Genomic DNA, 116066 nt, shown 5'->3' on the forward strand with positions numbered 1-116066 from the left:
ATGCAGTTCCACAGCCAAGTAAATGTGCAAATTAAATATGCATATACTGGGATGAAGAGTGCATAACAATGCATTTGTTAGTGAAAATAACGTAGGAAAATTCATTAAAGCAAGGAAAACTGCTTTGCAAAAAAAAGAGTGAATATTAGGAAGAATTCACACTAAAGAAAATACTGGTGAGTTTTCATGATGGCTTTTTAATGGAAGAGACGCCAACCGGTGTGGAAATGTGGAGAACTCAGTTTAAGACTGGGAAACTGAGAAACCAAAATGGATAGGTTTACCCATCCCTACTCCAGAGTCTATTGCCCTGCCCTCTCCTGGGTCAAGGATCGGGCTGGCCATTGCTTGATGATCCTTGACTTCTTTTTAAACATTGCTTGGTAGCTTTTCAAAGTCCTTTTGGGGCTCTGTTGGCCCTTGGGTGCTGGAGGGCAACCTCAATAACTCAGGCACTCCACTCCCAACCATCCACCTACCCCTGCTGCATGCTACCATGGAGATCCACCCCAAAGAGGCACAGCTAGCTACAGGATCTGGACAGGCACCTCTGAAGCAGCTAGGACGCGTTGTATCCTGGTGGTGGGATCTCCTGTCGGGACAGCTAGAGCTGCTGCTTTATTGATGAGCAATGCTCGCTTGCCATTGCCGCTCGCTCTAGCACCTGTACACACACACACACCCTTCTGGCCGATTCACTGCTTTGGAAGAAAAGGGAGGAAGCTCGCCTCCAAACAGCGAAGGCTTCTCTCCTTCTCCTTTTGGGGAATGGTAGAAAGAGAGGCTACTTCCAATTTCACTGGATGGTGCAAGTGTGTGTCCGCAGGCTAACCCAAGTCGCCACGGTGGCAGTCCTGTGCACCCTTACCTGGGAGTAAGACCTGTTGGACATGGTGGGCCTTACTTCAGACTAAGCATGCTTGGGATTGCACTGAGGGATGTAAGCCATGATTTGTGCCGTGATTCTGCAGAAATGAGAGGAGGAATTTTTCAGGGAGGGCTCAGAAGACTTTTTCTGCCTCACTTTTTGCATCTTGTTGCATGGGGCAAGTGCGTGCCCTCCTTGCGGGTTTTCAGCCCTGTTTCCTTTTTCCACCCAGGCGGGACAAGCAAAGGGGCAGGAATGGATGCTGATCGCCTGTTGCGTCCTGTTCTTCAGAGGCAGAGAAAGGGGATGTTGCAAATGGTACACGCAACCCAGGCAACATTGTCCCAAGGGTTAGGGAAAGGAGGTCTAAGCTCCCCCTAGTGGTTTTTGCCCGAATTAACCTGGCTTGCTTGGAAGTCCAACACCCAAAGCAACCACCTGCACTGCCTATTGCCGCTCTCCCCTCCTGGCGCTGGCTGGGGCTGATGGGAGTTGTAGTTTGAAACACCTGGAGTGTGCCAGGTTGATGATAGCTGACCTATTGCTCTGGGCCAGCCCCAGATATTTTACTACACACTGTGCCATTTCCTATTCATGGTGTTTTGGTGGCCTTCTCATTACGGTTTTGTGGTGGCAGGTCCATTAGGGCAACCTCAGTCTGCCCTCAGCCAGCCTTCACATGCCTGCCTTCTTTCTTACAACCAGTCCAGCAGGTGGCACTGCCTGTCAACTTCCCCCTCCTGTGTTGCCCTTGTAGAACCCAGCAGGCAGGAAGATGGGGGCAAAAGTAGAACTAGTTGGCTCTGCCTGCCATTAGCTCTGGCGCCACCTACTGTTGACCTCCCTGCCTTCTTCCCCACCAGTCCCAATGGGCACCAGCCACCGCCAAACAACAATATTCCTCCAGTTTGTGGCTTGGAGAAACAGGAATGTGTGATGCCGAAGAAGCGGCCTCTGATTCTAATGTCCCCATCGTTCTTCCTGCAGCTAAGCCATCATCCCCAATACCAGCAGAAAGAGACCACAGGCACTGTCCAGCCCTACCTCTGTTGAGTCTTCCCAGCATTATCACTGCGCTGGGGCTTAATTTGAGCCGAGGATTCAGCTCCAGCACTAGTAATGCATTTTATATTGATACTGCTCACTAAAGGAGGACAGTCTCCCACCCCATCTCCCACTCCCTGCTCATCCCTCTCTCCCCACTGTATGACTATCTATTATTTCATTCATCTTTTAAAAGATGTACGGATCAAAGGTTTTCAAAAATATACAGAGCAACTTACTTACTTTCTTTTTGGCAGCTATGAGATTACTCACTGCCTTCCTCTCAGTTTTTAGAGCTCTGTTTAGGTTCAGTGTTATCCTCAGAGCTCTACTACTGCATGAAGTGGTCCTGGTGGGGACCTCCAGGAGAAAGCCTGAGACTCTTTGCATCACACATAGCAAGCACTGCATTTGCCTGCCCTTTTCCTAGTCGCAGAAACCCTCACAATTCTGTCCCATATTTATGGCGTTAACTTCGCTTCTCTTGTCAGTAGCTTTCCCACGCAGTTCCCTCTTCAAGGTTAACTGATAGGTCTGGTTTGCTACAGCCTCCTCCTCCCTTTAGCCCTCAAAGGCAGCAGCTCTTAGTCCTACGTTGAGCCCTGGCCTCTCCCAACCCAGCCTAACCTCCTCCTTATATATTGGCAGTGGAGGCTTGTCCATCACGGTGAGTGGGGCACCCACCCCAGTCTGCCCCCAGCCAGTCTCCACCCACCTACTTTCTTACTCACATGCAACCCAGGAGGTCCCAGCACTGCCTGTTGGCTTCCTCCTCCTTAGTCTCAGTGTTGCCCTTGCAGAATGCAGCAGGGAGTAGGAGGATGGGGACAAAACTAGAATGAGTTGGCTTTAGCTCTGCCTCCTCTTGGACTCCCCTGATTTCTGCCTCACTAGTCCCCGGTGGGCACCAGTCATCACTGTATATTGACAGAGGAGAACAGAGGATGAACAAGCTCCAGCTGGTGCCTTCTCAGAACATTAAACCTTTCTCCCCAGCTAAAGGTGTTTCCAAATGGGTGTTTCTTGCGGGATCTGGAGCTCTTCATGCATGCAGGAGTCCAGACAGTGTTACCGACATCAACTTGCCAGCCCATATTTAATTCAGCTGTACCTTTCTGGTGAAAACCCATTAAGTAAAAACCAAACCCATTTGCAATATCTCAATGGCTTGATTATTATAAATTAAACCCTATCGAGAAGACCCTGAATCTCCTCAAAAGGTATAACGGAGATTTTCCCAACTTAGCGCCTTCCAGATGTTTTGGACCCATCAGTTCCATCCAGCACAGCCATTGGGAGGGACTAGTAAACCAACCAAAGTAAAGGTTGATGGAGTCTACCTAATCTTTCCTTCTCACAGTTGAGAAAGAGTTCCCATGTGTTCCTGGGCTCGATTGTTATAAATTCAATGGCAATTCGTGTGTGTTTTTATCATCCTTGGCCAGGGATCTAACTATGTCTGCAGATCTCCTTAGCAGAACTAGAGTGCTTCCTTTCTTTGTGGATTCCCCAGAAATTATCTCAGAGGTTCTGGACTACAACCAGCTGGGTTTGATGGAAATTGTAGTTCAAAACTTCTGGATGGCACCAGGTTGCTGAAGGCTGATTTAGAGGAAGGTTATATCCAGTTATATTCATTCATTTAAAAAAAAAGAATCATTTGCATTTTTCAAAAAACAAATAAATAAGGAAAACCCTCTCATGCAGCATTTCATAACACCCTGCTTGTTTGGATAAAGACATAAGGTAAAATAAATATGAGATCAACTGAGAGCTAGTAAACCTGTGGCCCTCCAGATGTTGTTGGACTGCAACTCTCATCAGCCCCAGCTAGCATGGCCAATGCAACATCAGGAGAGCCACAGGTTCTCCATCCCTTGTTTAGCCATTCAGGCCTAGTTTATTTATTTCAGACATTTCTGCCCAACCTATTTCTCCAAAGAGACTCAAGGCAGCTAAAAGAAAGTAATGAAACCATCTTTAAAAGTCCTGCTATACACTGAGATTAATGCTAACCCCATCCAACCTGTTTTACAAATTTCCAAGGCATGTTTACTCAGAAGCAAGTCCCCATAGGGGTGCCATGGGGTTTGCTCCCTGCTCATTGGGGGTGCTTAGGAGACCACAGAGAAGAAAGATATTCCATGTTTACCATTTGATACACCCCAATTAGATGTCTGGGTTCAAAGAGCTTGGGGAGGGGGGAGGGTTGAAGCGCTGCGGGTCATTTTGCATGAAGAGGGATGGGCTTGGGGGGGGAGACTCAATTTGTTTGTGAATCTTCTGTGAACAGGAAAAATCCATCCCAACCAATCATCATCCGATAAACCCTCCACTTGGGCCAACCAACTGGCTCAGCTCTGCCACCGCATAGAGGCCCAGCTTCTCCATGCAAACCTCACCTGGGCAGGATTACAGCAAAAGGCAACCACCTGTCCTGGATGGGCTATGGACCTCCTGTGCTTGGCGAGAAAGTGGTCCTGCATCGTTCCAAAGGATGTGTTTGGACACACACAGGCTTCTTTCATTTGTATGGGACTCACACGAACAAACTTGGTTTGACAACCACTTTCTTTTTTTAAACAGCAACAACAGAACTTTAATTACAAGAAATTTCGTTGCCATAACATCTTTGTAAAGCTTTAAGCTATTTTTTAAGATGATGTTTTACAACCTCCTGCTCTTTCAATCTGCCCTCCTCATCCTGCCCCAAGTGCATGATGGTTTGGGTGGGCTAAGTGTGGGACTGGGCTCGGGGTTCTTATCTGTTGTGGGCCATAGCTGAGGTTGCTAGTCACATAATTTGAGCTGCCTCCCACTCTTTGAACTCTCCTGAAGTTTGGTTGGTGGGAGTGTTGAATCAATGATAAATGCATGAAGGGAAATGAATCTGATTTTTACCAGCTTCAGGCTTCTCAAAGCTTGGGTCATTGGAAAACTCTGGTCACTGATGCAAAAAACCCATTATCTCTAATGTAGAAATAGGGTGAACATTCTTATAATGGAGTTTTCTTTCACCCTATGAATTGTTTACACTGGTAACCAGGCAGTTAAATTGTTTTAATCACATTGAAACCAGCAGATTGTTTCCCCTCCCTTGAATTTTTATTAATGCTTGAAAGAACAAAGGAAAGAAAGGATAAAGAAATAAATATCAAATATCAAGCATTTTTAACATAAAAATTAAAAGAAAATAGATAAAGATGAGAAGAAAAAAGAAAAGGAGAAAACTTTAGATTCTCCGTCTATTAGCTTTAAAAACTCATGTAATGTTCTTACGTCATAACAATATTCATGAGGCCAGCAGATCTTAGAGCTGGTAGGTGTTTAGTTAATTGATTGATATATTTGAATGCAGCTTAATTGCCAAGGTGGCTTCAAAGTAAAGTGTGAAACAAAATATAAAAATAAACAAAGACACATCATTAAGATACACTATAAAACAACATCATCAAAACGTTAACATAAACAGCCACCAATAAAATCAAACAACAACAAAAACAAGCCCATTGAAACAGCAAAGCAGTTAAAGCAGGAGATTCAAGCGAGAGATCAGAGAAATGCTTGTTTAGCCAGATGTGTCTTCAAGATCCAGTGGAATGCCAATACTGATGGGGCATCTCATATATCAGCAGAGGAGCATTCCAGAAAACTGTGCTACCTGTGGAAAAAGCCCACCACTGTGCTACTACAAGCTAGTAATCCTATGCGCATTCATCAGCTGATGGCTCTAACAGCAGGTTGTTTGTTTTTTCATAAGCCCTTCAGGATGTGGCCCTTCAATATGTGGTTACAGACAACTCAATACAATTAATTTATATTATCTGTGGGGTTTTCCTAGAAAAATAGGTGCCGGTACTCACCATGAAGTTGTTACAGTAAGTGCCACACTTTTTAACAAAAACAAAAAGAGATGCCAGTATTGCGTACCCTTGAGTACCCCCTGAAAAACAACAACACTGCATAGAATATTTTCCACACCCAAAGGCCACACCCTGATGTCAAAATGTGTACAGCTGTGGCGTGTGGCCATTGGACTAAGGGGATTAGGCTAGTCCCCTAAATGTTCCCCTGGTGTCTCCTTCCCAAAGCCTGGGAAGCTTTTGCCTGGCTTAGGGAAGGAGGCACGAGGCTCTGATGGACCCATCCTGCCATCTTCCCAAAGCCCATCCGGCTTTTGGAAGGAGGCAGGAAGGCTCCAGCATCCTGTCAGAGCCCTGGCACATCCTTCCCAAAGCCCGAGAGGGAGGTGCGATGCTCATGTGCGTGACATCAGGACGTCACAACATCACAGTGCATGACATCAACCCCACCCCACCCCTCACAAGCTAGTGCCTCTGGCCCTAATTGTTCCCCTATGAAAAATTTCACTGCACACCACTGGTATACAGTGATGAGCCCAGAAGGGATAGCATTCAACAATTTAGGGGCCACCACAGAATGCACCCTGCTGTGCATCGCTGCTCCCAAAACTTCACTCGGCAGCCAAATTGCCAGCAGGGCCTCCCCTGTAGAATGCAACAAGCAGGCAGCTGATCTAAAAGCGTTTCCGCTCTGCTCTTTCTCCAAAAAGTATCCCAGAGAAACTTACATGTGATCGATAACAAAAAAAGACAGTCCCTGCCCCCAGGTGTACAATCTAAAAGATACCAAGAAAAAGGGAAAGGGGACATGGAGGGAAGAGGAAAACAAGCAAACTCAGGCAACAGTTCTTAAAATTCTGGAAGTGGAGGAGCCAAAGGGAACTGACCTCCGCAGAGCTGTTGGGGTGGGACCAGCTTTCCATTTCTCCCTTTGTGATTGGACTGCCACAGATATAATACTGCATGCAGGACCTTTACTGTATTCTGGGTGTTTTTCAGTGGAAGCTCATTCACACATTCAGTTATCCACCGTGAATAGGGGTGGGGGATAAATTCAATTCAATTTTTAAAATGTGCATAAATCCACACAAAGAATGCTGATGTGTTTTCATGAGCACTTTAAAAATGAAACTGATGTGGAAATGTAGAGAACTGAAATGTAGAGGACTGGAAAAAGGAGAAACTGAGAGAAACTGAAATTGACAGATTTGACCATTCCTAGTCATTTCCAAGGGCACATCCAGAGCATCTTAGGCAGAGATGGGGAAACTGTGTCCTATCTGATGTTTCTAGTCTACAGTTTCCATCATCCCTGGCTTTTGGCCATGCTACCTGGGTAGAATGGGAGCTGGAGTCCAAGAACATCTGGAAGGCCATAGGTTCCACATCCCTGATCTTAGATATACAGCTACAAACAAACAAACATGTTTGAACTGTATGTTGGGCAAAATATTCCTGTATTGGAGACAGCTGGACTAGAAGACCCTCACGGTCCCTTCCAACTCTACAATTCTATGAGTTTTTTGTGCCAAGCAGCCCTGGCTCTCACCTGATACAACACATGGGTCAATTGCACCACAATGTTCAGAGTTTTCCATGGCCCCACTTGAGACTCTCATGGGGAGGGAGAGGCAAGGAAGGTTTGAGGTTGGGGGTGCAGAACAAGAAGCCATGGAGCAGAGAGTGCCTTCAGAAAGGATGTGTATTTATTTTTTTCCTTCTAAAGGAGAGGGGTGCTATCAGGATTTATTATTGAACCAGAGTTTTTCCAGGAAATCACTTTCTCTTGCTGGAGTCAACCATATTATTATTGGTGACAAGGGAGGCACTGTAATGAAACATCCCGGTGGAGGAGTCAGTGGCCGAGTCCCAGGCAAAGCAGGCTATGCCACTAAATGAAAGTGGATGCCATAGTTTTTTCTGCCATGTTATGCTCTGAGAAGACAGTAAGTTGGCACGTTTTCTGGGACAACTATAATGTTCTCCTGCAACTCACGGATGAAAATAATTGATCACATTTCCAGACTTCCCATTGGCATCTGGTCATTGTGAGAACAGATGGTGGAGTAGAGGGACCTTTTGGTCTGATCCCATAGGGCTCTTTTTATAATCTTAACTGTGAGGACTGCTGCGGTGGACTGGCTAAGAGCTATGAGCCAGGAAGTCTCTGGTTCAGATCTGGCCTTTGCCATGAACCTGATGGGTAGCTTTAGCAGGATGATCCATCTCATGCTTGGCTTCCCCATTTCTGTTTTGAGGACAGCAGTACTGAGATATAACATATGTGAGTTACTGGAAACACCATAAATTTGTTAGCATGTTTAAAGCACATAGCTTATGCCAAAGAACCCTGCAAACTGCAGTTGGCCCTTCACAGACCTACAGTTCCAAGCACCCTTAACAAACTATAGTTCCCAGGTTTCTTTGGAGGGAAATTGTGTGTGCTAAATGTGTTTCAAATATATGGTGTGGGTGAGTCTGTCTTTCGAGAACACCGTCACACTCTTCCTGTACGCTTTCTTAGAACTCTGATCTTGTCACTGCTTGTTCGGTTTCACTAGAGTACTGTCTTATTGTTAGAATCATTCCTTTAAATACTTTTCACCCCCCCCCCCAAAAAAAAAGTTATAGGAGAGGTATGAGAAACCTGGGAACCTCCAGGTGTTTTTGGACCTCAGCTTCCATTATCCCTGACTATTGGGTATGCAGGTGGGAGTTTGAGTCCAAAATTTGGAGGGCAAGGGTTCCCAGCAACAACGCTTCCTACAGCTGAGATTGGAGGAGGGATCTTAACTCCTGGTCTTCACCTGAGACCTTGAAGAATCATTTACAGCAGGCAACCATGGACTGGAGAGATAAAAAGTCTGCAAATAAGGCAGCTTTCTTTCTATGTTTCATGGGGGGGCGGGCATTCTTACACCCTTTAACAGTCTTACACCCTTTAAGAATCCTGGGAACTCTAGCTCTGTGTGGTGTTTCCTAACAACTCTCAGCAGCCTTAACAAACTACACTTCCCAAGGTTCTTTGGGGGAGGCCACGATAGTTAAAAGTGGCGTAAGAGTGCTTTAAATGTATGGGGTTGATGTGACCTGAGACTGCTCAACCTTTTCCCCTGTTCTCTCTCCCTTTCTGCTTCTTTAAGGCCTCATATTCATGTTTGCTCAGAAGTGCATTCCCACTTCATTCAGCGGGTCTTGCTCCCGAGTCAGTGTGCACAGGACTGCAGCCTTAAACTTGCAAAGCTTCCCCATTTAGATCATGTCTAGGGTAAATTTGGGTTGTATCCAATGTTAGTGCAGCTCAGAAATTAATACAACTAAGATCCATTAATTTCAGTAGGTCTACTCCAAGTAAAACTTAATTGAATACCATTCATTGTGTCCTGTTAGAGAGGCTATCCCTTGATATGAAAATGTCCTCTGTTTGAAAGGTCAGCTGGTCCTCTTTCAATATTTAAAAACTCTTAAGAAGGGAAGGCAGGAGGGGTGTTGAGGTCACCCGTCAGTAATTCACACCTGGAGAGCAAACTGAGCAACCACACAGGGCACCTGCTCACAGTCTTCCCAATGAGATGGATTGTACAGTATTTTTATTTAAATTGAATTCAATTAGTTCCAAATCTATACATCTATATGCCTAAATTAGCATGCACACATTTTGTGCAGATGTGTTTCATCTTCTGGAAGTGCGTGTGTGAAGTATTTCCCCATTTTGCGATGCACAAACGAACACCACCTTGCCCATGATCCTTGAGTGGGAGAGCAATAAGCCAAGGGACTGGTCCGTGATTTTCTGCTCATTAGATGTAAATAGATCCGAAGGTCAAAATGGGACATTGGAATAATTGAGTCTGGCCATTTTGTCATTTACAGGCCAGACACATTCCCCCTAGTTAATATTATATCAAACCCATTAAAGACTTTATTAGTCTAAACGCATTGACATTGTTTTAATGCCACATTTGTTAAAGAGGCCTTAATTGCTGTAATAATTGAGAGAGTGACCTTGAAGAAGCTCTGGCAATGAAGGGAATGCACACAAGGCATTTTATTTTATTTTTTTTGCTTTAATCTGCCTCCTGGAGCAGTAGTCCAAGGGCCATGAGAGGGACACAAAGAGCTTTCCAGAGATAAAATTGTGTTATTGCTAGCTAGTGAAAAAGAAATTTATGGGAGAAAAATAGTATTTAAAAGCAGGGCAACGCCAATACATTTTGAATCGGAAGGAGAATATCCACATGGTGCACACACAGCCCTCTTCACAAACAGATGAAAATCAGACACGACCCACTGGAACATTGTTGTTGTTCCTGCTGTTGCTACGGTGTATTATCCGTCCTTCACCCTAAAGTCCAAGGGCAGATTACAACAATTTAAAGTGCAACACTAAGGAAAGTTTTTAAAACTTACAATTCCCTCCCCCCCCCAAAAAAACCCCCACCACAATCCCCCAAAAGTGTATATGCCTCTATCAAGCTGCCCCTGTTCTCCGATTCCTATTCCTGGTAATCCACTATGGCTAATGTGTCCACCCGTTTTGGCCTTTTGTGAAGTGCCTTCTTAAAATTTTGCAAGTGTTAAAGTTGTCGTTCTACACATGGTTCATCTCTCCCTGCCAGTTTCCAGATGTGAAGCGTCTTGAGAGGGTGATGGATGAATCTTGGCCTTAACACACATTCTGGTAAATTGCATGTGCATGGGCGTGAGAATTCCCAGGCCAGCCCCATCATTGGCCAGTGAGGTGGACACTTCAGGTGACACACACCTGAGCCTCCATCCTAGCATCAGCAAACCTTGATTTTCTTTCTGGTCTTGTAACCTCTAAGCTGCCCTGCTGTCTTCAGTGCAGTAGAGAAAACCGCCCCCAGTGCCATGGTGGAAGTGACATTCAATTGCCAGTCTGGTCTGATTCTATATGTTAGAATGGCAGGGGTAGCAGCATGTCATCATTCCCTAAGTCGTCAAATTCCCTCCCCGGAGAGATGCATCTGGCTTCTTCACTTTCGATGAATGCTAAAGATATACCTCTTTACCCTGGCCTTTGGCACCCAAGATGCGTTTACAGGGCTCACCTTATTCGCTTGATTGTAATCTGTTTTCATTGTTTTTAATTTTAAATTGTCATAACCCACCCTTGGACCTGCTGGTGAAAGGTGGGTAATAAATTCAACATCACCTTATCCTTCGCCTCAGGCAGGAAAACGCATTGGGCCAGCCTTGCAATGCAAAGTACCATTTCACACGGCAGTGGCCAATGCATAGTTTGAATACTTATATTGTTACGACTATTCTTATAACTTTAATTAAGAAGACAAACAGCTGCTTGGCTTGTAAATCAGGCTATTGCAGTGCTACCCAAGATGGGGATTCAGAGTAGAACCTTCAGCAGTGTGTCTTTTCACACACACACACACACACACTCATGCAGAGTGCTACCGTAATTCACTCTCTATTTTAGTCCATTCCAGTTTTCTTTCATTAGGCATTTACCATTCTAATCTGGACAAGAATTCACAGGAATGCAAAGATTCATTCATTTATTATCCAAAGCAGCCTGAAGTGGGGGAGGGAGAGACAGAGAGACAGAGAGAGAGAGATCAGCTGAAAAACTATTAACATTTCAGACTGAGCACAAACTGGGCAACTCTCATTGTTTCAGAAAACTGCATTCCAACTTTGATAAATTGCTGTGATTTGGGGTATCATTTTAAAAAATAAATTGCTAACAGCAATCTATTTATCATTGTTACTACAAAATTGTTTTAAGTTTTGTTTATAGATTATTTTAAATGGCCATTTCTGCACATTTAAATGTTTTTGGGTTTTACTAATGTTCCTGTCTACTGCAACCATGAAACTTATTGATGTTCCTTTTAATTTTCATCTATTATTATAAAATTTACCATTCTAATCTGGACAAGAATTCACAGGAATGCAAAGATTCATTCATTTATTATCCAAAGCAGCCTGAAGTGGGGGAGGGAGAGACAGAGAGACAGAGAGAGAGAGATCAGCTGAAAAACTATTAACATTTCAGGCTGAGCACAAACTGGGCAACTCTCATTGTTTCAGAAAACTGCATTCCAACTTTGATAAATTGCTGTGATTTGGGGTATCATTTTAAAAAATAAATTGCTAACAGCAATCTATTTATCATTGTTACTACAAAATTGTTTTAAGTTTTGTTTATAGATTATTTTAAATGGCCATTTCTGCACATTTAAATGTTTTTGGGTTTTACTAATGTTCCTGTCTACTGCAACCATGAAACTTATTGATGTTCCTTTTAATTTTCATCTATTATTATAAAATAATATAATAACCAATCATTAGTGGTATTTCCACCATTGTTTGAGTTCAGTGGAAAACACATTCTTGGGAATTCCATTGGCTTAAATATCAGCTTAGGTAGTAGCTTTAAGCCTTTCAATTTGCAAACTCTGGTATGAGCAAACCAGTGCTATTTTGCTAAAAAAAGAGGTGTTGAAACTCACTATGAATGACTCCCTTGTTCTCTTATAATGGCAATGGAGCCCACCTTAGAGATGCTAGAACTCAGTTTCGGCAAATTCTGGCTAAAAAAAGCCTTAGAGCTAAAGTGAATAATATACTGCTCCACCATGATTAGATGAGAACGGAATATAATTTTTAATACATATATGTATGCTAGGAAGAGCAAGAGAGTGATAATCCATATGCAATAATTTTATTTATTTATTTATTTATTTGAATCATTTCTATATCCCTTTACATTTCTGGTAATATCCACATTTAGAGAAACATAATTAACAGGAAAGCAAACTATTCTCTTAAACATAGGGAAATGTTCTCTTAAATATGATTAGGAGATGGGGAACATTCCATGTGCACTGTTGGGCCTTTAAATGAAAGAAGAGATGAGGAAAGGTATCAGGCAGAGACACGGGGGGGGGGGAGGAATTGTAAGGGAAAGATATGAAGGATAGAAATGTGCTTAAGATCAGTCACTTGTTCTATACAACTGCAATATCCTGATTTACTTGTGTTATTGAGCAGGGTGACAGTGCATTCCTATACAGTAAGTCCCACTAAGTTCAGTGGAGCTTACTCTCAAATAAGTGGATATAGGATTGCTCCCTGAGAAAGGTGACTCCACTTCATGCAAGAGTTCTAACAATGTATCGGTCCGAATTTAGGGCATAACTCGTTAGGAATTTCTGCTGGGCAAGCCGCATTGACACCAATGAGAATTGCTCATTCATTTTAGCCAGGCTTGTGCAAAGGAACACCTTCAGTGGGTTGTGCCTGCCATTCTCCTTAGCACCCCTGTTTTAAAGTGTCCACTAGTCCAAAGTATTATTTAAAGCTATTGAAGCTGAGATGCTTCAAATTACTATAAAAAGGGGAAAGAAAAATAAAATTCTGAAAACCATTTTCTTACTGTACATACAAGCCTCCTTCTCCTGTATATTCTGAAGATATAACCTTATATTTGGTAAGTGTTTCTTGTGCTATTTTATCACGTGATCTGTTTATAAAAATATATATTAAAAAATTTAAAAATACAGAATATCTGATTTACTTTTTTACACCCACATCATTGTATGGTAATGTATATAAAAATATACTTGAAGCTGACCACCTTACCTGTGCAAATTCAAGATCTAACAGCACAGGCTGAATCAGAAAGTTGGTGGGTGCCTTGTAAGACACCTGTGTCCACATCATACATTTGAAGAGCATTACTTATTTCTACTTATTATTATTATTATTATTATTATTATTATTATTATTATTATTACAGAATCCTGGGAACCGTAGTTTAGCCCTCACAGAGGTAAATTCCTGGCACCTTCAACAAACCACAGTTCCCAGGATTATTTGAAAAAGTAATGTGCTTTAAATATTTGATGTGTATGCAGCCCTCGTCCAGCCTACTGCTCAATGTACAGCATCCCCAGCAGAACAGGGCCACATCACATATTGCACAAAACATTTATATAAAAGGGGGAAAGGAGGACTTTCTGTGCTAGAAAGAACGTACAACTTCCAAATGAATGCCCATGCAGTGGGAAACACGCATCTGTGAGCATCACATGTGATGATACACACACGGTTTCATGGGTGTAGCCAGGATTTTTGTTGGGAAGGGGCAGGCATTTTGTTGGGGAGGCAGAACCTCAGTTTGTTATGTACCTTTATTGATTTTTATTGATTTGAGGGGGCAGCTGCCCCTCCCTGCCTATGTCAATGCATGGTTTGCATATTATTGCCTACACAAAAATGTGTACTGTAGGACTCTCACAATGACAGTTGTTCCCAGTATGCATAAGGGGGCACAGAAATGCAAGGGGCTAAAGGGTTCCTTGCAAAATTAAGCCACTATTTTGGATGCAGCATTTCCCTGATATGTCCCCCTGGAGTGTTGAAGCCCTGTGAACATAGTAATAGTAATAATAATAATTTATTATTTATACTCCACCCATCTGGCTGGGTTTCCCCAGCCACTCTGGGCGGCTTCCAACACAATATTGAAAATAAATTAATGCATCAAACATTAAAAGCTTCCCTAAACAGGGCTGCCTTCAGATGTCGTCTAAAAGTCTGGTAGGAAGCCAAGTCCATCTAACTCAGTATTGACTACACTGACTGTCAGCAGTTCTCCAGGGTTTCAGAACTGCCCTACCCCTAGAGATGCTGGGGGATTGAGCCTAGGATCTTCTGCATACAGAGCTCAGGCCTTTCACCTGTGTGCAGCGTTGATCTCCCACTCTGTCAGAATATGGGCAACAGAATCTCAGGGGAGAAAAGGAGAACCAAAGATGACTTGATACAGGTGGAGCAACAGCGGACAGAGATGGCAGGGGCGAAGGGTTCCAAAGCGTGACCATTGCCCAGAAGCAACTGTAAGAGGCACCTTACAGCTTTCCATCAGGCTCTCATCCAGTGTGGTGGCAACCATTATATACGATAATCTTTATTGTCATTGTCCCATACAGAGCAACGAAATTACCAAGGAAACCCAGTTTTAACCTGGGGCGGGGATTGCATCCAGGTACCAAAAAATGTGGGAACTGTAAAACCAGTGAAAACCAGTGGACAGTTAGATTTCGTACCCCGGATGGGGTGATTCTATTTCAAGGCTTGCATGTTTTTCAAAGAAAAAAAGAAAGGCAGCATGTCAGGGAGAACGATTCTAACCCAGACCACTCCCTGCTGTGCTACTTTTCTACATGCAGGATTATAAATAAATAAAATACACGGGAGCATTGAAAAACGCGACTTCTCCGCCCCCCGCCCGCGATCCTCCTGCGGGAAAACGCAACCGGGGGCGGCGGGTGCAGCCTCCCGCCCAACGCCCCGCGGGCTCGCCGGCGAAGGGCCGAGCAGGCGGCGCGGCCAGGGTGGGGGGCCGGCAGGCGGGAAGGCAAGCAAGGGCGGAGCGGCCTGGCCGGTGGCGGAAGGGGCCGGGCGAGGCGGGCCGGGTTTCCGCGGCGGAAGGAGAGGCGGCTGCCTTGAGCGACGGAGGCCCCGCCAGGAGTGGCCGCGGGAGCAGCGATCGGTGAAACCGTTGGCCTGGCGGCCTCGGCCCGCTGCCAGGTGAGCTGCCGCCCGTTTGCTTTTCCCCTCAGCGCCTCGCCCGGCGCTCGCTCGTGAAAGGCTGAGGGAAGCCAGGCCAGGCTGGGTAGGCCTCGCGCGGGACTAAAACTGCTGCGTATTTATACATGCAGCGCATCTTTTTGAGCTCCCGAGGCATGTAAGGGTGAGGAAATGCTGGATTGAATACATTGCATGGCGGGTTTGTTTGTTGTCGTTTTTAAATTAACTAAAGCTCCGTTTTAAAGCAAACTTTAATCTGTGGTGTTGGCTTTTTTATTTTATTTATATTTTTTTGGTAATGGTTCTTGCTTTCATTTCCAATACGCAAAAAAACCATTGGTCACAACGACATAGGGAAAAGGGGGTGGGGAGAGAAGGGAAGAGAGAGGAGGGTCGTATTACAACAAAATAGCATTATAATTCCAGACTATTGTTCTTCATAGGCGTGTTATCCAATAATAGTTTTTTTCCAAAGGAAACCGTGAGAAGAGGGCGGCTGCTGGTCATGTTGCTTTAATTTGATGTATTCAATAAACGGATGCCAAACTTCAGAAAAAGTTGTGCTTTATTTTTTGATAGTGTAGCATTCAGGTATAATTTGTTCACTTTCCATTAAAGCGGTGGTCCAGATCTGCACATGTATTGCATCATAAGGAGACTTGTGTTGCATTTAGGACTCTTCCACACTTAACGTTTGCTCTGCATTTCTAGGCACGGCTCCACAATTTAAAGCTTCCTGTCCAAGCCGCAAAACCCTGCTCTTTAGTGCTGAATTGGAGCAAATCCACTTAAAACCTGAATTGCCGTTTGCTCCGATTTAGGGGTACGGATTGGGTTTTCCTGGGGAAAGTGGCAGAGGAAAAAAAGTGCCTGGACAGGGACCGGGAAAGCGCAGGGCAAAAGGTTAGTGTGGATGATCCCAAAAATACATGTGCCATTAACTGTCAGTCTTCCCAGTTAAAATTGATCTCTCCCAGCAATATATTCAACTGGGGTGGTAATGCTTGTTTTCAGCCCTAGTTTCAAGTGAGGAAAAGGTGGGATATTCAGTAAATAAATAAATTACCTGCTGCCTTGCAGGACATCTTTGGGAAAAGAAAAGGCCAAGGAGTAAACCCTACACAAATCCAGAGTGGAGTCCCTAAGGCAGTTGGTGGGATGTCGTCTTCTACACTTTCTGGCAACTCCTGCAGCCAAGCTGGTGCCAAATGTATTGTTCTGCTTCCCTTTGGACCACATCAACAAGGCAGAGAGGGCGGTCTTGTCCTCTGGGCAGTCCAGGACCTCCGTGCACACTGGCCAGGCTTGTACCCTAGGGAGGTCACTTTGGTGCTGCTAATGCAACAATAAGAATGGGGGCGGGCAGCAGTTATTAATTGGTCTCTGCAGTCACAGCAGGTGCTGTGATTCTCCAGCAGTTTGACTTCACCCCCAGAGGCGCACTCCATCTCTCTTGAGACAGATAGATGGCAACAAATAAATAAAATATGAAAGGCATTAAAACATTTGCCTTTAGTGGTGTGTCAGTTTCTTTTATGCAGGTTCTTCTCAGAAGCAAATGGCAACTTCGATAATGGTGGGTACTGGTCTTGTTTCAGTGTCCAGTGCTTTGAGAGAGATGTTTATTGCTTAACTAATTTTCTCTCTGTGTGTGTTTGTGTGTTGGTCTGCATCCTGAACAATTCTGTCTTGTATTGCAGAACTTTGCTGAATTTCTTCGGCCAGAAGCTATCCTGCAAGTGAAAAGTTTCTGTCAAGAGTCTGCTTGAAAGTAGGAGAAGAAGTGCTTGATGGTTTACAAAGAAATTTTCACACAAGGTAGACCTAAAGCCAAGTAAGCTTTCAATGCAAATTAGAAGAGCTTGCAACTAACTCTGGAGCTGTAAGCATTGGCTTTATGTGATCACTTCATGACATTTCCTTGTGTTAAGATGCTGCCTATTTCTGGGTAGGACCTTATTTCAAGTGCTGAATATTCCTTTTTTTAAAATGAAGCTTTAGTGATAAGGAGCTTGCAAGATTGAGTTTAATTTTGTGAAGTTGTCCATTAAGATATAGCTGTAGACACTCCTGCTCTGTGGTCATTGGGAGATCCCTCAGAACCACAGAGAGCCCCTCAGAAGGCAGCCATGGAGAAAATGGCTAGGGTGACCACTGCCCTCGGTGGCAATACTATCACTGGACGGACCATGTTCTGCCACCTGGATGCCCCTGCCAATGCCATTAGTGTATGTCGTGATGCTGCCCAGGTAGTGGTAGCTGGGCGTAACATCTTTAAGATCTACTCTATAGAAGAAGACCAGTTTGTGGAGAAGCTGAACTTGCGTGTTGGCCGCAAGCCATCCCTGAACTTCAGCTGTGCCGACGTGGTGTGGCACCAGATGGATGAGAACTTGTTGGCCACAGCAGCCACCAATGGCGTTGTCGTGACCTGGAACCTCGGCAAACCATCTCGTAACAAGCAGGACCAGCTCTTCACCGAGCACAAAAGAACAGTTAACAAGGTGTGCTTCCACCCGACAGAGGTGTACATGCTTCTCAGTGGCTCCCAGGATGGCTACATGAAATGCTTTGACCTGCGCAAGAAAGATTCTGTTAGCACATTCTCAGGTAAGGAGTCATTTCTGAATTTGCCATGCCTGACTCTTAACACTCTCAGCAATGGTCGAGAGTACCTTTTTCTAGTTACACCTAGTCAAAAGGCAGTGCTTTGAGTTTGTTGGGGCTGGGCCGAAAGCAAGGTGTGACAAAATTATTGAGAGAGAATCTGATTTGGCCCTTGAGCCTGAAATCTGTTGTGCTAGAGTATGATTCCAAATGGTGAGTGTCATCTAGATGAGCTGCCAGATATGAAGCTTGCCAAATACGCTGTCTGTTGCATTATCTTTCAGGTCAATCAGAAAGTGTCCGTGACGTCCAGTTTAGTATACGTGATTACTTTACCTTTGCTGCAACCTTTGAGAATGGAAATGTTCAGCTGTGGGACATCCGCCGGCCTGACCGCTACGAGAGGATGTTCACAGCCCATAATGGGCCCGTATTCTGTTGCGATTGGCACCCGGAAGACAGGTATGGACAGCAGGGGCTAGAATTCTGCACTAAAATTTTGTTCTTTGTCTTCAAGCATATCCTCATCTCACTTTATTCTTGTGCACGCTCCTTTTTTCCCTTTGGCACCATCTCACGTTGTGCACTAGGATTCTCTGTTCTGTAGCTCATCTTTCTCTGTTCCCTGCCCATGGAACATTCTTCCTTCTTAAATATGCAGTTTTCCCTTCCTATTTTTAAACATTATTTTAGACAGCCATGGAGAACTTACTGTTCTTAAGATTGCCTTCCTCAAGTAAAAATCTTCCGTGTAGTGTTTTGTTTTTAAGCATTATATTATAGAAATGCATCTTAGAAAACTCAAAGCTCTTTCTCCAAGAACTTGTTTTTGTTAGTATGCTGTATAAATTATTTTCCTAAATTTGAAATTCTAGGCCCTTCAGATGTTGTTGATGTCTAGCTCTAGTCATTCCTGACTAGGGGCCATGCTGGCTAAGGTTTATGGGAGCTGTAGCCCAACAGCATTTTGGGATGTATGAGGGTTTTGTCATGCAGATAAGAAAAGAAGACTCACAGGTGTGTGAGAGCAAGGATCGGGATGTGTGCTCACCCCACCCCTCACTGTCACTGCTCTCAGGAGTAGAGACATGGGGGGTCCAATTCCCATCAGCTCCAGCCAGCATGAGTGCTAGTCAGGCATGATGGGAGTTGTAGTTGAACATATTTGGAGGGCTACAGGTTAGCCCCTCATGCTTTAGCAGTATTGTGAGTTGGTAGCTGGGTATAAGGTCAGTGTAGATCATGTAAAAGAAAAGTGGTGGTTGCTGAACTGTTTACTGGCCACTTAAGCTTCTCTTCTCTTCATCTAGGGGCTGGTTGGCCACAGGGGGCCGAGATAAGATGGTAAAGGTCTGGGACATGAACACCAACCGGGCCAAAGAGATATACTGTGTGCAGACAATAGCCTCTGTGGCAAGGGTCAAGTGGCGGCCTGAATGCAAACACCACATTGCCACATGCTCCATGATGGTGGACCACAACATCTATGTGTGGGATGTACGTCGGCCTTTCATTCCCTCAGCCATGTTTGAGGAACACAAAGATGTCACCACAGGGATTGTGTGGCGTCATCTCCATGATCCTTACTTCCTCTTGTCTGGCTCTAAGGATAGCACTCTTTACCAGCATATCTTCAAGGATGCCATCCAGCCTATTGACCGGGCTAACCCTGAGGGGCTTTGTTACAGCCTCTTTGGGGACCTGGCTTTTGCTGCCAAGGAGAGCCTCATCTCCTCTGATTCTAACCGTAAGCGTGATCGGCGCCATCCTATCTTCTTCAAGCGCAAGCTAGACCCCACAGAACAGTTTGAGTTCATCTCCTCTTCCAGTGCCCTAAGTGTATTTGAAGCGGACACAGAGTGTGATGCTGGTAGCATGGACTGGTTTGTGCGGACCGCCAAGCAGTATGTGCTGACAGGGAGACCGCTGGCAGAGCTGTGTGACCATAATGCCAAAGTAGCCAAAGAGCTCAAGCGCAACCAGGTAAGGGCTCCCTTTGTGCAGGAGTTATTCGCTTATACTTTGGTAGATTTGGGGAGGGGGCTACAACATAACCTAGTCCCAATGGGCACCCAGGAAGGAGATGCCATGGTTGATTGTATTGGAATCCAAACCTGCAGCATATATGTTCAACTCAGAGTACCAAAAGTCTCTTTGCTGAGGTTGGTGGCTTGTAATGAAGCCAGAACACGGGCCTGCATTAGAGCCTTAAGTCAAGTGCGGGGAGACTATGGCTTTTCTGATGTTGGACTCAACTTTTACTTAGAATAAGCCCATTGAAATGAATAGTCAAGACTAATTTTAATTCCAGTGAGTCTGCCTTGAGTGCAATTGATGGAGGGCCATAAGTTTCCCACTCCTAATGCCTTAAGTGGCACAAGCAGAATGTGTAGTGAGCAGAAGTCTATACTTGTAGTATTTTATAAGAGACCTTACCAATCCAGAGATATTATACTTCCTACCAGTTGCCAAGCAGAAGGTTGGGGGTTCGAATCCCCGCGACGGGGTGAGCTCCCATTGTTCAGTCCCAGCACCTGCCCACCTAGCAGTTCGAAAGCACACAGTGCAAGTAGATAAATAGGTACCGCTCCAGCGGGAAGGTAAACGGCGTTTCTGTGCACTGCTCTGGTTCGCCAGAAGCGACTTAGTCATGCTGGCCACATGACCCGGAAGCTGTACGCTGGCTCCCTTGGCCAGTAAAGAGAGATGAGCGCCGCAACCCCAGAGTTGTCCACGACTGGACCTAATGGTCAGGGGTACCTTTACCAGTTGTAGAGACTGATGTTGCATGTGTTATTCCTCTGCTGTGAACTAAGTCTCAGTCCTGAAATTCCTGAGAGAGAGCTAGGAGTTTCCTGGCATGTAAAGAGGAGTCCAGGGCTATGTTCAGCCCCTCTCCCATAAGACATTACCTGAAATTGTTTTGGTGGTGTGTGGTGGCCTCCAGCCCAATACCTCACTCTTTGTGTCTCATTTGCCTCTATTCCTTTTCCTTAGCTGAAAGACGTGGCTGTTGATAGTTTAACTCTTTCTGTTCTTTCTCTTATTTTTCAGGTTGCTCAGACATGGACCATGCTCCGAATTATTTACTCTAGCCCTAGCACTGTGCCCTCTTCAAACCTTAATCACAGCATTGGGAAGAGTAGTTCTAGCCTTCCACTCATGAACAGGTAAAAAAGGCTTCAGTATCTGATCTTGGTTGTGAGATGGGAGGTAGAATGTTGACTGTGGCAAATATAGGTGGGCTGGTTGCATGAGAGGTCTCATTTACACATTACCAGCACCATTTGCATTAGGCAGAGTGTTCATCTGGATAAAAGTGAGAAGACTTGCATTTCTACTCTTGAGCCCTTGGAAATAGGGCATACAACAGGGCAGAAAAAATGCACCTTGCTGATAAGTTCAGAAGTGCTACTGGTCTCTCAGTATGTTCTCGTGTGAGCAGCGAGAAAAATTGAACTGAAAATCTTAATGATACAATATTTGTGTGGTTACTTGGTTACCAGGAATTGCAACCAGTGGGGGACTTGGGTGCCAGGATGTAGAAGGGAAGCTGGAAGCATTAGGTTTTACCTGGGTGTAACACAGATTTGTGTTTCCCTTCCAGCTTTAACTTGAAAGATATTCCTTCTGGGATAGGCAGTGAATCAAGGATGGAGAGGAGCAAGGGAGAGAACCGACCTGAAAACATCCTCATGGATTCTTCCTCCACACTGATCAATAACGATGGTGAGAATGGTGACATACCTCTCCCCCAACACTGCATAGAAACCTGAGAACCGTTTCTCACTTCCTTCTCTGCTTCCCTCTTTTTTTTTACTCTTGGATGTCTAGAGAATGAAGAGACTGAAGGCAGTGATGTCCCTGCAGATTATCTCCTTGGGGATGTGGAAGGAGATGAAGATGACCTGTATATGATAGACCATGAGAATCCTCACAGTGAGTATATATACTCTTGAGAACTGTTGGTCCTTCCTGTTCCCCTTTCTGTGTTGGGTGGAATTGTTTATCTTTCCCCATCTGCCTTCCCTCTCATGGGTCCATGTTTTCTTAACAGCTGAGGAGCAAGAGTACATCCTTCCCCAGGAGGCCTTCCCTTTGCGTCATGAGATTGTGGACAATCCCTCTGCACTGGATCACTTACAAGACAAAGCAGACTCCCCACATGTCAGTGGCAATGAGGCAGAGACTGTGTCGCTGACACCTGTGGAATCTTTCTCCCTGATCTCCATCTCTCACTCTCTGTATGACAGCCGTCTGCCGGCTGACTTCTTCAGCCCCATTGTCCGTGACATGTTGCTCTTCTATGCCGAGCAGGGGGATGTGCAGATGGCGGTGTCTGTACTTATCGTGTTGGGGGATCGTATCCGGAAGGAGATTGATGACCAGGCACAGGTACCTCCCTGTTCTATATGTTAGGATTAGGATTGGTGGTCATAATTACCAGATACCTGCTGAAAGCTGCACACTCAATAAGGAGCCCATCCCAATCCACAAAAACTCCTATCCTGCTGCGCCTCCTCCTAACTGTTGTTGTCTATTCACCTGCCCTCTCCAAGTGAGCAAGCAGCAAGAGATACAAGGAGAAGAAGCAGTAAGCTCTGCACAACTTATCCTCTGCCTCTATCAGAGCTGGTGCTGATCAGGCACAGAAGGAGAGACATGTGGAATGGGTAGTGACCATGAGGAGGTCTGGGTCTGGTGAAGGCCTGGATGGGAGTCTTCCCAAGATCCATTTATACTCCACCTTGAATTCCATGTTTATTGAAAGGCAGCAAGTGTGTGAAATAAAATAGCTCTCTTCATGTTAATGCTTGTGGTAGTATATTAAGTGAAGTTGGTCTAGATTGTCTGGCTATCAAAACACCTGCCAGTTATTTCCAATTTGATGGGCCAGGGCCAACTTTAAAATATCCATCTGTGGAACATTGAAAGATCCATATGAATTTTGCGTTCTATTTCACCTGCATTAGAAGTTGTTCATAGACTTCTTTAAAAAAAAAAGGAGTTCATAGACTTGAGTGCATCTTTTTTTAAAAAAAATGAAAAGGCAATATATGAGTATTTCAATAAACTAAAGGGTTTGAGTCACAAGAGAGAGGTTGAAAGAGATTTCTGGAGACGAATACTGTAAGTGACTTGTGTGCAATGCCTTAAAACCCCACAGGAACACTGGTACACTTCATACATTGACTTGCTGCAGCGCTTCCAGCTGTGGAACATCTCCAATGAGGTGATCAAACTGAGCACGTGCAGAGCCATCAACTGCCTCAACCAGGCCTCCACTACACTCCACATCAACTGCAGCAATTGCAAAAGACCCATGAGCAACAAAGGCTGGATTTGTGACAGGTGAGCGGCCTGTGCAGAGACACACCGTGTGCATGTATGCACATACAGAGGTTTTAGTTTTGTGACATGCTGGGAATAATTATATGAATCTGCCTTATTCCAGGTCAGACCACTGTTCATCTGATCTGAAATTGCTTACTCTGGTGGCAGTAGCTTTCTAAGATCACAAGCAGGGGTGTTTTCCAACCCTCAGGACTGGGGATTGAACCTGGGATCTCCTGCACCCAAAGCATCTTAAATTATTGACCCTCTTTTAAGTAGCACTTTGCATACATACTTCCTGAAGTGAAGCTAGAAGTGATCCTTTTACCACACAACACTCAGGATTACATGAAGGCTTTTGAAGCTAGGTGTGCCTTACTCATTTTATAGAAGATCATATGATGTGACCTATGATAGTGGACTGATTCTTGAAGGATGTCCAAAAGAGGATGAAAAAAACGCCAGAATGGCCAGTTCGGGTGCTTTATTTTTAAAAAGTGTAAATTTACAGCAAAGTGTGCAGAGCCTCACTGCCTTTACAGATGCGGAATGGACACCACAACAGTGAGAGGTCGTCATAACTTGTCAGCGCCCAAGCAAATGTGTATATACATCCTTTATGCACAAAGCAGCATACGTCAATTTACCTTGAACCTCCCATCACACCTGGCTGGTGAGGCCATAGGTAGCAGTTATCCAAGGCTTACAGATAGCTCCCCTCTGGGCCGAGAGCCCAGCATTCCAGGGTCCACAGATAAGCATAGCATTAAAGCAAGCCAAGTTGCATATATCAGAGCAAGTGAATATAAACATACATCAGCTCATTATTGCAAAAACGACTAATTAATTGTAGCGTTATCTTGACTACCAAGATGGTGTTTGCAGTGCTTCTGGAACATCTCGCCTTTGGTTCAACACAGTGGTGTAGCAAAAGTGTTTTTAAAAATTCCTGGGAAACAAAATCACTTCACAACTGCTTACATCCTTTTTCATGCAGCTTAAGAAGTATAGTGGAATACAGAAATTTAGAACAGACCTCCTCAATTTATGGTACAGTGGTGCCTCGCAAGACGGAAAACCCGCTAGACGAAAGGGTTTTCCGTTTTGGAGGTGCTTTGCAAAACGAATTTCCTATGGGCTTGCTTCGCAAGACGAAAATGTCTTGTGAGTTCCTGCAGGGTTCCCCCCCCCCTTTTTCCCAAGTCGCTAAGCCGCTTATCAGCTGATCCGCTAAGCCGCTAATAGCGCTAAGCCGCTAATGGGCTTGCTTCGCAAGACAAAAAAACCGCAAGACGAAGAGACTCGCGGAACGGATTCTTTTCGTCTTGCGAGGCACCACTGTACATCAAGCCAACAGAGACATCCCAGGCACCTGATTACAATGCGGTCATAAGAAGGCAGCAAAACAGAAGTTTTTTGAGCTCCTGATGGGCTCCTATCCATTCATAACTGATGTGCTGGTTCAGTGAGTCAGAATGGATCTCTTATCTATACCTCTTGCGAACTTTATGCATCCCAATAATGCACCTCCCAATAGTGGTGAAAAATGAATTGGTGTATAATTTCAGGTGAGCCATGCTCCTACCAGCTGCAGAGACTACAACTGCTTTTCACATTTTATTTATTTTTTGTATTTCTTACAATTATTTCCTACTTTTGCTCCAAGGAGCTTAGGCTGGCCTGCATGTTTCTCTCTCACACACACGACCATGCACCATTTTATTCACACAACCCTCTGAAGTAAGTTAGGATGAGCGAGCTTCATGGCTGAGTGAGGGACTTGCACCTGGGTCTCCCTACTCCTTGTCCATCAGTAATCACATTAGCTCTCATTGGGATTCTTGTGTTCCAGAATCTGTGTTGCATTTGACTGCTAAGATAAGTCATTTTCTTCTGGTTGATTCATTCTGTGGTCTCGTTTCAGATGTCGGCAGTGTGCCAGCATGTGTGCTGTGTGCCACCACGTAGTGAAGGGTCTGTTCGTGTGGTGCCAGGGCTGCAGTCATGGTGGCCACCTGCAGCACATCATGAAATGGCTGGAGACCAGTTCCCATTGCCCTGCAGGCTGTGGTCACCTCTGTGAATACACCTGAACCTAATGGGAGTCTTTGTCCGCTGGAAAGCAAAACCATGACGCACTGGCTGCTTAGAACTGGCACTGAGCTCTGTTTATGGGAAGCATTAGAGGCATAGTTGCACAAGAGAACTTAGTGAGTAGGATACTGTGAAGGAAAGGTGACCTTCGTTACTTCACAAAAAGCAGTGAAACTTTAAACGCTCAGGCGATTCTTCTTGAAAGCTTCTGGTCACTTACATCCTCCCCCTTTTTTACTGCTGCATAATATATTTTTTTTGTTATCACGATTCTGCACAAACCTACTTCTTAATGAGCCAAGATGGCACCATGAGACACTTTTGAGTTTCATTCCACTTTTTATACTGAATTAAAAGAACACAGTGAACTTTACTGCTTGCTGCTTTCTATAGAGTTCCCGAATCCTTTTGCATAAATGCTCCTAAAATTAGTGAGCTATGGCACAGCATCTGAATTTCTTCCTCAAAGAGGAAATCTCTTTCCAGGATATGTATTCAGCTGTGTAATTTTAAGCAACATTTAAATTTCCTGCTCCCAGATGCAGAGCATAAACCACTGGCCAGCAAGGGAATACTATATTTGTTACCACTTTTAGAACTTTGTAGTAAATCGCAGACCGATAAAATGCAAGAACTGGAGTTCTCTAAAGATCATCTTAATGAGCTTCTGCAAGTCAAGGAACAAATGGTTATGACTATTACTTAGAAGTAAGTCCCATGATGTTCAGTGGAGTTTACTCCCAGTGCATTAGTTTGGCATATTGGTCTTCCTAGCAGCAATAAGAAGACAAAAAGTACAGCTATATCTTCTGTGGTGGGAGCACCTAATGATGTCAGTGCCTAGTCTCTTGAGGAGATAGGCAATCCAGCAGGATCTTTGTCCTAAACTGTGAAGGGCTTTAAAGGTCAATACCAACTTATAAATTAACATAAGGCAAATTGGAACTACTGCACATAATATCTAACAAGTGCCAAGTCAAACCATATTGTTGCTTTCCCCCTGGTCTTTGGTACTGCTATTCTTTCCATCTAATCTGAAACATCAGCCTTCCATGCTACAGGATAGCATAGTTGGTCAAGTTCAGTTTATTGATCCAAATGATCCCTAAATCTTGGTGCTGCTTGCCTGGCCAGTTATTCCTACCTTATGCCCATGCTGCTGCTCTAAGCTTTATATCTCATACCATCCCCTTAGGAGATGTAAAAATAATCATCTGTTGGTGAGTTGAAAAATTAAATATGGATTAGGTCAGAAGCAGCCAGCATTCATATCATATGCAAAAGAACTGTTTCAATGTTTAATATAATGTTTTTTAAACTGCCATTTTATTTAAATGGTTTTTAATATCTCAGGATATAAATTAGGACAATCATGAACAGATTACATTCTGGTTCACCCTCAGTTTGAGATGTTTAAATCGTGGCCCACTGTGAGTCAAAAGCTATCTGCGCATCAATTAAATTTATTTTAAATTGTGTGGGAAAGGGTATCCAAACCTCAGATGCTGCTGTTGACTGTGAGCAGGACCACTTTGCTTCAGAGGGCAGCCAAGATTCTAGAACCTGGTCATGTCAAGGGTCTCATTATGGGAGGGATTCTGGAACCTCTGAACCAATCACACCCTTTTTCCAAGAGGAGGGTTAAGTGGAAGGCCTGGCAGCTCTTTGTGCTGCCTCCCCCCACCTTGAAAAAATGGATGATGCCTCTGCTTCGGCGGGGTACTCCCACCGCCACATGGAGAGGAAGATGAGTGCCATGGCTTGTACAGTCTTCAACGAACTTCGACTGGAAGGGAAGCTCTGTGACGTGATCATCAAGGTCAATGGGTGCGAGTTCAATGCCCACAAGAACATCCTCTGTAGCTGCAGCTCCTATTTTAGGTCAGTGCTTCTAACAGGCAAGAGTTGGTTTCTCTGGCAAAATTCCCAGGAATATGTCTTGATTTAAGGGCTCATTTTATTCAGTAATAGATGCTTGAGTTCCTGCTGTCTTCAAAGATGTGGTTGGCTGCTGGTTCACCCTCTCTATCCCAGATTGCAGTTGTGTGGAAGTCATAACCACTAATTAGTAGGTTGACAGGCAGTTGAAATTTATTAGTTGTTCATCTGCCTTTTAACTGTTCAATTAAACTCAAAGAAGTGATCATATTGCGAAAACCACCGAATAGGTTCCCATCTAAATGATAAATTTAGTAAAACAAAAACCACCAGAATAGGGTTTTTTATTTTATTTATTTTTTGTTTTGTTTTTTAACTACCAGAATAGTTGAGAACCATATTGTAATGTAACTTTCATTCTCTGTTACAGCAACATTTAATCAAATTGTCTTAAAAGGTAAATGAGTGTGTTCTTAACTCATGTCCACCAATTAATAGTTTCAGGTTGTGTCTTCAAGTCAAGGGGATGCCAAATGGCATCCAAAAGCATAATTCAGAAGCAGAGTCTTTTATCAAAGCCAAATAAGTCAAGAAGAAGGTTAATGAAATACCACAGGATAGGAATAAAGTAGAAAAGACAGGAGGGGGTAAGATTGTCTAGGTTTCTAATTTGTTTGAACAGTGGATTCCATAGCAAGGATTTGCTTGAATAATGAGACCCTACCATCCTTGGCTTTTCATGCCCATCTAGGATAAAATACAGAGCCCACACTTCTTCTGAGTCATTACTGACTTGTAGTATTGGGAGACTCATGGTGCTATTTGAGCAAACAGGGTTTTTGTTTAATATCTGGTTGGCTCTGTTGAGTAACGGTTTCTGAGATTTTGCTGATACAGTCAAGTGACGGTACTTCTTGCCTTAGGAGCAAAATCTTGTCGCGTTATCAGCCCAGTAGCTACTGAGGACCCAACTCTTCTAGCCCAAGGAAGTTATCAAATGTGAGCTGGAATATGTTTCAGTTGAGGTATGTAGAGTACTAAAATAATAAGCTGCCAGTGCACCAGCATGACTTAAGAGCTGTCATTGTCAACAATAGTTTACACTGGCAATCAGGTCCACAGGTTGAAGCCATGATGTGCCTCTTGATGGGCGTTCCATCTGTTGCAACTTTTATTGCACCCCAGACCTGATGTTAGAGAATCTGGTCTGAATATTTATTTTTTGTTTAGTTTTTATTTATTTTTTGGCAGTCTGGCCCAAAGATGGGTGTGGTTACAGTGTCAGCATTCTAGACAGGTGCTGCCTGTTCATAGGAGCTAGTGCAAGGTTGCTCAGTCTTGCATTGAATTCCTAGTCAGGCAGGTGTGCCCTAAATACTAAAACAGATCACATCAACTTTCTAAGCATCTGGGTAGGCATGTAAACAAGAATGTTTTTAGCAGGTGCCAAAACAAGCACTGTGAAGGCGTCTGCTTGATCTCAATAGTCGGGGAGTTCCAAAGTGCAGGCGCTGCCACACTAAACAATTGAGTTCTTACAAATGCCGAATGGGTACTACGTAGCACCTGGTGCCAATTCTTGTTCAACTTTTAGAAGCAATATGAGGCTTGCAGCTTTCACGAGCACCAAAAAGTTGGGATTGCTATAGAGGTTCAGCGGGTTAGCAGGAGGATCCCGGTGGACCCAACACCATCCCCTTGAGGAACAGGACCCCAAGATGCAACAAAGACCAATGAGAAATAGTTGTGTTCTTTTTCAGAGCTCTGTTTACCAGTAGCTGGAACAACTCAGAGAAGAGAGTATATAATATTCCTGGCATAACCCCAGATATGATGAAACTCATTATCGAATATGCCTACACAAGGACAGTGCCCATCACCGTGGACAATGTGGAGAGGCTTCTTGTGGCTGCTGACCAATTTAATGTGATGGGCATCGTCAGGGCTTGTTCTGACTTCATGAAATGCCAGCTGTGCCTGGAGAACTGTATTGGTATCTGCAAATTCACAGAGTACTACTTCTGTCCGGAGCTGCGGCAGGCAGCCTATATGTTCATCTTGCACAACTTTGAGGAGATGGTAAAAGCGTCTACTGAATTCCTGGAGCTCTCGGTCAATGAGTTTAAAGACATCATTGAAAAGGACGAACTCAATGTGAAACAGGAAGACGCCGTCTTTGAGGCCATCCTCAAGTGGATTGCCCACGATCCCACAAACCGAAAGCAGCACATGGCAGTCCTGCTCCCTAAGGTTAGCCCTTTTAAATATCTTGGGGGTCCATCCATCCCCTGTCCTTCAGGTATCTAGGACCAGATTTAACTAAATACTTGTGCTAGCAGGAGCCAGTGCAAGGACTCCCATTAGCGCTACAGGGCTTTCCCCCCGCTTCTCCCCACTGTGCCTCCCTCCATAAGCTCTGGGGGTGGTTTGGGAGAACCCCCAAAACGGCACACAGGGAGGAGAGGGTGGAATCGTTCCATCTGGCAAGCAGAACTGTGTGAGCTGACAGAACGATTGTAATAGTGTGGTGTTGAATCCAACCCCTTATGTCTCCAGATCTACAGTGCTGGCTAACTTCCCAATCAGCTTCATATAATGGCTGTGTACTACTTTTGGTGCAAGAGGCTGTATGCCTCCTGAATGCCAATTGCTGGGAATCACAAGTGGGGAGAGCTGTTCCACTCGGGCTCTGCTTGCAAGCTTCCCATCGTCATCTGGTTGGCCACTGTAAGAGCAGGATGCTGGATTAGATGGGCCATAGGCCTGTTCTAGGAGGCTCTTGGTCTGTTACGTATGTCGCCCTGAGTTTCATTCATGTATTTATTATTGAAAGGCTGATGTTGCTACCCGTCACTGGGAATCACAAGTGGGGAGAGTGCTGTTGCACTCAGGTCCTGCTTGTGGGTTTCCAGTTGCTGTCCTAATGCCTGTACTGCAATAAAATAAAATTATTACGTTGGTAGAAGGAGGATTGCTGCTCTCTGGATCCTCCAGTGGCAGCCGTTAATCACAGTAAAAAGAAAGTGTTCATAACTGGTCTCCTAATTGATTCGGATGTTATGAATCATAGCATCAGCTCTGCATAACATAGTTTTTCTTCATGTCATGGAGACCTTCCCCGTGATCTGACTGCTAGACAGTTATGTGCAGCTTTAGTAATACTCCTCCACCTTTCTGAGAGGATACCACTTCATAATAAGACTCCTGTAACACTGTGGGCCAGGTTCACAGGCTGAGTGATGGTGGGGAAACAGACCTGTCTCATGAACTTGAGAGTAACAAGGCAGGAATGTGCCTCGTTCCTATTAGGCTTCTTGTTTAGCACCAGTCCTTTCACTCCCTTCTCTGTAGGTACGCCTGGCCTTGATGCATGCTGAATATTTTATGAACAATGTCAAAATGCATGACTATGTGAAGGATAGCGAGGAGTGCAAGCCCATTGTTATCGACGCCCTGAAAGCCATGTACGACCTCAACATGAACGGACCATCTAGCTCCGACTTCACCAACCCGCTGACGAGACCGCGTCTGCCGTACGCCATTTTGTTTGCCATTGGCGGCTGGAGCGGTGGGAGCCCAACCAATGCCATCGAAACGTATGACGCCCGTGCAGACCGCTGGGTGAACGTCACGTGCCAGCAGGAGAGCCCCCGGGCGTACCATGGTGCCGCCTACTTAAAGGGCTACGTCTACATCATTGGGGGTTTTGACAGTGTGGACTACTTCAACAGCGTCAAGCGATTTGAGCCCGTCAAGAAGACGTGGCACCAGGTTGCACCCATGCACTCACGACGCTGTTATGTTAGTGTCACCGTCCTTGATAACTTCATCTATGCCATGGGTGGCTTTGACGGCTATGTGCGTCTCAACACAGCTGAGAGGTATGAGCCCGAGACCAACCAGTGGACCTTGATAGCCCCCATGCATGAGCAGAGGAGTGATGCAAGTGCTACAACCCTGTATGGAAAGGTAATGAGAATGAAAGTAGGCCAGTGTTTATAAAAGGTAACCAGCTGCTAAGGCTGACATCCTGAGCTGCTTTCTAAACTACCCCCCTTTTCCAGCCTTTGTTCCTTTCTGTAAAGATGACAACAATACAGATATGGTTTGAGGACAGAGGGAAAATAGCAAAAATGTTAATGACACCAAGCTCTGTTTTTCTTTTTCATCAAATCCACGTGGAAATGCTTTGGAAATGCAAAACAGTTGCTTTTGATTGATAATGAACTGGGGGGAGGGGAGGGATGAGGGATCCATAAACTGAACCTCAGTTCAGATAAGATGAAGGTGTTGTGAGTTCTCAGTGTGACCTGAGAGGTGGTGATCACTGCAGTTTGGGGAGTGTTGCTGGATTTGGCCTCTACATCTTGAAATTGCTTTTACCAGCTGAGGCTGGTGTACAAGCTGTGACCCCTCTTGCATGACAATAGATTGGTCACAGTTATCCACACACTGGCAACATCTTGTTTAGAACACTGCAATGTCCTGTACACAAAGATGCTTTGAAGCCTCATTTAGTGCAAAATATAGCAGTATGTTCATTAATTGGGACCACTCATGGAGAACATATTATGTCAATCTTAAGTCAGCTACATTAACTGTTTCTGTTCAGAATGGAAAGTTCTGATTTTAACCTAGACATCCTTAAATAGCTTAGAGCCCCAGTGCAAAAACCTGTCCAGCCTTTGAGATCATCCCTGCTCTGCCATCAACTGAAGTAATAAACATCTTTATTTTATTTTCGGTACTAGATGAAAATCTGTCTAGGCCTTTTAATGCTGTATGTATTTTATGTTAGATTTTAAAAACCTTCAGTATCTGTTTGCAATGCTTATTGTGATAGTTTGCTTGGCAGTATTGTTTTATTGATGGATATACTTTTTTATTGCTTATATTGGTCGCCACTCTGGGAACACTGTCAGATGAGCAGAGCAAGATAAATGGTGGCAACTTGTGGCATCTTAAACCCTAACAAGCGTATTATGGCATGAGTGGTTATGAATTAGAGCCCTACTTCATCAGACACCATAAGACTTCCATTGTTTTTTGTATAGCAGCTATCTCTCTGGAAATAAAATGAAATAAATCAGCACTTGAGATCTTTTTTGAAAAAAGATAACAATAAGCACTGCCAGCCACACATGCTTTGTCTAGTGAATCTCACGGTGCAGTATCCATACTTGAGCAGTTCCTCTGATATAGGGTCATAAACTGAGCATGAATATTTAAGAATCTTAAATAATTTTAAGGAATAGGGCTGTAACTCGGGGGGTGAAGCATCCATTCAATCCCAGGCATCTGTAGGTAGGACTGGGAAAGACCTCTGAAACCCTGGAGAGCCACAGCTAGTCAGTGTAAACAATACTGAACCAGATGGACCAATAGTCTGATTCAGTGTAAGGCAGTTTCCAACGTCCTTTTCAGTTTGGCTTGTTGTAATCCCTGCATGATTTCTGCCACATCTGGCTGGAAACAGCCCACCGGCTGCATGAACTGACCTACCAGGTGCCGGATAAACCCAGCTGGCTTTGTAGTGTCAGGCAGGCTGTAACCCAGAACATCTATTAAGCTGCTGGTGGACCGTTATATCAGGCATAAATTGCAGGTTGTGCAGGCCTGCTCTAACACCTTAAGCAATGAGAGGTTATCCAACCAGCTATTTCAACAGGAAAAACAATCTTGGTTTCTGTTAATATAAACCAGAGATGAAAAATCTGTGGTCCTCCAGCTGTTGTTGGACTCCATCTGCCATCATCCTTGGCCACTGGACATACCAACTGGGGCTGATGGAGTCCAGCAACATCTGGAGGGCCACAGGTTCCCAAACCCCGATACAAACTTTTAAGTGTATCCAGGGTAGGAGCTGGTGTGGGTTTCGTGGTCATAGTAGAACTAAGAGTAAGCTTCAAATCCCCACTCAGCCACAAAGCTCACTGAGTGTCCTTGTCCCATTCCCTCTCTCTCAGCCTAACTTAGCCTCACAGTGTTGCTGTAAGAATTACAAGGGAGGTACCTCGTACATTGCTTTGAGGAGCTTGGAGGAAGGCCAGGATTAAAAAATTAATAATCCACACTTAACAACAGTCATTCCTTCTCCCAAGGAATCATGGGAGTTGTAGTTTTACCTGGAGGCCTAGGAAGCCTGTGAGAAGTCTCAGTGCTTTCACCAAACTACAATCCCCAGGGTTCTCTGGAGGATACTATAACAATTAAAAAGCCGTCAGACCGATAGGCGTGTAAAGTGGACAGGGCCAACAATTCTTTCTACAATGGCATTGAATTTATTTCAACAATATTTTCGCAAACCTATTTTTTGCTTTCCATTTTTAAAAAAGGTCTATATATGTGGTGGGTTCAACGGAAATGAGTGCCTGTTCACAGCAGAAGTGTATGACGCCAAGATTGATCAGTGGAGCTTGATCGCACCCATGAGAAGCAGGCGAAGCGGCATTGGCGTGATAGCGTACGGAGAACACGTCTACGCAGTAAGGCCAGGGTCCTTTTGTGCCCGTAATGGCAGGCAAGCCTGCAGCACCCTTTGGCGGTAAAGTTGTTGGAACAATGCTGCCTCCTTTTGGTTTGGTGTAGACCAAGTGCTGGCCAAGCTGTTGCTCATGAACTGTATATATTTAAGGAAGTGGATAGGCACAAAATGGCAAGAATGCTGTATCTTAGTGGTCTTCTGAAGGTTGTGGCGATCTTCTCAGCCTGGTATCAACAGCTGGCATCTTCAGACAGCTACTGGGGTCTCAATGCCTGGCACTAAGACCTCCAAGGTGCAGCTGTCCTGGTGGTGATGGCAGCAGGGCCAGCCTTACTATAACATACATATTATTTGGTAATCACTAAGTATATGCAATTACACTCAATGTTGGGCCATTCTTTCAGGTGGTTCTGCTGACTCCTCATCCCACTACTCACACCCAAGTTCTGTTCTGTTGTGGGAGGTTGCCAACGTAGGAAGTTGCCGACACACATTCTGAGATTACTGAGTAACAAAGAACACTTTACTTGGTTTGGTGCATATTATATAGCTCAGGTATCACTAATGCTAACTAGCAACATTACCTGTACCTGCACATCCTTTACAATTATCAGATACCTTATATTACACCTATTGTTAGGCAAGATGTGGCAGCTTATCACCTGTGTTTCTGCATGGCCTCTGTGTGTAGTACATGTTTTCAGGAGGCTTTGGGATCAGGGGCTACACTGAGAGCAAGGGGAACCCGAAAGCAGGGCCTCCAGTGGCCTGTCCATAGTTCACAGTGTTCCACCCTCTCCCAGACATCAGTTTGATGCTGAGGGTTGCAACTATTGCTTCCACAGTCTCTCACTGAAGTTGGAGTCAAGCTCCTAAATCACACACTCCCAGCACTACCATGCATTGCCACGTGTGTGTTGTGGGGGTCTTTTTCTGTTTCAACCTGCAGGTTGTATGGAAGGAAGAGAACCTCTGAGCATGTTCAGAGTGACTGTCCTTCCTTATCAAGGCAAAGCCATTTCTTATGCTCCTGTATTAGGGGCACATGACTGGTCAGTTTAAGTCCTCATATACCACGTTTCTTTTTTTAAAAATTAAATGCCACCTGTGACCTCTGCCTAAATAATTTCAGCCTCTCCATGTCATATTGCTTTTATGTATCAGGGTGTTTCTTTTTTTAAAAAATCCATTAAAGTTTCTTGTTGATAACTTATAATTCCAAAACACGTACAAAACAATTTAAACCACAGAAATCCAAGCCACAGTGAAAAAGTCCTCAGCCTGACAGGGCTTTGATTCATACTGCTTGGGCTGCACCAGGAAGGAAATGGGGAAGTCAAAACAAATAGCTGAGTGCAGATATAATGGATTACATAGGAACACAGGAAGCTGCCTTATTCTGAATGAGACCATTGCTCTGTCCAGCTCACTATTGTCTACATTGACAGACTCTGCAGGGTTTTACACAGGGTTCCTTCTTAGTCCTACCTGGAGTTACCTGGGGCCTTCTGCATGCAGTGCAGATGCTCTAGGATCCATCTGCTGATTTCTTGTAGCCTATGGAATAACCCTATTTGCAAGCAGTTCTACACCAGTTTAAGCATTTAAAGTTCTGTATTGGTGACCCGTACAGCAACCCTCTATAGCAGGTCTTTGCTTTTATCCCACAGTAAAGTTAAAGCTACAATTGTAGTTTGCATATAGGGCATGTAGTGAGTCCATGCCAAGGTGTAATTTAAAGTAGGGAGTCAAATGCCTCAGTGAAGTCTTCTACTGGAACAATGTGTGTTGATTTAAACTAGTGCTATGCAAGCTTTCAGTGTGCACAGAAGACTTGATCAGATGACAACAACTCTCTTCTCTGGTCATTGGCCCCTATGGCAGCTCCCCTCTTGTGCCATCTTGTCCTTCATCTTGGGCATTAAAATGTCCTTCTGCACCAGCCCTGACTACTGCTATTGCATGGGCCCAGCATCTGCACGATGCCTCCTTGATCTGCCTGGATCAGTGGTCTGACTTGGTGTGAAGCAGCCGCCGCCTCCCCCTCCTCCTCTAAATGACTCCCTGTCCTTTTGCTGCCTCACAGGTGGGCGGATTTGACGGAGCCAACCGCCTTCGGAGCGCAGAAGCTTACAACCCCATCGCCAACACCTGGAGGACCATCCCAACCATGTTCAACCCTCGCAGCAACTTTGGCATCGAAGTGGTGGACGACCTGCTCTTTGTAGTGGGTGGCTTCAACGGCTTCACGACCACGTTCAACGTTGAGTGCTATGATGAGAAGACGGACGAGTGGTACGACGCCCACGACATGAGTATCTACCGCAGTGCCCTGAGCTGCTGCGTGGTGCCAGGGCTGCCCAACGTTGGGGAGTACGCTGCCAGGCGGGACAACTACGTGGGGTCAGCTCAGAGAGATGAGGTCAAGTACTCCTCATCCACAAGTACACTACCTGTGTGAAAAGCTCTCCTTGACTAATAAAGCCCTCTAGCAAGAACTATATGCACAGGTGGATTCACCTTTTTTCTCCCCCTCCACCTTAAGCTGTGAGACTGGTCCTTGTGGGTGAGCTGGTGGCATATGTCCCTCCCCTGTCAGGACCTTAACCAATCCCATTATTTTATCCTTTAGGAAGTCATAGAGCTGACCTATAGGATATGAACAAAGCTGTTGAGAACAGTGATGGGATTCAGAGAAGAGCCACGAAGGGGAAAGAGGGATTTACCATTTGTGCTGCTATTGCTCTGACACACAAAAAAGAATAGTAGGGGAGGACTCTCAAGGCACTCAGAAATGTTAAAAAGCATGCAAAGGCTACTACTAGGAAAATGTTGATTGTGGGTTAGTCTTGCTTTATATGTATCCAGTGATATAACTCCTACTCTCCATTCTGCCAGATGAAGAGCCGTTTGTAAGTAGAAAGCTTGCATATCCCTGCCGTATTAGAAGCTGATCCAATAAAACCCATTCAGCCAGACTACCCATTTTCCATTTCTTATTGAGAACAGCAGCAACAGACCTTGCCAAGCAAAACAGGCATTCCACGAGATGTCCCTGTTACAATCTGTAGTTTTCTTTAGACACTTGGCTTACCTAGTTGCACTTAACAGATTTTATTTTTTTAAATTTCAAAATATAGCAATTCTGGCACGATGTGTAATTTCTTAGGAGAATCTTCATAAACAGAAAAAGTATGGAGCACTGAATGTTTCTAATAGTTAAGCCAAAACATTCCTGGGAATGTGCATCTGCCGCTGAAAGAGCAACCCTGTGCTCTGTCTCCTCTTCCCTAGCAATATGCATTACTGCAGCTTGTGTGAGCTCCCGGTCATGAGTAGGTGGTGGAGTTGGGCTGTATGTGCTGGCCCTGCCTGCTGTATCTTCATCCTCTGTCCTTACACTCTTCTCTCCAGACCTCCATGCCTTTGACGAGAAGTCTGATGAAGTGGGGAGCTTGCAGGTGCATATACCATTCCCCCCTTCAGACCTTCTGCTCAGTGTATAGAAGTGGGCTTTCAGTGGGTCTACTCTGAGTAGGACTAACCTTGACTACCACCCATAGACTCCAATAACAGATCAGCAAACGCAAGTATGGCATTGTCTACTCTGCCTGGCTGTGGTTGTCTAATTTCATGCATAGGTTTTTCGCATCACCTGCCAGCTGATCCTTTAGCACAGCAGGAGAAGGGTTTTTTGTGACAGTTGGGGGGGGTCCTATTTCCTTCCCTTCGGAGCCTGGAAAGGACTACAGAACTTGTGTTTCGTTGGTTGGGCCCCTGAACAACAGCTCTCTGCTTAGAGCAAGGATAGGGAATAGTGTTGATCAAGCCAATATGGTCCATGGTCAGCAATGAAGGGAGTTGAAGTCCATCAACTTATGAAGGGGCTACAGTTTCCTGTAGTTCTCCAAAGAAACCTTCTGCAAGTTCAGCTTTAGTTCCTCCTGCCTCTTTTCTTCAAATAGCACTAATGCGAGCACAGAGTGGTCTTCCAACTGCAGGTGTTAACGTCACTCATTATTTGACTCATGCTGTTGGGAAATGTAGTTTAAAATATCTGGAGTGCTCCACCTTGGAAAGCTGTTGCAGATTGTAGCCTTGGCCTTTTCCATCATGCCCAGGAACATCTTTTTTTCTCTCCTGCCCACACTTTTGGCTTTGTGCAATATATCTTAACTGAGGAAGACTTTTGTGAAGCTTGAAAGCTTGCTCACTTCTGTGTTGTGACTTTTTGTTTGGCCCTGTTAAAGCCAATGGGAGAACATTTGAGCATTGCTGTCAATATTTCGCTTTTTTAAAGGGAAATTCCCTTATTCCGAATAGGATTCCTCACAAGAAAAGGGAAAAGTTGACAGCTATGCATTTTAGTATCCCAGAACAGTCTGCAGCTGATCTGAAGGTAACCATTACTGGGAAAAGGAACTTCAAAGGCAAACTGTGAAGCCTTTGAATTGCAGTATTTCAAGAGGTTCAGTGCTATCACTTGTGGGCTGAAGGACTACAACTACCGGCCCACTATCCCTTTAAAGCACATTCAAGGCACATTCTTTCCTCAAATAATTCAGGGCTCTAGTTTATATCTCACAGAGCTACAATTCCCAAGAACCCCTTAACCAACTACAGGGTCCATAATTTTCTGAGGGGGAGGGAATGTGTTTTAAAGATAAAGGCTGTGTACACACTATATCATGCTACATGTCTTAAATGAGTTACTGATGAAGGATTGTGCTATCAAACATTTTGGGTGAGAATGGTTTGCTTAGGTTTATTGCATTTTTTAATTGCCTGTCACAATGAAAAGCCTCCAAGTGATCTACAAAAAGAATAAAATACATACTAAAAATGTGTAAGCATCCAGTCACTGGTACCCAAATGTCCACTGCAGGGGGTGATGTTTTTGCTGCCAAAATGACAAAGTTGGTTGCAGGAAAGCCTTCCTGGGGAGAGCACTTCCTAGGGGTGGGGATCTACTACAGAAAAGGTTTGTTCTATCATGGCTACCCTCTAGACCTCCCTTGGAGGAAGCATGCAAAAAATGGCATATGACAATTTCAGGGTCCATATGGATTCATAAAGGGAAAGGCAGCTCTTTGGTTATAGGTTTTCTGAACCATATACGGCTCTAAAAGTCAATGCCAGCACTTTTGATCCCAGAAACAAATTGGTGGAGAGTGCAGTCAGACCAGAACCAGAGTTAAGCATTCTGTTTTGCCCCCGTTAACAGCCTAGCAGCTGCTTCCTGCACCAGCTGTTGTTTCCTAGCCAGCCTCAAAGGCAGCCCCATGTACGTGTTGCAGTAGTCTAACCTGTTAATAAGGCAATTGTCACCACCTGTACTTTTCTGTGTTTCCTTTCCCTCTGACCTCACTGCAATCCTCACAAACATGTATATTTGTACCTTCATTCATCAGGCTATACCATAAATGTGTTAGTCTTAAGGGATCCCAAAACTATTTGATTATACTTCTTCAATGTTTGGATTTCTCCCCCAATGGGCCAAAACTTGTTGTTGTTTAGTCGTTTAGTCGTGTCCGACTCTTCATGGACCAGAGCACACCAGGCACTCCTGTCTTCCACTGCCTCCCGCAGTTTGGTCAGACTCATGTTTGTAGCTTCGAGAACACTGTCCAACCATCTCATCCTCTGTCGTCCCCTTCTCCCTGTGCCCTCCATCTTTCCCAACATCAGGGTCTTTTCCAGAGAGTCTTCTCATGAGGTGGCCAAAGTATTGGAGCCTCAGCTTCACGATCTGTCCTTCCAGTGAGCACTCAGGGCTGACTTCCTTAAGAATGGATAGGTCTGATCTTGCAGTCCATAGGACTCTCAAGAGTCTCCTCCAGCAACATAATTCAAAAGCATCAATGTAATTTTTATTTGAATCACAAATTATCAGGAGGTGTGCATTAGGAGAAGCAAGCCCACACTGAGGTAACGTGGCTGTGGGCTTTCCAGTCGTGGCACATTCTAACACGACGAGCTCTCCAGCAGGGCAAGGAATATGTGTGGTTTTGGGATGCTACGTTCTCTTCCATACAACGCCACCCAGCCTGGTAAGAGTACAGAGGGAAAACTCAAGTGCGTCGAGAAGAAAGGGTGCGCGTTTCAGCTGCAATGCTTTGTGGGTGATGTAGTCTTAGCCCTTGTATCCAATACCAAAACAGCCGGCTTTCGACATTCTTTTGCGGGGGGTGTCTCCCTTTGGCTTACCCCTGTGCCTGCTGGGTAATGTAGTCCTTCCTCCTTTCCTGCGCTGCTACAGCTGGGATTAATTTTTGCACATTTCCAACTTGGAAAGCGGCCAGCGTCGCGAGAAATAATGTTGGGTGTTGCCTGGCTGGGAAGTCGAGAGGTTCTCACGGTGAGGACTCCGTTTCCCGGAGTGGCTGCAACGTACGGACTACAATTCCCAGATCCAAAGGGGCGAGGAAGGGTTGCCCGGTCCAGGGGGCTTACCGGCGTGGTAAAAGGAAGGCGAGGTAAAGCGGGAGGGATGGAGACGCAGGTGGGCCGCGCAGGTGGAGGGATGCAGGGAGGAGAGAGGCGGGAGGAGCGTCTAGAGACCGTCTGCTCGCCATCAGTCCGATGAAGCCGCTTACGTGTCTCTAAGAAAGAGGAAATGCAGCGCCGGGAGTTGCGCGGGGGCAAACGAGGATACAGATTTGCCTACAATTTGCAAGTGGCAATTTATGCATACAGATGCAAATTCAGAAATAATTGCTGTAATTTAAACCAGGAATAAAACGCATCTCGCCATAGTGGGGGGGGGGGGGGGAAGCTGGCCAGGTCAGCTGCCTGCCTGCGGTTTGGGGGTGGGCAAGTTCAAGCCCTCCCCACACTGCTCTTGCTTCTGATGGGGTTTGGGGTTTTTTTTTACCTTTCAGCTACAATGGGACCAGGCAGCCCTTCAGCAGAGGGCTGTCCTTTGTAAAGTAGGGGACACACACACACACGCTATCACAATCTGAACGCTCTGGCATGGCTATGAAAATGTAATGCACTTACATGCACTTTATAATTTAGCATCTTTTTTAATCCCCCTCGTTATGGGAAAAGGAAAGGTGTTAAGCAGTGTACTGAAGCAGCCAGGGTTGCTGGATGAGTATTTTGGAATGATCTTGTGAGGTGGCCAATTCTCATGCAACAGTCAACCTGTGTCCAACCTTATCAACCACCCCTTGTGGTACAGTATCAGCCGAGAGGGTCCACCTTCCTTATGGCCTTCCTTATAGCAAGTTTCGCAGCTGAGTGTAGATTTGAACCTGGATCTTTTCTTGTGTATAAACTGCTCCCCGCACTCTACCATCTTCCAGATGCAGCTGAGCACCTGGCCTTAAAGCATTTCTCCTGAAGGAGGTTGATCACAAGGTTCTCCCACTGCAACCTCAGCCTGCAAAGGATCACTGCTTGGAATGACAGATGTGTAGGATTTGGGAGCAGATGGGACCCAGGGGCCAGCGCTTTTTGCTCTTCCCCTTCTTGATGATCTTCCTTCTGCCTGGATATTTAGCATTGCTGGACACTGATGGAGGCTGGTGAGTAGGTACACAGTCAAAAAATGAATCAGTGAGAATTGGGTGGCTTCTCCCTCGTATATAATCCCTTCATGCATGAACTCACATTTTGAAAGGCTCCCATCCTCCTGTATCACATTTTTGCCTCAATTTCAACATATGGCCTGTTTGTTTGTTTGTTTGTTTGTTTGTTTAATTTATTCATTATTGCACAGTGTTCTTTCCCCGCTTTAGGGCCGTGTCTTTATTTGTTAAACTTTAATTGTGATCACTTTAGCATGACCTTGTTGTTAATAGCCTAGAGAAAGCAGGACCTGTAGAATGTGGAAACAAAGAATGAGCTGGAGCTGGTTTCCAAGTGCTCAGGTCTGATTCATTCAAGGGGAGTCAGAGAGAGGGGAAGTGAGAATAGGGGTGTCAGAGAATAGGGGGTGTCGGAGGGGAATGGGGAGTGTCAGGAAGAGAGGGGGGAATGCTCTGTATCCACCTTTCATTGGTTTGGCCTTGCCTTGCCCTCACCCTGCATTCGTCATCTGAGGCCCTTCTTCATGTGCCTCCTCCACAAGAGGTCTGGCAACACGAAAACTGGCCTTTTCTGCAGTGGCTCCCCATTTGTGGAATGCATTCCCCAGGGAGACTCGCCTGGCGCCTTCATTATACATCTTTAGGCAGCAGGTGAAAACAGTTCCTCTTCAACCAGGCCTTTGGCTGCCTAACACTCTGTGTCCTTTTAAATATCTTTGGGGGAGGGGAGGTTTTTGTTTTGTTTTGTTTCTGTTCTTGGTTTTTATTATGTACTCTGTGGGGGGGGGGCGTTTCTGTATTTTTATGCTGTGAACCATCCTGAGATATTTGGATGAAGGGTGGCGCACACACACAATTTTTTTATTTAAAAAATCTAATAATAATAACATGTTGCCCCCAGAAAGATTACCCTTGAGAGAATAAGGCCCTCAGCTGTAAAAAGGCTCCTCGCCCCTGCTATAAATGGATATGAAAAATATCCTGTATTTTAAGGACTGCCTTTCTCCACCTCTTCTCCCCTCAGGTTGACAAGCAGCCACTCTGCGCTAATGGAAGAAGACAGCTGTACCATTGAGAGGAGGGATGCCACACTAACCTACTCCCAGTTCATTGAACAGTAAGTGGCAGGGGTGTTTTTTCTGCTTACCTGTTTTGGTCATAATCAGGGGGCTGGAGGTGGGGTCCACCTTCTTGGGAAGGGAGGGAGGGAGAGGTCTGTGAAATCATCATCTTCATTATACCTGCACCTTCCTTCAAAGGAGCCAGGGCAGCAAACATATCAATAGTAACACAGATAATTTTTAAAAAAGAAAAGAAACAGTGCAAAATAGCCATCTAAAAAGAAGTTTATGACTCCTAAAAGCAATCACCTATTCTTAGACTAATAATTTCAAGGTTGCCAGGACAAAAACCTTTAAATGCCTGGCTATCCAGGCTTGGAGGGTTTCCATCCTTTTCCACATATACACAAGGTTATCACAGGTGACCTTTTTGCTGTTTATGAGCAGCACAGTCCTGTGCGTGCCTACTCAGAAGTAAGATCCACTGAGTAGCCACATGATACCCTGCTTTATTCCTTGGGCAGCATCTGAGGTGCCATAGGTTCCCTGTTCCTATTATAAATATAGTGTTGAATCTTAGGGAACTTCCAGAATGATACTGTATGTTGGCTGAGCATTCGCCCTGATTTGTTTGCCAAGAGATTAGAGGATGTTGGCTATTTAATTAGCATTCATTCTGATCTGTTTGGTGATAAGCCAGATAAACAAGTGTTATCCCATACTTTCAAGTACATTTCCTCATCACTTTGCTTATCTCAAAAAGACTGAACTTCCTCAGGTCTGTTCCACAAGACCTCCCAATCAGCTATATGTGCTCAACATGAATTTGCATGTACCGTACTTGATTGAATTCCAGCCAGGAATAATGACAGGCATGTCTTTGTTGTTGTTATGGTGCCTCTTCAAAATCTTCCTTTTTCTCCTTGAAAGTGGAGGTTTTCATCCCCATCTGCATCTGTACATAGGAAGCTACCTTATATCTAGTCAGTTTCCTTGGTTCATCCAGCTCCATATTGTCTACACTGGCTGGCAGTGGCTCTGCTGGGTTTCAAGCAGGGGGCATTTTTAGCCCTCCCTGGAGATGCCATTGGGATTGACCCTGTGACTTCTTGCATGCCTTCCCATTTGACATGAAAATGTTTTAATATATGCAATTGTTTTTTTAAATGTAAGATTGTTGGAACTGTGTTTTTATTGTTAAATCGCTTTGAGGTGTTTTATAGGCAGTGCATAAATGAAACGAAAATAAGAGCTGCCTGTTATATGCAACAGTGGCTGACGTTGGTGTCTCAGATTTCATTGGCACCTGTGCAGTGCCAAAATCTGGCAAGCCATCCCCCATCTCTTGCCTTCTGTTGGATGTCATAGTTGCGGCGCCCCCTGCAGCACCCCAGAAGCTCTGCACCCAGTGAGATCGCACTGGTCACTTCCCCCTAGATCTGCCTTTGCGTACAACAGCTGTACCTGTCTTATTTGCTTCTTAGGTATGCCTTCTCTCGGCCAGTTATACTCCAAGGAATAACAGACAACTCGGTGAGTGTCCCCACATCTGCACATTCGGGTTAAACATTAGAAAGAAGTCTTGGTGCTGGCCCAATTTCATAAGCTGGATCTCCAAGGTCTCAGGCAGGCCTATGTCTCTCCCAGTCCTGCACCCGGAGATCTCTGGGGATTGAACCTAAGATCTTCTGCATGCAAAGCAAACAGATGCTCTGCTACTGAGCTGTGGCCCTTTCCTTTAGGAACACAGGAGGTTGCCTTATTATGCCAAAGTAGATCATCGGTCCATCTAGCTCAGCACTGTCAATGCTGTCAGCAGCTGGCCAGGTTTTCAGAGAGGAGTTTTCCCCCAGTGGTCTCTGGAGATGCAGGATTTGAATCTGGGATCTTTCGAGATGCCTTCCAACTCTGATTCTACTCTTATCTCCTTCTGTTACCTACAGGAGTTCCAGGCCCAATGTACCAAGGACAAGCTGCTGACCAGGTTTGGGGACCGCCCTGTCCGTCTTAGCACCGCCAACACCTATTCTTACCGCAAAGGTGAGGGCAGGGTGGCCAAGATGCTTTCTGGAAGGAACTGGAGTGGCCTGGGCTTGAGCCGTGCAGCTTGGCCCAGATCTAGCAGGCTCATTATAAAGGACGCTGTTCTTACTTGATATTAGTAGTAGTAGTAGTAGTAGTAGTAGTAGTAGTAGTAGCACAAGGAGAAGGGGGGCGACAGAGGATGAGATGGTTGGACAGTGTTCTTGAAGCTACCAGCATGAGTTTGACCAAACTGCGGGAGGCAGTGGAAGACAGGAGTGCCTGGTATGCTCTGGTCCATGGGGTCACGAAGAGTCGGACACAACTAAACGACTAAACAACAACAACAACAAGCAGTAGTAGTAGTAGTCCTGCTATTTACCACTACTGCTCTTTGGTTAAAAAAAAAGAAGAGGTGCCAGTATTCATATATTGATAAAAGTGGCTGGCAGCACAAAATGAGAGAGATGAGAGACTCCATAGCATTGAGGACAATTGCAAAAAAACAAACAAACCACGATGACGATGATTATTTTTCCAAATTCCTAACTATTAGATTGGCCTTAGATTTCTAAATTTTCCACAGACCGCCAAAGGTTGTGGACCCCTTACAAACACATGCGATAATTGGGTTGGATATATAGGCACGCGCACCAAGCTGAATGTTTGCTTTTCCAAGGCTGCATATAAAAGCAATCATAAAAATAACATTTGCAATTCAATTAAAGAAAGCTATTTGAAATTACTAAGAGCGGAGGAGGAGTGGAGGCAGAGAAGGAAACTTTTTGTGGTCCGTGACCCAATATCCTTTCTTGCCTTTCCTGCAGCTACTTCACACTTTTCCACGTCTTCAGCAGGTTTTCAAGGGCTTAAAAATATACATTGAGTCTGTGAAAGGGTGAACGGACCTTTTTCAAGAACCTTTTAAAAAGTGCTTATTATTATTATTATTATTTTATTTTATTTAGGACATTTCTCTGCCACTTACTTTCATAAATCACTATTCACTGTGTTAAGGAACACAGTTACAGTGGAAATGAAAATTGGTTAAAGTTATACAATTGTTCCACTTAAGAGTGAAGGCGACTGAACCAGAAGCTGTTTACAGTCTAGTCTAGTCAATTTCCTGGTTCCATAGAGTTGCATGATACGAAGGGAAGCAGCTATAATGAAGTAAAGAGGATAGGAATTAGCAGCCGACTTCCAACCTCGCCCAGCCACCAAACACACCTTTTTTCAGCCTCCCTCTGTTTCAGTTGAATCAAGCCACCAGCACTGGCCTGGAGTTAGTTTTACAGTAGTAATTCTGCTTGGAGCCTGAAACTGCTGCCGGACTTAAGGAATGGTTTGTTTGCAATTACATTTAGATCAACCACCTTTCTTCCAAAGGAGCTCAAGGTGGCCTACGTGGTTCTCCCATTCTCTAGTGATCTTCACAACAACCTTCTTAGAGAGGTTAGGCTGAGAAGGACTGATTGGCCCAAGTCACCAAACTCGTTTCCTGGCTGTGCTGGGATTTGAACTCTGGTCTGCCAGGTCCTATTCTGACACTCGCCACTACAACAAATTGGCTCTGAAGCTGCAGCCTGTGGACCTGCAGAAGGCCAGTTGCTCCACTGTGAATGGAAAATGGTCAGTAGTTCATAGGTGGGGAACCTGTGGCTCTCTGGATGTTGTTGGACCCCCAAGTCCCATCATCCCCAGCCAGCAGAGCCAGTGTTTAATAACAATAATTTATAATAATAATAATAATTTATTATTTATACCCCGCCCATCTAGCTGGACTTCCCCAGCCACTCTGGGCGGCTTCCAACAAAATATAAAAATATAGTGGTACCTCTGGTTGTGAACGGGATCTGTTCCGGAGGCCCGTTTGCAACATGAAAGGAATGCAACCTGCGCATGCGTGTGATGTCATTTTGCGCATCTGTGCATGCGTGAGTGGCGAAACCCAGAAGTAACCCTTTCCAGTACTTCTGGGTCGCTGCGGGACGTAACCTGAAAGAACGTAACATGAAGCAAACGTAACAAGAGGTATGACTGTACAGTAATGCATCAAACATTAAAAGCTTCCCTAAACAGGGCTGCCTTCAGATGTCTTCTAAAAGTCAGATAGTTGTTTATTTCCTTGACATTTGGTGGGAGGGCGTTCCACAGGGTGGGCGCCACTACTGAGAAGGCCCTCTGCCTGGTTCCCTGTAGCTTCATTTCTCACAGTGAGGGAACTGCCAGAAGGCCCTCGGCGCTGGACCTCAGTGTCCGGGCGGAACGATGGGGGTGGAGACACTCCTTCAGTTTAGAGGTGATAGTTGCTTTCAGAAACACGTGGAGGGCCACAGGTCTCCTCCATCTCTGGTCTCGTGCCAAGTAGGACAGCTCTTTGAGGGAGATGCATTCCCATTGCCTACATTCAGCATCACTGACTTCCTTTTTGCAGTTGACCTGCCCTTCCAGGAGTATGTGGATCAATTGCTGGAGCCGCAGGACCAGACCTCTTTGGGGAGTGGTGAGTAGGGCTTCCCACAACACTAGAACTCGGGACTGTCTGATGAAGCTGAACGCTGGAAGATTCGGGGCGGATGAAAAGAAGGACTTGCTCACGCAGTGCCTAATGAAACTACGGAACTTGTCCCCATAGGAGGCAATGAGGGCCGGCAACTTGGATGGCTTTAAAAGAGGATTGGGCAGATTCCCAATGGCTACTAGACATGGTGGCTCAGCTCTGCCTCCACTTCTAGAGCCAGTAATGCTTCCGAATACCAGTTGCTGGAAATTTCAGGAGGGGAGAGGGCTCTGGGACGTTCACATAGGCAACAGGCCACTGTGAGACGAGGATGCTGAACTAGACGGGCCATTGGTCTGATCCAGCAGGCTTTTCCTATGGTCTTCGGTACTGTTTTGTTCTTGGAGGCTAAGGGGAGAATATAGAGACAGCTCAGAAGTCACAGGAGAGTTGGAGCAGCCTCCTTGCTCTCCCTTAGCCTCCTTCAGCTAATACTGCCCCTCCATGGATCCTAGCTGCCCTGTCTATATGCTGCCTTTAGTTTTTCCTGATGCTGCACAAACCTCTTTTGCATCCAATCCAGCCACCTTGCCCATGCCCTGGCTTTTCCCTTGCCAACTACAGGATTAATAGATGCAATCCTACTCTAGAATTGCTTCCCCTGCTTTTTAACTCCTGCCTCAAGAGCTGAGCTTGGCCTCCATCCTGCCATGCAGTTCCTGGTGGGTCGTATTCAGGGGCCGATTCCTTGCTTTCCCCCTCTCCTCCCTGCACAACTGGCAGTGCCACCTTTTTGCTGTCGAGACAGCAAGGCTCCACTTGCTGCTGGCGCAACAGGAAGGCTAAGCTTCTCTTCTCAGCCCAGCTCTTTGTTCAAGGGACTGAACATGGCCCACCGTCATGAAAATCCAACAGTTTGCTTTCGGAACGGGACACAAAATTGATTACAGGATTTTTTTCTGTTAAGTAAAGGTCTACGGTTGTGCTCTCTCTCCTCCTTGCAGAAACACTCTACTTCTTTGGGGACAACAACTTCACGGAGTGGGGCCCTCTCTTCCAGAAGTACACTCCGCCACCCTTCCGGATCCCAGGCACCACTGGAGCCTACAGTTTTGGCATTGCAGGTCAGGCACTGGGGCATCAAAGCGATGGAAAGGCAGCCGGCACTTGGGAATTGTTATTCAATGTGTGCTTTGAAGGGGCCTGATCCTCACCCCGAGCCTACTCATGTAGATATTTTGCCCCAATTGCTCTGTTTATGTTTATTTATACGCCACTTTTCTTCCAAGGAGGTCAAGGTGGCATACATCTTTCTCCTCCCTCTCCATTTTCTCCTCACAACAACCCTGGGAGGTAGGCTAGGCCGAGAAGCAGTGCCTGGCCCAAGCTCACCGGGTTTCATGGCTGAGTGGGGATTTGAACCCTGGTCTCCCGGCTCCTAGTCCAACACTCTAACCACTACACCACACTGCCTCTCAGGCTCTATTGGGGTTTTCATTTCTGTGAATTTCAGCTGGTTTCAATGCAGACCCCAGGCCTTCACCCTCGATTTATTTCTTTAGCGGTCTTCCATAGGGATAGGGAAACTCAGACCTTGGGGTCGAATGTGGGCCTCCAACACTCTCTGTCTGGCCCTTGGGACTCTTTCCAGGTCATGCCCCTTCCCTCCAGGCCATTCCTCTCACCGACGCTACTTTGCACTCTCCCTGAATTTTTTTGCCTGGCTGTGGAATGTGTCCTTGAAGGCTTCTTGCTTGCTTTTCTTTTAATGGTCATGGGATTCCGGGCATAGCCTTTCTGAGGGAAAAGTGCCAGTGAATTGGTTATCTTGCCACCTGGGCAGAGAGACGGCTGCAGGATTGCTCAAGGTCATAGTGGTGCAGCAAAACTCAGCAGCTGCAGCTGTGTAGCCCTAACAGTGGGTACACTCTCCAGTGCTGGAAAGTGCTTGGCTAAAGGAGAAATCTACCCTCCTATATCGAAACCTTATGGTGTGAAGAAGAAAACAAGAACAAAACATCCAAATCTGGTAATGGGAGCAGAGAGAACCTGAAGCAGCAGCAAGATTATTCCCGTGGCATTTGCTGCCATCAGCCTTCCTCTGAGACAAGGGAATGGTCTGAACACCTGGATCCTACTCAGCCCAGGTTGGAGGCAAGTCCTTGAGTTTCGTAGCGGAAGAAAAGCAAGATATGTAGCTCTTGCATTTACAGTGTAGTGTTCTCCACCCCCACCCCCATTTTGTCGTCACAACTCCAGGAGGCAGATCTTTTAATGTTGTGTTTTAATTGCTGTAACCCGACCTGGGACTGTAGGGAGATGGGCAGGTAATGAATTAACTAGTAATATCAGTAAACGGACTGAAAGCCAGTGGCTGGCCCAAGGCCAGTCGGCAAACTTCATGGTGGAGCATGGATTTGAACCCATGTCTCCAGGGCCCTAATGCAACATTCCAATCGCTGCACCACACTGTCAATCAGAAATATAGTCTATAAGCAAATTTGGTACCATGAATCAGCCTGGATAACTCAGTTGGTTAGAGCATGGTGCTGATAATGCCAAGGTTGCAAGTTCGATCCCTGTAAGGGACAGGTGCATATTCCTGCATTACGGGGAGTTGGACTAGATCAGAGCTTTCCAAACTGTGTGTCGTGACATGTTAGTGCAGGCATAGGCAAATTCTGGCCCTCCAGATGTTTGGGACTACAATTCCCATCATCCCTGACCCCTGGTCCTGTTAGCTAGGGGTGATGGGAATTGTAGTCCCAAACATCTGGAGGGCCAGAGTTTGCCTATGCCTGTGTTAAGTGTGTCGGCTGCAGTGTGTAGCACGAGCACTCCCTGTGCTCCTTCCAGGACTGGAAAGGGGTTAGCTTAACCTCTGGTTTGCTAGTACAAGTGTCTAAAAAGTGTGTCGCCAACATGAAAAGTTTGGAAAGCTCTGGACTAGATGATCCACAGGGTCCCTTCTAAGTCTACAATTCTATGATGGTAAAAGGTAAAGGGACCCCTGGCCATTAGGTCCAGTTGTGACTGACTCTGGGGTTGCTTCTCCGGTCGTTTGCAGGCCCCGGCTCGGGAGTCCCGTTCCATTGGCACGGCCCAGGTTACTCAGAGGTGATCTTCGGCAGGAAAGTAAGTGCTTCGGCTGGAGCCATGAGAGGGGCTGGGATCGCCCACCTTTGCATGCAGGTGGTCAGCCTGCACCTGCTAGGTGGTCTTGTTTGAGACATCAGCCGTGGGTGGGCTCAACTGGACTGGATGCTCTTCAAGAGCCTGTTCACCCACCATCTGGGTGGCCACAGGTTCCCCATCCCTTTTACTGTTCCTGCCAGCTAAGCCCTTCTCTCTGTCTCCATAGCGCTGGTTTCTGTATCCTCCAGAGAAAATGCCAGAGTTCCATCCCAACAGAACAACACTGTCTTGGTTGTTGGATACATACCCCTTTCTGCCGTCGTGGGAGAAGCCGCTCGAGTGCACCATCCACCCCGGGGAGGTGAGCCACGGCTGTGGCCCGTTTTCCAAAGTTCCGACCCTTTCCTACATTACTCTAGGGCCAAGTCAAACTGTTGGTCCATCTTGCTCAGTGTTGCCTGCACTGACTGGCCGTGTTTCTCCAGAATTTCAGGCAGAAATCCTGGCTAGTGCATATCTACACAAATTGCTGCACTCTAGGGTGGCGCTGTGGGTTAAACCACAGAGCCTAGGACTTGCTGATCAGACGGTTGGCAGTTCGAATCCCCACGACGGGGTGAGCTCCCGTTGCTCAGTGCCTGCTCCTGCCAACCTAGCAGTTTGAAAGCATGTCAAAGTGCAAGTAGATCAATAGGTACCGCTCCGGCGGGAAGGTAAACGGCGTTTCCATGTGCTGCTCTGGTTCACCAGAAGCGGCTTAATCATGCTGGCCACATGACCCGGAAGCTGTACGCCGGCTCCCTCGGCCAATAAAGCAAGATGAGCACCGCAACCCCAGAGTCGGTCACGACTGGACCTAATAGTCAGGGGTCCCTTTACCTTTACCTAGCCTGCCACAAGCTTGTGTGGCATCTTTGGTCAGGTGTCTTGGGCCCACTGCTGTCACCTGCTCTGAAATTGGCTCTGCAGCCTCGGAAGGTTGACCTGGATTGTTCTTTAGGAGATCTGCTTTGTGTCTGACTGCTTGCTTAGCTTCCACTTTTGCTTCCTTTAAGTCGCCTTTCATCGCAAGGAAGCTAAATGTGATAGCACAATCCCCTGAAATCTCTCACAGCAGGGGTGTGTAACAATAGGGACTTTAGCAAGGCATGGTGTTGCCAGGCCCCTTTAGTCCTCGCTTTGTTCTCTCCCTCTCCTCTACCTTCCCTACAGGTCCTGTACTTCCCAGACCGATGGTGGCATGCTACTTTGAATCTAGACACCAGCGTTTTCATCTCCACATTCCTGGGTTAGCAGATCTGCATGGTGGCTCCTCCTTGGCCTTCTTGCCACTACTCCTGCGATGGTGTACGAAGAAGCAGGATTTGTCGACAACATCTGGGGAATCTGGGGCTAGTGATGGTGGGACCATCCCCATCTCTCATTGGATCATAGCACAGAATTAAGGAGAAGGCAGGTGGTGGTCTGCTAGTGGACTTCCCAATGTTTTGGACTACAACTCCCATGATCCATGCCCACTGACAATGCTGGCTAGGGCTGATGGGAGTCTTGATCCCCTCCAGATGTTTGGACAGTGTCACCTACCCCCGTCTGAAAGATGACTTACTGTAGCCTTTTCTAATCTGGAACCTACTAGACCACAACTTCCATTAGCCTTGACCACTAGTTATGTAGGCTGGGTCTGATGTGGGAGGTTGTAGTCCAACATAATCTGGGGAGCCATGGTTTTCCCCATTCCTGGGTAAAAAATGGACAAGATGATGATGAATCAGAAATTTCCAGTGACCACCCTTTGTAATAGGCAGGTCCTCTAATTATAGCCTTACATTCCAGGAAGGAAATGTGACTTCCGAATGACTTAAGAGTTGAAAATTTGAGAGCCCTCGGATGAAGTTAAATAGGCTGTTTGCATGTAGTCACCTGTGATAAACAACAGTAGGGTGCTCTTTACAGCTGGATGCCCATTTATTTTTTTAAATAAGCCCTATTCCTATCTGGTTTAGCTGGTGCAAAAAAATAAGCTGGTTGTCAGGGTTTCTGGGAGAGAGGAGGAGATGACAGAGGAGACGGAGAGCGAGTGGGAGGAGGGGCAGAAGGATGAGGAAGAAGATGACGGAATTCTGAGGGAATCCACGAGTCTGAGCAGCGAGTCAGAGGATTCTCAAAAGGGGGTTACCTTAATCAAGCAAAGGGGAGGAGAAGGGAGAAGCGGAGAGGAGCCCAGTGGAAGACAGAGGAAGCAAGAGACGTCTCAGCCGGAAAGGGTGGAGAGCAGAGCAGGGGGTGGTGTAGCGGTCGAAAGAAAGGTCAGCAGCAACGTACGCGCGCCAAGTTCAAACGTAGAGGCGCGCGGAAGTGGAGAGAGCTCAGGGGAGGAGCCCGGCCCTAAAGCCAGAAAGAGGGGGGAAGAGGCGGCAGAGGATTCAGCCTCAGGCGAGTCACGGAGAGAGGGAACCCAGGGGGGCAGGAAGACCCTGCGGAAAAGAAAGGAGAGGAAGAGGTGGTCTAGAGCCAGGCTATTAAGTTGGTGCGGAAGAGGGGAGGAGTCAGAGGGGACTTCAGCGGTCTAACGTGGCAGACGTACGGCCACAATGCTGAACTGTATGAGAAGCAGAAATCTTCAATAAACTTTTCCTGTAAATAAGCTGCAACGGAGTGAGGTCTCTTGTGAGCTGGGACCAGACCTGGGTGGCCGTGACAGTAAGTCCCCTCTCGCAAAGCAAAAAATTTTTTTTTGCGAAGCTCACGAACGGGAGCAGCCATGAGCGCTGAGGAGCAGCTGGTTGCATTGCGGAATCAGGTTACCGCTCTCACATCGGCAGTCATTGCTTCGCAGAAGAAGAATGACGACTTGGAGAAGACGTGCCAGGATTTGCAGGCAAGGTGGGAGCGCGCGGACAAGGCGGGGGCCCCAGGATCCAGAGCGGAGGGCATTGCGCTTGGACGGAGGGGGGGTGCCCTAGTTCCGCATTTTAATGGCAACTTGCAAGACTATCCCAATTTCAGAGCGGACGTTGTATATGCACTGCACTTACTCCGTCACGATTTTAAAGATGAGGAGGAGAGAGTGGGGTTCATTGTTTCGCACCTGCATGGGGAGGCCAGGGCTTGGCTACGCAATTTGTGGCGCGAAGATGGACCGGCCCGTCGCGATTCAACTGCGTTCATCAAAGCGATGGATTCTTGTTTTCAATCCTCTGTGGATGTGGACATTGCGCGCCGTCAAATGCACGGGCTGAGGCAGGGGAAAGCGACTGTGCGCCAATACCACTCTAAATTTTTTGCATTGCTCACCGCCTTAGATTGGCCAAAGGACAGTAAACCGGTCAGAGATCTTTTTTGGGAGGGATTGAGCCCCCCCATCAAGGATGAGATCGCTAGGGGGGACAGACCCCAGACCCTAGAAGACGTGGTGCAACGGGCTTTAGCTCTTGGAATTCGACATGAGGGGCGTCCGTGGCATGAGGAGGACGGGCCCCAAGCGCGTGCGCAAGCAAGGACTCTCCCTTTTGTGCACAGGGACTTCAGCCGTGCGCACCCCTCGCCAATGGGGAAGGACAGAGAGGAGCCAATGGAGATTGGTGGTGCTAGGGCTCAGAAGCCATCCCAGAGCCCTGTCCCTGGTGCAGCCAAAGCGAAGCCTCCTAGAGGAACCAGGAAGTGTTACATCTGTGACAGTGCGCACCATATGGCGAAAGAGTGCCCCCAGAGGCTCCAGAAGCACACTGCAGCGCTGGCAACTGTAACAGCAGAGGTGCAACCAGGGGAGCAGCTTCAGGGAAACGACAGTGCCTGGCTGGAAGCAGAGCTACTGGGGCTCAGCCAGGCGGATCTGTAGACAAGCCCCCAGCATCACTGCAGAGCGTGGACCCTTTGCCTCCCAAACCGGCAGTTCTGCTCACAGCAACACTCCAGTTGCCTGATGGGAGACTCCTCGAGGTTCCAATAACGATCGATTCGGGAAGCAACGCCGACTTCATGGGACTGCAGTTCGTTAAGCAGCACAACATGGCGCTCCTGCCTGCAACGACGCCTCTGAACGTGGTCACGGTGGACGGCAGGAAGTTGCTGGGGGGGCAAGTGGTGCAGCAAACCCCTCCCATGATGATGCAGATTGGCAACCATCGAGAGCTTATTAGTTTCAATGTCACCCACTTATCGGACACACCCATCGTGTTAGGCATGAGTTGGCTGGAGAGGCACAGTCCCGCGGTTGCGTGGTACCAGAGGCAGATCAACTTTTGTTCATCGTATTGTGCTCAGCATTGCTTTCAGACCGATCAGGGAGGAGAAGCTGAGCAGCCATTGCATCTGGGTATGGTGCAAACAGTGCCTCACAAGTACCAGGAATTCTTGGAGGTTTTCTGTGAGAAGGAAGCTGACAAGTTGCCGCCTCATAGACCTTACGACTGCGCGATTGATTTAGTGCCAGGGGCGCAATTGCCTGCTGCCAAGCTGTACTCCATGTCGGAGGACGAAATGCAAGAGCTTCGGGAGTTCATAGACCATAACCTCAAGCGCGGTTTCATCCAGGAATCTAAAGCAGCGGGAGGCAGCCCTGTTTTCTTTGTGAAGAAGAAGGACACGCCCCAAAAAAGGCTTATAGTGGATTACAGGTTCATCAACAGCTTGACTAAGCCCAAAGCTTTCCCCATGCCCAAGATTGACGACCTTTTAGCGACCGTCAGGAGGGGCAAGATTTTCACCAAGCTGGACCTACGTGGAGCTTACAATCTCATCCGCATCCGGAAAGGAGATGAGTGGAAGACCGCCATGTTCACCCCTCTGGGCACATACGAATACAGAGTCATGCCTTTCGGCCTCCAAAATGGCAGCCACGTTTTTCAAGCATTTATGCACCACGTGCTAGCAGGTCTCCTCTACAAAAAGTGTGTCTGCTTTCTCGACGATATCCTGATTTTCTCGGAATCGCCGGAGGATCACGATAAGGACGTGAGGGAGGTCCTGCAGAGGCTGAAGGAACACAGGCTGTACGCCAAGTTGGAAAAGTGCCAGTTTGATGTCAGAGAGGTTGATTTCCTTGGCTACAAGTTGTCCGACGAGGGACTGGCCATGGACAGGGCTAAGGTTCAAGCGCTGTTGGACTGGAAAAGCCCTCGAAATCGGAAAGAGGTCCAGAGGTTCATCGGCTTTGCCAATTTTTACCGCAAGTTTATTAAAGGTTTTGCGAACGCGACGGCGGCGATCACTGACACCCTCAGTTCCAAGAAGAAGAAGTTCGTCTGGACCGAACAAGCGGAGCGGTCCTTCCGGACGCTTAAGGGTCTTTTCGCCTCCGAAGAGCAGCTGCTCCACGTGAATCCCGGCAGACCCATGCGGGTAGAGACCGATGCGTCAGATAGAGCGGTTGGGGCCGTTCTTTTGCAAGAGGATTCACAAGGCAACTGGCGACCGGGTGCGTTCTACTCCCGGAAGCTCAGCAAGACGGAGCGCAATTATACCATATGGGACAGGGAGTTGTTGGCCATTCATGCAGCTTTCAAAGCGTGGCGACACTTCTTAATAGGAGCCAAGCACACGGTGCAGGTCCGCACGGATCACAAGAACTTAGAGTATTGGCGGACGGCTAAGTTGCAGACCCAGCGACACATGCGCTGGGCGGAGTTCTTTGCGGACTTCGACTTCAAAATAGAATACATCCCAGGAGACTCCAATGTTATTGCAGACGCGCTGTCCCGAAAGCCGCAATACTTGGAGGAAGCAGCTCCAATCGCAGCAAAGCACATTTTCGCACCGCAGGCGTGGACGTGCGCTACCATCGCAGTCGACCTGGACGCGGTGCGACGCGCGTTGCAAAGGGATCAGTTTGCACAGTCTAAGATGGAGGAGCTACGCGAAGGGTCGCGACACAACGATGAGTTTCAATTACAAGATGGACTTTTGACTCGTAAGGGTGCCCTTTACGTGCCCACCGACGATCTTCGAGCCAAGGTTCTGCAACAGTTGCATGACGCCCCTAGTGCAGGCCATTTCGGCAAAGAAAAGACGATGGAGTTGGTGGCTAGAGACTTTTGGTGGCCCCAGATGAGAGGAGAGGTGGCGGACTACGTCGCCAGGTGTGATATCTGCCAGAGGTCCAAACCAGTGCACCAGAAGCAGGCGGGATTGCTAGAACCGCTGGAGACACCGCAGCAACCATGGGAGAGGGTAGCGTTGGACTTTGTTACAGACCTGCCCAGCTCCAGAGGTAAGACGGCGGTGTTAGTGGTGGTGGACTTGTTCACCAAGATGGCGCACTTCATCCCTTGTGCCAAGGTGGCGACGGCAGAACAGACCGCAAAGCTCTTCATCGATCACGTCTTCAGAGTGCATGGACTTCCGCAGTCCGTCTTGTCCGACAGGGGGCGCCAGTTTGTTTCCACTTTCTGGCGAAAGCTTCTGGGCATCTTGCACGTCAAAATCAACCTGACATCGGCGAGGCATCCACAAACCAACGGTCAAGCGGAGAGGGTCAACGCGATCATGCAGCAGTACCTGCGGTGCTACGCCAACCAGCGACCTGCGGCGTGGGTGGACTATCTGCCGATGGCTGAATTCGCCTACAACAACACGAAACACGCTTCCACCGGGGTGACGCCTTTCTTCGCGAACAATGGCCGTCATCCCAGAACCTTCCCGAGATTTGCGGCACCAGGAGGGGGGGGGCCTCAAGATGCCGACCAGTTTGCAGCGGAGTTGCAAGAGGTGCACGAGGAGCTGCGGAGACATTTGGAGCTGGCAAAACAGGCGTATAAGGTGCAGGCCGATAAGCACAGGAGGGCGGGAGAGGACATCCAGGTTGGGGACTGGGTGTGGTTAGCAGCCCACGCGATGCCGGCCAGGTCATTGGCCAAGAAGAAGTTAGGACACAGGCAGCTAGGGCCATATCAAGTTGAGGCTAAGATCAATCCGGTGGCTTTTCGTCTAGCCCTTCCGGAAGGTTCCAGGGTGCACCCGGTCTTTCATAGGTCGGTGCTCACTCCCTACAAAACCCCACACAGGTTTCAAGAGTCAGGAGCACCCCCAGAGCCACGTAGGAGGGCGCCTGAGAGGGGGGAATCGCCAAGACCAGGACCTCTTAACGAGGTCACAGAGATACTGGACTCGAGATGGGGGGAGGAGGGAGTTGAATATTTTCTCGCCAGGGAGGGCACACCAGCCGCTGCTAATAGTTGGGTGCCAGGCTACGAGTTAGACGAACCCCTTTTGAAAGAAGAGTTCCATGCACTTTTCCCACATAGACCCATGCCAGCTGAGTACTTTGATGACTGGCTTTTCACACCCACATTGTCAGATAGCACGTTCAGGGGTTTCTCTTCCCCCGAGGAAAGAACACCAGAATCAAGCCCGCCCAGGGGATCGTGCTCGGGGGTGGACACGGAAACCCCTTATTGGTGGGAGGAGCAGCCAGAGGAGGAATGGCGTAAGAGGTGGCTGATAGGTCCTTGGCGGGCAGCACCGGAGGAAGTAGCGATGGAAGCAGAGACTGAGAAGCATTTGGGGGAAGAACCCGACTTCGAATACACTTACACAGAACTGCCAGCAGAGAACATTGACGTAGACGACCTGTATCCTGAGCCTACCCCCGAAGAGCCGCAGTTTCCACAACCGGTCCCCGGCGAGCGGGAGGGGGGAAGGGGGGGCTTCGAGGGGGGGATGGATGTCAGGGTTTCTGGGAGAGAGGAGGAGATGACAGAGGAGACGGAGAGCGAGTGGGAGGAGGGGCAGAAGGATGAGGAAGAAGATGACGGAATTCTGAGGGAATCCACGAGTCTGAGCAGCGAGTCAGAGGATTCTCAAAAGGGGGTTACCTTAATCAAGCAAAGGGGAGGAGAAGGGAGAAGCGGAGAGGAGCCCAGTGGAAGACAGAGGAAGCAAGAGACGTCTCAGCCGGAAAGGGTGGAGAGCAGAGCAGGGGGTGGTGTAGCGGTCGAAAGAAAGGTCAGCAGCAACGTACGCGCGCCAAGTTCAAACGTAGAGGCGCGCGGAAGTGGAGAGAGCTCAGGGGAGGAGCCCGGCCCTAAAGCCAGAAAGAGGGGGGAAGAGGCGGCAGAGGATTCAGCCTCAGGCGAGTCACGGAGAGAGGGAACCCAGGGGGGCAGGAAGACCCTGCGGAAAAGAAAGGAGAGGAAGAGGTGGTCTAGAGCCAGGCTATTAAGTTGGTGCGGAAGAGGGGAGGAGTCAGAGGGGACTTCAGCGGTCTAACGTGGCAGACGTACGGCCACAATGCTGAACTGTATGAGAAGCAGAAATCTTCAATAAACTTTTCCTGTAAATAAGCTGCAACGGAGTGAGGTCTCTTGTGAGCTGGGACCAGACCTGGGTGGCCGTGACACTGGTGATGTTGTTTCTCTTTCTTTCCCACCAGCTGGGCCTCTGCTAAGAAAAGCTTCACTGGTGAATTTCTGCATATCAGGCTGATGTTAGATAGGGGAGTAGGGCTCACCCACAAATGCAAGATTTGGGGGAACTCGAGTTTTTACAGATCTTCTTTGTACCACAAAAATGTGACCTATTCCAAGTTTTCCCCATTGATTCCTCTCGTCTTCGCTTCCTGCCATGAAGCCCCAGTTCCATTTTTTGTTTGTCATTCATCATCTCTGGCAGGGAACTTCTGGCCCTCCAGTTGTTCATGGGCCTCCCATGGTCTGAGATGATGAGAGAGCTCAAACACAGCAATACCTGGAGGGCCACAGGTTTCACACCTCTGTCCAAGGCAATCAGGGATCACATCAAATGCACTTGCAGAGGTGTAACTCAGGGGTGAGGGGTCCCGTGCCCTCCAGCTGCTATTGAGACTCCTCCAGCTCCATCAGTTCCAGCCAACATGGTAAGTGGTCAAAGATGATGAAAGTTCTAGCCAAATGACAGCTGGAGGGCCATGCATTCCCCATGCTGCAATTTAGTGCTTTGTGGACAGATGCTGCCTAAATGGTTTCTCCAGCCACATGAGACTTTCCAGGAACACATTTGCCTCTAAAGTTCACTAGTTTGCGATAAAGGCAGACTCAGCCCTGCTTCTGATGCCAAATTGGATTTGCAGGTTTAGGTCACTCACATGCGTTCCTAGGAACATGGGAAGCTGTTGTCAGGCTGTGTGCCCAACCAGCCCAGGATTGTTGAGTGATTGGCAGCAACTCTCCATCAGTCAGATAAGAGCCTTTCCCATCAGCCCTTTTAACTGAAGGTGGCTGCCATGGAGTTCCTACATGGCTTCTCAGCTTGAGCATGGTGCTCATCAAGTGATAAACTGCAGGACCAAAAGGGCCTCCGCTGTTCCAACAAGGCAGTTTACACCAGGGGTTGTGAACCTGTGGCTAGCCAGCTACCATTGGACTCCAAACTCCTAGCAGCCCCAGCCAACATAGCTGATGGTGAGAGGTGATGGGAGATGGAGCCCAACAAAATCTAGAGGGCCCCAAGTTCCCCAGATGTGCTTTACCCCTCTTCAAATTAATTAGATCTGCTAACACCATTTTGCTTCTCAAAGTTTTACCTTTTTTTATAAAAAAGGGTTTTGTTTTGCAAAGTTCTTGGAATAAAGGCAGCAAGTGGAACATTTGCCAGCAGAGTGCCCCCATTTTACAGAGAACAGCTGGGCTACAGGTGTGTGCTTGTATGGGGAAAATCTCAGCAATAGAGATTGAGAGCCTTCACTGTCTGCATTTGCTGGATGGTCCTTGTTGTTCATGCTGACCTCCTAGGAATAACAGTGGAGGGATGGGCAGGGAGTGGATGGGACCAATTTCCAAAGAAGTGCTTTTGAAAGTTGAGTCTGGGGTCACGCTGAACTGTTTTTTCTTTGCAAGCGATACAAAACAAATGCAATTGTTTATTGAAAGCAGTCAACTTTGTTTTTGGATTTAAAATATGTTTCAAAAACCTGAACTGCTTGTAAAGTGGTCTTCATGTAGTTTTATTTTGGGGGATGGGATGGGGGAAGGATATAAATGGGGAAATACATTAAAAACAAGAGAGGCTGCACTGCTAAGGTTTGTGTGGGCGTTTTAAAGGAATGCTTTCTCCTTAATTCTGATTTCCAAGTATATAGTAAACAAGTTGTGATTGCTGGAGGTAAAGCTTTCTAGACAGGCAGTTCTTTTAATAATGCAGAATTGCATGCACTTTTTTTGCAGCAGGGATGGGGAACCTGTGACCCCTTTGGATATTGCTAGACTTCAGCAGCTCCAGCCAGCACACCCAGTGGTCAGACATAATGGGAGCGCTTGCCCAACAAAACCGGGAGCACTTTACAGAAGGGGTGAAAAGGATAAAGAGATAGGGAGGGCTAGTAGATGATGCTCAAGCAAGGCCTACAAGAAATTCCACCCCACCTTCCATTTCCTTCATAGTGTGTAAGAGCAAACTCATTTCCCCCCACTGAAGCACAGTCAAAACAACAGCACCCAGTCCAGAGAGGTAGCAGCAGGTTTGGGGGAACCCCATGGATTGCAGAAGTACAATTGTACCCCCCTAAAAAAACCAAAACGGCAGTGGGCACAGGATGCAGACTGCTGAGGGGGAAAATGGGACATGTAATGGAGGCCCCAAATGACAGTATGGCTGACGGGCACCTGTAACTAAAGCCTGTCACACACTGCAGCAGTTTGTCTCAAGTCTCATTCATAATGTTAGTGGGGAAATGTTGGGTATACCGTGGTACCTCAGGTTACATACACTTCAGGTTACAGACCACGCTAACCTAGAAATAGTGCTTCAGGTTAAGAACTTTGCTTCAGGATGAGAACAGAAATTGTGCTCTGGTGGCAGCATGAGGCCCCATTAGCTCAAGTGGTGTCTCAGGTTAAGAACAGTTTCAGGTTAAGAACCGACCTCCGGAACGAATTAAGTACTTAACCCGAGGTACCACTGTACATTAAAAGCTGGGAGATACCTACCACACTAACAGCTAGCCAAGAGATCCACCTTAAACAGAAACTGCCCTCGCCCACAAAACCACCACCCTCCTGAAAATTTCATGCTCAGATATTTATTTACCAGTATAACAAAAATTGGAGAGATTACATGTTAATCCCTGCCCCCTTTTAAAGGACCAAAACTCCCCGCAATAATATTAACTATGCTTCAAAATATCCCTTTGTTATTAGGGAGGAGTTTAAAATAAAACAACAACAAGAAGAAGGAACTTTCAGTGGTTTAATGGGAAAACAACTACCTGGAACAGAGCCGGGGGGCTCAGCTTCCCACACAAGCAGGTGCTTCCCCCAACCAAACCCAAATTCCAGTCGTCTGTATAATAATTATTAGATCTCTGTGCCCACCACCCAGCCCCAAATATGTGGCTATTTATTTACAGAGTAAAGAGGCCAAACAATAAAAATAAACCCAACTATCCTGGGCAGGCAGGAAAATGGAATGAGGTGGGAAGGGAGGGGCGAACCTAAAACTTTGTACAGAGAGAGAAAGGAGTGGGAAGAAAGCTTAAAGCCAAGCTGGGGGGGGGGGGCTGGGGAGAACCGGGAGGGGGGCAGTCCAGCCCCTTCAGCTTGTGGCTTGCTGCAAAGGCCGAGCCCAACAACTGCAGCATAGTCAAAGTGGGAAGGGGTGTGTGTGTGTGTGTGTGTGTTGAGGGAAATGTGTCCATCTGCCTGGAGGGCTGTGGGGTGCAGTTTGCGGGGCCGACGTGGTATCCTTCATATGCCACTGTGGGGTGTCTGCCCCTCACACAACGCATTTCGTGGCCCTCAGGGAAAGTGCTGCTGCGGGCCTCCCTCCTCGCCTCTCTTCTTGAAACAGGGCTGGTCTTCCCCGCCACCTCAGAGCCAGGCCTGAGGCTTCCGGCTTTGCCCGTGTTGGAAAGCGGCCTGGGACCAAGCCGATGCCAAGGAGGCTTTTCTGCAGCCCTGGCCCACCCCAGGGAGGTGACGAATGGGTCCCGAGCTGGCACAGGATGAGGCGGCCCGGCCAGCCGGAGCAGGAAGAGGAGGGAAAGCGAGACAGACAGTGAATAAGGCATGGCGCTGGCCCAGCGAGCTCAGAGAGCCAGTCTCTAGCAGTCCGGTGGCCTTGGCTGCCGCAGCTGGGGAACGCCACGAGGAGGCTGCAAGCACAGCCTCTACCCTGCGGTGGTCAGTAATCTTCTACCCAGCCGTTTTCCGATATGAAGGCGTCTATCACCTCTTTCATGGCAAGGTTGGGGATCAGCTGGTCCTGGGTCAGGGGGCTGCGGGTCACGGGGTCAAAGTGGCCGACGCGCTGGAAAGAACCCAGAAGAGTCAGGCGGCTGCCCAGGAAGCGTCTCCCGCCTCCCGCAACAAAAATGCTCCCACCAGCCCCCAAATGGTCAGATTCAGGGCCCCCTCTGCCCCCCAAATCTGTTGCATAAGGCAGCATTCCCATCCTACCTGGATTGAAATCAACGACATTTTTTTAAATCCCTAAAACGGTTTAAGGGTGTAAACTAATGTTTCATCAGGGTAAGCCTGCTGAAATGAGTAAACCTAAGTTCTGTTTGTTCATTTCAACAGGTTGACCCTGAGCACTGGACACCAACCCTATTTTTTTAGGCCTTTGATGACCTGTCAAAAACTACGTCCTCTCTTTCATCCTTGAAAGGACTGGAGGTGCAATTCTCAGAGGGAGGTGAGAACTATCTGAGGGCAGAGAGCCCTGCTGCATCTGGATCGCTGCACTGTGGATAACATAACGATCCCATCAAACATGGTGCAAAGTTGCGGCAGAAGTGCCTGCGTTCTTCAGAGGCCTCCTGGAAGGTTTCCTGGCCAGAGCATCCGGAGATACTGCAGGCATTCTCTAGGGACAGGCACTTGGGGCTCCTGCCTTTGCTTACCCAAGTGAAATGTTTCTCATACCGCCTTATTATCCAACACCCATGTATGCGTGTGGAGCTCCTTGACACAAGGAGTGGGGGTGAAGAGACACACCCTGCTCCAGCCAGGATCCCCTCATGTGGGGGAACTTGACACATGTACATCTACATGCATGTACACCCCTTTGCAGCCAGCTGAATACAGAGATAGAGTGGCCCCTTTTGCACATCCTTTCAGTGTGTGTGTGTGTGTGTGTGTGTGTGTGTGAGAGAGAGAGAGAGAGAGAGAGAGAGAGAGAGAGAGAGAGAGAGAGAGAGAGATCTGAGCCCCTTCTACCAATTTGTGGTATAGCTGGGGTCTGCACAGAAATATGATGCAATTCTGTTGACTGAATGCAAGGTTAACAGCTAATATAAAAACCATGCAGCTGTCCCCCGTTTCTCTCTTCTGCAGAAATTATTCTGGTGGCCTTTGCATTTTGTCTTACATTAGAACTCGCTTATATTTGCTCTGGTCTTGCCAGTCGCCTGGGCGGGGCACTGAGGCTCACCCTACCAAACCAGTCCCCTTGTCCAGCTCCCCTCCTGGCTTCTGAAATTCTCGCAGTCTCCACCTTCTCAGCTCTAAGGCAGGCATGGCAGAAACCTTTGTCCCTCCGGATGTTGCTGAGCTACAACTCCCACCAGCACCTAGCAAGCATGGCCAATGCCCAATGATATGGGAGTTGTAGTTCTGCAACAGCTGGAGGGCCAAAAGTTTCCCATTTGTGCTCTTTGGGCAAGAAACTCAACTTCTCCTTCCAAATACAAGCTGTGGGGCTTAGGAAGCTGTTGTCGCATTTGTTCTATATTAGGAAGTCAATGCACCTCCCCTTCTGAACCCTGTCACTACCATCACCTGCGCAACCATCGTGCCAAAAAGCCTGAATTACCTGGAGGTGCTCTTCAATGTCTTTCCTGTCATACGTGATCCCACTGGGCGTGATACAGGGTTCTCGCATCAGTTCAAAGCTGATCTTCCCACACAGGTAATCCGGGATGTCACGCTTCTGGCTCAAACGAGAAAACCAGAGTTAAACTTGCCTAGGCAGATTTCAAGTAGGGAGGGGAAACCTCTGGCCCTCCAGCTGTTGGGACACCCAACTTCCATTAGCTCCAGCCAGCATGATCAATGGTCAAGGCTGATGCGAGTTGTAGTTCAGCAACATCTGGAGGGGCCACAGGGTCCCCAGCTTCTCTTATAGGGTATGTGATGGGTAGTGGATGGAACAGTGAGATGGGGGACTGGAGAAGCCTGGCTTCCAATTCCTGTTCAGCTACAGATGACTTTGGGCCGGTCATTCTCTCAAACCTTTTGATTATTTAAAAAGGGACCTCCAATAACAGAGTAGCTTAAAAAATTATTTTAGTATAAGAATGTCATATAATAATGTGGTTAGGAGGCACACACTCTTATTTCTCTCATACGAGGGAATGCCTCTTGAAAGAGAATGGTCCCTGTGACATGTGGGCACATCATCTAAAGTCAAGCTCGCTCTTTTTTAACAGTCAGATTAAATCAACTATCTGTTGTTTGGTTCAGACAAGTGTGCAATGTTTAATATGACTGAATTCGCAGTGAAGGCAGCTCACCTTAGGCAAGGTCATGGGGCTGCTCTCGAGAGTTAAGATTCTGTTTTCTATGAACGCTTTATTTATTGTATAGGTCCAGTTTTTCATGTATAATTCTTGCATATATTTTATGTTTGTGTTTGCCTATATCCTGTATTTGGCTGCCTTAATAATAAATTTGATCTTAACAGTCTTAAATAAGTATGATGATGATGATGGTGATAATAATAATAATATTCTGTCCTTCTACCAAGAAGGCGCCCAGGGTGACAAACTCATCCTATATATATGCATTCTAAAATTTGAGCCCACCCAGGGAGAGCTGTGGGCAGGATTCTAGGTTGGACTAGATGACCCTCAGGTTACCAATTCTATTATTCTATGATCTAAAGGTTGCCAGAAACAGTGTCCTTCAGCCATCAAATCCCTGGGCAAACAAAAATGTTTTCAAATTACTCCTGGAAGTTAATAATTATGGAGACAGATCTCACTAGGGAGGGCATTCCACAACTGGGGGAGTCAGCACTGAAAAGGTCCTGTCACTAGTCAGAGCCACACCAACAAGGCTTCACTTGCCGATCGTGGGATCTGAGAGGGCTGATGTGCAGCTTTACCCAGGTTGGGCCAACCAAAACTCACGCTTCTAATCAACTTTGATTAGGGGGCTCCAATGAACTTGGATGAATTTGAACTTTGAATGAAACATGAACCGAATTAGTTCATTTTGTAAAGGGACAAAAGTTAACTGGAATTTGTTCCTTTTTTCGGACAGTTCGAAAGCACGTCAAAGTGCATTTAAAAATGAACTTCCCAAGCTGTCTGGGAACCCCCATGGACACTGCCTTGGGTTCCATAACAGAAGAGTGATGGAATATAAAAGCTGAGAATATACGTAAATGGAGCCAGGGAGCACCTCTGCTTGAGCTTGCCCTCACCTTCCGCTTCTCATCCACCTGGGAGAACAGCTCATCCATGTCTGCTAGGTACTTTTCCTAAAAGAGAAACAGATCCCTTAGCAGGAAGGAGCAGAGGCTCAATGCAGAAAGCAGGTGGGGGAATTAAGCAGTTAGATATAGATGGGGCAAACGGTCCTATCTGATGATGAACGCAAACAAGAGGGACAATTGCAACTCTTTAAAAAACAGCAGTTCAGGTCAAGTTTATGAATGGTCCATAGATCTCCAAATTTACACACACACAGAAAAAGAAACAAAACAACACATTTTTCCATTGTTAAAAAATCAAAGAAGATTAGTGCAGAAACTGAAACCTCTTAGCACTTCTGTAAAAACAGGGGCAGGAGAAACCTGCAGCCTTCCGGATGTTGTCAGATTCCAACTCCCATCAGCCCCAACCAGCACGGCCAGCAGTCAGAGATGACGGAGTCTGACAACATCAGGAGGCCCACAGGTTCTTCCACTCCTGCTGCAAAAGTTGCTTACAAAGCGTATTAATTTGGGATGCAAACACTGCCAGCCTGTGTATACATCCCTGAACAGAACAGGAAGTCCATGTGCCGCTCTAGACACCTTCCTTGGAAGCAAACAAGAGACAGGTATGTCCGGTTCTTCCGTATCAGTACAAATTGCGCAACCGTAACCTGTTCCATACAGTTCCGAACTAGTGTTCCTAAATTGCACGTGGAATGCCGTCACACCTTCCTTCTGAGCATATCCTGGGCTTTCCAACAGCTCCCCGTACTATCCTGCTAAGTTCCCTCTGACCTTTCAGCTGTGGGGGACATCTCGGGGCCAGGGGCCAGGGAGTTGGACAGGAACTCAGGCGGGGCCTCTAGTCCTAGGACAGGGATTTACCTGGATCTGTTGGGTTGCAGCCAAGATTAGTCTTACTCAAAGTAAAGGTAAAGGGACCCCTGACCGTTAGGTCTAGTCATGGCCGAGTCTGGGGTTGCGGCACTCATCTCGCTTTATTTGCCCATGCGAGCCGGTGTACAGCTTCCGGGTCATGTGGCCAGCATGACTAAGCCGCTTCTGGCGAAACCAGAGCAGCGCACGGAAACGCCGTTAACCTTCCCACCGGAGTGGTACCTATTTATCTACTTGCACTTGATGTGCTTTCGAATTGCTAGGTTGGCAGGAGCAGGGACCGAGCAACAGGAGCTCACCCCGTCGTGGGGATTCGAACCGCCGATCTTCCGATCGGCACGTCCTAGGCTCTGTGGTTTAACCCACAGTGCCACCCGCGTCCCCTTACTCAGAGTAGGCCCACTGAAATTGAGGTTTTTAAACAGCAGTGGGGTGGCCGTCTGTCAGGGATGTAGCTCCTGAATTGTAGGGGGTTGGATAGCTCAGTCAGTAGAGAAGGAGACTCCTGAGTGGTGGGTTTGAGCCCCGCATTGGGCAAAGGATTCCTGCATTTCAGGGGGTTGGACTAGATGACCCTTGTGGTCCCTTCCAGCACTACAGCTCTAGGATTCTATCATGAACACTGAATAGCCACTTCAATAGGTCTACTTGGAGCAAACGTTTAGCAAGGGACATCCCACTGGCATTTCTGGGACACTGGCAGTGTTGAAAACTGCCAGTGTAGAAAACTGCCAAAGGGTCCCGATTCCCTTCCTCCTCCCTCTGAGAAGGCCTCAGGGTTGAGGTGAGAGCAGGGCTGAACCCTGGCAGATCCCCCCAGTTAATGGGGGTGAGGGACAGATATCTCACCCCATCACAGCTGCTGACACCAAGCAGTGACAACCCAAACAAAACAGTCAGCCGAGGGCCCTTAGATAGGCTGAGCCCAGGCAAAGATTGACAAGGGTCCTCACATGTTTGGCTTCGATGTTGGCCAGCTGCACACGGCTCCGACTTTCCTCCACGTTCTCCTCTTCCTGCGCCCGTCGACATTCATCCAACTCCCTAAAAGAGAAGTGGAGATTGGGCAACTTCACGGAGCTTGGCAAGGCCATCAAGGGCTAGCAGCCATGATGGCTATACTCTACCTCCACCAATGGAAGAAGAAGAAGAAGAGTTTGGATTTGATATCCCGTCTTTCACTCCCTTTTAAGGAGTCTCAAAGCGGCTAACATTCTCCTTTCCCTTCCTCCCCCACAACAAACACTCTGTGAGGTGAGTGGGGCTGAGAGACTTCAAAGAAGTGTGACTGGCCCAAGGTCACCCAGCAGCTGCATGTGGAGGAGCGGAGACGCGAACCCGGTTCCCCAGATTAGGAGTCTACCGCTCTTAACCACTACACCACACTGGAGGCACTAATCCTTCTGAACAGGAGGGGGCAGGTCCCTTGTGGTTGGCCGCTGTGAGAACAGGATGTCAGACCACCGGCCTGATCTAGAGTACCCGGTCTTATGTCACTTATCAAGAAACATGGTGATTGGGAAAGGGAGGTCAGAAGCCACCGCAACTGGCACTGTCACTCAGGGTCACAGCACATGCAAAGGTTTCAGCTTCAGACCCTGACACCCTCAACTTAAAAAGAGCCAGGCTCAGCAGCTGGTGGGAAGGAACCTCATCACCCTGAGAAGCCAGATAGCAGCTTTCAGTGGGTGTAGACAACTCCTACGACTTCCGAGGCAGCTTTTAAAATTCCAAGTCCTTTTCACGTTGTTGTGAAAGGCCTGCTTTACTTTGGTTTCACTCTGTGCCACGTTAGTCTGTTCTAGATTTCCACTTTTTATCTTATGGTTTTAACTTCTACTTGTAAACCACCATCAGAGGACTCTGGTGACGGGCACAGAAATGTAGTTAGTAAGCAAGCTGCGTGGGGAAGAGGAACTCAGGCCCACGGATGAATATAGCCCTTCAGACCTCTCAGTCAGGCCCTCAGGATTCTTCAGGTCACAGGTGGGGAACCTCTGGCCCTCCAGATGTTTCTGGACTACAGCTTCCACCAGTCTTGGTTACTGGCCATGCTGGCAGGGGCTGATGGGAGTTGTAGTTCCACAACATCTGGAGGACTGAGGATCCCCACCCCGCCCTTGCTCATTCCATCTCCCCAGGCCACTCCTTCACTGATGTGCTTTGCAAGGTCCTCAAGTGCCCAGAAAGGGGCTTTGGATTGTCACGGTGCATCTTGCTTCCCTGGATGGAGAGCTGGGTCTTCTGGTGGATGTGTAAAAACCTCTGGTTTCTGGGTGGCTGTAGCATAACCTGCTGTACAAAGGCTACGCATTGCATCCATTGCTCTGCCCACCTCTGGCATATGGCCCCTGAATGCTGCCCAACAAAGGAGTGTGGCTGAAAAAGCTTCTCTACCACTGTAGTATATAAAACAAGCTATGCGCCCAACACATACAAAGTCCCCTTTGTTCTTCAAGAGTTTCTCCACCCATATCTGCCATCACTCCCTCTCTTTCATACGCTCTTTTACCTCTCTTTCTCTGCCATGATGAGCTTGGTGAGATAGGAGTGCAACTCGTTTTCCTGGTTGATCCGCTTCTCCTCAATGTTGTTCCAGCGCTTCTTCTTCGCAATCCGCAAAGCGCTTGGGATGTCGTCCCCAAAGTTCAGTCGTTGCTCTTTGGCTAAGTTGTAGGCTGGAGTAGAGGGGAATATATATATATATCAAGAAGGAGGAGACGAAATAAAGATATTGCAATGCAGTGTGCTCTATGTGGGCCTGCACCAAAGGCTCCAGCTAGGGCAAAACTAGGCTGTCTTGATGGGGAGAAACCATTGCTGGCATGCCACTCTAGGGCACTAAAGTCTGCACTAACTGCCCATACACATGAACAAACTTCAAGTTGATACCCCGCTCCTTTTTTCTTTCTCAGCCCAGCTCAGTAGGTACAAGAGGAGACTCTTAATCTCGGGGTTGTGGGTTTGAGCCTTGCATTGGGCAAAAGATTTCTGCATTGCAGGGGGTGGACTAGATGACTCTACAAATCTCTACAAATCTACGATTCTAAGGAGAAAAGAAACCTCCACTTCTACTTTAATCAAACCAACCAAGCCTTTGGTTCATTGACAACCTATGCCCTTTTAAAATGTGTTTTTTGGGGGGCTGTTACAGGGTTGCTTTTGTTTTGATTATATATTTTGTGGTTTTATATTCTGATTTTATCCTGTGAACCACTCAGAGACTTGCAGGTATAGGGTGGTATATAAATTTAATTAATGATGATGGTGGTGGTGGTGCCTGAACTGAGGGAACTGAAGCTTGTTTAAGCTGTGGTTTCGGAAGAAGCCAGACTGGAAGCATGGCTTGGTCCTGGCTCATTCTACGAAAACAGTATGAACAAACCACAGTTTCTGACTGCGTACAAGTTGGATGCCTAAAGGCTAGGCCCCACAATTGCTCTCAAATCAAAGACATGTGGCTGTTCTAGACTCCTTGGCTAAAACTGCTATCCAAAGACAAAGCTGTCCTTGCCGGATTGTTAAGCAATACGGAATTCATTTCGACTTGGGCAGATGCCTGGTTCAAACCCTGGCAAAGGCTGGGGGAAATCCCTGCCTAAAATCCTGGAAAGTGGCTGCCAGACAGTGTAGAAAGTAGTGAGCTAGATTGACCAATGGTCTGGCTCAGTGCAAGGCAACTATAGTTGATTCTATTCAACTGATTGGTCATCTTGTGACCACCTTGCACTGAAAGGCGGTACCTAGAAAGACACACCCGTACCCATTTGGCTAGCCTGGAAACGAGAGCCAGCTTACCTCTCTGAAGGTTAGCAATGGCCTCATCGTAGTTCTCCATCTCCATCTGGCACTGCCCCAGGAAGAAGTGCGCCTTCACGGACTGGCTGTCCAACTCCAGGGCATGCTTACAGTCAGCCAGGGCCTTGTCGTGCTGCTGCATCTTAAGGAAGCATAAGGCGCGGTTGGTGTAATAGACTGCCACTAAGGGATTCCGGTTCTAAAAGAAAAGAAAGAGAATATAAGATAAAGGGCCAGATGGGAGACTAAAACAGCCCTCAAGGGATCTATGGGAGAAGGTGAGGCCCCAGATTCAATCCCTCCAATCGCCAGGTAGGACTGGGAGAGACCCTCATCTAAAATTCACAGGAGAGCCATTGCCAGTCAGGGTGGCTTAGATGGGCCATTGCTCTAACTTGGTATTAAGGCAGCTTCCTGGGTTTCGGGTTAATACAGCCTTTTCTTCATGAGGACTAGAAACTTACGTACTTTGTTAGTAGACATGTCATAGCCCAGAAGCAGAGCACATGCTATACATGCAGAAAGTTCTGGATTCAAATCCCAGCATCTTCAGGCAGGGGGGGAAATCTCCAGGGAAATCCTAAAGGAGCCACTGCCAGTCAGTGTGGACACTACCAAGCTAAATGGACAAACAGGGCAGCTTCATATCCTTGGAAGAAATCATTTTCAGGCGGGTCTCTACTTCTTAAATTATTATTGTTGTTGTTGTTGTTTATTACCCACCCTTCACCCTAAGGTCCCAGGGCAGGTTACAGCATTAAAACACAACATTAAAATCAATTGAAAACACCTTACAATTTCAAAAATAAGGAAGGTTCTAAAAATAGACACCTCAAGTGTCAAAAGTCAGTGTTTAGAGGTGTGTCTTCAGCATTCACTGGGAGCTGTATAATGAAGGTGCCACATGCACCTCTAGGGGAGTAGTGCAACCCCATCCAGGGCAGCCAACCTCCCATAAGTGAGAACTCAGGGCACATGACACCTCTGTCTTTTCAGGATCCAGCTTCAGTTTATGGGCCCACATCCAGCCCATCACTGCCTCCAAGCACTGGCCTAACACCTCAACTCCCTCTGCTGATTCAGATGGAACCGAGAGATAGAGTTGGGTGACATCTGCATATTGGTGGCACTCCCCTCCAAATCTCTGGATGACAGTCTGCAGAGGCTTCACATAGATGTTAAATAGCATGGGGGGCAAGAGGGAAGCCTGCGGGACACCACAGGACAACTCCAATGGCACTGAACAGCAGCTTCCCATGACTACCTCTTGGAAACAGCCCTAGAAGAGTGGAACCACTGAAGTATGGGGCAAGGCTACAACCGCTACAGAATGAGAGGCAAGTTCCGTCTTACTGATCTCTCAACTTGGACCAGGGAGTGGTTTAAGGACAGTCAGATTTTGAGTTTGCCCCACCCTGCAAAGAGCAGTGTTTTGTCTTTTTGTTTCATTTTGCATGGGCAGAGTGCATTTCCTACATTCCATTTAGAATCAGAGAAAGGGCTGCCAAGTCTAAGCCGTGGCTTTTGGAAAGGCTTAAACCCCAGAATATCTTCAAATAATCGCCGAACTGTAGAGGTGGAAGGGATCGCAAGCGTCATCTAATCCAACCTCCTGCAATCTTTTGCCCTACATGGGGCTGGAACCCATGAGCTTGAGATTAAGAACCTCATGCTCTACTGACTGAGCTACCCATCTTGTCTGTGAGGTTGTATCATTTGAGCAGCTGATTATTTATCATTATTTCTCCAGGCAGGCGGCTACCATTAAAAAAAAAAAAGTAGCGTGCAGCAGCTTAATCTGAAAGGTAGATCACAGGACTCAAAACAGTGAAGAGAACTGGTGCAGATCTCAGGGAAATCTCTGGAGAATCATGTATTCTGAGTCCCAATAGAAATAATGTGCAGCCACAGAAGTGCCACTAAGTGCTAATTGTTAAATGTGCACCTGTGGTGTTATCAGCCTTGCTGCATGGACAGGGGCACATGTAGTGAAATCTGGCTGAAGACAACCTAAGAACTCATTTTTAATCTGTACTCAAACAAGGAAGGCGGGACCTTTATTCAGAACTGTCCAAAGTAGGAAGGGTTGAGGCTTACAGAGAAGGGTGGCTGGCAAAAAGGTCGCCAAGTGAGTTTGCAATGAAAAACAAGTCTGGAGGTTCAAACAGGATGCTGCTTTATACTGAGTCAGACCATTGGTCCATCTAGCTCAGTACTGTCTCCACTGACTGACAGCAGCTCCCCAGGATTTCAGGCAGGGTTCTCTGCAAACCCAACCTGAGGATTGAAATTGGGGCCTTCTGCATGCAAGGCCTGCTCTCTGTCCATGCTCAGAAATGCTGCCTTTCCTCACTGCCTCCTATCACACATTACTGAAGATAAAACTGAGCATTAAAACAAGGTTTTTGGGCCGGGGGGAGAGAAGGATGAGCTTTGGCAAAAATAGAGCCCTAGTCACACACCCAGGTTTGCTTCTTAATGTCCACTGTCCTCCCTACCTTGCCCCTGTCAAATCAAGGGCCAGAATCATAATCTGCCCATGCTCAGAAAAAAGTGCCCTTGCCACTTTCCCCCGCATTGCCCCTTCAAATTATTTTTAGGGTAAGCCTATCCAGGCTCTGATTGAACTCCGGCACTGGCAACTCCCAGTCTATCTCCTCTCCTCACCCCCATCTGTCTCAAGAGGGCAAGCACTCTGCTGGTGCTCAGAGGGCCATTTTGTTTGGTCACACCTCCCTTCATATCTCAGAGGAAAAGGCTCAGCGATCCAAAGGACACTTACCTCCTACACAACTATTGCATCATCTTCTACCCTGCAGTCTGACGCCAGGCCCTACATAGCATGCACTTTGCCCATGTTCAGAGAGCTCTTTTCTTACTCCCCTTCAGCTATTCTTGGTGTAAACTCAAAACACTGGGGAGCAGCTGGGAGACTCCAACTGAGTCTTGGTCACCCTGCAGCTTGCTTCCTATGCCACCATACCGGAGAGCAGGCCCTCTGCACATGCCCAGAGAGGCATTCTCCCCACTTCTCATATATTCTCCCAGGATAAGGCTCACGGGCCTGAGCCTCCTCCTCCAGCTCTCGCCCCGCCCCTCCAACGCTCCGCCCAGCCTCTAAACAACAACACTCAGCACTCGGTCCATGCTCAGAGGTACACACTCCCTATCTTCACGACCCGCCCCCCTCCGACTCGGGATAAAGTCCGGGGACTGAGCTCAAACGAAGCCCCCTCCCCGAAAGCGAGACCAAGCCTCTCAAGTGAGCGCACTCTGCCCATGCTCAGAGGCCACCCCTTTCCTCCGGGCCCTCTCGCCGTCCTCCTCCGCCCTCCGCCCTCTCCCCCCAAAACAGAGGCCCGACTCACGATGGCCCGCCCGTAGCAAGCGGCGGCCTCCGGGTACTTTCGGCTGACGAAGAGCCGGTTGCCCTGCTCTTTGTACTCCTGGGCGCTGCGGCTCTTCTCCGGGCTGCCGCCCCCGAGGCCGCCGCCGACCAGCCCCACACCGGGCCCGCCGCCCGTCAGCCCCGCGCCGCCGCCGCCGCCCTCCTTCTCCTTTTCCTTCTCCTTCTCCTCCTTCCCCTTCATGCCGCCCAGGCAGAAGCAGCCGCAGCAGCCGCCGCTGCCGGCCCGCCCGGAGGAGCCCGGCGGGCACCGATCGCCCCGGCCTCGCCGCACCGCCACAGCCCGGCCCGGGCCCCGATCGCCCGCAGCAGCAGCAGCAGCAGCAGCAGCAACACCGCCCGCAGCACAGGCAACGCAGCCGGGGAAGGAGGGCGGGCCGAGCGGGAGGAGGGGCCCGCGAGAACGGAAAGGGCCGGGCCCAGGCGCCGGAGGAAGCGCGGCCCGCGGAGCGAGAGCGCCGCCTGGACCCCGGCCCGACGCACGGCGGCGCCTGCCCGAGGGCGCTGGAGAGGCGGGAGACGGCAAACGGCCACGATCCTGCGAGGGGGGCTACTCGCGAGCAAGGCCCGTTGGCTGACCGAGGGCTCCCGCTTAGGTGAGGCTAACGCGCTGCTGCTGCTTCCTCCCAAGTTAGGTTTACGGAGCGGAAATGAAAGCCCCGTGGATTCCAGCAAGGGCTCTTTACTCCGTGAGTAAACCCCTCGGGTCGGATCCTGGCTCAGTCCTATAGTTAAATAGGAAGACCCAGAAGTCCCGTGATGCCAGTGAGTCTGCTCGTAAGTATGGCTTAAGGCTGGATCCCTCCCATTCCAGAAGTTGTGGGGTTTTAATGGGGGTAAGTAAACTTAACACAGTACAAGTAAGGGGGGAATGAAAGCCCCTTGGATTTCACTGGGGTTGTTTACTCGGGGAGTAACACCCACATCACCCCGTTTGGATCCGACCTGTTGGAAGATCTCATGAGTTCTGGTATTTTAAGGAGGTTGAATCCCAAGACCCAGCCATCCCCTCAGGGTGAGTCCCAGCTTCGTCATGATTAAGACTAGAAGACCCAAAATTCCCACGATGCTCTAAGTTTGACTTACCCATTGGAAAAGACCCATATATCCTCTGGTTTCCGTGGGACTGATATCCAGGCAGGTAAACTTAACAAACTGCTATCCTCCTCCTAAGTAGGTTTACAGAGGGAAATGACAGCCCTGTGGATTTCAGCAGAGCTGTTTACTTTGGGAGTCAAGCCCTCAGGTTGGATCCCGTCTTAGTCATAATTAGAGAGAAGTCCCATGATTATAATGAATCTGCTTATAAGAATGGTTTATGGTTGGATCCATCCCATTGGAGAAAACCTCACACAAGTCCTGTGATTTTAATGAGGATGCCAGTGAGTCTACTGAATGGCTTAAGTCTGTCCTGGATCTGTCCTGCTGAAGACCTGTGATTTCAGTGGGGTAGGTCACTTTAGAACAGTACTGCTATTCTGTGTAGGATTTCAGCAAGGCGGTTTACTCTGGGAGTAAACCCCTCAGATTGGATCCGGTCTCAGTCATAATTAGAGGGGGAATGACCCATAATATGCACCGTGATTTATATGGGTGTTTGTATGTATGACTAAAGGTTGTATTAGCTAAGTACTACTACTGAGAGTAGACATATAAATTACCGTAATGGGCCTAAGTCATGTCTAGTAGTTGCAATGGGTCTACTCTGAGTATGACTACCATTGGATACAACCTGAAGTTGGATCTCCACTAGGTTTACATCCTTGGTCAGTAAACTGCCACCTTCTTCCCAAACGGGATCATTGAGGGGGGAACCCCATAGTTTTCAGGGTGAGGTCACTTTCAAGTATGCAAACTTGCAGTGCAATCGGTTTTTTTATTACTTAAGGATTTTTTAAAAGGTTAAGGCTGCCTTACTCTCTAAGTAGCTGGTAAACAAAAAGCAAATAAAATGCCTGTTCCAATATTATAATCTCAAATAAAATACACATTATAACCAATAAAATAGTAAGCTGCTGTTAGGCATTAAAATAGGATCTAGTTACTGAGAGGCGTAGACCCATCTAGAGCTTGTTGGGAAAAAGGTGAGGTGTAAATGCTGCCATTATTATTATTATTATTAAGCCCTGCTGCTTAGTTCCCTGCTTTTGTTTTTGCCTTTTGTTTCAGGAAGCCTTAAATGATGGGGCTGGAAGGAGGACTTTATGGATGTGATGACCCTGCATACTGGAGAGCGGTTTTGAATGTTTACCAGGATGTGGTCATGGCCAAAGCGAGCAAGAAGGGGAAAACCATTGCCTTGGATAAATGGTAAACGTTTTCAGCAGGTAGCAGAGCACACCTGCTACAGCAAAGAGCTTCTGGGGGGTTCCCTCTCTCATTGTACATTCGGTGAAGCAGAACACTGGAAGATTTGGGACACACAAAAGAAAGGCCGCCTTAACACAGCACATAGCTAAACTATGGAAGATGTATAGTGATGCCTCCGGACTCTTCTTAAGTTTTGATGCTTCAGTTGCAGCCTTAACACTGTGATGATTTTTCATAACTGGCAGCAGAGCTGGAGAATCTTACGACACTTGTTTCTTATTCGTGCCCTTCATATTTTTATCACTTTGTTTTATGTGTTTCCTTCCTTGCCCCCTCTGATTTTTATGTCGTACTGAATGGACCTCCTGCTAAGATTATTTATTGAATTGCTAATTTATTGAATTGATATCCCACCCTTCCTTCCCAAGGAGCCCAGGGTGGCAAACGGAAGCACAATTAAAAACAAAGCAAAAGCATTCTGAAACGATTACAATTAATCCAATCTAAAATCAGCTTCTGTTAAAAACATTCCTGTATCCAGTGATCTCAAGGTTGCCAGGAACAGAATTCTTTAGCCGCCCAATGCATGGGTAAACATGAATGTTTTTAAATTCCTCCTGAAAGCTGATGATAATGGAGACAGGCACACCTCACTAGGGAAGGCATTACACATCCAGGGAATCACCACTGAAAAGGCCCTTCTTGGGGGGCAGCAGCAACAGAGCCACCAGGTCCTCCCGTGCCAATCGTACAATCCAATATGACTTCTGCAGCAGAGCAGTGCCAGTCCCCAGAACAATGAATTGGACAAGTCTCTGGCCTGTGCAGTTCTTCCCTTTTTGTCTCTTGTGAGCTTTGCCCGAATCAATTTAATTGAAGAAGGGGGAAATGTGTTTCTCCTCTCTGATCTTTTCAATGCTATTCAAAACCATTTTGTTGTTTTTACTCCCTTCCCTGTGTTACCATTTGCAGGTATCAAGAGGAGCTGCCAATTGCTGTTTCCAGGCGGAAGGACAAACACTTGACAAAAGAAGAGCTGGTGAGGCTGATGGAATGGAAGCTTTCTGTAAGTAATTCTGCCAGAGTCGGTTCCATGTGGAGCAGAGGCAGCATGGACCCAGGGGCATGATCGTGCTTAGTCACAGGAACCTGCAGCCCTCCAGATACAGCTGGACCACAGCTCCCACCATCCCTGCTCACGGACCACCCTGGCAGGGCCTGATGGGAGTTGGAGACCAACAGCAGCTGGAGGGCTACGTTCCCCATCCGTGTTTTAGAACGTCTACCCCTCACGAGCCCCATCTGCTCACGGAAGTTAAAAATAAAATAGAAATACTCACTGACTGTTTAGGTGACGGGAAATGCCTGTGAAATGAAATAACAGTAATCACATTATAATAATGGTAATATATTTTTACTTTTTGGACTTTATAATCATTTGTTTCCAAAAGGTCTCTGAGAGATTTAAAAAAACATTTAAAATCATAAGCATGAATATACTATAACATTAACAGAACTCATCCAGAAGACCTGCAATTCCTCTTTATATTTTACACACACAAAGTGCCCCAATAACAGCAAAATAGCACCAGCTCAGTTATTCAGAAGCCTGGGGGGGGCAGGTCTTGGCACTGCAAAGCTGGCAGCACAATAAAGGCGCCTGGCAGACCTCACTGGGGAGAGCATTCTATAGCGTAGCTCTGTCCTGAGTGAACATATGAGACTCAGAACTAATTTTAAGTCAGCAGTGTAGGCCCAAGTGGGAATGACTGCCTTCTCTCTTCCCTGCAGAGAGGCAAGTTTCGCCCTCGACTCCAGCAGCTGGTGGCCACTAACTCCAGCGAGATGGTGGAGAGTTGCACCAGAAAAGCCTTCCAGCTCCTCCCTGACGTAGCAGCTGCCATGACTGAGCTGTGCAAACTCAAGGCTGTGGGGCCCGCCACAGCTTCAGGTAGGAAAGGCCCTGAAGCCTCCAGGTTGGTTTATTTCCTGTATTTCTTTGCCTACACATCCTGAAAGGCGTTTGAGCAATGATTGTGCTCTTTCATTCACCCAACGTTCTCTTAACGTGATCACAGCAAAACATTTCTTCTTGAACGGTGGTAGCTCAGTGGAGGAACATCTGCCTTGCACACAGAAGGCCCCAGCTTCACGTTCCCACTCTGAAACCTGGAGATCTGCTGCCAACCAGTGTTGGCAATACTGATCCAGATAGACCAGTGGTCTGACTCTGTATAAGGCAACTTCCCTTGTGGAAGAGCATTTGCAGACACAGCAAGGCCCCTTCCATCAGCTCAGCTCAACCTGGCCCGAGTGCTGCCTGGGTTTTCTCAAACACTTGTGCAATCATGTGATTTTTTTCAAACCCATTTGCCTCCTGAAGCTCCCCCACCTCTCTGCCACCAAACTCTTGTGTGGTGCAGAGGATTCTGGGATGATGGCCTGGCAGGTCTCCTATAGAACCGACACAACAGGCTTCTGTGGCTATACAAGGCAAGGTAGCATCTGCTCCACAAGAGGGAAGCCACTCTTCAGAGAAGCTTGCCTGTCATTGACGATCTAAGGAACTGCGATTCTTCAGAACTTGAATTTCTCTCTCTCTTTCTCTTGATTTTTTATTTATTTAAGAAAGGGCAGACACTTCTATAACATACAAGAAAGAAAGAAAGAAAGTCAGTGCAGTTGAATTAAAATTATACACACATAATGCAAGTTTGGATCACTTCATTCACAACCCCTGAAAAGAATTATTTATTATTATTATTATTATTATTATTATTATTATTATTATTATTAGGAGTGGAGGTAGTAACATTTCCCCCCCCAACAAGAGGGATACAGAAATAAACAGTGGCTTGCCTGTTTGACAGCATGTGTTCCACAGCTTTAAAAAAGAAGACAAGAAAGCCCGCAGTGTGACTGCTTCTTCATGAGCAGGGATTCCATGCTACTGGAACACCTGAATAATTAGGTATCTGGATATTGCATGTTGGGCTCTATATTTTTTTTTGCACACAACACATACATGCTTAGTGAAAGAACAAGAGGGGGTCCCACTCTATGCAGAAGTAACATGAATAGGGCTCAAATTAATATCAGGAGCTTCCCTCATTCCCCACCTAACCTTGCCAAAGGCTGCATCTGCACCTTACATTTAAAGCTGTTTCATACCACTTTAAACAGTCATGGTTTTCCCCAAAGCATCCTGGGAATTAGTTAAGGGTGTGGAGAGTTGCTGGGAGATCCCAATTCTGCTCACAGAGCTGCAATTCCCAGAGTTCCATGAGGAGAAGGAATTGACTGTGAAACCACTCTGGGACTGGGGTCTCCTAACGGCTCTCAGTATCCTTAAGAAACTACAGTTCCCAGAATTCTTTGGGGAAAGCCATGGCTGTTTAAAGTAGCATAATGAGGTAGATGGGACCGAAACCAAGAATGTGGCTGCCTATTCTACCCTGCTCTGCCTGAGTGGAGTTTCGTATTCCAGATGGCATATTCTTGCCCCATGTTTATTACAGACTGCTACATATTGGTCTAAATTTTTTGCTTGTTTGTTTAAGCTTTCAGCCAGGATCCACGGGGTTTAATCTTGTCAAGCTGTATGAGCAGCAGTGGGGCTTTACAAATAAAAATAATTCCAGCCTTTTGAGGGCAGGGGTGGCTAATCTGTGACCCTCCAGATGTTGTTAGGCTACGAGGACCGTCATCCCTGACGGCTAGTCACGCTGCCTGGGACTGCTGGGGGCGTAAGAGGCTGCCTTATACAAAGTCAGATTTTGAAGATCCCAGCCACACAAAAGTCAAGCAAGCAAGAGATATTATGATTGCAGCTGAAGGAGGCACTCCAGCCAGGCAACAGCACTCGAGGGCGGGGCACGGCCTGAGGAGGGGACAGTGAGACTTGGATCTTTAGGAGTCATGAAGGCAGGATTCAACCTGCTTTGGATAGAGTTGACAGGATGGTCCTACTCTGCATAATGCAGATTCTTCTGCTCGTATTTCCTTCTCCCTCTTTAAGAATCTTGTAGCTTTGGAAGTACCCTGAAGGTGTTGAGAGCTCAAGGTTCATGTGTGATATTGCTCTCCCGCCATCCTTCCCAACATCTGCCTTTGCTCCCATTGCAGCGATTCTGACTTCCGGAGCCCCGGAAACAGCTGCCTTTATGGCCGATGAAGCAGTAGAGTCTCTGCCAGGCCTTGTCCCTGTCCAGTACACCCTCAAGCACTACCTGCTCTACCTTGATGGAATCCAGAGCTGTGTCAAGAAGCTAAATGAAGGTAAGGCGGGAGAAGTTGGGACACTCTGAACAGGTAGGGATGCCTGCTGGATGTGGAGAGTTCTTCTTGTGAGCTAGAACACTGAACACACAGACTTCCAGCTCACAGAAACCTTCTATGTGCATTCCATTACTACCATATATGCCAGGAAGAAACTCTTCCCCTCTGCCCACCAATAGGATTCTGTCTCCACCTTTAAAGCCCCGCCTCTTCACTTAAAATAATAATTATTTAATAGCTCCAAGACAAGACAAGTTTCTTCTGGTTCTGCAGTTATTTGTTCCTGTGTGTTTCCGGCTTTTTTGTCCAGTTCCCATAGAAAGTTGCCTTATGTTGAATCCGACCATTGGTCCATTTAGCTCGGTAGTATTTCATGGGAAAACCTTTTTCAGTCAGAGAGCCATATTCCCTTGTAGACAACCTTCTGGGGACTGAGCCAGAGGCAGAAGTGAGCAGTGCTGATAAAGGGTGTGTTTCCTTCTACACACACACCCCTCCGTCCAGGCAAACAAGAAGCCAGATCACAGCTCAAGGACCAATTCCAGTTGTGCAGCAGAACCCAAGCAGGGCTCAGGGCAGGGCCAGTGAGGGGCATGATTTGGGAAGGGGCGCTGTCACCCAGTCTCAGGGTTTCTACATCCTCAAAGCACACAGCCCATCCGATTCCTCATTCTTGATTCATTTCCTAGCTGATGCAGAACAGGCCTGGACGCCTCACCGTGTGGAGATGTGCCTCTGGGCTTGGGCCGTCGGCAGCAAGATGCAGCTGCCTTCATTGCAGGCTCTAGGCGGAGAGGGAGCAAAGGCAGGGGACGGGGTAGAAGCAGGCAGGCCTAAGAAGAAAAGGAAAACAACATGAAAAATTCCAGGATTCCAGGGCTGCGGCTTTAGAATTGACCTTTGTTCCTTAGTGCATGAATACTGAAGCTGAACTACACACACACACACATGAAAAGGCTGTGCTGTTATCCTGGATCTCCAGGACAAATCGCCAGGAGAGTCTGCACCAGTGATCATTCAAGACATTTGAACCTCTGGAGCAAGTAGCGTAGCTGTGGAAAACTGGTCTTCCCTCTCAGGACTCTCTTTCACTGTCTGCAAGGTGGAGCAGCACATGGCAAAATGTAGATCAGCCTTCGTCCCCATTCGCCCCACTCCAAATAATTCGAGAATGGTAAGTCACTCATAAAACAGATTGGGCATCCTGATGTTAAGCTTGTGGTTTATGGCTGGAGCCTCACAGCTGCTCAGGATCTGGGATGAGCTTTATATTTGTGGGTGGGGAGGAGTTTTGCCTCCAGTTTGACGACTATCTAGTGATTATCTTTCCATGTAATGTAAGGTTTGGCTGACTTGTGTCATCAGGAGCAATTTGCTCCTTGGGTACCACTAGGGGGAGCACCTCCACTGGAAATGCCCTCCCTTCTAAACTCCTCCCCTCCCCTGCAAGCATTCTGTAAGATTGTGGTCTACTCTAGTCTACTTTGAACGGATTAATGGATGAAAGCTCTGCTATCCAGATTCTCTGACATGCAGCGAAGCGGAGGTGTTCGACTGGCTATCCTCTTTGCCTCCCCAGCTCTGTCACTGCTAGTGAAATAAACACAACCAAAGCACAATTTATTTTCGGAATCCGATTTTGCTTTACGAAATCAAGTTTTATATTAGCAAAATAGATATTTAAGCTATTAACAACAAGAATTAAATGCATTATCATCCATAGTCTCTCCCTCACTCTCTCACACACAGTCAATATGAGATATGTTCCCAGCTGCATTACAACAGAGGGAAGCAATTTTTTTGAATATTATCCTAGCATTTCTCATTGTAGTTCTTTTCCAATAAAGTCCTTATTTTCCTACAAATTTACTTGTTGTTTCTAACAACCTAAGAAGTGCCTGGCTGGCGGATCAGGCCAGTGGCCCATGTTCTCCCAATGGTCAGCCAGAAGCCTTCCGGAAGTCTGCCAGCCGTTCAAAATATGATCTTCCAGAACACATCAATTTGGATAGACTATTGACCATCTCCATTTCTGTGACCTCCCTCTGACTTCTACACCCGTCTTTCTTTGCGACGCAGGGCGGCGGTAGGTCCTTCTGTAGCACCCTCTTAATTCACTCAGGGGTAGGGTGAGGCCCAGCTGGATTGGTGCCTTGGCCAAGCTGTGTGTGAGAGCCCCTCACAATCTGCCCCAGAATCCTTTGCACCGCACAGTACTTCCTCAGCAGATGTACAAAGGATCTCTTGGCTGAAAAAAATGGGAATGGCATGTGGTGCTTTCTTTGACTGGAAATGGACCCCTCCCACGTCAAAAAGGCAAACCAAAAAAAGGGGGGGCAAGTTGGACTCTAATCCTGAATGCATTTCCCTTGAGAGTTAGCCTCGTTGAACTTAATTCTGAGTCAACGGGTTTATAGGATTGTGCTGTGAGGGTTCTCTAAAATAGGACAGGGGCCCTCCAGGCAGTGGTGTGCAGCCTCGTTTTGCTGGAGCTCTTGGCCATGGAGTGGAACCCCTCGGATATCTCTTCTGCCATGTCGAAACGTCTGGCTTTCCCCCCCCCCCTCCCCGTGCCAAGGGTTAGCAAAGCTTGCTGCCGCAGCCCAGGAATTTGCCTTCTGGCTGGCTTTGTGCTGGCTTGAGTTTTTCTGCTCCAGTAAATTTTTTCCTTGGATGCTTAAAAGTCCCCGTGCCTGCAATCCCCCGTTTTCTGTCCTTCGCACAGCCTGGAGATTTTGCTCTTGTTTTTTGAGTGTATGCTTTTGTATTTCTTTTGCGAGTCCTGGGTGGGGAATGGAAAGTGAGAGTGAAATGCTTTGCCAATCGCTGCTGGGGAATGGTCTTGAAATCACAACCTGAGTGTGCCCCCCCCCTTCAAGTAGCCAGCCCCTATCCGATCCTCGCGCACTAGGGTTGGGTTGGCATCTGTCAGTCACGGGAGACAATGGAGGAGTATGCCTCTGGGAGTGAAGTCAAACCATTGGAGAGTTACAGCGCCTGCTATGGCTATAGGGACAGATACAGGACGGATATAGGGACGGATACAGGAGGTGGCATACAGGAGTTCTGCCCCCTTTAAAGAGCAACACATCGTTAAGCATCAAAGCAAATAGTTAAGTACCCAAGATTAAAAAAAACCCAACCTCTGGTGTTGAGGGCTGACAGCATTGGCACTAAAACAAGAGGAGGATATTGACATCCACTGGGGAAACACTGAGGTTTCGCAGAAGTAACAAGACAAAAAAACCCAACCGCCAACCCTTAAAAAAAATCAGCAGCCCATTTTAGATATCATTCTAAATTGAATTAAGCATCTCAAAAGCCATGGCTTGCCAATGTGGAAGGGCTTCTGCATAAAACATGGACAGTGGAACTGAATATTTTGGAGGAAGGTCTTAACTGTCCAGCTGGAGTCCCAAAACAGAAGCACAAGTCTTGGGAGGCAAGTTTACACACGGCAACATTCTGTTGCAGGTCTGGCATGCTGAGTCCTAAAATAATTGAATGGAAATTGTGTGCTGATTTCAAATAAACAGGTAAGAGCACTTGTGGAATTTCATAGTCTGGGGTCCTCATTGGGAAGGACCAAGGGAGTGCGGGGGGGGGGGCGACCCAGAAGCCCCTCTGCCGTCAGTAATCTTGCAGCTTCAGTATCTGGGATGCTGCACTGCATTCCCCTCCCAGAAACGGAGAAGGGCATCCCCGCAGAGCGGCATCTTGCCTTCAGCTCAGCTACCGTTGGAGCTGCAGTGTTAGTTCCAGCAGGAGGCTTGGCGCAGAGAAAGCCGGGGTGCTGCAAACATGTCAACACCGGGGGTTGCACTAGTTTTTAACACAGCGGAGCAACTGACCTAGTTTTGAGCTAGCAGAAGTGTGGCTCTCTCCACCCCTCAGGTATTGCTTCGCTGACACTTTGCTCCCAGCCCTCTTCCTATCACCCTTTCCAGCAAGGAACCCCGACATCCAGCGCGGGCGTCAAGTCTGCAAGCAGGTGTCCCATGACCTCTTCTGCGCTTTGTTCATCCCTTATTTCGGGCCGTTCCACATGTCTGCTGTCACTGAATACACAGCAGGCTTCCCTGGAGTGACCTGCTGCTGCTGCTGCTGCAGTCAGGGTTGCCCATTTTCTGCTTCCTCTGCCACCGAAAACTAACAAGAGCGTAAAAAGATCCCTCTGGATCGGGCCCAAGGCCCATCTAGTCCACCATCCTGTTCTCACAGGGGCCGACCAGGAGACACACAAGCAGGACCTGAGTTCAACAGCACTCTCCCCTCACTCTATCTCAGCTCTGGAAGGCCAGATGCAGCCCTCTCTCTAAGGACCATGGGACTATCCGCAGGTCACACTTCCTTCCTAGCCATGCCATGGTCACATCTCTGGCTTGCCCCAATTCACAGCCTCCCAGAAGTTTGTGGCCTAGCTCTCATATTGCCTCTTGCTCACCTGGATGGAGGATTGAGATGCAGGATGAGTATAAACCACTCTACTTTGCATAGGTGCAATAATGGTGCAAATGTTGCTCTGTCCACTTTTGGCTCTGCTCCCACCTGCGACTGGCATGAGGCCCCTGGAAGGCAGTCCAAAAGGGAATGTGGCCCTCGGGATGAAAAAGCTAGCTCACCCCTGCTGCACCTGGCACACTCTTGAGCAGGGGTCAGCAAACTTTTTCAGCAGGGGGCTGGTCCACTGTGCCTGAGATCTTGTGGGGGGCCAGACTATATTTTGAAAAAATAAATAAAAATGAACGAATTCCTATGTCCCACAAATAACCCAGATGTGCTGGTCCCAGGGGGTTACCGTGCAGCGTGGTTCGGGTCTAGTCTGAGGTCAAGGGTGTGGTATGGAGGCTGTCCGTCAAGGCTGAAGCGGGGTCCAAGGCAAGGAGTCAGGTGTGGTCGGGAACTCTGGCAGAAGAGCAGGACAGGGTGCCAGCAGGAACAGGTTCCCAACAATGTTGCACCCACAACCTGGGACTGGGCTGGCTGGCTTTTATTTGCCCCGAGGCATAGGGCGGCCCTGGTCCACAGGTGACTCGCCTCTCCTGGCCTGGAGGCAAGCACTCCTCCTGCAAGAACTTAGTTCCCTCTGCCTCTCTGCGCTGAGCCTCTGCAGCTCAGGAGAGGCTGGAGGGTTACTGGACCCAGGGGCAACCTCAGCCTCCCCTGACGGGGCTGAGAGTGGAGCACCTGCAGGCAATGGGTCCTCCATCACCTCTGGAGCCAGAGCAGACTCAGCTGGTGTCTGCTCCTGAGGACCCGGCACAGGTGAGGACCCTTCAGGTTCAAGCCCCGGCCCAGCTGGTTCTGGAGGCGGGGACTCCTGTGCAGGCTGGGATTCTTCAGGTTCAGCCTCTGAATCTGATTCCCAGGCCATCACACCAGAAATGCATTTGAAATAAAAGGACACATTCTACTCACGTAAAACATGCTGATTCCTGGACTGTCCGTGGGCCAGATTGAGAAGGCGATTGGGCCGGATCCGGCCCCCGGGTCTTAGTTTGCCTACCCCTGCTCTTGAGTGTGGCTGCGAAGCCCTTTCTACCAGACATGCAGAAGTCCCAACTGCAGAACATGGTGGGTAGGATGTTTTCCACTGTTAAAGGCCCCGTTTCGTTATTCATTCATCAAAAGTGTCTTGTTCTTGGCATTTGCGTTCCTTTTTCTCCAGCTGTTGTTTGAGAGACAGCCAGCATCTTTCCCTCTTTCTATCCACCCTTGTCTCCGTCTTTAAAAGAGACCCCCTCCACACAACACCCGCAATTAAAGAAAAGCTGGGGACTTTGCATGGGGGTGGAAAGAGCAGCATTGAGTAAATTATTCACAATCACATCAAGCAATTAGTTTGTCACACTGAAATGCCGAGCCACACACAGAGTCCCAGAGGATCCTGCAATGCATTACTTTCCCTAATCCTCACTGAGAATCGAAAGGATTATGTGATGTTGATACATTCGTTCCCCATCCGTCCCCTCAATGGTGGCTGCGTTTTGTTGAGGGGAAATCTGAAGCAATTAACAATGTTGTTCTGTTTTGAGAAGGATGCCGCAGATTAAGGTATCACAGATCCCAAAGGCCCAAGACTGTGTCAGAAACCACAACTGCGTATGCGCACAGAGAAAGCTGGTTGATCCCACATTAGATCCCAGGTGCATCTGGACCAGCGTTGTGAATGGTCAGAATGAGAAACCTCCCACCGGACGTTTATTTATAAAAAAAAATATTGGATACCTTCAACTGCTTTAACACATTGTTGTAATATTGTGGGGTCAGTCTGAATGATACCTGTGGGTCCCTTCCCAAACCTGTGATCTGTGAGGTTACAATCTGTTAGAGACCATTTCTTTGTAAGATTGTAGCCTTTCTAGGCCTTATTAACCATGTTCCCCTTCAAGATAATGCCCTGAGCTGGCCAGCCAAGTACCTCCATTCACATATCCAAAGAACTTGCCCTGTTGCTATAGAGACAAGTGGGTGGGCCTTTTCCCCACATCACCTGCAATTGCAGCAGAGTTCTCAGTTATTAGAAGTTCTGCAGACGGGATCTGCAACAAAATGTTGCAGTGTGGAGCGCTCCTGTTCAGGAGTCTAGTGTCTCCATTCCATTACCACCCTGCTTTCATTCCCCACCTCCCTCCAGCAGTCAAGAGGCAATGATCAGTTACCATGTCCAGTCCTTAATGAGACTGGGTTTGTGGAGGGTGTGTCTTTTTCTAAAAGGTTTTTTGTTCTTGTTCTGCAATCCTCAGGGTCTCCCCACCCTGAAGTCTGCTGATAGAGAAATGCAAGACAGCTGCATCTTACCTATGTAAGGAACGTTATTCACACTCGGATCATCAAAAGTATAAATGATGATGATAAGTGGAAAGGTTTATACTAGAGGAATGACTCTTCATTATAGAATGGGCTCCAGTTTTTTAGATACAGTGGACGCTCGGGTTGCGAACATGATCCGTGCGGGAGGCACGTTCGCAACCTGCAGTGTTCGCAACCCGTAGTACCGCTTCTGCGCGCATGTGGGTCGCGATTCGGTGCGTGCGTAAAGCGCCGAAACCCAAAAGTAACCCGTTCCGGTACTTCCACGTTCGGCACAGTGCGCAACCCGAAAACGCGCAAACTGAAGCGTCTGTAACCCGAGGTATAACTGTACTGGAACAACACCAAACTCCAGTAAAATATTCACAGGGATATTTGGGCTATTTTCTGGGCTGTGTTAAATGTAAGCCTATGGGGTGTATTAGATATAGTTAAATTGCATCATGAAATTAGATTTAATTTCATTCGGTTGCAATGGATGGCTTTTTCTTGTTTTTGTTTTACTTTTTCTAAATAAATCTGATCTGAAAAAGAAGACATAGATCGCTTCAGTCCATGAAAGTGGTATTTAGCAAAACACAGTTAACAGCTGCTGGCAGACTTATCTGTCATCTAGACCGGTACTGACTATGGTGATTTAGGGTTGCTGCCTTTTAATGGACAGATGTTCCTGCTCCTTTTACAGCCTTGTGACGGGTAGGAAAATCAGCAAGGGCAGATTCTCTCTCCCCTCCCCACCCTCCATCACTGCCTCTCCATGTTGGGAAGTTTGAATGGCTTTAAATGAGGATCAGACAAATGAATGGAGGATAAGTATCAGGGGCTACCAGCCATGATGTTGTGCCTCCACTGTTGGACGCATTATGGCTCCGAATGCCAATTACAGTGGTGCCTCGCAAGATGAAATTCATTCGTTCCGCGAGTTGCTTCGTCTTGAGATTTTTTTGTCTTGCGGAGCGCGGATTCCCTGGGTATTAACGGCTTTAAGAAAAAGGAAGCAAACCCGCAATACGTTTTTGTCTTGCGAAGCAAGCCCATAGGGAAAATCGTCTTGCGAAGCAACTCAAGAAACGAAAAACCCTTTCATCTTGCGCGTTTTTCGTCTAGCAAGGCATTCATCTTGCGAGGTACCACTGTACTGGGACTCATGAATGGGGAGTCTGGGGTTGTGCTCAGACCCCACAAGCATCTGGTTGGCCACTGCGAGAACAGGATGCTGGACTAGACGGGCCATTGGCCTGATCCTGCAGGCTCTTCTTAAATTCTTAAGCACTCCTAGTGCTGTGCCAAAACTTGTCCCGGGAATCTTTGGGGAGAGCCATGACTTTGAAGAGGTACAATACTGCTTTAAATGTATAGTGCAAATGAAGCCTATGTTGTGGGTGTGTTTTGAGGTTTTTATTCTGTTCCAGTTTTTTTTAAAATTAAATTTTAAAGTTGGACTATGGTTTTTATTATTGATGCATCTGTTGGGGTGGGGGGACCTTCCCAAGGAAGCTTTGTGCATTTAATGAATAGAACTTATGAAATTTACATTTTAAAAAATCAAATAACAGGCAAACCTGTATGAATGTACACAGCAGTAACCCACTGTACATAATGATAAAGATAGCTCGGTTAGCATTTTGGGGCTGGGTACTTCTATCTATACACTATTCTTTAAGGATAAAGTCAGTGTTACAAAACCTTGATTAAGCCCAGCTGCCTTTCCAATCAGCCACAAAAGCTGTCGCTTACCCAGTGCATGTTAATTTATCCATTCTCTTCTCAACTATCATCAATAAAAACATAGGAACTACCAAAAGAAAGAAAGAAAGAAAGAAAGTTGGACTATGTTGGAAGTCGCTTTGGGTTACTTCATATTTTTGTTTTTTTGTTCTTTTTGAAACCAGCTAAGAAATAGAATACATTCGAATAAAACCGGCACTTACACCAGACCACATCCCGGTGTGTGCAGTCAGCTGAGATGCCCTGTGTTTTGTTTCCCTTTCCCGTAACCTCGTCGTGACCCGATTGCCACTTTCACCATGAATAATTAGGTCTCTCCATTCTCCGGGTAGCTGTTAAAAGTCAGAGGGCTGCCAAGTGACTGCTGCGCAGGGGGAAAAAACCAAAGCCTCTTATGTCCGAGTGGCAAGGGCAAAGGGGAGCTGGCAGCCAAAGGTCATTCCAGCCTCCTCCTCCTCCTCCTTTTATTCGTACGCTGTCTTTCCACAAAAGAATTGTGCTCAAAGCAGCTTTCAGCAATGAAAGCAGTGATACATCACTGAAAAATCAACAGGCACAATAACAATTTCATGATAACAGCTATAATGAAATAACATGCAATGAAATAACATTGCACCTCCTAGAAATAGAAATAGCTTCTGTGCCCACTACAAATTAGCTGAGAATGCAGTTAGTCTGATCAAATATCAAGGTCTCAGCTTCCTCAAAGGGTCACTGTCTCTTTGGCAGCATCAATGCTTCCAAAGGCCAGAGGTGTGGTAGTTGGACGCACTCCTCCCGTGATGTTCCTGCTGATGCCTCTTCTACACCATGCAGCTTCTCAATAGCCTTAGGTCTGATTTGACAGTGGGTTGTATCCAGCTGCATTCTATGTCCCTCCTGGAACATCTTTTGCCTTTTCATCTAAAGCAGTCTCTTCTGTGCCTCTTTACATACCTTTCAAGTGGCTTTCTGCATGGGGAGGTTCCCTCCCCCCTCTCAGTGGTTTTCAGGGGTTCATCCTTTATTACACATTTAAAAATACTTTTTATTAATTAAAAGAACTATGGAATTCAGCAAATTTATTTGACCTACAAGCAAATACGGTTGATAAAGTGACTTAGGGCATTACCTGCTCTGGGATCCCATAGCTAATTCTCCCCTGTTCTCCACGCTGGCCCAAGTAGGACTAATTTAGCCAGCTAACCCTGGTGATCATCTAATGTTTATTGGATGGATTTCCCCCCTAAATTGATTTTTGAATTCTGAATTCACGTTTTATACTGTATTTTATGCTGTTTTTTGTTGCATCAATTAAGTGTTTTAAATTTGTTGTTAGCCGCCCTGAGCCCGGTTTTTGAACCGGGAAGGGCAGGTATAAATAAAATATTATTATTATTATTATTATTATTATTATTATTATTATTATTATTATTATTATTTATTTTATTCAGAGCCTACCGATTGAAATCAATAGACCTGAGGGTAGGGAACCTGTGGCCCTTCAGATGTTGGACTGCAGCTGGCATGGTCAAAGGGCAGGGATGGGAGTTGGAGCCCAACAGCATGTGAAAAGCCAAAGGTTGCCCTATTCCAACCCTAGGAGGTGTGTTTAGATTTGCAGTCTAAGGGCCAAACTAAATCTCAGCAGACTATTTGCATCAGAAGGGATGTTAGTGAGGGAGGCATGGTTGGTTTGAGTGCAGAAGGCTCAGACTGTGGAACTCCCTGCCACAGGAGGCTTTTGTGTCTCTTGTAGCATGATATATCTTAAAAGGTATCCCAGTTCTGTTTCTTATGTAGGGAGCTTATGTTGGTTCATGTGGCCCTCTCTTCTTCTTCTTCTTCTTCTTCCTCTTCTTCTTTTCTTCCCAGCACATATCCTAAGCTCAGCAGTGCCCGCTCAAGCCATGGACTCTGCCACAGGATAACACTGGCAGTGTATGGCTTTGTCACATGCCCACTGGCTGGAGGAGTAAACAGAAAATCTAGCATTAGCAGGCTGAGCACTCCTGACACCAGCAAAAGAAGGAACTGAATGAGGATGACGCAGCTGGAAGAGACAGAAGCTCTTAAAGGTGTTGCCCTCCTGCACAGCTCCCAACCAGGTAAAGGAGGGCAGCTTCAAGAGAACCTCATACATGGCAAAAGCAGTCAAGTCATTTGCCCATTATGGCCTTTCCATCTTTCATACACTGAACCATCCTTAACAGCAGTGATGGCTAGTCCTCATTGGGACTGGTGGGCTGGAAGGCAGGGAGCCCAACAGTAGGGGGCGCCAGAGCTAATGACAGACAGAGCCAACGAATTCTAGTTTTGTTCCTCCTTGCTGAGTTCCACAAGGGACAACACTGAAAGTGAGGAGGAGGAGGAGGAGGAAGCTGACAGCCAGACAGCCTCCTCCTGCCACATGGGGACCCCAAACTGGTTGTAAGAAGTGTGTACGCACATGAAAGCTCAAACCAATAACAAACTTAGTTGGTCTCTAAGGTGCTACTGGAAGGATTTTTTTTTATTTTGGTTGTAAGAAAGAAGGCGGGTTTTTGGAGACCTGCTGAGAGTAGACTGAGGTTGGTGAGTCCTTTGCCCTAACAAACCAATTGCTGCTTCTACCTGATGCATTTTAGGTCCTTTAGAACAGGAGATAACAAAGACAATAGTATTTTGTGTCAGTGTTATTTTTTTGGTTATTTGGTTATCTCTTTTTCCTATTCTGTAATCCACCCGGGAGCTAGTGAAGACTGGGTGATAAATATATGTAAAATAAAACAATGCCAAAAGGCGGGAAGCCTCATTGAGCTCTTTGGCAGAAAGGTGGGATATAAAAGGAAAAATAAAATAAAATAAAATAAATGTACGGTGGTACCTTGGGTTAAGTACTTAATTCATTCCGGAGGTCCGTTCTTAACCTGAAACTCTTCTTAACCTGAAGCAGCACTTTAGTTAATGAGGCCTCCTGCTGCCGCCACGCCGCCAGAGCACGATTTCTGTTCTCATCCTGAAGCAAAGTTCGTAACCTGAAGCACTATTTCTGGGTTAGCGGAGTCTGTAACCTGAAGCGTATGTAACCTGAAGCGTATGTAACCCAAGGTACCACTGTACTGCTTACATTAAGTAGTGAATGACAAGGTAAATAAAGTACTATTTGTCAGAAACTGAACTGAAGAAGAAAAGAAACAGCACTGATCGTGACACAGAGAGGTCAGGCCTTGCCAGAAATCTGGGGCAGGTGTTTAGTGAAAGCCGGAAAGATCCAATGACGCCAAAATTCTGCTAGATTGAAATGTAACACTCTGCTCCCTAAAACCCTGCCGTTTCCCTTTCAGCACAGGTCTTCTCATGTGTTCTCTGGTCACTAGGCTGTCTTCTGCCTCCTCCTGGAAACTACACTTTCTGCCCTGGATCGCAAAGCTCACCCCTTAAGAATCCCAGGGGGTGGGGAATGTGTTTCAAAAAGGCCTCCCCTTCCACTGTGGGAGCGGGAGAGTGTTTTTATGGATTCCCAGCATCTCAGGCATCTGTCTTAGTTGGAATTATTACCTGTCAGACCGCATCTCAGAAACCCCATATCATGAACCCTGTTATCTTCCTGGGTCCACCCACGCACACAGGCAAAATAAACTACAATATTTTTTTTCAAAAACAACCCACCCACATGGAGAGATGCACGCTGTTTGCTCCCACTCCCACACATATCACGGCAACCGCAGCTGCAAAGAGCAACACACAGGGTTGGGGCTTGTTTGACTGGCATACTTGTGTGTGCAAAGGAAGGCCTCCAAGATACAGAAGCCGCAGCGCCAATACCACAAGCCTGTCTAGTGCTGTAAAATTTTTGATTATTTTGTGTGTGTGTCCCAATAGATTGTGGGGGCGTAACCCATTACTGGTGATTCAGGGGGCTGTTTCAGAGCAGGACTGCAGAAACTCAGACTGGTGATGGGGAGAGAGAAATGGATGTGACAACAGGTCACATCCATTTATCTGCACACCTCTGGCCCCCCACACTACTGCCATGCGGCCCCCGCAAGATTGCTCATGATGGAATACTGCCCTTGGCTAAAAAATGTCTCTATTCCACTCCCCAACTGTATACAGGACTTCCCAGTCTTTTAGAAATCTCCACTTCTGGATTTTTTAAATATATATAAAAAAACAAGTTTCTAGACCTCATTGTTGTGGCTAAAGCCTGAAAATGCCCAAGCTGCACTTGCTTAAGCAGACATGGGCAGAAGGTGTCTCTGTTTCTCCTAGTAGATCTCTAGGTAACATGGAAGTAGATTGGCAAGGATTTCCAACTCCCAATGATGGCCAGAACAAAAACGAACCCCCCCCCCAGGCTAAATTAATATTGCTGAAATTAAGAAAGCTGATGGGACCTGGAGTGGCTTTGGTGCAGAGGGACTGTGATTCAGTTCAGTTTGGATACTTTCCTGGAATCATGGCAGCCTGAAAAAAAAGGGGTCACTATCCAATAATTCTCTTCTGCACAGCTTCCTAGAGACAAAGCTCTCTAAGTTCTCTTCCGGGTCACCTGTTTATTAAGCATTCCCCCATTGCTTGCACAAAGCTGACACAGAGGTCAAATCCTATCCATTTTTTGTTGAGCAACTGTCCTGATTTGTTTGTGGCAAGCTTGTACAACAAATGGCCATATTCACACCATATATTTAAAGGACTGCAATGCCATGTCAAACAGTCACTGCTTCCCCGAAAGCGGCCTGGGAACTGAAGTTTGTTAAGGGTGCAGAGAGTCGTTAGGAGAAGGCTACTCCTCTTACAGAACTACAATTCCCAGAGCTCCCTGTGAAGAGGGACTGACTGTTAAACCACTCTGGGAGCTGTAGTTCTGTGGAGGGAATAGGGGTACCGTGACGACTCTCAGCATCCTTAACATACTAGGTAAAGGTAAAGGTACCCCTGCCCGTACGGGCCAGTCTTGACAGACTCTGGGGTTGTGCGCCCATCTCACTTAAGAGGCCAGGGGCCAGCGCTGTCCAGAGACACTTCCGGGTCACGTGGCCAGCGTGACATCGCTGCTCTGGCGCGCCAGAGCTGCACACGGAAACGCCGTTTACCTTCCCGCTAGAAAGCGGTCCCTATTTATCTACTTGCACCCGGAGGTGCTTTCGAACTGCTAGGTTGGCAGGCGCTGGGACCGAAAGACGGGGGCACACCCCGCCGCGGGGATTCGAACCGCCGACCTTTCGATCGGCAAGTCCTAGGCGCTGAGGCTTTAACCCACAGCGCCACCTGCGTCCCCCTTAACATACTACAGCTCCCCAAATTATTTGGGGGTAGCACAGCTGTTCAAAGCGGCACCGTAGTGCTTTAAATGTATGGTGTGGATGTGGCCAGGGAACATTCATAGTGATTTGCTTGTGTGGGTATTTGCATACCTTTGCATTCATTCATCCCACACGTTTCAATGCATTTCCTTGTTACTTTTCTCATCTCAAAAGGGTCATCTTCAGGCTGCTGCTATTTTGCAGGAGGTATTTTATATATACCATAAGGAGACTGCAGAAGGAGGAAATCAATATATTGTTATTTTAACCCCTCTCCCTTTTGATTTCCTCCACCTGCAATCTCCTTATGGAAAGGCGAATGCCGTAAAGTACTTTAAACCCATGAGAAAATGTGGGGGAACTCTGGAAGGAGAGACGAGAAAGACAGGCAGATGGTGTGCAAAATATTTATTCATACTTCTCTTCTCCCCCCCCCCCTTTTCAAATCAGACTTCAGATCTGGGTAGTAGTGCATTTACTTGTAGCAAGCTCTTTCTCTCCCCCCCACCCCCAGAAATTCTCCCCCCTATTGCATGCTCACCCCTGCCTGTTCATCTATAGACTTCATCTCTCTGAAGACAGGTGCATTTCCATTCGTAGCGGGACGGAACAATTTCAGCAGCCTGGTTGCAGCGAGATCTGGGGTGCTGTCACAGGCCACGTGCCAGAGATCTACTGCTCCCACAGCGCAAAACGAAATAAACTCGCTTCCCAAATGGCACCCCTTGCGACAGGAAGGCACGTTTTGAAGCCAGCTGGAAAGTTTTAAAATGAAAACACTCAGGAACCCTTCCAGGCCTTAGCAGAAGGATGGTGGAGCCCATTAGCTGGCCTTGAGATGTTGAGGGCTCCACCAAGGGTTTTCACCAGGCCCATCCCATTTGGAGCATTCCTGCTGGAGCACCCTTAGCAAAAGCTGCCTATAAATGGGGAGGGGGAGGGTTCCATCTCAGCCTGGGCAGAAGACGAAGAGTTCCACTCTCCCACCTGCTCAGGCTCCCCGCTTCAATCCCCAGTGCAGTTGAACACTGTCAAAGGTCCTCATAAAGGATCGGAAGATCAATCGAGGCCAAGGATGAGTTAACTGGCCATCTGGAGGGCGCAGCTGACCTCCTCAAGCAAATTTATCCAGGCTCCATGTGGCCTTCCCGTGTCTTAAGCCAAGACTGTTCATGCTCATTTAAGAAAACGAAAAATTTTGTTCAAAGGTATGGCACAAGACAGACCCCGCTTTCTCTCTCTTTGGGTTTTAAGTGGAGCTCTCCTCCCCCCACCCACCAACCAAGTGCATTTGCTATTTTAAGAGCCAACCCACCCATTCAGGTGATCGGACTTCATGGCAAAATATACTTCCAAGCCTTTCTTCCCAACTACTAACTACAGTACAGAACTCCGCACCTTCCCTGCGCGCGCGCGCACACATACACACACTCCTGAGAATCCAGAAGTCGGCTGTCCCTGATCTAGACCAACCCCTGCTCTAGAAACCAGCTTCTGGAAACACAAAACCTGCACAGGACTGATTGCTCAGTCACTGTTCCGTCGGGACCAAATGGGCACCTTGGCAATACAAGGGGGGCAGAGGCAGGGTGATGGAAGAAAGGCAGGAGAAGGAAGCTGCCTGAACCCCATGGACTTTGCAGGGAATCTCCTTTAAGGCCAGAGATTCCTCAGAGCAGAGAAGACACATTTATAGAAACATAGGAAGGTGCTTTGACCCTTGATTGTTTCCTTAAATGATCATAATAATGCACACAGACCTGCACACTGGTGTGGATTGGTGTGGACCTCGTGCGCACTCTCTCTCACACAGGAGCATAGGAAGCTGCTCTGTATACAAAGTCAGGCCATCTAGCTCAATGTTGACTATACTGATTGACAGCGCCTCTCCACGGTCTGAGACAGTGCTGTCCTTGGAGGCACCAGGGATTGAACTGGGACCTTTTGCCTGCAAACCACGTCATCAAACACTGAGCGATGGGAGGATGTTGTATTTCCCTCCTTCCCTACAGAAGAATCCCAAAACCAGACCTCCAACCACAGGTTAGATGGAAGGACTCCCAGGCCAAAGAAAAGGTGAAACCCACCCACCCACCATCTCAGCCCCTCCCCGGTAAAAAAACTGAAGCACAGGGGTGTTACCCAAGGAGCTCGCAGAAAAACCAATCCCAAAGCAAGGGAACGAAGGAAGTTACAAACAAGCCAACAAACCCAGCAACTCAAGAGCACGAGGAATGATCTGAAGGCATCGGATGCAGCTGCATCTATCATCACAGACGCAGCTCTGCCGGAGGAACACAAAACTCTGGAATAGACGGAATACCAACCCACCAACCCTCCCTCCCCCAAAAGAATACATAGACTCTCATGCCTATAAGGGGATCTCTGAGAACACAATTGCTAAGGGATCTCCCCCCACCCCTCTTTGGAGCTGAGCTGGGGGTGGACACAGAGGGAATTCTAGGGAAAGGGGTGGCAGTTTGTTCGTTCCTGGGTCACAGATTGCCCCATTTGCCCTCCGGCCTCTTCCCGCAGGAGCCTAGCACGGGTCCTTGCTAATCTTGTTTTTGGCATCCGGCTGACGCATCGCTTCGGAGACGCGGCGCGCGGTCGCTGGGCTCCTGCGCTCCTGTGCGCCAGGTCAGCCCCCTCCCTTTCTCTCCGGTGATGTCTGCAGTTTTTGGCACTTCCAGGGCGGGTGTTGCAGAGAGAACTGGGACCGGGAAGCGGGAGGGGATTGCTACGGGGGAGGCGGGATCTGTGCCCCTAGAAGGTCGTAGGCGAAGATGTTCCAGAAGACGGCAAAGACCAGGAAGGTGGCGTAGGAGAGGAGCACCACCCACCAGCCGCACTGGTCCTGGAGGTTCTCCTCGTAGCTGCGGAGGATGGTCAGGCCCATGCTGATGCCCACAATCGCCCCTGCCAGGTGGGCCATGAAGCTGGGCTGGGGGCCCGAGGAGGGCAAGGGGGGAGAGAAACGCAGCCAAACGGCACGTCCCACCTCAGAGCTCACTGCGAGGGGAAAGAGAGAGATGAGAGATCAAAACGGCTGGAGTCCCAAGCTTCTAGTCCCTTTGAGGTATGTCTCTCTGTCATTGCCCCTCCCCTCCTATAGTGGCTTATAACATTTATATTAGAGGTGTGCATGTCCCCCTCCTGAGCAGTTTCAGGGTTTAATTGGGCCCAATCCAATTCAGGATAATCGGGGGCTGACCCAGCCTGGATCCGGGCCCTTGCACAGTGTTTAATTAGGGTTTCACACATGGGGTCAAGGATGTAGGAGGAAAGGCCTGCCTCCTCCCACACCATGGAAGTCTCAACCAAGAGAGACCAGTATACTTACTGCACACCAGGGCTAACACCATGCGCAGCAGTTTGTAAGGGCAGCGCATCCCTGCCCAGTTCTGCGGAGAGAGAAACAGAATTAGATTTTTTCCTGCCCACAGCTTCTTCTCCCGATACCTTTCTCTTCACACCCCCTTCCGTAAGAAGAGCCTGCAGGATCAGTCCAACGGACCTCTTGCAGTCTGTTCTTGCAGTGGCCGACCAGATCTAATGTAAAGTGAAACGATATCACGTCCACCAATATTTACAACTCCAGGAGCCTTCAACCTGATCCTGAAATTCTTCTTCACGGATTTGCCCTGGAATGGCACTGCTCAAGGGAAGCACACTTGGGCCTCTGCCACTGTCCAAGGCCACTGTGAGGCTGAATGACCCACCTCCCAGGAAGAAGGTGAGGGCAAGGGGAAGGCCAGCCAGGCCCCAGCCATTGGCCAGAGAAGGAGCAGCCGCAACAGCACCCAGTTACACCAGCCAGCTGTCCCAGGACTGTAGGTCTGAGGAGGAGCACACTCTGTCACCATCTGTTTACCTGGGAGGGGGAGCTAAAGAGGGCTGAGATGTTTGGGTTTGGGGGTTCTGTTGAGAGTCACTTGAAGGGTCATTTGGTTAAATGGCAGGGTGGATATCTTCTAAATGGCTAAATAAATACTCTTGCCCAGCAAGGTTTGGTTTAGTTTTTCATGACGCAATTCTGTTATATAAACCCCCCTGCAATCCTTGGATGAAGTGTGGGATATACTTTTAATATAATTAAAATAATATTTTTTATTTGTCTAGCCAAGACCTGGGGACAAGAGGCAGGTCTCGCCATGTTTGGCAGAATACCAAGGCATGAAGAAGTACAATTCATTTTGAAAAGAAACCATAGAGAGGGTCAGGGGAGGAACCCACTCCCCCCCCAAAAAAAAACCACAGCTTGATGAGGACTGAGCATGCTCAGTGACCACAGAGTACAGAATGTCTGCTAGGGAAAATGAGAAACAAACAGAACCTCCCAGAAAACAAGGAGGAAAGTTGAGAATGGAATGGAGTATTCCTGAGGGGTACTGGCTGGCTGGCTGGCTGGCTGGCTGGCTGGCTGGCTGGCTAGAACCCAGGAGCCACATGGCCCGGCAACATTTTGTTGAAGATTTCACTACAGAATCACCATATTGAAGCCCACCAAGCGCCCATCAAGTTCCCCTCCCCCATTCAGTTCAAAGTGGCATCCCACTCACCATGACAACGTTGGCCAGGTGAGCGGAGCAGAGGGCGTAGACTCCCCCCGAACCTCCAACCAAAGGTGCTCTCATGTCTGTAATGGAGACGGTCAGGGAACCTGAAAGGGAAATAGCGGGGAGAAATAGGACGGGGTTGGGCAGGGGCACCACAAACAAAAGGATTTTCATCGCCTCAGCAACTTGACATGCATTTAGTTGCCAGCAAAAATATAGTCCAGACACCCCTCAGTAAATGATCAACACCCACGGTCCTCTCCCTGCAACACCCTTGCCTGTCCAAACCTCAAGGCATTCTTCACTTTATTTATTATATTTTAATACCACCTTTTCTTCCAAGGAACTCAAGGTAGTGTGCACAGTTCTTCTCCCCAAGTCATCCTCACAACAACCCTGTGAGGTAGGTTAGGCTGAGAGACGGCGGCTGCCTCAAGGTAACACAGCTAGAGCTCCATGGCTGAGTGGGGATTCGAACCCTAGTCTCCCAGGTCAACCCTCCAGCCATTACACCACACTGGTTCTTCTTGAAGGACTGCCTTCTCCAGCATGAAACCCTTTTGCACCCCACACATTAAACACCTGAACAGTCGTGGCTACCCCCTAGGAATCCTGGGAACTGTTCTCCTAACTGTTCACTCAGAACTCTTTAGAAACTACAGTTCCCATAATTCTTTGGGGGGGGGAGCCATGCCTGTTAAAATGGTATAGGGGTCTTTTCAACATATGGTGTGAATATGACCCACACAGGGTCAGCAATGTGATGCCCCCCCAGACTGCAACTCCCATCATCCCTTGGCAAATCTGGCTGGGGCTTATGAGAGTTGTAGTCAAAAACATCTGGGGCTTCCCTAGGTTGACAAAGACAAAGGAGTGTGCCAAGGAGTGTGGTGGAGTCTCCTTCTTTGGAGGTCTTTAAGCAGAGGCTTGACAACCATATGTCAGGAGTGCTCTGGTGGTGTTTCCTGCTTGGCAGGGGATTGGACTCGATGGCCCTTGTGGTCTCTTCCAACTCTATGATTCTATGATTAAAGAATGGAGGAAGGGGGACAACAAAAATCTGACATGTTTAAACAATTTCAAATGGGTTCTCCCTGAAGATTTGAAACCCACCAACCTTCTTGGGTTTGTGGAGGGGAGACAAAACCAGCCTCCCTTGGCCTGGCCTTAGGAAGCTGTGAAATGCTCTCCTCAGAGGCCACCGGGGGCAGCCTGGCAGATTTTGCTCTTTCCTTCCCTGCCCAGATGTACTTTGCTGAGACAGCAGCTTGGGAGAGGAGAGGCAGCGACTGATGAGGAATTGTTCACCCTCCATTTCGCTCTCCCTTCCACCACCACTGCCACCACCCCGCCTCTCCAAAAATGACATGGATGGGTGAGTAATTCCAGCAGCTGCTCTAATTGCCCAGGGGCTCAGCAAACAAATAAATAAATAAAGCTTGCAGTGACAGCCAATAAATACTCTCCCAAAGCACCATAATGTAGAGCCTGATTCCTCTCCCCCCCCCCCAGCCGTCCTGGACAGGGACCACATGGGATTTGGTCAGACTGGGCTCTCCAGCAGAGACAGTGCGCAATAATGCAGGGATCTCTGTGTGTGTGTGTATGCGTGAAAGCGAGAGAGAGAGAGATCTATAGCCAGGGGAGACAGTCTCAATTTTTAGGGATTTAGACACCCCAGAGACAGAACCTTGGTTCACAGAACGCTGTTTATAAACTGTCTTGAAGGAAAGGAGATGGAACCAAAATGAAACCCCAACAATGGGTGTGTGTGTGTTGTGTGCTGCACCACAATTTAAGGCCTCATCTGCACCATACGTGTAAAGCAGTATCATCCCACTTATGGCTCCCCCCCCCCAAAATATCCTGGGAACTGTAGTTCGTTAAAGGTGCGGGGAGTCGTTTGGAGACTCCTGTGTTCCCCTCACAGAGCTACAATACCCAGAGTTCCCTGGGAAGCGAGAATGACTGTTAAGCCACTCTGGGGATTCTGAGGGTTGAGGACTGAGTGTGGCCCTCCAGGCCTCTCTACCTGGCCCTCAGAACCTTCCCCAGGCCTCACCCCTCTCTGGCTGTGCTGAATAACTCCCAGAGGGTCCTGGCCTGGCTGGAATGTGCCCCAGCCTGGAATGTGAATTCGGATGATGGAAGATAGAGAAAGGGGTGTGCAGAGACTAGCAAAAGGTACCCTTGTGGCCCCGCCCACTTGTGCCTCTTGCCCTTCCTACCCCTGGTGCAAGGCCCCTGGGAGGTCGCCCAGCAGGGAATGTGGCCCTCAGGCTGAAATGCCTTCCCCCACCCTGGGCGGGGTTTAGAGAAGAGTGGAGAGCTGCAAGCCGTGCTCCCTCACCTGCCAGAACTCCTGCGAGGTAGAGGAAGCTGATGCGAAGGATGCCGTGGACCATCTCTAGGGGTACTCCGATCATCAGCTGCAAGAGGGCGTTGAAGCCCAGCTGCTCCAACCTGGAAAGAGACACGGAAAGACAGTGAGCTCAGCAGCCAAGAATCCCAGGAGGGGACAGGCAACGTTCAGCTCAGAAACGATGAGAGCTAGAAACTTGCCGTGTTGCGCAGCAAGAATACTCATCGCAAAGTATTGGAAGACACAAGATCTACCCACTCTGGAGAATGGCAGATGAAGGTGATAGACTACATGGGACTGGCAGAAATGACTGGCAGAATCCGAGACCAGGGAAAAGAATCGGCGGAAGAAGACTGGAAGAAATTTAAGGACTATCTAGGGAAATATTGTAAAATTAATGAATGTTAAAATGATGTTGGTTTGAAATCAAGTGGTTTCTTAGCTGTAACGCGTAAGATAAATTGGGGGGAAAAAGAAAGAAAGGTTGAAAAATTAAGTGAAAATTAATGGTGAGGATTTGCTGAATTAACAATTCGAACGGGAATACAAAAAGGGGAGGTACGAGGAGGTCTGGGAAGTAAGTTATAAGAAAATAAGTGGAATTTTATGTGTTTTTAATTGTTTTTGTTTTGTTTTGTATTTTTGTGTTTTTTTCTGTTTTATTTGTGTCTTTTTTATTGTTTTTGTATAGGTTCTGAAATTTTAATAAATATCTTATAAAAAAGAAAAAAAGAAACTTGCCGTGTTGCTCTCTCCCCAAACCCTGTGATGTTCTCAGGTCTCGGAAGCTCTCAGGCCCAAAGGTCACCTCCTGTTTTAAAGTTCTCTCTAGGTCTGCAGGTGCAGTTTGCCCAAATGAAGGAGCCTCTCCTGCTGCCTCCAGAACCCAGAGGAATCTCACAGAATTGTAGAGTTGGAGGGAACCATGAGGACAATCTAGTCCAACCCCAAGCAATGCGGGAATCTTTTTGCCCGACGTGGGGCTCAAACCCATGACCCTGAGATTAACTGTCTCATGCTGTACTGGCTGAGCTAACCTGCAGTGGCAGTGGGCTGGTGCCCCCTGCCCATAGACACCTCCCCGCCCCCATCTGTACGCACATTGCAGAAATACAGAGTCAGCTTGCTCACTTGTACATCTCTCATCCAGGGAATGTTTCTCAGCTCGAGGGCCACGCTGCCAAACCAGGCAACCTTCTGGGGGCCACATGCCAAGGGTAGGCAGAGGGCCTAATGCAAATTCCACCTTTTACGCAGTAGGCTAGTTCCTACACTGACTCACTCACTCCTCTCTAGCCTCCATCATAGTAATTGAGTGGCACGATCAGAGTTCGGGGACACATTCCAGCCAGGCAGAAACACTCAAGAAAGGGGTGGAGCAGGGCCGGCGAGGGGCGTGGCTGCAGAGGGGGCATGGCCTGCAGAGAGTTCCGAGAGACAAACAGAGAGATTTGGAGGGCTGTATTTGGCCCCTAGGCCTGAGGTTCCCGACCCCTGCTCTGCTGGAAGCAACGAGGGGGAAGACAAGGCAGACACTTACCCCACATGCATGAACATGTAGGTGAGGAACCTCCAGGCACGAGCGCGGTGTCCCGGGTGGTACACAAGGGGGCTCTTCATGTACTCGGGGTGGTATGTCTGCAGGACCCACTTGTTCAGCCGGGCCCCATAGCAGAGGAATACGATGATCTAATAGAAACAGGATGTGGGGAGGTTATTTAGGATGCTCTACTATGGTGTCCAAATGGGTGTGAGGCTCTCCAGCACCTTGGCAACACCCAGAGATAAAGTTGATAAAGCTGCCTTCCCTTCCTATGTCTCTAGTCCTCAAGAAAATAGCTGAAAATGCATTAAACAGGTTGTGTCTAGGCTGGAAATGAACAGGAGACCAGAAAAAGCCACACAAAGCAATACAGTGGTACCTCGGGTTACATAGGCTTCAGGTTACATATGCTTCAGGTTACAGACTCTGCTAACCCAGAAATAGTGCTTCACGTTAAGAACTTTGCTTCAGGATGAGAACAGAAATTGTGCTCCGGCGGCACAGCAGCAGCAGGAGGCCCCATTAGCTAAAGTGGTGCTTCAGGTTAAGAACAGTTTCAGGTTAAGAATGGACCTCCGGAACGAATTAAGTACTTAACCCGAGAGTACCACTGTACTGGTCACTAAATGCTTCTCCTTTTCTTAAAAAACAAAGAATATGCTGGTCCTCAGGGTTACAAATATATGACTGCAGGAAAGAAACAGGGTGGGGGCAATGCCTAGTCAAATCTCAGATGTCCAAATGGTTGGGGGCGCAGAAATTGTTGGGGTTCAGCACCTTCTGCAGCACCTCCTCCTCCACCCATGAGTAGGCAAAGCATAATAAGTTGTGCAAAACTGGAATACAGTGGACGCTCAGGTTGCAAACGTGATCCGTGAGGGATGCACGTTCACAACCGCATCTGCACATGTGCGGATTGCGATTCAGCGCTTCTGCGCATGCGCGACTGCCGAAACCCAGAAGTAACCTGTTCCGGTACTTCCGGGTTTCAGCAGTCCGCAACCCGAAAAAACGCAACCTGACGCAGCTGTAACCCAAGGTTTGACTGTAAACGAGATCCATTTGCAGCATTTTGTTTTATATCAGCAGGAATTCTTTTTATACATATGATCAAAACACAGGTGCATGCATACAAGGAGAATTCCTCCAGCCGCAGAACCTGGCATCTCCCACAAGACGCTGATCAAGCTTTCTTTAAAAGTTTTAAAAGTTAACCACGGGGGCTGCCTCTTCCCCCTAAGAGGAGGGCGCCCTCCACTGGCACTCGGGTGAACAACAGGTCACCTCTCCCCCCACCTGGGTCAGTGTGACGACTGCCATGAAAACCGGAGGGGGGCAGGTGCGGTGCTGGTAGAAGTACCACCTCCGGTCCATCTCGCAGGGAAGGATCTCGTAGGCCACGTAGCGCACAAAGCGCTTGTAGAAGCCCAGGCCCGTCTCGTCCAGGAGCCCATCGCGGGGAAGTGCCCTCTGCCCGTTGGCAATGGCTCGCTTGAAGCTGCTCGACCGCTTGCTGCTGATCTGCAGAGAGGGACCACAAAGAGGCAGGAGACATGCTCCCTGGATCTCTCGGGGTGAACCAGCCCCCCAGGCTCTAGCTCTCACCATCCCCCAGCCAGCCAGTAAATGATGCTCTGTATTATTGCCCTTTCTCAGCACTGCTTAAAGCCTCCCTCCAGTCAGCTGCTAACCTTGCCTTGCAAATATATCCAAGATAAGTACTATGAGAAACTGGCAGCAAGCATTGAAAACAGCCTTACAGACACCCCTGTTAGGTAGGTCAGTCCTAATACCCTTTTGTCGCAGGTGGGGAGCTGAGGCTAAGAGAGAAAGGCTGGCCTGGTGAGTTCGTAGTTTCAGAAGATATTCGAACGAGGAGACACTGGCTTTTAAATAAAAAAAAGGTGGCTGCCGAGAGTTTTACTCCTGTTTCCCAGCTAAATGCGGACTGGGTTAAGGGAGGGAGACCCCATGTTTGGCCAGCAGGGGGCACTGTGGGGCCTGACCTTCCACCTGCTTCCCTGGTGCTTAAGGGCAAGCGCACTCAGTCCTTTGGGGCTGGATGATGAGCACCAAAAGACCTTGCTCAGGGAGATGTGCTGCATTCGGGAATTGAATTGCAGGTCACACGGTGTGCAGACGGAGCCTGCCTACTAATGCCTTCCTCCTTGCCTTACCATCTTGGCACTCAGCTGAGCCAATTAAGGAGAAATTATTGACTATTAAGTATTCAGAACTGGATAGCTGGTGCAGCCTAAATGCTTTTTAACAAAGAACTTAGGAAGAAAAGAAGAGAATTGGATATTATCCCTTTAATTGGACTCTCCCTCCCCCTTCGCTATCCAAGATTACAGGAGGGCGGGGGATTCTACATATACTGGGTCTTTCTCCAGTGAAACCTTCCCCTATAGGAACCCACAGGGTGACCTTGGGACAGTCTCTATCTTTCAGCCTAACCTACCTCGCAAGGTTGTTGTGATGGAGAGGGAGATCAGTGGATATGTCTGACTTCTACAAAATCTTACTGGCTTCAAAATTTGGCAAAAGATTTTGCACTCCTGCTCAAGCCACGCAGGCAGGCAGGGAAAGCACATTCGAGTGGAAAAGAGAGGCATGAAGTTTTATAATTATATTTAGGTAAAGATAAAGGGACCCCTGACCATTAGGTCCAGTCGTGACCGACTCTGGGGTTGCGGCGCTCATCTCGCTTTATTGGCCGAGGGAGCCGGCATACAGCTTCTGGGTCATGTGGCCAGCATGACTAAGCCGCTTCTGGCGAACCAGAGCTGCACATGGAAACGCCGTTTACCTTCCCGCCGGAGTGGTACCTATTTATCTACTTGCACTTTGACGTGCTTTCGAACTGCTAGGTTGGCAGGAGCAGGGACCGAGCAACGAGAGCTCACCCCATTGCAGAGATTCAAACCTTCTGATTGGCAAGTCCTAGGCTCTGTGGTTTAACCCACAGCACCACCCGTACTGCATTTATATTGCCCCTTTCCTCCAAGGAGCTCCTGGTGGCCGACATTGGTTCTCTTCTTCCTTATTTTGCTCTCACAACATCCCTGGGAGGCGAGTTAGGCTGAGAGACTGTGACTGTCCCAAGACCCACCCAGTGGGCTTCAATCTGCAAACCACCATTTGCAGGGAGCGTTTGTTACGTCCAATACTTGTGATGTTAGACAGGCACCTTCATCCTACAGCTTTCTTTGCTTAAACAAGCTTACCTACAAAAAGTCTGCTTTTATTGCTCTTTCCAATTAATGCTTTGTGTGAACTTGCTTACTGATTCTTATTTTATCGAGTATAGGTCAGAAATCCTGCAGAATCACAAGCGCTGATTCAGCCACAACTATGGTGGCTGCCAGGACTTATGCCACTGACCAGGTCTACCAGCTCCTGATAGCAGATCTGTCCCTCGTCATTGCTCTGTGCCAATGCCACCAGCATCTCCAGTTTTGCGGGGTCCAGAGGCAGTTCATGGCTGTGTACCAGGCTGGCAAAGGTCTCCACGCCAATGAAACCGGTGTTTTCAGGATCAAGCTGTTGAAGAATCAGCACTGGGCATTAGCGACAACGAATAAGCTGGAAATCAAGAGTGGTGATCCATTTCAGCAGGGCTGTTTATTCTGTGCAAGGACAGAATTTGATACTGGATGAAGAATTCCGTATCCCTAAATTATTGCTGGTTGGTTAGCTCCCAGCCCCTGACAACCTCAAGTTCCTAGCCATTTTTTTATTATTGCATTTATATCCCACCTTCCCTTCCAAGGAGCTCATTGTTTCCCACTTTCTGCACAACAACCCTGCAAGGTAAGTTACATGCCGAAACTGTGGCTGTATTTGCAAGGCAGTTTCGTTTGTTTTCCTGACGTTTCCCTGTTCTGCATTACATTTGAACTTTCACACCATGTAGAAGTCACTTTGGGGAAACTAATGGACTACAGTGCATGTTTAGAGCTGATTTCTGTGTTATTTTTGATTCCAGAAAAATTCTGTTTGCAGCTCCCTTGACCCGGAAAATTGTGGGAGTAAAGTGGCAGAATTTTGGGGTGCTATACCAGCATAGAGTTCTTCCCTTCCATTTTCATGGGGCAATCGTGGGGGAACAGAAGTAGACACATGCAGAAAGGGTGGAGGTGTTAACGGAGAAAGAGGTTAGCTGCGGTGTTCACTGATGTTCGTTTTTCTTTGTCACAACGTGCTTACTTGGCGTGAATGAAATTTAGAGTGACAGGCTAGTATATCGGTCAAAAAGCCACAGTTCCATGATGCAGCAGGTGCTGCAACATGAAAGGGACATTAGAAAATGGGGAAAAAACTTCAGCATTATAAGCAAGAAAACCAAGATAATATACCCCACATTTGAATGCACCCTTTGGCTGGTTTCATGACTGAGTGGGGGTTTGAACCCTGGTCTCCCAGTTCCTAGACCAACACACCAACCACTACACCATGCTGACCATGGGGCTTGGTTGACACTTTCAAGCCTGTGACCGGAGCAATTTTGCAATCCAGAACTTCGAAGGTAAGTAGGGGATACATTGAACCAGGTGTAAATCTGGCTTCAACATCCTGCATAGCTCCTTGCCTGATTCAGTACGTAGCAGTGATCCACAGGTAAAAGGCAGGCAGGCAGGCATTGAATCAGTAAGCAGCGCAGTCTGAGTGTTCATAAACTCATAGAATTGTACAGTTGGAAGGGACCCCAAGGGAGGTGGAGGTGGCGAAAGTGCAAGGAGATGAAATCTTAAGGATGAGCAAAAATAAATTTGATTGCCCTAACACACTTCGAAATGCATTCCTCCTTCACGTGCCCTTAAAAAACAGACCACTGTGTCCTCAACCGTACTCTGTAGCCAAATGAATCTATTATTCAACATAAATATAATCAACTTGGCTCATCTGCATAATTTTTTTTGGGGGGGGGAGGAGGAAAGAATTTGAGACAATGCAGAACTTGCATTTTTACATACAGACACACACACACACACACACACACACACACCAACAACAATCAATCTTCCATCCGAGACATTAACGCAACAGCTGAAAGTGCCTGTTGCAACAGTAAGCCAAAGAATTATTTTAACAAGCAGCTCAATAAACAGCTTTTTGTTGAGTAACACTGTGCCAAAAATCTCTCCTGACCATCTTCCATTTGCATTTGAAAATTAGCAAACAGGAGATAACATTCTGGGGGACATAGGAAGCTGCCTCATACCAAATCAGACCATTGGTCCATCTAGCACAGAGCTGTCTCCACTGACTGGCAGAGGATCTCCAGGATTCCAGGCAGGGAACATTCCCAGCACTACACTGGGAACCAGGGCTAGCACTGCTAACCGAGGCGATGACTTCATGAATTGGCTTCAGTAGATCTAAACATGTATGGTAGTTGGTTTCCGAAAGGTTTCTGGGCACTAGTCAACTCACTTCTCAAAATCAAGCAACCTGCCTCATATGCAGTGTTGAAACCCAAATTGATTTCCCCCTTAAGCATTTCATGAGAATCTCAGCTTCATTTATTTGTTGTTTTTAATGGTATCTATCTGCTTAGGCACCTCCCCTAAAAAGATAAAATGCATATCCATAAAAGAAAAGAAAAAAGGCTGTATATTTTTTTCTTGCACTAATCGGAGCAGCTAACATATATGTGCAGGTGCACATTTTTACAAGAGGAGTGTAATTTATAATTTCAACTGTGTTTGAAAGACATCTCCCCGATGCGGAGAAGACTGTGACCAGGTGAGCTGTGTGCCCGATGGCTCAGTCTGCTACCCACGTGCTCAAACCATCAATGGGCAACTTCGCAGCCCCTCCTGCTCTCCTTTCTTAAGGTTCTTTAAACTAAACTTAGACTGGGCGGCCCTTCTGATAAGAGGACTGTCTGCTGCAAAGTAGGACACAGTGGAGACATGACTGAAAGTGTCTCTGGGGGCCATTATAGTCCCCCCAAGGCATTTCTGCTAATCAACATGACTAAGCCACCCTGAGATGTGTGGCTATTTTTGTATCTGGAAAGAACTATTTTCCACTTGTAAGGCCGTCTTCAGGAATGTCAAGAACTGCTGAACGAGAGAGAGAGAGTTTAGGGAAACAGGCTGTCATGCACACCCCAATCTCTGAGTAGTAAGAGACTACAGAGATTCCCACACTTACCCAGGGCTTGGATCCCTTGGAGTGAAGGTCAGAGGAGTCTGTGTTGTCTTTGGGGTATATAATTTACTTACATATATCTGTAACATGAGCATAGGACGGAGGGGCTCACAGCATGAGCACTCCAACAGATCTTACCTCCCCATTGTTCCCAGGGAGATCCCCAAGCCATAGCGTTGGGTTCAGCACAGAGCAAGACAAGCCTCTGCATCTATAGCTTCTAGCATCAGCCAAAAATGCACGAGCGCGCACACACACAGAGCTCTCTTGGCATATTTTTATCCCTCCTATGGCATCCAGCCAGATGAGGTGGGAAAAGGCCCAGCCACTTGTCTCTATGGCAACAGGGTAACCTCCTTGGACATGTAAATGGCAGCACTTAGCTGGCCAGTTCATGCCATTATCTTACAAAGAGTCTGGTCTGACTGGTTCAGCAGAGTTTCCCTTATAGATTCTAACCTCAGGGATACAGGATCATAGGTTTAGAAGTGACCCATGGTCACCCCCTGACTGACACACCCTCCCCAACCTATAACACTATATAATTTTTGTGCACATCTGATGAAGTAGACTTGAATCCACAGCTTATACCACAAAAAAGTATATACAGTGGTACCTCAGATTACATACACTTCAGGTTACAGACGCTTCAGGTTACAGACTCCGCTAACCCAGAAATAGTACCTCCGGTTAAGAACTTTGCTTCAGGATGAGAACAGAAATTGTGCTCCAGCAGCGCAGCAGCAGCGGGAGGCCCCATTAGCTAAAGTGGTGCTTCAGGTTAAGAACAGTTTCAGGTTAAGTACAGACCTGCGGAACGAATTAAGTACTTAACCCGAGGTACCACTGTATAATAAAATGGATTAGTCTATATTGCTATTTTGTTCTGTTGGTGGGAGCGGGGGAATACACACACAAAATAATCTAAGGTGGAAGGTTTAGCCAGAAAGAAAAGCACCCCTTGAAAACCCTGCCCAGGGCACCCAAAGTGTCCACGGTTCCAAGCATGTGGCAGAGCTAGTAAAACAAAATTATTCTACACATTACATTGTCTTTGCCATTTTATCCCTCCAGGGAAGAGAAGGCACAGAAAAGAGAACAAGCTGGCAATGTCATTGAGAACTGGGCAGGACAGGGAATGCTTGGGCGGGAGGAAAGGAGGAACACACAGAGAGAAATGTCATCAGGTTTGAGCAGCAGGGAAGCACTCTGTCCTCACCTGCCCATCTCCCAGCACAAGGAAGTCCTGGCTGGTGGAAGTCAGCTACTAGTAGTTTTCAGGGTCCAACAGCATGCAAGGGCATCTGAACTATAGCCATGCCAAACATGGGGCTGTCAATACCTGGAAATATATTGCCAAGGACAAAAACATGCTCTGGGGGCGGAGGTTGCCCCAAGCTAAGAACAAGCCTTCATTTTGCCACATGCATTGCAAGCCGTGCCTTCCCCACACCGTAAACAAGAATCAGTCCCTCTTGTGACTTGGTGGGTTGTGCTGTCTAGTGGTGGAGCATTTAGCAAGGGGGTGGGGGAGAATCCATTGCATCTTAGGAGGCCTCCAGACTGTTTTGCTGGAGGGATTCGGGTGCAACCAAAAATGTAGGTTGGCACAACTAAAGTGCGTTAAAAGTGCTCCATCATATCAAATCCACTTTGAAAAATAATCAGTCTTTTTGAGGCTAGAAAAGTGATGGGCCAAATGCCAAAAGTCTGAGTAGGTCATACGACTCCATGCACTTTCTCTCTTGGAGGGAGCATAACCCGAGCAAGCCTTGGGCTCCCTTCCCATACCTAGGATCCACAGTGCCTCCACCTTGTGGAGCTGCAGCTGCAGCTTCTTGGGCCCCATCCAGTCCATTATTGCGTCCCCCCTGGTTCAGCACTTGGACAGCATCCCCTGACTCTTCTTTGCCCAAGCAACTGAGCATTACTGTTTCTACTGAACCCAACAGAACTTTTTTAAAAAACCCAAAAACACACACCTTCAGGGATTGTAAGCTACTGCTCTATTCAGTGCCTGCTGTTTCATTAATTCTGCATTTATGCCTTTAGGGTTTGTTTGCTTTTAAGTCGCCTGCAACTGCTGCCATTACACTCTTGCTGCTCTGTTTCCTTGCCATGTTGTTGAAGGCTGTTTGTTTTTAAGCTTATAATGTTAGCCACTTTGGAAAATTTTCACTCAGTGGAGAAAATGGGAAGAAAATACCTTATAGTACGGTTGGGGGGCCTCAAAGGGCCAAATTCAGACTGCCAGGCCTCTCTCTCTCCAGGCCAAACCTGAGTTCCCCACAACCATCTGTGAGCCTCGTCTTCCCCCCCCAAGCCACACCCCTCTCCAGGCAGATACCCTTTCCCCAGGCCACACCCACTCATCAGACACACCCTCTTTCCTCAAGCCACACCCCTCACTGCCCCTGATTTGCCCCCTGCTTGAGTGTTTTTGCCTGGCTGGAAAGTGTCTTTGAATTCTGACAATGCCTCTTGCTTTGGAGGATAGAGAGGGCGTGTGTCTGTAGAAACCAGCCTCCTTTACACATTCCTTTAAAATTTGCATTTGTGGCTCCGCCCAGTTTTGCCCCCGGCCCCGCCCACCACTGGCATGTCCCCTCCCACCAAGGTTGCCCAGTAGGGAATGCAACCCCAAGGCTAAAAAAGGCTTCCATTTCCCCTGCATTACAGCATGGAATGAAACATGAGAAGGACGAGTCGCATGTCAGCACTCCTGAATCTCCTGCTTAGGGGCTGACCCTGCTGCAGGGTCTTCTCTTGATCCTGCAGGGGCTACCCTAACGCAGAGTAAATTCCGGGATGCTGACAATTAAAGCCCCACTGCTCCTAGCAGCTGCTTTTCCTCTCTCCCTTGGGAGGTCACTGGGGGATAGTGGAAGCCGTTCATGTGGATTATTTAGGTCAGCATATTATAAAGCTAGTCAGCTGCCCCTGTTGTAGCCAGCTGCTCTTTCCTCTCTGCCTTGCCCCGGCACAGCATCACCCAGCGCATGCTAACCACAAAGTACTGTAACTTACACGAAACTTGCAAGTACAGCCACGCACGTTCCTGCATCGCGGTTCACAGGCATGTTGTTCAGACTCCTGCTGGAGAGGCACTGCCGGTCAGTGTGGGCAATAGTAAGCTGCATGGACCAGTGATCTGACTCACTATAAGGTAGCTTCCAGTGCTCCTACAAGAAGTTCACCCGCTCCCTTTCACCACACACAACTTGTTGTGTGAGTCAGGCACATCAGCTAATCTTTGTGTCCCTCCAGACGTTGTTAGAATCAACACCCAGCACTCCTGATCATTCGTCGTGCTGGCTGGGGCTGATGGGACTTGGAGTCCAGCAACATCTGGAGTGCCAGAAGTTAACTGCTCCCTGCTTAGATTAAATACCCAGCTTCATGGAGTTCTGTGCTAACACAAAACTTCATCTCTGCCCCCCCTGCCCCAAAAAAGTGTGCTTTGAGAGGACTGAGCCCAGGTCATGCAGTAAGTTATCTTTATAGGAAGGAGAATAGGGCAAGCTCATTCCTCCCCTCACATCAGCCCCTGTGACTGAATAAACCAGGGAACAAAACTGTATTAGATCAGCTGAGTCAGTTGAATTTCTAATTTTGTTTTGTTTGTTCACATAACAGTGATGTGGTGTGTGTGTGTGTACACAAGCTTTATTGTTCCCATTTCACAGTTGGGAATACTGAGGAAGAGCTGTTATAAACTTGTCCAAGTTATAATTCTAAACCTACTAGGGAAATAAGCCCCATTCAATGTCGTGAGAGTAAACAGTGCTTAGGACTGCTATTCCCATTGTGCAAACCTACGGATGCTTCCACAGAAGTCTCACTGAATTCTGCACTTCTTACGCCCAAGTAAGTGTGCATTGGATCTGCAGTCCCAACTATCTTATAGCAAAGATTTTATCTTCCAGAATTTTATGTTACTCTCACCTTAATGATGGCATGAAGCCCTAGCTGTGCTGCTCTCCAGTTAATGGAGAAAGACTGTAGCTGAATGGTAGAGCATTTGCCTTGCCCCCAGAAGACCTCTGGTTCGATTTCTGGGTAGGGCTTGGAGAGCTGCTGCTAGTCAGTGTATACAATACTAAGCCAGATGGGCTGAGGGTCTGGCTAAGGCAGCTCATGTGTGTTTGTGAGTCATAGTTTGCTGCCCAACTAATATAAAATCTGGGGCTCATCTACTGGTCCAGAAGCAGTAACGACATACTCCAGTTTTCACCACCAGTCAAGGCCACTTGTTCACATTGAGATTGAATGCAGTCCCATAATAATATTACAAAGAGCTTTCAATAAGATCATAAGAGGAGCCGGCTGGATCAGACCAATGTTCCATTCAGCCCAGTATCCTGTTCTCACAGTGGCCAACCAGATTCCTATTGAAAGCTCATAAGAAGGATCAGAGCGCAACAGCTCTCCGCTCCACAACAGCACTCGAGCATTTCACATCCATTATCTCGGCAACACTTACAACAGCCCTGTGAAACAGGCTGGTGGTACCCATGCCCCCATGCTGCTGAGGGATGGTGCCAAGACAGACAGCATGGCGACTCCTCAGCCCACCAACTGAACTCTTAGCCAAGGTGCCATTTGAAGCTGGGGCTGTTCTGGGCTTTGCAGTCGCTGCCTTGAGCCAAACCGCTATGCCAGAGCTCAGCTCAGGAACAACAGCAGATCCCGGCAGTTCTTACGAAGGGATCCTTCACAGGCAGCCAAACAAACGGTCACTTTGACAAAACGAAATATGCCATGGAGGTTTGTGGGGGGTTTTGCCTGAGAGGCCACTTACTGAACTGGACACAGGGGTGACAGAAGTACAATCGGCCCAGTCTCCAGCAAAGAGAATTTCAGCTGCTCTGAAGACAAGGTTTTGAGTTCCTTGCAAAGTCACCAAAAGATAAGACTCGGGATAGCTCAGTCAGTAGAGCATGAGACTCTTACTCTCAGGATTGTGGGTTCCAATTCTATGATGGGGAAGAAATTCCTGTGTTGTAGGGGGTTGGACTAGATGACCCTCGTGGTCCCTTCCAACTCTATGGTACCCAAGAAGGCAGTGGTCCCACTAAGACTCAGAGCCCTGATTCCATCAGTGGGGAATCCACAGATCTTGTCATTGCTGCAAACACATTTTTGTCCCCCTGCCAGGCATACTGCCCTGGGCTTCAGCCATGTTAGTGGCGGTGTTATCTAGTGGTTACAGCACCAGAGCAGGACCTGAGGGACCAAGGCTCAAATCTGCACTCATCCCAAGTAATCTGGGGCTAGGCAATCTCTCTTGGCCTAACCTACCTTGCAGAGTTATTGTGAGGATAAAATGGGAAGAGGGAAGAACTACGCACAAAACCTTGAGCTCCTTTAGGAAAAGGTGAAATATAAATGCAATAATGAATTTATAAATGAGCAACCCATCTATTTTTCAGTACAAACTCGTGCCAGTTCTTCCTTGGTCTCAGAACCATTAGGCTGGATAGGCATGGGACAAGGGACAAAGGCAACAGCAAAAATGGGTTGCCCACCAGCGGCAGTGATTCAGCCCGGGAAGGCTGGCTCTATGCTCTCTGGATCAGCTGCGGGCAGTGCTGGAGGTCATGTCTGCACTATGCATTTAACACACTCTCAGACCACTTTAAACAGCTTTGTCTCACCACCACCAAAATAACCTAGGAATTGTAGTTCATTAAGAGTGCTGAGGGTTGTTAGGAGACCACATGCAGAACTACGGTTCCCAGCGCCCATAACAAACTACAGCTCCCAAGATTCTTTAGGGGAAGCCATGACTGCTAAAGTGGCAAGAGAGTGGTTTGAATGCATGGTGCAGGTTTTCACGTTAGGTGACCTCTGGGTCATGGAGCAACACGATAAATGCCAATAGGAAGACCACAGATCTGAAAGCTGGGGGTGGGGCAACACCTGTCTAAATCTCCCACCCCACCAAATAAATAAATGGGCAAATCCCTTGTGGCTCCATGCTGAAATAACCCACCACCATCTAAATGGGCCCCTGCCACCCTCCAATGGGAAGGTGCTCCTGGACGGCTCTACCTAGTCCTCACCCCGCCCATGCCTGCCCATTTCCTTCCCTCCCTCCTGCACCCTGAAGCTGGAGTATCTCCTGGTTGGCACAGCCACACGTGGCCCGGCCAAAGCGATGCCAAGGCAAGCAGCGGGAGGGCTGGCACCGTGCCCGCCCGACCCCACACCAGCAGCCGGAGGACTCGCTTTTCCGGGGCACTGCAACCTGTTTGCCCAGCTGCGACCCCCCCCTCCACGAGATGCCACTGTCACTGCCCGCACCCCATCCCCGCCACCCCCTTTCCTCCCCACCCCCACCTCCCATGCCAAGGGGAGCCTGCCGGCAGCGACGCTGCCGTGGAAACAGCGCCTCATCCCGCCTGGCTCACCTGCTCCTGGATGAGCTGCAGCAACGAGCTTCTATCCATATACCTGCTGGGCTGGACGGCGGAGGGAGAGGAGGACAGCGGAGGAGCGCGAGGGCGCACGGGCGGCGGCGGCGGCGGCGGCGGCGGCACTAGCACCACCGGCGGCTGCCTTGCCTTCTTTCCCCCGCCGGGAAGGCGACCGAGCAACAGCGGGACCAGCAGCAGCAGCAGCCCGGGTTCCCGAGGCGAGTGGCAGGCAGCGAGCCGGGCAGGCGGAGCCTAGGGCAGCCCGGCGGGGCGGGGAGAGGCGAGGCGAGGGAGGCGCCCGCTGCACCTCGGGCGGCGCGAGGGAGGGCGTTGCGCAGGAGAGGCGGCCGGGCAGGCAGGCAAGCGCCGCTTCTCCTCGCTGCTGCTGCTGCTGCGAACAGGGACGGATGGACGGGCGCCCGGCGCACGCAGCACCAGCAGCAGCAGCGCTGCAGCCCCCTCTGGCGCCCTCGCGAAGCGGCGCAGGGAGAAGAGGAGCGCGCGGCGGGCCACCCGGAGCCGCAGCGGCCGGCGGCGCCCGCGGAGGGAGGGAGGCTCGCTCGGGCCCGCCTCTTTCTCCCACCCGATTGGCGGGGAAGGGATCCCAAAGGACAGGGGCGGGGTGGAGAGCCCTTTCCCCCCTCCTTCCAGCCCGAGGGCCGCATTCCCTCATGGGTAACCTGCCGCGGGCCACATGCCGGCAGAGAGCAGGGCCAGAGACGAAAGTGGGCGGGACAACAGGTGCAGTCCGTGCACGGTAAGGGGCGTGGTCCAGCCAGGCAAAAATCAGAAGAGGAGGGGGGCATTTCTCTCCAGCAAGAGGAAGGAGCACACTTTAGGGTGCGATCCAGCCAGGCAAAAGCAGGTGAGGAGGATGGAGAGCGTTTCTGGAGGCTTAGGGAAGAATCCCAAGGGCCAGATACAGAGGCCTGGAGGGCCACTGGTCCCACACCACTGTTATAGAACATCTTGAACTAAGAAGTGTGCATGAACACGAAAGCTCATACCTAGAACAAACTTAGTTGGTCTCTAAGGTGCTGCTGGGCAATTTTTTAATTTTTAAAAATATAATACCCTGTTTATCATCCACAGGGATAGAAAGCAGTCCTTTACTCATGCCTAAGGACTTGTTGCTTGAGTCCAGTGGGGATCCAGGTTTCCGTTTCAAAAGTGGTTTGCTATGTGGCCCA

General features: G+C 47.8%; 6 protein-coding genes and 1 long non-coding RNA gene across 19 annotated transcripts; 5 read left to right on the forward strand and 2 right to left on the reverse strand.

Annotated features, from left to right (window-relative positions):
* Positions 1–15208: 15208 nt before the first annotated feature.
* WDR24 (WD repeat domain 24) lies at positions 15209–25762 on the forward strand. Of its 3 annotated transcripts, none has more exons than XM_081887984.1 (10): positions 15209–15354; positions 17055–17964; positions 18246–18423; positions 19272–19944; positions 21016–21131; positions 21569–21690; positions 21796–21900; positions 22019–22356; positions 23129–23313; positions 25220–25762. In XM_081887984.1, the coding sequence occupies exons 2-10, from the start codon at positions 17484–17486 to the stop codon at positions 25386–25388; spliced, it is 2367 nt and encodes a 788-aa protein (XP_081744110.1). In that variant the 5' UTR covers positions 15209–15354; positions 17055–17483; the 3' UTR covers positions 25389–25762. The 3 variants fall into 3 exon arrangements, with proteins under 3 accessions (XP_081744110.1, XP_081744111.1, XP_081744112.1); XM_081887985.1 differs by lacking the exon at positions 15209–15354 and adding an exon at positions 15401–15517; XM_081887986.1 differs by lacking the exon at positions 15209–15354 and adding an exon at positions 15413–15511.
* Positions 25763–25900: 138 nt separating this feature from the next.
* KLHL10 (kelch like family member 10) lies at positions 25901–36729 on the forward strand. 3 transcript variants are annotated; one of them, XM_081888004.1, is made up of 5 exons: positions 25901–26097; positions 29028–29517; positions 30619–31236; positions 33603–33752; positions 35838–36254. In XM_081888004.1, the coding sequence occupies exons 2-5, from the start codon at positions 29098–29100 to the stop codon at positions 36210–36212; spliced, it is 1563 nt and encodes a 520-aa protein (XP_081744130.1). In that variant the 5' UTR covers positions 25901–26097; positions 29028–29097; the 3' UTR covers positions 36213–36254. The 3 variants fall into 3 exon arrangements, with proteins under 3 accessions (XP_081744130.1, XP_081744129.1, XP_081744128.1); XM_081888002.1 differs by lacking the exon at positions 25901–26097 and adding an exon at positions 26110–27270; XM_081888003.1 differs by lacking the exons at positions 25901–26097; positions 33603–33752 and adding an exon at positions 26106–27270 and having other exon boundaries at positions 35838–36729.
* A 3388-nt stretch (positions 36730–40117) lies between these two features.
* JMJD8 (jumonji domain containing 8) lies at positions 40118–51957 on the forward strand. 2 transcript variants are annotated; one of them, XM_081888076.1, is made up of 10 exons: positions 40118–40227; positions 41062–41283; positions 42311–42403; positions 43832–43880; positions 44291–44387; positions 46807–46875; positions 47877–47996; positions 49940–50007; positions 50234–50368; positions 51220–51957. In XM_081888076.1, the coding sequence occupies exons 2-10, from the start codon at positions 41168–41170 to the stop codon at positions 51298–51300; spliced, it is 828 nt and encodes a 275-aa protein (XP_081744202.1). In that variant the 5' UTR covers positions 40118–40227; positions 41062–41167; the 3' UTR covers positions 51301–51957. The 2 variants fall into 2 exon arrangements, with proteins under 2 accessions (XP_081744202.1, XP_081744203.1); XM_081888077.1 differs by having other exon boundaries at positions 40227–40253.
* Positions 51958–58348: 6391 nt separating this feature from the next.
* On the forward strand, positions 58349–61134 carry LOC309356582. The gene is made up of 2 exons (XR_014162865.1): positions 58349–60656; positions 60871–61134. It is a non-coding gene; the product is annotated as an uncharacterized lncRNA (long non-coding RNA).
* A 16-nt stretch (positions 61135–61150) lies between these two features.
* Positions 61151–73622, reverse strand: STUB1 (STIP1 homology and U-box containing protein 1; the record flags this gene model as incomplete). Its single annotated transcript, XM_081888083.1, has 7 exons — positions 61151–62223; positions 63730–63846; positions 65344–65400; positions 67188–67278; positions 68747–68912; positions 70033–70231; positions 73401–73622. The coding sequence occupies 7 exons, from the start codon at positions 73620–73622 to the stop codon at positions 62098–62100; spliced, it is 978 nt and encodes a 325-aa protein (XP_081744209.1). The 3' UTR covers positions 61151–62097.
* A 273-nt stretch (positions 73623–73895) lies between these two features.
* Positions 73896–91328, forward strand: LOC309356549 (uncharacterized protein). Of its 8 annotated transcripts, none has more exons than XR_014162836.1 (7): positions 73896–74034; positions 75608–75748; positions 76721–76814; positions 77540–77699; positions 79874–80026; positions 80716–81200; positions 90422–91328. XR_014162836.1 is itself a non-coding variant. In XM_081888090.1 (6 exons), exons 2-6 carry the CDS (start codon positions 75618–75620, stop codon positions 90475–90477), a joined length of 594 nt encoding a protein of 197 aa, XP_081744216.1. In that variant the 5' UTR covers positions 73896–74034; positions 75608–75617; the 3' UTR covers positions 90478–91328. The 8 variants fall into 8 exon arrangements, 6 of the variants coding, with proteins under 6 accessions (XP_081744216.1, XP_081744217.1, XP_081744212.1 ...); XR_014162837.1 differs by lacking the exon at positions 90422–91328 and adding an exon at positions 87525–87678; XM_081888090.1 differs by lacking the exon at positions 80716–81200.
* Positions 91329–96394: 5066 nt separating this feature from the next.
* RHBDL1 (rhomboid like 1) lies at positions 96395–115774 on the reverse strand. The gene is given in 11 exon segments (XM_081888014.1): positions 96395–96846; positions 97178–97238; positions 98397–98497; positions 100744–100856; positions 102296–102444; positions 103595–103819; positions 105683–105841; positions 114914–115229; positions 115231–115265; positions 115267–115432; positions 115434–115774. Coding segments are annotated over 11 exon segments (1713 nt in total). The 5' UTR covers positions 115550–115774; the 3' UTR covers positions 96395–96574.
* Between the last annotated feature and the right edge of the window lie 292 nt (positions 115775–116066).

This window comes from Podarcis melisellensis, assembly GCF_964234715.1.
Source record: "Podarcis melisellensis genome assembly, chromosome: 14".
NCBI classification, from domain to species: domain Eukaryota; kingdom Metazoa; phylum Chordata; class Lepidosauria; order Squamata; family Lacertidae; genus Podarcis; species Podarcis melisellensis.

What these genes read in the sequence shown, in the direction of transcription:
- WDR24 (XM_081887984.1), top strand. Translation starts at nt 17,484, where the DNA reads ATGGAGAAAATGGCTAGGGTGACCACTGCCCTCGGTGGCAATACTATC. An exon ending in AAGAGCTCAAGCGCAACCAG is followed by an intron (nt 19,945 to 21,015) that starts GTAAGGGCTCCC and finishes CTTATTTTTCAG; the next exon opens with GTTGCTCAGACATGGACCAT. An exon ending in AGATTGATGACCAGGCACAG is followed by an intron (nt 22,357 to 23,128) that starts GTACCTCCCTGT and finishes AAAACCCCACAG; the next exon opens with GAACACTGGTACACTTCATA.
- KLHL10 (XM_081888002.1), top strand. Translation starts at nt 27,083, where the DNA reads ATGGATGATGCCTCTGCTTCGGCGGGGTACTCCCACCGCCACATGGAG. An exon ending in CTACAACCCTGTATGGAAAG is followed by an intron (nt 31,237 to 33,602) that starts GTAATGAGAATG and finishes TTTTTAAAAAAG; the next exon opens with GTCTATATATGTGGTGGGTT. An exon ending in ACGGAGAACACGTCTACGCA is followed by an intron (nt 33,753 to 35,837) that starts GTAAGGCCAGGG and finishes GCTGCCTCACAG; the next exon opens with GTGGGCGGATTTGACGGAGC.
- JMJD8 (XM_081888076.1), top strand. Translation starts at nt 41,168, where the DNA reads ATGTGTAGGATTTGGGAGCAGATGGGACCCAGGGGCCAGCGCTTTTTG. An exon ending in TACTCCCAGTTCATTGAACA is followed by an intron (nt 42,404 to 43,831) that starts GTAAGTGGCAGG and finishes TTTGCTTCTTAG; the next exon opens with GTATGCCTTCTCTCGGCCAG. An exon ending in GCACCATCCACCCCGGGGAG is followed by an intron (nt 50,369 to 51,219) that starts GTGAGCCACGGC and finishes CCTTCCCTACAG; the next exon opens with GTCCTGTACTTCCCAGACCG.
- LOC309356549 (XM_081888086.1), top strand. Translation starts at nt 75,618, where the DNA reads ATGATGGGGCTGGAAGGAGGACTTTATGGATGTGATGACCCTGCATAC. An exon ending in ACCATTGCCTTGGATAAATG is followed by an intron (nt 75,749 to 76,720) that starts GTAAACGTTTTC and finishes TACCATTTGCAG; the next exon opens with GTATCAAGAGGAGCTGCCAA. An exon ending in GGGGCCCGCCACAGCTTCAG is followed by an intron (nt 77,700 to 79,873) that starts GTAGGAAAGGCC and finishes CTCCCATTGCAG; the next exon opens with CGATTCTGACTTCCGGAGCC.